We start from the raw sequence: 121,896 nt of genomic DNA, 5'->3' as shown, positions 1-121,896 counted from the left end.
ACTCAAGCACAGGTGATCTTGGATGATCCATAAACAACTGAATGGATCTCACACCAATGCTGAAGTTGTGGCCTAAGAGGTAAAACTGCTACAGGAGACCATTACGAAGGTCTTCAAAGTGATCACAATATGCGTGTGCTTCCATAAGACTTTAAAGGAGATGTTGGTCGTTTTTACACTAGGCATATAACTATTGAATGACACTGGTATGATAAGGTGAAGTTCAAAGGAAGCTCCTAGAACGGTATGTTTAAAACTAGAGCAATGGCTCCCCCGTGTGGTCACTGATAAAAACACAGATCTGGACTGGCGGCTGCTACCTTTTTCTAGATCCGTGATTATAACCATTTGCAACTGAGATACAATTCTGCAATTGTCAGCAGCCTTGCAAACCCGTCGTGATTTCTCAGTGAATTAAAATATGACGTCACTATTTCTCTCCGCCCCGCTACGCTTCCGTCCAATGTGTACACTACTCCAGTTGTGCGACATATGACGCTGTGCAGTATAGCAATAGCCGTGTGGCAATCGTGAAAGTAGCCATTGGTGTTCTGTAAAAATGGCTACCGATGCTTCTGAGTTGGAGACTCCCGCATTGAGCGAGGAAAACAGCGAAACGCTTACAGAAAAGACCGAAAAGGAAAAGAAGCAAGAGCCAAAAGCAGTGAAAGATGAGCTGGGTGATAGCTGCGTAGATGCACCACTGAAATTTGAGGAAGCGGTTGCGGAATGCGTGCAAGACAGAGAAGTAGGGGATGCGAAACCTGCTGCAGAGGAGGAGGCCGTGGCTGTCGGAGCGGTAGCGGCTGCGGAATCCGTAGAGGTGGTGACAGTGGCAACAACAGTCGCAGCAGCAACAAGGGACGCGAATGATGACGTGGTGGTGGGATGCCAACATGCCAAATCAGAGGAAGATAGCCCGGTCCCGGAGCAACAGACTAGCCCGGCGGACGATGTTGATACTAGTGAGAATGTTGTTGACCGTACGGTAAAGGAAATAGAAATAAAACCAGAAGAAGAGGAGAGCCAGTTGCCTGTTATAGTGAGTTGCGTGAAAGGTAAAGCCACCAGTGAGGATGCCCCGGAGCCTGCGGAGGAGAAAACAAACACAGGAGGCGGGGAAAGCGGGGAGCTTGCGGTGGGGGACAAGAGGAGGGCCAGTGTAGAAATGTCATCCTCGGACGGAGAGCCACTCAGCCGGATGGATTCAGAGGACAGGTTGGTTCTTCTAAGATCAGATGTCCAGACAAATATTGGCATCTGTTTTGATTCCACCCTCAACTAGTGCCCTAATCATATTGAGGAATGGGCGGCTACGAATACTACAAGATTAGTATTTCTGGGAAGGCGCTGGCGCATTCATGATCTAGTACATTGTATCCAGTGCCCTCTCTCCTATGTCACATCTTGTGCTAAAGAAATTTACTTATAAATGATTTGTGAAGCAAAAGCGGTTATGTAGGCTTCATTCAGGTGCGGACTTAGTGATTTGGAGGCCCCAGGCAGAGACCTGTTTTATAAGACATGTAAAACTGTCAAAATGTATTACCTTTTAATGTAAGTCTGAGCCCAGAGCTGTTTGGAGCCGGCTCGAAGGATATTGCAAACGCAGACTGAAAAGAGTTGAAATTCCCATCACTAGTAAAGTTCTTTGCATCGCCACATAGAAGACAAGGAGGCAGGAAAATAGATAAGAGGAGAGAGACTCTTTAAATTCATTTGATTTATTTGATATGATTAATAATATGAATACATATTATATTTGTTGTCTGGTCCCCTCTTAGGATCCTCTTAAGTGCTGCTTGGTGTGTGTGTGTGCCACCTTGTGATTGAGGCTGCTGAGGTTTGCTGCCTGAGTGATGATCTTCATCAGGTCTGTGTCCTGTAGGGTTGGGCCATATCCAGATTTCCATACCGTGCCAGTGCCATTCCGGGATACACATTATTACCGGTAGTTCACACAAAGGGCGCTTTTTTTTTTTCTCCAAACGAACCCCCCCCAAAAAAAATAAATAAATAACTGAATATGCAGGTGAGCGCCTCTCCATCTAGCTGGGAGTCCTCCATCCCTCTACTTTGACTGAATCGAGTTATCCATCTATCTACACACACACATAAATAAGAGCCGAAAGGTGAAAACAATGTCAGGAGATGAAATAAGGACTTGAACCTAGTACCTAGGCAACACCCAGAGCAACCAAGCTTGCACTCCTTCCCAGGGTCATCGTCAGGATGCGATACACCTCGCCGCCAGTCTGCTGCTTGACCCAAAAACTGATCTCCTTCAAATCATTAGCCCTGCCCATCAGAGCTTTAGGCTGCACCCCTATACTGCTTCTCCACCAGGTTAAAGTAGTCCTGCTTCAGGCAGAGTCCTGAAGAGTCACACACACACACAAGGGCAGTCCCCGACTAAAGAAAATCTTGGTCGACCAAAGGTAATCTGTTCTTTCGACCAATCGATTGGTGGAAAATGTTAAACGTGTATTTTTCCCGTATATAGACACACCCTATGTGTTTTAATAAAATCAACTATACGCATTGAGCTTGTCTGATGCTTAAAGTATTACGGCTTGAGGAAATAAGACAAATGCCTCACGAGGGCGCCAGAGATCTAGATAACCAGAAGAAAAAAACCTTAATCTGACCCAACTATTCTCCTCCCGCTCCTGCTGTCTTTCACAGATTCTGCCATTACTCTCCTGAAGTTGCCGGTAATAGGCTACACGAGGAGTCTGCAACCTTTCTCATGTTGAATGCCAATTTATCTTACCATTTCTACCGATCTGCGTGCCAGTTATGGTTTTCATATGCGCATTTTCGTGAAACAGTATCATATAATTTATAATAACGTGTTCATATCTCATGTGGTTAATCACAATTCTATCCAAATCTAAATAAAAATGATACAAACCTAAAAGGTAAATATCCTGATAAAAATAAATATCCTATAAATCACATTGGCTACAAATGGCCTGTCTGCAATGAACTTGAAACATTGTATCAATTATTAAGTTGGGTCCAGCCCAGAAGCTTGCATGAGCGAACTTGTATAAAATATTCTGGGCCCTCAGAGTTTCCTGCGCCAGTGAGCTGTCGGCTATTTGCGTAAGGGATAAGAAGCAGTGCTTGACTTGGGCAGGAGCACACCGGAGCTGATTACTGGCAACTCAAATGTTCTACTGCTTGAGCTCCTGTTCTTCTTATAGAATATTAGCTCAAAATTATTCTGGAGCTCCTGCACCTAAATATAAACAGTACCAGCACCCAAAATGAGTACCGGAACCTATTTCAGTCCAGTCCAAAACTCGTAAATGGAATGAAATAAACCGAAACTTGTTTCTCACAAGTGTAGCATAGGTTGTGCACTCTGCAAACAATGTGTCCACTCAGACAATTAGAATGGGAAGACTGGAATAATAATATTGAATGCATTAAAATAATTACCGTAACCAAAGCAACAAACATTGTAGATTAGAAATTATAGGACTTAACGGTAAATACTGGTGATATACTGTACCAGTCAAAAGTTTTAGAACACCTACAGTGGCTTGCGAAAATATTCACACCCCTTGGCATTTTTCCTATTTTGTTGCCTTATAACCTGGAATTAAAATTGCTTTTTTGGGGGTTTGTATCATTTAATTTGCACAACATGCCTACCACTTTGAAGATGCAAAATACTTTTTTATTGTGAAACAAACAAAAAATAAGACAAAAAAAAAGAATTTGAGCGTGCATAACTATTCACCCCCCCCAAAGTCAATACTTTGTATAGCCACCTTTTGCAGCAATTACAGCTGCAAGTCTCTTGGGGTATGTCTCTATAAGCTTGGCACATCTAGCCACTGGGATTTCTGTCCTTCAAGTTGGATGGGTTCTGCTGGTGTACAGCAATCTTTAAGTCATACCACATATTCTCAATTGGATTGAGGTCTGGGCTTTGACTAGGCCATTGCAAGACATTTAAATGTTTCCCCTTAAACCACTCAAGTGTTGCTTTAGCAGTATGCTTAGGGTCATTGTCCTGCTGGAAGGTGAACCTCCGTCCCAGTCTCAAATCTCTGGAAGACTGAAACAGGTTTCCCTCAAGAATGTCCCTGTATTTAGCGCCATCCATAATTCCTTCAATTCTGACCAGTTTCCCAGTCCCTGCCGATGGAAAAACATCCCCACAGCATGATGCTGCCACCACCATGCTTCACTGTGGGGATGGTGTTCTCTGGGTGATGAGAGGTGTTGGGTTTGCGCCAGACATTTTCCTTGATTGCCAAAAAGCTCAATTTTAGTCTCATCTGACCAGAGTACCTTCTTCCATATGTTTGGGGAGTCTCCCACATGCCTTTTGGCGAACACCAAACATTTCTGCTTATTTCTTTCTTGAAGCAATTGCTTTTTTCTGGCCACTCTTCAGTAAAGCCCAGCTCTGTGGAGTGTACGTCTTAAAGTGGTCCTATGGACAGATACTCCAATCTCCGCTGTGGAGCTTTGCAGCTCCTTCAGGGTTATCTTTGGTCTCTTTGTTGCCTCTCTGATTAATGCCCTCCTTGCCTGGTCTGTGAGTTTTAGTGGGTGGCCCTATCTTGGCAGGTTTGTTGTGGTGCCATATAATTTCCATTTTTTAATAATGGATTAAATGGTGCTCTGTGGGATGTTCTAAGTTTCAGATATATTTTTATAACCCAGCCCTGATCTGTACTTCTCCACAACTTTGTCCCTGACCTGTTTGGAGAGCTCCTTGGTCTTCATGGTGCTGCTTGCTTGGTGGTGCCCTTTGTTTAGTGGTGTTGCAGACTCTGGGGCTTCAGAACAGGTCTATATGCTGAGATCATGTGACAGATCATGTGACACTTAGATTGCACACAGGTGGACTTTATTTAACTAATTATGGGACTTCTGAAGGTAATTGGTTTCACCAGATCTTATTTAGGGGCTTCATAGCAAAGGGGGTGAATACAATGCACGCACCACTTTTCCATAATGTATTTTTTAGAATTTTTTGAAACAAGTTATTTTTTCCATTTCACTTCACCAATTTTGACTATTTTGTGTATGTCCATTACATGAAATCCAAATAAAAATCAATTTAAATTACAAAATAGGAAAAACGCCAAGGGGGATGAATACTTTTGTAAGGCACTATGCTCATTCTATTGAGTTGATACTTCAAGTTATTATTTGGTATAACATTGGATGTAACTCCATGTCCTAATTTCTTTGTAGATGCCCTGTGATGTGGACACAGCCTCAGCATAATTTTTCTCCAGGGCGTGTGTTGTAAGTGTGGCTAAAGCCTCCAAAACTTCAGGCATTTGATACCGAAGAGCTTAACACTGTCTACACGACACTTCCATCTGGTTGTTGACAGATTCTTGACTGTGAAGTTGACATGCTCCTGCATTATCTCCCAATGAGGAGCTGAACAGGTGGTACAACCTGAGGGTGCGACTCCCACATGGAACACATAGGGCCTTTTTGTTTATATCAAGCAGTCTTCATTGTACCCCCTTCCCCTGCATGTTGCTGCCGATGTGGTATGACTGGCCACGGCAGTCAGACGTTCAGTTTGAATTTGTTCAGATTTTCTTTTTTTAAATCTCTAGCAGTCCCCTCCCAGTTGTATCGAGGACATCGATGAACCCCACTAAGTGCTCTTCAATAGCAACACCTTTGTTTTGCACACAGTGTACGATACGTAATGCCACTGACAGCTGTTCAGTATGGCTTATATCTGGCGTGCAGTCCATAGTGACGGCAAAGTATTTTGCCTTCTTGAATTTCTCACCATTGCCTCTATTGTTTTTTGTGCAATTAGAGCTATCAGTTCATTTTGGATACTCTTGCTAAGATAATGGTAACTTATTTCCTGATTTTCAAACTTTCTCAAATGTGACTTGTTTCAGGAAACTAGGCGTATGTTGCGTGTCACTACTTCACAGGGGAGCCATTTGAACATAAACTTTTTTTTAAATCAAAATGTGTTTTTTGGCAGAAATGCCTTCTGGAACATGTGAACTTTCATGTGCCTTAATAACAAATGTGTATGCCATCTGTAAATATGAATACACATTTTAAATTATGTGCCTAGTTGGTTTAGCCACAAAAAAGACAGCAACCTTCTCGCTAGCCATGATTGGCTGAGATATTGAGTGGGCTGGACATGCCGAGAGATGAGTTCGGATTGGTCTGCCATGTAGGACGGTTCTGTCTATTTGAGCTGGTCAGAATGTGTAGGTAATCCTGTCTAAATAAAATATATTGCGTAGTAGAACTGCATAAGTGTTGCTCTCCACTTTCTGGAGGACCGAGTTTTGAAATCAGTGGAATTAGAGTAAGGAGATGGAGAAAACACCTTTCTCCGGATTACATCTTCAAACTAAGGGAAACCATGGCATCTGTGACAGAGCAGGAGAAGCGTCCATCCATGTATACGGGAAGAAAGTCTAGCTAGCTACATTTTCAGATATTATAAGTTTCTAATTTTGTCAGAAAGTCGTTTTCATTTCAAGTTAAAGTGTACTGTTAGCTAGCTAGCTAACGTTAGCTGGCTGGCTCTCTAACATTACGTTTATGATCTGTGTAGTGATATTATTTGTATCTCAGAGCCATTTGCTTTGCTAGTTATAGCCTAATTTTAGCTAGCTAACATTGAACCTTGTTGGTTGGCTACCTGCAGATTCATGCAGGGTAGTAACGTCATGAGTTGGAATTATGGTTCATTGTTTAGCTAGCTAGCTACATGTCTTAACAAAAGACCACTATGCATGTAACCATTTCAAAAGAAAGTTAATGATGTCACTGCGACAACTGTTGATAGACGTAGCTGGTAAATCCGCTCTGGCTACCTACTCCGATTTCAGAGCACTCTCGTTTGAGTGTGCCAGAGTGCTGAATAACTGACAAGTTTACAAACGCTCAACACCCGTTGAATATGGCTGGTGTCAGTAAATTGCAAAAAAGCGTCAATTGTTGCCAGCAGCACAGTTGCAGTCAACAATGCTCTGGATAACATAAAAACAGCCTAACCAGCTCTGCTAGGGCGAGTAAAATGGTCAGAGTGAGCTGTTCTCTCATTTGTGTCTGGAAGTAGCTAGCAAGCTAGCCAACGTTGGCCAGTTATCTTGGGTGCTTGACTGCTGTTGTTAGGACAGAACGCTAGGATCAACCCTTAAAGAGATGGGTGGGATTAAAGCTTAAGAGGTTGTGAACGATGCTAAAAATACAATTTTCTAGCTCTGAGTCTCTACTCTTATCCAATGTAAAAAACACCATTTGAAATGTTGCTACATAAGACCAAATCGAGCCGGTCGGTCACAAATGTTCACTCATTACATGGTCTAATTGTGCCATTAACTCCACCTGCCCAAGGAAGTTGTCATTTCTAGGCTCATTAATATTCTGTAAGTGGCCTGGTTTCGTTCAGCCAAATGACAGACATTGGCAAGCAATCTCCTCTAAACCATCTTCCAGTGCCATTAACTCCTGGTTGATTACATAAATGATTGTGCCTTTTTTCAATCTTTCCGCAAGGTAGCACCAACTCTACATGTTTTGTAAATGCTCTGTACAATGCCCATGTACTTTAAAATTGGTCCTGATATTCTTCCAGTAACAAAAACCATCACTGTCTCTTTTCCCATAAATGCGACAACAAAAACAAAAATCTGCATCAGCTCTACTAGAATATACAAGCCATGTAATTTTGTCTCAGTTTTTCACAACTTTTTCATAGTTGTCACTACTAAATCTGCGAAGGGACTGGGGCCCCACTTCTAGGAAATACAATATCTCTGATCTGTTTTGGCTCCTTTTTGACAAGATCACACCTCTGTTTGTCAGACAGCGCCTCCGGCCACAATGCTGCATCATCACTTAAACACACACGCTCTGTAGTAGGTCCACATGCTGATTGATATCTTTGTGACTCTGGAAGAGCAAAAGCTGGGGGTGAATCAGGCTCTGAATCCGAGCTCTTGCTCTTGTTCGACATTAGTGACCGCTTTGCTGCTGCTAGTGCTAGCCGGTAGACAGTACTGATGATGATGAACCACCGACAGCAGCAGAGGCAGTAATGCTATTTGTTGAAGTGCTAGCTAGGCTAATGTTAGTGGTTGTTGAAGTGCTAGCTAGGCCTGGGCCTGTCTCTGTGCTCGTCGTTGTGTCCTCTGCCTCAACGATGATTGCAGTATTATCAGTGGCACCTGTCTTTTTACTAAATACATGCTTTAACTTAGCTAATTTTTCTGTAAAAATTAAATATTTTATTTTCTCTGCCCCACTATTCTGAAAGCGCCTCATCAGAGTTTTTGCTGCAGCTTACTTTCAATGAAAGTCACGTTTGTAATCAGCAGCACGGTCATGGCTAGAAGGGATCCAGCTTTTGTCAAATTAACATCAAAAGTTGAACGTTTTTGCATTTGAACTAACCCTAACCCTTTTCTTAACCTTAACCTAATTATCCTAACCTGCTATGTTAATTATTCTAACCTGCTGCGTAACTTTTAACCTGCAACGAAAAGTCAAATCTGAGGTTAATGTGACGAAAGCTGGATCCCTTCTAGCCATAATCCGGCAGCACGGGAACTCTAGTCAGGGTGGAATAGTCCATTATAAATATGAACCAGTCTGTGGGTGATTGACACATATTTCTACTATTATCAGAAAAATGTCAATTATATTAATATTTATATGAAATGTATGGAAATAAATATTTGATCTATTATGAATTATTATTTGGCTGTATGGATTCATTTACTTTTTTGTGGCCTCATCAGTGGCGATTTTAGCATGTAAATCTTGGTGGGGCAAACTCCCCCAATTTTTGGGGGGATGCATGCCAGCAAAGCCACTACACAACACAACACAACACTAAACAATACATTAATTGCACTATAACGGTGACAAACGGTGCCCAAAAACTGTTAGGGCCGATTTGCAATTCCGAGTTGGATGACCGTTCAAAACGTTTTTTTCCAGTCGGAGCTCGTTTTCTTCCGAGTTCCCAGTTCTCTTGAACTCACTGAAGTCAGATTTCCCAGTTCCGAGTTTCCAGTTGTTTTGATCGCGTCAGAAGTGATGCTGGATTGACAGCATGGCCAATGTTGAATGTTTATCCTTTTAAACTTGGAAAAGAGACCCTTAAATTCAGACTTGGGACCACACACCCCCTCCACTGAATATCAGGCTAGTGATTGCTTTGCAATGCTTGCAGTTAGCCACTGATTCCTTCCAAACCACTCATTGTTGAATTTGCAATTTCCAACTTGTTGTGTAATGTTTATGTCCAATGGCCGATGAGCACCGATACGTTTTATCTTTAATTTCTCTTTAAAATGTATCTTTATATGACAAGGATTGAAAAGGATTTGCCAGTAGATTGTCCACTTGTTTCATGATGATGACTGCTAGCTTGCTAGCTAAGATTTTGAGAGTATGATATTGACATGATCAGTCCAATCAAAGCTACTGTAGATATCGTGATTTGATGATGTCATTTTATCTTTGGCCAATGACCTTGAGCCTTCTTCGATGGGCACTTCTAATGTAACTCTATGGCAGCACCCAAGGGGCTTGAATTTCCGAGCTCTACCCTTAGATTTGGCGGTAGTGTCCCCATGAGTGACAGAACACTGAGCCAATCACGGCGCCACTAGAGAACATTACCAACCCCTACTCTCCGTATTTTCTGCTGGCTACCCCACTACCACAGAAAGCACTGAGCTAGGCTGAAACACTTGCATTTTGGGGCTGCCTTACTCAAGAAAGCAAAAAAGAGACCAAGTTTGTATGCGGCTTTATTAACTCAATTATTATTATTATTTTTACATTGTTTGCGAACTGATATGTGACACGTATTAATGCCAAAATAACATGCAAAACAGTCAAAAAAATAATATATATATATATATACAGTGAGGGGAAAAAAGTATTTGATCCCCTGCTGATTTTGTACGTTTGCCCACTGACAAAGAAATGATCAGTCTATAATTTTAATGGTAGGTTTATTTGAACAGTGAGAGACAGAATAACAACAAAAAAGTCCAGAAAAACGCATGTCAAAAATGTTATGAATTGATTTGCATTTTAATTAGGGAAATAGGTATTTGACCCCCTCTCAATCAGAAAGATTTCTGGCTCCCAGGTGTCTTTTATACAGGTAACGAGCTGAGATTAGGAGCACACTCTTAAAGGGAGTGCTCCTAATCTCAGCTTGTTACCTGTATAAAAGACACCTGTCCACAGAAGCAATCAATCAATCAGATTCCAAACTCTCCACCATGGCCAAGACCAAAGAGTTCTCCAAGGATGTCAGGGACAAGATTGTAGACCTACACAAGGCTGGAATGGTCTACAAGACCATCGCCAAGCAGCTTGGTGAGAAGGTGACAACAGTTGGTGCGATTATTCGCAAATGGAAGAAACACAAAATAACTGTCAATCTCCCTCGGCCTGGGGCTCCATGCAAGATCTCACCTCGTGGAGTTGCAATGATCATGAGAACGGTGAGGAATCAGCCCAGAACTACACGGGAGGATCTTGTCTATGATCTCAAGGCAGCTGGGACCATAGTCACCAAGAAAACAATTGGTAACACACTACGCCGTGAAAGACTGAAATCCTGCAGCGCCCGCAAGGTCCCCCTGCTCAAGAAAGCACATATACATGGCTGTCTGAAGTTTGCCAATGAACATCTGAATGATTCAGAGGAGAACTGGGTGAAAGTGTTGTGGTCAGATGAGACCAAAATCGAGCTCTTTGGCATCAACTCAACTCGCCGTGTTTGGAGAAGGAGGAATGCTGCCTATGACCCCAAGAACACCATCCCCACCGTCAAACATGGAGGTGGAAACATTATGCTTTGGGGGTGTTTTTTTGCTAAGGGGAAAGGACAACTTCACCGCATCAAAGGGACGATGGACGGGGCCATGTACCGTCAAATCTTGGGTGAGAACCTCCTTCCCTCAGCCAGGGCATTGAAAATGGGTCGTCGATGGGTATTCCAGCGTGACAATGACCCAAAACACACAGCCAAGGCAACAAAGCAGTGGCTCAAGAAGAAGCACATTAAGGTCCTGGAGTGGCCTAGCCAGTCTCCAGACCTTAATCCCATAGAAAATCTGTGGAGGGAGCTGAATGTTTGAGTTGCCAAACGTCAGCCTCGAAACCTTAATGACTTGGAGAAGATCTGCAAAGAGGAGTGGAACAAAATCCCTCCTGAGATGTGTGCAAACCTGGTGGCCACCTACAAGAAACGTCTGACCTCTGTGATTGCCAACAAGGGTTTTGCCACCAAATACTAAGTCATGTTTTGCAGAGGGGTCAAATACTTATTTCCCTCATTAAAATGCAAATCAATTTATAACATTTTTGACATGTGTTTTACTGGATTTTTTTGTTGTTATTTCTGTCTCTCACTGTTCAAATAAACCTACCATTAAAATTATAGACTGATCATGTCTTTGTCAGTGGGCAAATACTTTTTTTCCTCACTGTATATATCTTTTTTGCTAAACAGGTTCTGAATATATAGCTTAAAATGTTGATAAACTATTATTTCTTCATATTTTAAGTGCAGCAATGTGCACTTAAAAGTAGGGCTACGCGTGAATGTTCCAAAATGCAATTAGCAGAAAACACTGTTCTAAAATGTGCACTGCACATGTGAGCGGTTTCATGGACAGAGATGGAAATATCCATTAGAAATTTTGAAAGAGGGGAGATCTAAAGATGCAACAACTATAATGGGTTGCTAATATGACTAGGATAATGCCTTTGGCTGCTAGACAATGAAAGAAAGTTGGAGAAAATAAAAACATAGAAGAGGAGAATGCATATGAGGAAGTCTTTATAAAATAATTGCCTCCACGTTTCTATGGTGGGATTTTGGCTATAGGCTACTTTGAAGCAAGGTAAGATTTGACTCATAATATTAAGTTAAACGTCTAGGTTTCAAAGTAGCCTATAGCCAAAAGTAGTATTCAAAAATCTAAAATGATTATTCCCAGACCTCAAAAGTGTCTCCTGATGTGGTTTAAGCATTGTTATGGACTTAACATCCAATTTAGTTGTTTTTCTATTAAAAAAGTGTGAATTTATGACTCAGCCTCATTTATCTGTTTCAATAGTAGGCCCACTATTAGCCTACTGCACCGTACAGCTTCAGTTGGCCTGACTGTGAAAGACCAATATGAGATTTGTCATTTTAAGTCGTTCAGCTTAACTGTTCCTCATAGAATGTTTCACACAGGGCGCCTTTCCTTCTCTGGGTGTACTCTAATTGGCCAAATTAGGGTACACCCACTTCTCCAGGCACCACTACACCACTGCGGATGACCATGCTTTGTAATGTTTCTAAAACAAAAAATATATTAGTAAGAAGTAATGTGGTAGGCTATATTGTTCAATTTCATTTCATTTTTTGTGACCTGAGTCTTTTAACCAAAATACCAGATGAGACAAAATGTTCAGCTTCCCCTTTAAGGGCGGGAGATTACCGTTATAATGGGGCACTCGAGTCGTGTCGTGTGTGTGAGAGATTTAGGATCTAAGTAGTAGTAGATGGCATCTCTTTGCTATCAGTTGAAGCGTCAAACTCAAACGAACATTGAAAAACAGCCGAGCTTGTGAACAAAACAATGTAAGTAGCCAAGAAGTCACTTTGAAGACTTTCAAGTAAATTAGACCAACTTTTATGCCTGTGCATAGCACCTCTAAAAATTAATCTATCATATCAACACTTAACTCAGTGCGCACAGCTCCCCAACCAGGCAGGATTCGTATTTCTTTGTGTGATTAGCAGCAATGAAACAAAACCGGCAGATATAGCAAAACAATTTAAAAGTACTGTATAAGTCACATATCGCACATGTACTCATACTTTACATTTTTTGCGATTGTGATGCTCGCACTGTAGAGCCCTACAAATTGACCACCAGCCTATGTGGTTTGTGAAATGGATGTTCTTACCAGCCAATACCTACATTTACCCGCGGGTGTTCATTTTATGCCCTGGCCATAAATCATGTCTAAAACCCCCAGAAATGGCATGCGTATCAAATCAGCCGCTGCAGCAGGTGCATGTACAGCTTTGAGTACACACACACACACACACACACACACACACACACACACACACACACACACACACACACACACACACAGGCAATCTGTTCCATTAGAAACAATGCTCCACCCTACTGTCAGAACCTTTTACACACCTTTTCTTTACTGTCATGTATAGTCAGAATACAGATGTCTACTTCTTGTTCACTCTTAATTCTTAGTAGTGGATCATTAGATCACAGTCTAAAGAGAGAGATAATACAGAGATAGAGGCTAGCGGAACTGCTGGACTATTTTAGCTCTGGTCAGTTTGCTACAGTGAGTCACTGTAACATCTCTTTAACCTCTCAATAACTCTTTTTTTTTTCTTGTTCTCTCTCAGTATCAGCAGTACCCTAATGGACATGGAGAGCACGGTATCCAGCGGGCGTTCCACCCCAGCCATGATGAACGGGCAGGGCAGTGCCGTCCAGTGCCACTCCAGTACCAAGGGCCAGGCGGTTGGCTATACCTGTTGCTGGGACCAGTGTGGCCTCTGCTTCACCTGCAGCCCTGACCTGGCTGAACACATCAGGGGCGTGCATGTCGACGGACAGAGAGGAGGGGTGGGTAGAACCAGGGTAATACAGGCTGTTCTGTAGGCTACACGTATTTTAAGCTTTGTGTGTCTCTGTGGGATCACGCTCCCTCACTCCATCTCTCTATTCCTCTTTAGACCCACTTGTTAGCCCGCAAACGGTTGTCTGGAGAAGCGACTTGTTCTCAAAAATGTTTTGCTTGTCTGATCTTTCTCTCTCTTCCATATCCAACTCTTTCTCTCTCCCTTTTCTCTGTCTCCCAATTTCTAACTCTCTTCCTCACGCCATCTCACTCTCTCTTTCTCACATGCACACTCTTTCTCCAGGTGTTTGTGTGTCTGTGGAAGGGCTGTAAGGTGTACAACACCCCTTCCACCAGTCAGAGCTGGCTCCAGAGACACATGCTGACACACAGCGGAGACAAACCCTTCAAGGTAATGTAATAATATATTCCACAAGGCAGACACTTTTATCCGAAGTACAGTGAGCGCATATATTTTTAGTATGTGCTTGCGATCCCTGCGGAAATTGAACCAAAGATCTTGGCGTTGTTACCAGATGGTGGTTTACTGAATGGTGACCTGCTTGTCACTGACCCTTGCTGTCTCTCTCTCTCTCTCTTCCTCTCTTTCTATCCCCCTCTTCCCCTCTCCATCCCACTGTAGTGTGTGGTCGGGGGCTGCAATGCCAGCTTTGCGTCCCAGGGGGGGCTAGCGCGCCATGTTCCCACCCACTTCAGCCAGCAGAGCTCCTCTAAGCTGTCCAGTCAGGGCAGACTGAAGGAGGAGTCTCCCTCTAAGGCGGGGCTTAATAAGAGAAAGAAACGATTCCTGATGAACAAACGCAGGCGCTCCCTACGTACGTACCCACTAGTGTGTGTGTGTGTGTGTGTGTGTGTGTGTGAGACTGACCCATGCGCTTACTATTGTTACATTGACATTTTACATTTTCACCGCAGAGTTCAGTCTGGTTTAACCAAGGTAATACACTACCCACCCTGCTTAGAAACTACAGGAAGTAGATAACAAAAACTATGTTCTGGAAAATGTTTTACAACAATATTCCTTCATGTACATTTTCTACTGTAGCTCAGTTGGTAGAGCATGGCGCTTGCAACACCAGGGTTGTGGGTTCGTTTCCCACGGGGGGCCAGTATGCACTCACTAACTGTAAGTCGCTCTGGATAAGAGCGTCTGCTAAATGACAAAACATTAAAAAAATGTATAAACTAGTTATAGCCTACTTTATATTTTATCTATTTTATTGAAGTAGAATACATGGTAAACCTTATTAAGGAATAGTAGTGGACTGTGTATTTATCTTAGTGTGTGTGTGCAAGTGGTTGCTGTGTGTGTGTCACTCTAAAATATATGTTTTAGCCTCATAACCCTTTTAGTCCTCTGGGAAGAGAGGTTAGAATTGGACGACACAAACACACACACTCATATACAGTGCCTTCAGAAAATATTCATACCCCTTGACATGACATTTTGTTGTTACAGCCTGAATTCAAAATGGATTAAATCAAATCAAATCAAATTTTATTTGTCACTTGCGCCGAATACAACAGGTGTAGTAGGCCTTACCGTGATATGCTTACTTACAAGCCCTTAAACAACAATGCAGTTTTTAGAAAAATAAGAGTTAAGAAAATATTTACTAAATAAACTCAAGTAAAAATGTTTTACATTAACTAAACATACATAAACTCTGGACCTAGTTTTGTCCCATGGAATAAATGTTGTAGATCTTAATGTTTTTCCACAAAATCCTGGACTATCGGACCACCATTTTATTACGTTTGCAATCGCAACAAATAATCTGCTCAGACCCCAACCAAGGAGCATCAAAAGTCGTGCTATAAATTCTCAGACAACACAAAAATTCCTTGATGCCCTTCCAGACTCCTTCTGCCTACCCAAGGACGTCAGAGGACAAAAATCAGTTAACCACTTAACTGAGGAACTCAATTTAACCTTGCGCAATACCCTAGATGCAGTTGCACCCCTAAAAACGAAAAACATTTGTCATAAGAAACTAGCTCCCTGGTATACAGAAAATACCCGAGCTTTGAAGCAAGCTTCCAGGAAATTGGAACGGAAATGGCGCCACACCAAACTGGAAGTCTTCCGACTAGCTTGGAAAGACAGTACCGTGCAGTACCGAAGAGCCCTCACTGCTGCTCGATCATCCTACTTTTCCAACTTAATCGAGGAAAATAAGAACAATCCAAAATTTATTTTTGATACTGTTGCAAAGCTAACTAAAAGCAGCATTCCCCAAGAGAGGATGGCTTTCACTTCAGCAGTAATAAATTCATGAACTTCTTTGAGGAAAAGATCATGACCATTAGAAAGCAAATTACGGACTCCTCTTTGAATCTGCGTATTCCTCCAGGGCTTAGCTGTCCTGGATCTGCACAGCTCTGCGAGGGCCTGGGATCGGGAGAGACACTTAAGTGTTTTAGTACTATATCTCTTGACACAATGATGAAAATAATCATGGCCTCTAAACCTTCAAGCTGCATACTGGATCCTATTCCTACTAAACTGCTGAAGGAGCTGCTTCCTGTGCTTGGCCCTCCTATGTTGAACATAATAAACAGCTCTCTATCCACCGGATGTGTACCAAACTCACTAAAAGTGGCAGTGATAAAGCCTCTCTTGAAAAAGCCAAACCTTGACCCGGAAAATATAAAAAACTATCGGCCTATATCGAATCTTCCATTCCTCTCAAAAATTTTAGAAAAAGCTGTTGCGCAGCAACTCACTGCCTTTCTGAAGACAAACAATGTATACGAAATGCTTCAGTCTGGTTTTAGACCCCATCATAGCACTGAGACTGCACTTGTGAAGGTGGGACATTACCTTTTAATGGCGTCAGACCGAGGCTCTGCATCTGTCCTCGTGCTACTAGACCTTAGTGCTGCCTTTGACACCATCGATCACCACATTCTTTTGGAGAGACTGGAAACCCAAATTGGTCTACACGGACAAGTTCTGGCCTGGTTTAGATCTTACCTGTCGGAAAGATATCAGTTTGTCTCTGTGAATGGTCTGTCCTCCGACAAATCAACTGTACATTTCGGGTGTTCCTCAAGGTTCCGTTTTAGGACCACTATTGTTTTCACTATATATTTTACCTCTTGGGGATGTTATTCGAAAACATAATGTTAACTTTCACTGCTATGCGGATGACACACAGCTGTACATTTCAATGAAACATGGTGAAGCCCCAAAATTGCCCTCGCTAGAAGCCTGTGTTTCAGACATAAGGAAGTGGATGGCTGAAAACGTTCTACTTTTAAACTCGGACAAAACAGAGATGCTTGTTCTAGGTCCCAAGAAACAAAGAGATTTTCTGTTAAATCTGACAATTCATCTTGATGGTTGTAAAGTCGTCTCAAATAAAACTGTGAAGGACCTCGGCGTTACTCTTGACCCTGATCTCTCTTTTTGACGAACATATCAAGACTGTTTCAAGGACAGCTTTTTTCCATCTACGTAACATTGCAAAAATCAGAAATTTTCTGTCCAAAAATGATGCAGAAAAATTAATCCATGCATTTGTTACTTCTAGGTTAGACTACTGCAATGCTCTACTTTCCGGCTACCCGGATAAAGCACTAAATAAACTTCAGTTAGTGCTAAATACGGCTGCTAGAATCCTGACTAGAACCAAGAAATTTGATCATATTACTCCAGTGCTAGCTTCCCTACACTGGCTTCCTGTTAAGGCAAGGGCTGATTTCAAGGTTTTACTGTTAACCTATAAAGCGTTACATGGGCTTGCTCCTACCTATCTTTCCGAGTTGGTCCTGCCGTACATACCAATACGTACGCTACGGTCACAAGACGCAGGCCTCCTAATTGTCCCTAGAATTTCTAAGCAAACAGCGGGAGGCAGGGCTTTCTCCTATAGATCTCCATTTTTATGGAACAGTCTGCCTACCCATGTGAGAGACGCAGACTCGGTCTCAACCTTTAAGTCTTTACTGAAGACTTATCTCTTCAGTAGGTCATATGATTGAGTGTAGTCTGGCCCAGGAGTGTGAAGGTGAACGGAAAGGCTCTGGAGCAACGAACAGCCCTTGCTGTCTCTGCCGGGCCGGTTCCCCTCTCTCCACTGGGGTTCTCTGCCTCTAACCCTGTTACAGGGGCTGAGTCACTGGCTTGCTGGTGCTCTTTCATGCCGTCCCTAGGAGGGGTGCGTCACTTGAGTGGGTTGAGTTACTGACGTGATCTTCCTGTCTGGGTTGGCGCCCCCCTTGGTTTGTGCTGTGGTGGAGACCTCTGTGGGCTATACTCGGCCTTGTCTCAGGATTGTAAGTTGGTGGTTGAGGATATCCCTCTAGTGGTGCGGGGGCTGTGCTTTGGCAGAGTGGGTGGGGTTATATCCTTCCTGTTTGGCCCTGTCCGGGGTTTCTTCGGATGGGGCCACAGTGTCTCCGGACCGCTCCTGTCTCAGCCTCCAGTATTTATGCTGCAGTAGTTTATGTGTCGGGGGCTGGGGTTAGTTGGTTATACCTGGAGTACTTCTCCTGTCTTATCCAGTGTCCTGTGTGAATTTAAGTATGCTCTCTCTAATTCTCTCGTTCTCTCTTCTCTCTGAGAACCTGAGCCCTAGGACCATACGTCAGGACTACCGGGCATGCTGACACCTTGCTGTCCCCAGTCCGCCTGGCCTTGCTGCTATTCCAGTTTCAACTGTTCTGCCTGCGGTTACGAAACCCCTACCTGTCCCAGACCTGCTGTTTTCAACTCTTAATGATCGGCTATGAAAAGCCAACTGAGAGACCTGAGCCCTAGGACCATACGTCGGGACTACCGGCCGTGGTGACTCCTTGCTGTCCCCAGTCCGCCTGGCCTTGCTGCTATTCCAGTTTCAACTGTTCTGCCTGCGGTTATGGAACCCCTACCTGTCCCAGACCTGCTGTTTTCAACTCTTAATGATCGGCTATGAAAAGCCAACTGAGATTTATTCCTGATTATTATTTGACCATGCTTGTCACTTATGAACATTTTTGAACATCTTGGTATGGTTCTGTTATAATCTCCACCCGGCACAGCCAGAAGAGGACTGGCCACCCCTCATAGCCTGGTTCCTCTCTAGGTTTCTTCCTAGGTTTTGGCTTTTCTAGGGAGTTTTTCCTAGCCACCGTGCTTCTACACCTGCATTACTAGCTGTTTGGGGTTTTAGGCTGGGTTTCTGTACAGCACTTCGAGATATTAGCTGATGTACGAAGGGCTATATAAAATACAATTGATTGATTGATTGAAAATTGATTGAACTAGAAAATAACAAGAACGAGGCTATATACAGGGGGTACAGGTTAGTCGAGGACATTTATGTTTCTCTCACCCATCTACACACAATACCCCATAATGACAAAGTGAAAACATGTTTTTAGAATTTTTTGCAAATGTATTGAAAATGAAATACAGAAATATCTTATTTACATACAGTACCAGTCAAAAGTTTGGACACCTGCTCATTCCAGTGTTTTTCTTTATTTTTTACTATTTTCTACATTGTAGAATAATAGTGAAGACATCGGAACTATGAAATAGCACATATGGAATCATGTAGTAACCAAAAAAGTGTTAAACAAATCAAAATATATTTTATATTTGAAATTCTTCAAAGTAGCCACCGTTTGCCTTGATGACAGCTTTGCACACTCTTGGCATTCCGTCAATCCGGAAAATGTTTTAACTGCCCAGACTCTGTGTAGGGCTGGCCGTCCAACCAAACTGAGCAACCAGGGCAAGAAGGACCTTGGTCAGGGAGGTGACCAAGAACCCAATGTCCAAATGACCACTCTGACAGAACAACAGAGTTCCTTGGCTAAGATGGGAGAACATGCCAGAATGAAAACAGTCTCTACAGCACTTCACCAATCTGGGCTTTAGGGGAGGGTGGCCAGAGAGAAGCCACTCCTGAGAAAAATGCACATGACAGCACGCCTGGAGTTTGCAAATAGGCACGTGAAAGACTCTGAGATCATAAGGCAAAAGATTATGTGGTCTGATGAGACAAAAATGTAAGTATTTGGCCTGAATGCAAAGCGCTATGTCTGGAGAAAACCAGGCACAGCTCATCACCTGTTTAACACCATCCCTACCGTGAAGCATGGTGGTGGCAGCATCATGCTATGGGGATGATTTTCAGCAGCATGGACTGGGAGACTGGTAAGGATAGAGGGAACAATGAATGGAGCCAAATACAGGAAAATCCTTGATGAGAACCTGCTTCACAGTGCAAACAACCTTAGACTGGGGCAAAGATTTACGTTCCAACAGGACAATGACCCCAAGCATAGAGCTAAAGTCACGCTGGAATGGCTTCAGAACAAGACCAGACTTGAATCCCATTGTAAATATGTGAAAAGACTTGAAGATTGCTGTTCACCATCGCTCCCCATCAAACTTATCACAGCTTGAAAAAATCTGCAAGGAAAAATGGGAGAACATCCCCAAATCCAGATGTACAAAGCTGATAAAGACATATCCAAGACGACTCAAAGCTGTAAGCGCCGCCAAAGGTGCTTTTACAAAATATTGATTCAGGGGTGTGAATACTTATGTAAATGAAATATTTCTATATTTCATTTTAAATAAATGTGCTAATATTTCTAAAAACATGTTTTCATTATGGTGTATTGTGTGTAGATGGGTGAGAAAGAAAAACAAATTTATCCATTTTGAATTCAGGCTGTAACACAACAAAATATATACACACACACACACACATTTCCTAGGTACTGAGGGGTTGGAATGGTTTGTTACTTCAGGTACCTCCTTCAGCTTGAGTGGGCCATCCTCGGGCAAACAGGCTTTTTGAGCTCGGCTAGACTTCTAAGAACGATTGTTAAAGGGCCGAACAAAATATTACTTCTCACTTGGAACAGCACTTGTGAGGAATTGTTGATGGTGTCTGGCTCTTTGTCAGGAGAGAAAGAAATGTGAGAGGACAGACAGCACTTTTCTAAATATCTTTTGACATGAAAATGCCCTTGATTAATTTTCAGCAGCCAGCCAACACATTCTCTCTCTCATCCTTGCACTCTTGAATAATATGTTCAGCTCATAGTAGTAATGCAGTAATAAAGCAGCAAGGAACCATTTAACAAGTTGTCTCATTTCACACTGTTTCATAGTAATCATCTTCATCAGGAGACGGTAATGCTGGTGCTGGTCTGGTCTCACTGCTGTCTCACTTGTCTGCATGGTGTTTCTCATGGCTGTCTCCTCACCTCTCATCCCAGACTCTCTCTGCTCTCATCCCAGTGTCTCCTCTCCCACCAGCGAGGCCCCATGACTTCTTTGATGCCCAGACCATGGACGCCATCAGACACCGGGCCATCTGCCTTAACCTGGCCACACACATGGAGAGCACAGGCAACGGACACAGTGTGGTGTTCCACAGCACGGTTAGTCCGTACAGGACATACAGACACACGCACACACACACACACATGGAGAGCACCGGAAACGGACACAGTGTGGTCTTCCACAGCACGGTTAGTCTATTAACCCTTGGGGTCCTGCTACACCAGTCCTGGCCACAAGGCCTAGTACATAACCCCAAATCAACCCCCTAGTCCTTACCCCCTAGGCACTTGTGTAGATCTGAGAGGATTGGACAGGTGTCTGCAAAATGGCAACAATTCCACTTGGACTATCAAGGGCAAGATGGAGCTACCACCATATTACTTACACATATCCAATCCTCTGAAATCTACACAAGTGTCTGGGCGTTAGGGCTTAAGGGTCGATTTGGGATTCAGAGTTAGTAGAGATTCTCTCATCCTGAAAGTGTTCTCACATCCCTCTGTGCTGTTTTTGGATCAGTCTTTCTCACTTTAGCCCTAAGGGACGTCAGAGACCAACATTTTAGAAATGTGTCTCTAGTCTCACTTCAGATTTTCTCAATACACTTGCAGTGAACCTTGTGAATGCCCCTAGTCTTGATTCAATACTTTTTCAATTCCTAGCCGGGTACACAGGAGAGACAATGGGTCTGTTTTGGTGTTTGATGCTTGTTGGTTAGTAATATATTATGAATGAGTTATAACTGCATTTTACTGCCTCCGGGGGACAAGGGTTACGTCCCAAATGGCACCCTATCCCCTACATAGTGCATTACTTTTGACCAGGGCCCATAGGGCTATGTTAAAAAATAGTGCACTATATAGGGGATAGGGTGCCATTTGGGATGCAGCTAAGGAGTGGACCGACCTCACCTTGGCACTTCTTTTGATTTCTTTATTTAAAATGTTTTTCTCCAGATTAGACTCTTTCTGTTTTGCTGACTAAGGCTTTCTCCTCTTGTGTGGCGAATGGTTGACTTTTTCAGCCATGTATTAATAGCAGCATATTGAATAGTGAGTGTCAATGTGAAGAATGAATGGTGGAGTGAGTTTGGGAATGACTGTCTGTAATATTGTAGAGCATCACTAGAGGGCAGTGTGTCCACTTCAGTAAAATGGTTGTAGGTTGGTTGGTCTCTTCCTTAAAAGCAGAGGAAAGTAAAGGGCATCACAATCAACTGTGCTATTTTATCACAAACTTTTTTTTAAATCCAAATGCGTTTTTTGGCAGAAATGCCTTCTGGATCATGTGAACTTGAATGTGCCTTAATAACAATTTTGTATGTCATCTGTAAATACGAATACAATTGTTAAATTACGAGCTTAGTTGGTTAAGCCACAGAAAAAGACAGCAACTTTCCCACTAGCCATGATTGGCTGAGATAATGAGTGGGCAGGACATGCCGAGAGAGGAGTTCGGATTGGTCTGCCATATAGCACGCGTCTGTCTATTTGAGCCGGTCACTATGTGTTGGTATTCCTGTCTAATGCAACTTTTTTTTAAGTGTATCGTGTAGTGGAGCTGCATAAGTGTTGCTCTCCACTTTCTGGAGGATCGAGTTTTGAAATCAGTGAAATTAGAGTATGATAGCTAAAGAGATGGAGAAAACACCTGTCTCCGGATTACATCTTCAAACTAAGGGCAACCATGGCATCCGTGACAGGGAGACACGTCCATCCATGCATGATGTATACCGGTAAGATAGTCCAGCTAGCTACGTTTTCAGATATTACACGTTTCTAATTCCAGATTAGACTATTTCTGTTTTGCTGACTAAGGCTTTCTCCTCTTGTGTGGCGAATGGTTGACTTTTTCAGCCATGTATAAATAGCAGCATATTGAATAGTGAGTGTCAATGTGGAGAATGAATGGTGGAGTGAGTTTTGTGAATGACTGTCTGTAATATTGTAGAGCATCACTAGAGGGCAGTGTGTCCACTTCAGTAAAATGGTTGTAGGTTGGTTGGTCTCTTCCTTAAAAGCAGAGGAAAGTAAAGGGTATCACAATCAACTGTGCTATTTTATCACTCACCAGTACCTGAGCGATTCCTAGTTTGCAGAGGAATGGCACTTGTCACTGGGCAGTATCACTGGGCACCCATGGGCTCCTTATTTATCAGTGAGTTGGCCTGCACACACTCCCACAGTCATTACAATACTCAAATCAGATCTGATTTGTCACATGCGCAGGTGTAGACTTTACTGTGAAATGCTTACTATGCCTTTTCCCAACAATGCAGAGTTAAAAAGTAAGAAAATGATCAAATAAAAATATAAAATACTAGGAGTACTGGTAGCCAGGAGTCGCGTTTACTCAGAATTCTGTGTTTTTCAAGCAGAGTAAATATGTGACTCATTTCAGGAAACTAGGCGTATGTCCCGGGTCACTACTTCACAGGAGAGCCATTTGAACGTAAACTTTTTTTTTAAAATCCAAATGTGTTTTTTGGCAGAAATGCCTTCTGGATCATGTGAACTTTAATGTGCCTTAATAACAATTTTGTATGCCATCTGTAAATACGAATACAATTGTTAAAGTACGAGCTTAGCTGGTTAAGCCACAGAAAAAGACAGCAACCTTCCCACTAGCCATGATTGGCTGAGATAATGAGTGGGCTGGACATGCTGAGAGAGGAGTTCGGTTTGGTCTGCCATATAGCACGTGTCTGTCTATTTGAGCCGGTCACTATGTGTTGGTATTCCTGTCTAATGCAACTTTTTTTTAAGTGTATCGTGTAGTGGAGCTGCATAAGTGTTGCTCTCCACTTTCTGGAGGATCGAGTTTTGAAATCAGTGAAATTAGAGTATGATAGCTAAAGAGATGGAGAAAATACCTGTCTCCGGATTACATCTTCAAACTAAGGGCAACCATGGAATCCGTGACAGGGAGACACGTCCATCCATGCATGATGTATACGGGTAAGATAGTCCAGCTAGCTACATTTTCAGATATTACAAGTTTCTAATTTTGACAGAAAGTGGTTTCATTTCAAGTTAAGGTTTACTGTTAGGTAGCTAGCTAATGTTAGCTGGCTGGCTCGCTAGCTAACGTTACGTGTATGATCTTATTATTCGTATCTCTGAGCCATTTGCTTGGCTAGTTATAGCCTAATGTTAGCTAGCTAACATTGAACCTGGTTGGTTAGCTACCTACAGATTCATGCAGGGTAGTCACGTCATGAGTTGGGATTATGGTTCATTGTTTAGCTAGCTAGCTAACGTTAGCTGGCTGGCTCGCTAGCTAACGTTATGTGTATGATCTTATTATTCGTATCTCAGAGCCATTTTCTTGGTTAGTTATAGCTTAATGTTAGCTAGCTAACATTGAACCTGGTTGGTTAGCTACCTGCAGATTCATGCAGTGTAGTAACGTCATGAGTTGGCATTATGGTTCATTGTTTACCTAGCTAGCTAGCTACATATCTTAACAAAAGACTCCACTATGCAAGTAAACATTTCATGTGCATTCGTAAATTCAGTCTGAGTATGCCAGAGCGCAGAATAACTGATGAAATTACGAAAGCACAACACCCGTTGAATATGGCCGGTGTCAGTAAACGTCGGCAAAAAAGCGTACTTAAATTGTTGCCAGCAGCACAGTTACAGTCACCAATGCTCTGGATAACATGAAAACAGACTAACCAGCTCGGCAGAGATGATTAGGTTGTTTTCATGTTATCCAGAGGTAAACAATGAACCATAATCCCAATTTTGTCTGTAAGTAGCTAGCAAGCTAGCCAATGTTAGCCAGCTAGCTTGGGTACTTGACTGCCGTTGTGAGGTCAGAACGCTCGGATCAACCCTACTCATCGGCCAGAGCGTCAAGTGTGCGCACTGAACGCTCTGAGAGCGAAGCGAGATGGGTGGGGCTAAAGCTTAAGAGGGTGTGAACGATGCTGAATGTGTGTAGACAAAGAAGAGCTCTTCAGTAGGTACCAAAACATTCAAAGGCCATTTTCTCAAAAGTGACCCTTTTGGGGTCACTTTTATTGTAAATAAGAATAGAATATGTTCGGTATTGTTTGATATGTGTGATATTTGTTGCACCAGTAACTTTCTCACTCATCATTATTCACGATTAATTCAGGATTATCCGTATTCATGGTAGCATCCACATGAATGTAGAAGTGTTTAGAAACATATTCTTATTTACAATAAAAGTGGCTCCAAACTGATACAATACATTATTTACCATTCATTTCTATTAGGCGCAAAATAATCTGAAACACAACCCAAACAAACAGCAAATGCATCCAACAAATTTGTAGAGTCACAAGCTTGATGTACCCATTGCGTGCTATGAATATGGGACCAAATACTTAACTTTGTACTACTTTAATACACATACAAGTGAATTTGTCCAAATACTTTTGGTCCCCTAAAATGGGGGGACTATGTGCTGTAATTTCTAAACGGTTCAACTGAAATGGATGAAAATAACCTCAAATTAATGCTGACAGTCTGTGCTTTAACTTCATAGTCATTGTTTGATTTCAAATCCAAACTTTTTGAGTATAGAGCCAAAAGAATAAAAAAATGCTTCACTGTCCCAATAATTACAGAGGGTACTGAAATTCATATCATAGGCCTAATAGTACTGTAGAGCTCTTTTTACTTGCACACAACGTAGCTGGATCGCCCCGTCCTGCCCCTAGGGGTTCACCGCCCTGCAGCGCCCCAACCCAACACACCCCACTCAGCTTTAGGATCTTAGTGAACCATTAATTATTGGTTTTAGGTATGACAGGCCAAGGCCAGAGGGACAACCAACAGTACGGCAGACCCCCAGGGCCAGGACTGAGCAGCCCAGCAGCTAGGGATTGCCTAAATAGGGATCTCCCCTGACGTGGGCATGTTTTCAATACAGACTCCTTTTGTCGTACAGTATTCCATATAAGGCATCCAGACCTTATAAAAGTTGCACAGTATACCCTTAATCGTGTAATAAATCAAATCTAGTGATGCATTTCTTAGCCGCTATAAATGCTAGATTACACAATTTCTTCAGATAACAGTCTCCAGTATCAACATTTCCAAGCAAACAAAAACAGGGAGACGGGAGAATCTGTAGACATACTGAGATAAAAGAACATACTCTTTGCCAGAATTCAGCCAGCCTTCACAAGAGCATAACATATGCAAATATGTCCCCTTGTGTTTTACACCTCGAGCAGAGGAATTACATTTCTGAGTGCTTGATATTCAGTTTCACTGGCATATAGTATGTTCTATGGATGGTCTTAAACTGCAGTAATTTATGTCTGAGATTATATGAACATGACTGGGCATTCAAACATATCTGTATCTATTAATCATCATCAATAGTGTATCCCAGGTCATTGGGAAAAGCCTCCATCAACCCTTGATACAGTTTGGAAATCAACTTTTAGAGGTTTGTCAGACTGCCTTAAAATAGTTTCAATCTTTGAAGCTTCTGGCTTGTCCAGTGTTTGAATAAGGTGTTGCATCTGCAAAGGTTCACCTTAGCGCCACCACAGACTGGTCTTGCACAGGCTGGTCTTCCACAGACTGGTCTTCCACAGACTGGTCTTCCCTGGTTTCCTGACCCTGTTGAGACCCCAGTGTGCAAAGCTGTGGTCAAGGCAAAGGGTGGCTATTTAAATATATTTTTATTTGTTTAACACTGTTTTGGTTACTACATGATTCCATATGTGTTATTTCATAGTTTTGATGTCTTCACTATTATTCTACAATGTAAAAATAAAGAAAAACCCTTGAATGAGTAGGTGTGTCCAAACTTTTGACTGGTAGTGTATGTGATAAAGTGAATGTCTGAGGCCCTAACCCGCAAATATAGAAAATGCGCTGTACAGTGAGAGATGGCGGAACGATTTTTTGACAGCTCTTTTTAGATAGGCCTATGTTTCTGCTTATAATTTCTGACACTTTTGCTGTCTATAATTAGATACATGCAGCTTCTCTTCTGTCATTAGCCTACTTGTAGCCCTAGATTAGACTAAATAAAACCTTGCTCACCAGAATAATGTCATACATCGATAGAATGAACGCTTCAATCTAGTTGACATCGGTTAATTTAGTTTTCTCTTTCCTCTTTCGTCTCTGACTCTCGCGCAGCAAAGACATTTAGTGACCTGGAAGAAAATGCAATCTGGAAAGATTTTTAGATTTTAGTGCATAATTGCCAAATTACATCAGTTTGATCGGTTTGAAAGGGAATTAAAAGCTGTTAAAACAACCCAACATGTTTCTGATAAGATTTCAGTTCAAGTGATGCTTATTTTATGTGGTTGAAATACTATCATCAGCTTTTATGATCATTTTACTGCAAGTAATGCTTAATACTGCAGGAGTTAATATTATATTAGTCTATGTGAGAGGACATAGACCTACAGTCAGTGTTAAGATTTCAGTTAGGCTACTATTCCATTTAACCCGTCTGAACAGTACAGTTCCCTTGACGTGCCATTTTGAAGTCCCCGTCTTGTGACTGTCGAATTTGTATAGCGCCTCACAATCATCACATTCACTGCTATCATCCTCTTTTACCACTTCACCAAATATTTCCCCAACATTAGACTTCTGTTCTGGCCTTCCCTTCTATTTATTTTCAACTCTCCATTTTGCAGCTTTTCTCTTATTGAATTAAACTTGTTTTGCCAAAGTTCCCAAAAGCATTTGGCAATATTTGGCGCGCTACATTTAGGCCCTAAAGCTTAATTAGGCTTAGGCTATGCACTAACACCAGATAAGAATAATGAATGGAAAACCTAAATATAGCATATAGATATGAATTGCACAAGAATTATACATTTATGGATTTTGAATGCATTCCTGCTCATTTTGTATTCCTTTCATTCAATCTGATGCTTCTTCACATTAAATTAATGCACAATCATAAGGCTTTGGGAGACAATGTCCTGTTGCCTCATATAATGTATCAATGCTTTAGTTGCCTCAGTCCCTCTTCACTGGATCTTAATGGGCCATCCCTTTAGTGTGGCAAATCAGAGCGTTAGCAACTGTTTGCATGCTATCAGACTGTTAGCATCTATGCTATCTGTGCTATCATCCAATGGGCCATCCCTATAGTGTGGTTATTCATAGCATTATACTATCAAGGCGTTAGCATCTATGCTATCAAAGTTTTAGCGTATATGCTATCGGAGGTTTAGCATATATGCTATCAGTCCAATGATTCCTGCTCTGCTATCAGCTCTCTGTCTCTCTCCTCTCTTTCTGTTCTGTTCCTGGCACCTGTACAGCAGTACAGCCAGTGGTGGAAAAGGTACCCAATTGTCATACTTGTAAAAGTAAAGATACCTTAATAGAAAATGACTCAAGTAGAAGTGAAAGTCACCCAGTAAAATACTGCTTCAGGAAAAGTCTAAAAGTATTTGGTTTTAAATATACTTAAGTATCAAAAGTAAATGTAATTGCTAAAATATACTTAAGTATCAAATGTAAAAATATAAATCATTTCAAATTCTTTAAATTAAGCAAACCAGACGGCACAATGTCTTTCTTGGGGGGAGGGGGATAGCCAGGGCCACACTCCAAAACTCAGACATAGTTTACAAATGAAGCATTTGTGTTTAGTGAGTCCGCCAGATCAGAGGCAGTAGGGATGGCCAGTGCGTGAATTGACAATTTTCCTGTCCTGCTAAGCCTTCAAAATGTAACGAGTACATTTGGGTGTCAGGGAATATGTATGGAGTAAAAAGTACATTATTTTCTTTAGGAATGTAGTGGAGTAAAAGTAAAAGTTGTAAAAAATATATATAGCAAAGTACAGATACCCCAAAAAACTACTTAAGTAGTACTTTAAAGTATTTTTACTTGAGTACTTTACACCACTGCAAACACAGCACACCACCATCCAATAATTTTAAAAGGAGGGATAAGAAAAGAATCCATGAAGATAAAGCTTGGGAAGAGGTTAAGAGAGGCAACTGCATATTTGGACAGAGACTGAGGAGAGGAAACAGCACGAGGAGAGGGGAGGAGGGAGAGAGGGAGACTGAGGGAGAGACGAGAGGGTGGGGGAAAGAGGGAGACAGAGGGAAGAAGTGAAAATGGGGGGAGAGGCTATAGAGAGAGAGAGACGAGGAGGGAAAGAGAACGCAAAGAAGGAGGGTGAATAGATCAGGATCATATGGAATTGGAAGGAGGGCTGACAAAACGAACATCCATTAATTATTCTCCTTTCTCCTCCCTGTGGGTCGGGTCCACAGCTGAGGGCAGCCAGGCCCACCAGATTAACTCCCTGAGGCCCACCAGACTAACTCTGGCCTCGGGAGAGGAGCAGAGCTCTAGCCCTGGAGGGGTGGAGGAGTGGAGGTCCTGGGGAAGGCGTGCAGTGGGATTCATGGCCGTGTGTGTGTGTGTGTGTGTGTGAGTGTGCGTGTCTGTGTGTGAGTCATAATGTTTACAATGAGATATTTTTGTTATTCAGCCGAACTGCGTCATCCTCAGCTTCACCCCTGACACCAGACGGGCACCCCCCTCTGCCTCTCACTGACCCTCTCCCTCTCACCCCCTCTTGCCCCCTCACTGGCCTGCTGCATTTTTCACCCAGCTCATTTTAAAGACGCAGTCATATCCAGCTCTCACTCCCTCTCTTCCTTTGTGTCTCTTTATCTTTTTTTCTTTCTCTTCCTCCACGTCTTCCTTTCTGTCTCTCTGCCTCTGTCTGTCACTGTTAAAGTAGCCCTATATCCATCACTCAGGACACTCAGATCTGTTGTTAGATAATACCATCAGGGTTGTGTTCATTAGGGCACACTGTTGCAAAACCATTGCATGCCCTAATGAACACGACCCTGTTACTACATGGGCCTGCGTTGCCCCTTTAAGAGAACAGCCCAATACAGGCTAATGCGTATTGACCTGATGATGCTGTAAGAGAGGTACAGTGGGCAAGATACTTACTCCCAGGCCTGTTTTAAGCTACATTCTGGAATCTGTGACTACACGGCCGGTGACCCCGTTGCCTCTTTAAGAGAGCGGCCCAGTGCTGGGTAATGAGTGTTAACCTGATGATGCTGAGAGAGGATCCATGGGCCAGAAACAAATTCCCAGGCCTACTTAATTAAAAGGGCAATGAAGCAGCTTCCAGTGTGTTGCAGAGAGACTCTCAGCTGTAGGGCTCTGACGTACTATACAGTGCCTTCAGAAAGTATTCATACTAGGGGTGTGCCCATACTCTTATTCGTAATCAATTCTGTAAATTGACAGTTGATAGTCAGATCGGATGATACTCGTGATCGGAAAAAACGGAAGTGTTCTAAAATGCCTAATATGTTGGAAAAATACCTCCCTGCACATTCTCACTGCAAAAAAGCTCCAGATTAGGAACAGCGTGCGGAGGGGTGTGTGTCTGTGTGTGTCCTCAACTTGCAGCGGGCAGCCAAGTTTGCTGTCACTCAGTCGGGATGCGTAGCAGCATTGCGTCTTTTTTCCCTACCCTTGCCCCGCTTGTTAGACATTATGCACATTGATAGCTTGATAGCAAACGTTCTTGCCATGTGATTTATCATAGTAGCAGGCAGCAACAATCTAAATGATCAGACCGAAAACATGCAAGGAAAGTTGATTGGGTGCGATGGAGAAATACAGTTTAACTCTATCCAATCAACGTACAGCTCGCCCTTCTCTTTACAGAAAGCCAGTTGAGTTATTTAGACCTCATAGAACCTCGCACATGACTGACTGACATGAGAAAGATGCGTGCTGGCACCCTAAAATTACATGGATAAATACAAAAAATACTCTGATCATAATCGTATCCAGAAAATTGCCCATATCCGTAACAATACTCGTTTTGTCCTACTAATCAGCACATCCCTCATTCATACCCCTTGACCTATTCCACATGTTGTTGTGTTTCAGCCTGAATAAAAAATTGATTAAATATATATTTTTTCTCACAAATCTACACACAATGTCCCATAATTGTTGCTATTTTATTGAAAATGAAATACAGAAATATCTGTATTCACAACCCTGAGGCAATACTTTGTAGAAGCACTTTTGGCAACAATTACAGCTGTGAGTCATTTTGGGTAAGTCTCTTTCTATAGCTGGATTTTGCAACATTTGCCTATTCATCTTTTTTAAATTATTCAAGATCTGTCAAATTGGTTGTTGATCATTGCTAAACAACCATTTTCAGGTCTTGCCATAGATTTAAGTAGATTGAACTCAAAACTGTAACTCGGCCACATGTTTTGCAGTATTACTTTAGTGCCTTATTGCAAACAGGATGATTGTTTGGGAATATTTTTTATTATGTACAGGCTTCCTTCTTTTCACTATGTCAATTAGGTTAGTATTGTAGAGTAACTACACTGTTGTTGATCCATCCTCAGTTTTCTCCTATCGCAACCATTAACCTCTTAAGGATCGGACCCTTTTTTTCAATTTTCGCCTAAAATGACATACCCATATCTTAACTGCCTGTAGCTCAGGACCTGAAGCAAGAATATGCATATTCTTGATACCATTTGAAAGGAAACCAAAAAAATAAAATGAAACACTTTGAAGTTTGTGGAAATGTGAAATTACTGTAGGAGAATATAACACATTAGATCTGGAAAAAATAATACAAACAAAAAAACATGCGTTTTTTTGTTCCATCATCTTTGAAATGCATGAGAAAGGCCACAATATAATATTGCAGTTTATGTGCAATTTAGATTTTGGCCACTAGATGGCAGCAGTGTGTGTGCAAAGTTTCAGATTGATCCAGTGAAGCATTGCAATACTGGACTATTTTGTATCAAGTGTGCCGAATTGGTCAATTTATACATTTTCAAGTACATAACTATAGATAACATAGAAAAATGATATGGTAATACAAAATGTAAGTTTACACACTCTCAGGAATGTCATACAATATGGATCATTAGCTTAACCTCTACAGGATCGGTGTCCCGTATACGGGACGGTTGAGCTAACGTGCGCTAATGTGATTAGCATGACTGTTGTAAGTAACAGCAAACTTTACAGGACATAGACATGTCTTATATGGGCAGAAAGCTTAAATTCTTGTTAATCTAACTACACTCTCCAATTTACAGTAGCTATTACAGTGAAACAAAACCATGCTATTGTTTGAGGAGAGTGCACAACAAAAAACTGGTGTGATACATTCACCTCTGAAGGTAAATTATGTACTTACATTCAGTAATCTTGCTCTGATTTGTCATCCTAAGGGTCCCAGAGATAAAATGTAGCATAGTTTTGTTTGATAAAATCAATTTGTATATTCAAATGTAGGAACTGGGTTCTACAGTTTGAACCCCTGCTTTCATTGCAAGTTCAAGCGTACTGTTAGCTAGCTTGCTAACGTTAGCTAGCGGGCTTGCTAGCTAATGTTACGTGTATGATCTGTGTAGTAATGTTATGTATAGAGCCATTTGCATTGCTAGTTATATCCTAATGTTAGCCAGCTAACATTGAACCTAACTTGTTGGTTAGCTTTAGCTACCTGTAGATTCATGCAGGGTAGTAATGTTATGAGTTGGGATTATGCTTAATTGTTGAGCTAGCTAGCTAGCTACAGTACCAGTCAAAGGTTTGGACACCTACTCATTGAAGGGTTTTTCTTTATTTGTACTATTTTCGACATGGTAGAATAGTAGTGAAGCCATCAAAACTATGAAATAACACATAAGAAATCATGTAGTAACCAAAAAAGTGTTCAACAAATCAAAATATATTTTATATTTGAGATTCTTCAAATAGCCACCCTTTGCCTTGATGACAGCTTTGCACACTCTTGGCATTCTCTCAACCAGCTTCATGAGGAATGCTTTTCCAACAGTCTTGAAGGAGTTCCAACATATGCTGAGCACTTGTTGGCTGCTTTTCCTTCACTCTGCGGTCCAACTCATCCCAAACCATCTCAATTGGGTTGAGGTTGGGTGATTGTGGAGGCCAGGTAATCTGATGCAGAACTCCATCACTCTCCTTCTTGGTAAAATATCCCTTGCACAGCCTGGAAGTGTGATTTGGGTCATTGTCCTGTTGAAAAACAAATGATAGTCCCATTAAGCGCAAACCAGATGGGATGGCGTATCGCTGCAGAATGCTGTGTTAGCCATGCTGGTTAATTGTGCCTTGAATTCTAAAGAAATCACTGACAGTGTCACCAGCAAAGCACTCCCACACCATCACACCTCCTCCTCCATGCTTCACGGTGGGAACCACACATGTGGAGATAATCCGTTCACCTACTCTGCGTCTCACAAAGATACAGCGATTGGAAACAAAAATCACAAATTTTGACTCATCAGACCAAAGGACAGATTTCCACCTGTCTAATGTCCATTGCTCGTGTTTCTTGGCCCAAGCAAGTCTCTTCTTCTTTTTGGTGTCCTTTAATAGTGGTTTCTTTGCAGCAATTCGACCATAAAGGCCTGATTCACGCAGTCTCCTCTGAACAGTTGATGTTGAGATGTGTCTGTTACTTTTATTTGGGCTGCAATCTGAGGTGCAGTTAACTCTAATGAACTAATCCTCTGCAGAAGAGGTAACTCTGGGTCTTCCATTCCATTTGCTTGATGGTTTTTTCGACTGCACTTGAAGAGATTTTCAAAGTTCTTGAAACTTTCCGGATTGATTGACCTTCATGTCTTAAAGTAATGACTGTCGTTTCTCTTTGCTTATTTGAGCTGTTCTTGCCATAATATGGTATTTTACCAAATAGGGCTATCTTCTGTATACCACCGCTACCTTGTCACAACACAACTGATTGGCTCAAACGCATTAAGAATCAAAGAAATTTCACAAATTAACTTTTAACAAGACACACCTGTTAATTGAAATGCATTCCCGGTGACTACCTCATGAAGTTGGTTGAGAGAATGCCAAGAGTGTGCAAAGCTGTCATCAAGGCAAAAGGTGGCTATTTGAAGAATCTCAAATATATAATATTTGTTTAACACTTTTTTTGGTTACTATGTGATTCCATATGTGTTATTTCTTATTTTTTATGTCTTCACTATTATTATACAGTGTAAAAATAAAGAAAAACCCTGGAATGAATAGGTGTCCAAGCTTTTGACTGGTACTGTACATGTCTAAACAAAAGACTCCACTATGCAAGAAACCATTTCACAGTACCATTTACACCTTCTAACAAGCTACATACAAACCAAAAACATTGTTTAGAAAGTAGCTTTTAGGCCTCCCGAGTGGCGCAGTGGTCTAAGGCACTGTATCGCAGTACTAGCTGTGCCACTAGAGATCCTGGTTCGAGTGCAGGCTCTGTCGCAGCCGGCCGTGACCGTGAGACCCATGGGGCGGCGCACAATTGGCCCAGCGTTGTCCAGGTTAGGGGAGGGATTGGCCGGCAGGGTATTCTTGTCCCATCGCTCACTAGCGACTCCTGTGGCGGGCCGGGCGCAGTGCACGCTGACACGGTCGCCAGGTGTACGGTGTTTCCTCCAACACATTGGTGCGGCTGGCTTCCGGGTTAAGCTGGCATTGTATCAAGAAGCAGTGCGGCTCGGCTGGGTTGTGTTGTGTTTCGGAGGACGCACGGCTCTCGACCTTCACCTCTCCCGAGTCCATGCAGGAGTTGCAGCGATGGGACAATACTGTAACTACCAATTGGATACCACGAAATTGGGAAGGGAAAAAAATATATATATATATATATAGAAAGTTGCTTTTAGTTGCCTGGTTTGCTAGATTGACATACTGTATACTAAATTCATTTTTAAACTGATGGGTTTATTGGTGTTAAAATTCACCAGTTATGCTATTTTGGACCCCCAGGCTGCTGATGTCATGCAGCCTGTTGTTTTTGTGTTTATACTTTTTCATAACGACAAGACAAGTTTGATGTCGGACAACAATAGAATGTTCATGAGTCCCGTGTAGCTCAGTTGGTAGAGCATGGCGCTTGCAACGCCAGGTTTGTGGGTTCGTTTCCCACGGGGGACCAGTATGATAATGTATGCACTCACTAACTGTAAGTCGCTCTGGATAAGAGCGTCTGCTAAATGACTAAAATGTAAAATGTAAATGATGTCATTGCGACAACTGTATACAGACATGTCGATTAAAGTGGTATTAACCAGCCTTTAGTCTTGAAATATTTGGTTGTACACTGCCGTACTCGCTGTTTAGCACATGGCCTTGAATCCTTAAAGTGATGGGTGGGGCTAAGGGTGTGAACGATGCTGAATGGGTGTAGACAAAGAAGAGTCCCAAAACATTCAAGGACCAGTTTCTCAACAGTGAGGTTAAAAGTTTATCAACATTCAAAGCAGAATTACTTTCCTATTTGTTCCTCAACTGCAGTGCATGATATACAATTTTCTCTACTTTTATCCAATGTAAAAAACACAATTTCAAATGTTGCTACATAAGACCGAATCGAGGCAGTCAGTCATATTTATAACAAAGGGGTTGAATTCTTATTGACTCTAGACATTTCAGCTTTTCATTTTTTATTCATTTGTAAAAAAATTGAAAAACATAATTCCACTTTGACATTATGGGGTATTGTGTGTAGGCCAGTGACAATTTTTTTTGAAATTTAACCCATTTTAAATTCACTACAAAATGTGGAAAAAGTTAAGGGGTGTGAATAATTCTGAAGGCACTGTAGATGGGACAAGATGGCACCGATAGACATGGCAAGCCTAAATATGACTGTGCAACATTTGAAATTGTGTTTTTTTTTTTTGTTTCTAGATAAAAATATTTTATAATTATTTGATGACGCTAACCCAGACACACTTGTCTAAATTGATGGGTCATGTGAAATAAATGTTGTAACCACCCCTCAGCCACATCTAGCTAAGTGGATGAGTCACTATTGTCTAGACATTTACACATGTTCATGAAATACAATACATGGTCGTAATCACCCCCATCCAAACCTGGCTAACTTGATGGGTCATGTAATCATCTGGAGAAGTCTTTTGTTTAGACATGTAGCTAGCTAGCTAAACAATAAACTGGCATAATCCCAACTCATACTACTACCACCAATACAAACTGATTGTCATAGCTGTAATATGAATCTGCAGGTAGCTAAAGCTAGCCAACTAGGTTCAATGTTAGCTAGCTAGCTAACATTAGGCTATAACTAGCAATGCAAATGGATTTCTGATTTGAATAATATTACTACAGATTATACATGTAACATTAGCTAGCGAGCCAGCAAGCTAATGTTCGCTAGCTAGCTAACAGTATGCTTTAACTTGCAATGAAAACCACCTAACTTTACGAGCTGGACTGCCTGTCTTTGCAATTATGTTTTTTTTTGTTTGCGCTCGTTAGCATATTTCGCTAGCAGCCTCCATGGAAATTCGTAGTTACTTGTGCTAATTTTGTTAGCATTCTGGTAGTAGACGCCCAATAGGCGTTTTTGCGCCCTTGTGTACTAAACCGGTAATACCGTAAATCCCGGGATGAGAGAAGGACGGTATGATGATATGAAAATCTGGATACTGCACAACCCTAGTTGGTGTCTGTCTCAGTGTGCCACTTCGGTTCCTGCCACCCTGTTACCACTGCAGCAGTCTCCCAGCAATCTTCCATTCAACAAGCAATACTCATTCATTACCATCCCAAACTAACCCCAGAACTTCCAGGCATGGTGCTCTGCTAGGCTGTGGTGTCTAGTGTATCTCTCAGTGTGCCTCTATCCCTCACTGCAGCAGTCCTTCAGCAAACAGGGCATTCCTCAAACTGGTTATCCCTGTCCCAAACTCAAACCCAGACATAGAAGGCTTAGCCTAATGAATGGAGCGTTCCGGTTCGTTCTAGAAGTAGCTTGATAAGTCTGCAGCCTGACAGAAGTAAATGAAGAGGCAATGTCCCTTTCCAGGTCGAAGGACCATGAAAAAGAGAGCCACCTTTGGTTTTGTACAGGCAGACAGTAGGACCTCAGAATGGCTTGTGGCCTCCTGAGGGCTATGGCTTCAATTTATGCAGAACTACACAGAGAGAGAGAGAGCTGCTGAGTCTGATCTGGGCACACAAGACTAGAGAGAGGGATGGAGACAAGTGTACAGGAACATTGTGAAAGAGATGGGAAGTGAGGGACAGATGGGGAGGCGGAGAGAGGGAGAGATGCAGGGAGAGAGAAAAAACAGGAAGAGATGGACATGGTTGTTAAAAGAAAACTTTGAGAAACTAAGATTAAGTACTCTGTGGTGGGCAGAGATGTGAAGACAGGAGTGTCTGGAGAGATGTGGAGAGAGGGAGATTCTAGGTCCCTTTCCCTCGCTCTTCTCTCTCCCATCGCTCTCTCTCTCTCTGGGCCTCTGTCTTCTCTCTCTCTCCCTCTACTCACCCCTCTCTCTCTTTCTCTATCTCCCTCCTCCTCTATCTCCCTCCTCCTGTCCTTAAAACCAGTTTCCATGAACGCCTCAGCCATTCCCTGGAGTGGGTAGAATAATTTCAGATATTGTCGTGCGTAAAACAAGTTCATCACGTGAGCTCATTCTCAACACTATAAAAAGACTTAACCAAAGAAAAAAACACTTTGACGCAAGAGTTTATATCTGCAACTATTTTTGAGAATTCTTGTTGTTTTCTACTCTCCCTCTCCAGCCTACTCCCCACTAACAATGTTTGTGTGAGTGAATTCCAGATTTCAGAACTGTTACTGGAAACTTGAGTCCTTTTGATCTAGTGTTTTTACAAAGAAAAGTGGGCCAAATGTTCAAACAAATCATATGATTGACTGTATTTTTGGGGGGACGATGGATTTCTTAGCCTGCTCTTAGACCTGTTTGTGCCGTCTTGCCAACTTTTATGGTCATTGTCATGCCAAACCACACAGAGATGGCAAGACAATTTAAACAGATCTGGGACCTGGCTAAAGATTTCTGGCATGTATATCAACTCAGTGGGCTGAAACATGATGAATCAGTCAATCTTGTCTTTTGTCCACAACTCCAGGACAGTATGTGTGTGGGATCCCGGTGGGAATTGAACCCACAACCCCATTGAGAGTATCTACTCTACAGGACTGAGATTCTCCACAAACCTCAGAGTTGTTTATGTGGGTAACTGCTCACTGTCTCTAGGTTCCTGCATCTATTTCTAGCACCATGGAATGGGAGCTATGTGATAAGAATTCCTTTAGCGTCAGCCCTGGAATGGATACCTGAGATATTCAGAGATCTCTGGCTTCTGTCTGTCTGGATTGTGGAATGCCATGTGCTTCTTACTGTACTGTACATCACAGAAAGGGGAATGTGGAAGAGATTCCATTCCAATATAGAACTGTTGTGTCTTTACTTCACTCATTCATCCCTATCAAACTATTAAAGACTCTTTTGACTTCCGTCTGTCTTTGCTCATCTTCTCCACTGTGCCCCAGCTCTGCTGAATGTCATGGAGCTCAGTCAACATTCTGCTCTGCCAGTGTTGTATTTTGGTATTACTTTAATCATTTTATGAATCTTACAGCATTCCTGACTCGTCTTCTCCATTCACCAGGTGATAGCCAGGAGGAAAGAGGGCTCTGGGAAGGTCAAGGTGCTGCTCCACTGGACTCCAGAGGACATGTAAGTAGTATGAACTATCTTGGACACCCTAACTGACTGTCTCGGAAAGGAGTATTATGGTCTATTCAATTAATCTTTGTGTAACCAGGATAGTTCACTTAGCAACAGCCCTGGCTGTTTTCCAGGTATCCATAAAAACATAAACATCACATTGTATAAGTCTGAAAAATTCAACATAAAGCAACATAAGAAATGGATTGATGGGCAGGCGATCGTGTTTGTGCGTGTGTGTATCTGTTGCTGATGTTTTTACGCGTCTCTTTTACATCCTCCATAACTACTCAACATGTTGGCCCCTCGTCCTCACTGGGGCTTGCTCTAAATCACTTACACTCTTGGCTGTGCTAATATCTGTCATGGACATCGGGCCCAGACCGGGTCCTGTGTGTTTTAAGTAGACCCTGCAGAACCTGCTGCTGCCCAGTTTCTCTTCGCCTTGCAGGGCTCTAGACTAACTTTTTCCACTGGTGCTACCAACTTTTTCAATTGATGGCACAAGCAAACGATTTGGTCGCACTCATTTTTGATAATGACCTGACCGTTCCATACAGAACCAGGATAATAATGACTAGCCATCTTTTAAATTAGCATGCCCTTGCAGGGTGTAGTTGCCCTTTAATTCAATTGAGCGCCTAGCAAGAGACCATGTGATGGCAGAGTTTGCTAAACAAATATCCCACGATTTGATACAAATATCGTGATATCTTTCTGCCAGGTAGGCCTACTTTTTAGTCAACATTTAATTGGGAAGATTTTTGGGGAAAGCCTTTACAAATGTTCATTCAAACAGCGCATGATTACTGAATTGCGCATCACAAAGATTCAACCAAGACGTCGGACCAAACCCATTGTTGCAGACTGGATGCTGTTTGAATAAATCTTGATAATAATAATTTTAAAAAGCTAAATGTGAACCAAAAACTAACGTGACCAGCTACATTTTCTTCACTGGCACTCTAGCGACCAATAAAAAATTGGTGTCGCACTGCCAAGTCAAAGGGTCACAAATGCAAGTGTTTTGGTCACAGTTTTGAGCCCTGCCTTGGTCTCTCCACTGAAAGAGAAATGGAGCCCACAATCAGTCAATGCCATCACTGAAAATCCAGCTAGTCCCAGAACCCCAGCTGGACACCTTTTTAGAGGCGTAGTTGGAAAAGTCCTAAGCCTCACTCTGGATGTCTGCCTCCTTTCCCCGTTGGTCAGGTTGGCTCTCGCCAGTCCAGTACAACCCAAACAAATGTTGGTTTCTGGCTTTCTCACAATCGTTCTAATAGTGACTTGGTAGTGTGGCAACTCATCCCAGCCCTGGCCAACCAAGTCCAGGCCAATACTGCTGTGTTATTAAACTAGATTGGTGGTGTTCTGTATTGCGCTCTGCTGTGTTGTTAATGGGATAAATCTACTTGAACAGTGACATGGTGAACCACAGCAGGACAGGCCGGTAGCCTGGGGGAGGTGAGCTCTGTCCTCTGAATCCGTCTCTGCCTTTGAGTGACTGGACCTCCATTGAAGGGATTGCCCTGCCTTCACCCTGCCTCTCTGAAGATTATCACAGAGAGAGAGATTGAGAGACAGAGGGAGGGACGAAAGAGAGAGATGTAGTGAGGGAACAAGAGAGCCAGATGGAGAGAGACAGATGAGAGAGGGAGCTAGCAAGAGAAGGACCAGAGAGATTGCGGGGGAGAGGAAGATGAACTGAGGGACTCAGGGACTGAGGGAGAAAGAGGGAGCAGAAAGAGAGATGGAGATGGAAGGAGCAGAGATGGAGTGGGAGGCAGCCAGAGGAGGGCAAGAGGCAGGATGATTTAATATGAAGGATTGTAACTGACAGCTTCCGATACAGTATCTACCCTCCTCCCTCGCTCTCTTTTGTCTGATTACCCCCCCCTCCCCTTCACCCCGTGTAGGAGCTGAACCATGTGCAGGTGGAGATATGGAGGGGGCAGAGATAGAGAGATGGAGCGCAATGACCAGGAAAAACTTCAGCGATTAATCCAGATAGAGGGAGGGAGAGAGCAAGAGAGACGTGGAAATAGATGGAGAGAGATCAAGAGAGAGAGATGGAATAGACGGTGAGAGAGATGGAGAGAGAGAAATTACAGATGGATAGAGGTCAGGGACCTAGGTCCCAATTCACTCTGACTGCAGGAGAGTCAGTGACGCTACATTGAGTCATACATTCTCTGAGCAGTAGAGCAGTAATAGAGCTTTGGCATTATTCATCATCACTGTCTATCTATAGAAGGAGAGTTGAGAGGGAGGAGATATCACCTACTGAGACTTTTACTGATGGGGTAGAAGTGTGGGTGGCCATATTAGATCGGCATACTCTTCGGTCCATTCTGGGAGTGTGAGTGGATCTATTACTGAACTGTAGTAATATACCCTCACTGGATCTGTGGGGGACAGTATTCATTTGTTTGTGTGTTGGTGTCGCTTTCAGGGAAAAGTTTGTCTTTATGTTTGTTTGAATCCTGGCCCATGTGTTGTAATCTGTTGAAGTCCTAAATCAGGCAGTTTTGGTGGTCATTCAAAGTTAATGTTTAACAAAGACTGCTTAGTATTCTCATTATCACTGTGATCTGTTGGTCATTTACCCAAGTGGTGTGTAGTTCCATCCTGTGATCTGAACCCTGATATCCAGGTCCACTACCACAGTCAAACCGGAGGGTCAGTGTGAAACTTCATTACTGTGTCTGAAAATGTAACTAGCTGTCAGAACTTTACTTCCTTGCTACCTCAATTCCTCTCAAAGCTCATTGGAAAAGAGGCTCCAAGGTCTCCATGGACCCACCCCTTTGAGACTGAGGCATGGAAGAAACAAGGATGGAAGAAGCAAGGATTTGATCACTGGCGGAATCGTTTTCAGACAAAGCCCCTGACTTCTTGTAAGTGCTCAGCAGTGTAAATATGTACTCCAGACATTCATTACCTCCATCTGGATTTATGTGTAACTCTCATTAACATGGCTGTTCTGAAGCTGAAGAAACAGCTCTGCTGTGGTTGTACAACTACTTTGTTTTAGAGAGAGAGAGAGAGAGAGAGAGAGACCCAAATACGTCATTTTAGAAACGGCAAAGCTCTCAGTATAGTGATGCAGGTCTTTAGATTTTGTACACATGAAATTCTGTAATTCCGAACTTTATCCTCAACGTTATATTCACTTTTGTGCGACTCAAGCCGTTTCCCCTACAGCAGCAGCAGTTCCATTCTCTGTGTAGCCTGCTGCTACAGGTAACTGCCAAAATAAAGGAAACACCAACATAAAGGGTCTTAATAGGGCATTGGGCCACCACGAGCCGCCAGAACAGTTTCAATGTGCATTGGCATAGATTCTACAAGTGTAGAATCTATGCCAACTTCCTGTGTGGAAGCCACCCCATCCTTTCAATATACAGTGCATTCGGAAAGTATTCATACCCCATGACTCCACATTTTGTTACGTTACAGCCTTATTCTAAAATGGATGAAATTGTTTTTTTTTCCTAATCAATCTACACACAATACCCCATAATGACAAAGCAAAAACAGGTTTTTAGAAAAATTTGCAAAGGTATAAAAAAAAAAAAAACATATCACATTTCCATAAGTATTCTGACCCTTTGCTCAGTACTTTGTTGAAGCACCTTTGGCAGCAATTACAGCCTCAAGTCTTCTTGGGTATGATGCTACATGCTTGGCACACCTGTATTTGGGGATTTTCTCCCATTATTTTCTGCAGATCCTCTCAAGCTCTGTCAGGTTGGATGGAGAGCGTCGCTGCACAGCTGTTTTCAGGTCTCTCCAGATATGTTAGATCGGGTTCAAGTCCGGGCTCTGGCTGGGCCACTCAAGGACATTCAGAGACTTATCCCAAAGCCACTCCTGCGTTGTCTTGGCTGTGTGCTTAGGGTCGTTGTCCTGTTGGAAGGTGAACCTTCGCCCCAGTCTGAGGTCCTGAGCGCTCTGGAGCAGGTTTTCATCAAGGATCTCTGTACTTTGCTCCGTTCATCTTTCCCTCGATCCTGACTAATCTCCCAGTCCCTGCCGCTGAAAAACATCCCCACAGCATGATGCTACCACCACCATGCTTCACCTTAGGGATGGTGCCAGGTTTCCTCCAGACGTGACGCTTGGCATTCAGGCCAAAGACTTCATTCTTGGTTTCATCAGACCAGAGAATCTTGTTTTTCATGGTCTGAGAGTCCTTTAGGTGCCTTTTGCTCTAGGAAGAGTCTTGGTGGTTCCAAGTGTCTTCCATTTAAGAATGATGGAGGCCTCTGTGTTCTTGGGGACCTTCAATGCTGCAGACATTTTTTGGTACCCTTCCCCAGATCTGTGCCTCGACACAATCCTGTCTCAGAGCTCTACGGACAATTCCTTCGACCTCATGACTTGTTTTTTTCTCTGACATGCACTGTCAACTGTGGGACCTGATATAGACAGGTGTGTGCCTTTCCAAATCATGTCCAATCAATTGAATTTACCACAGGTGGACTCCAATCAAGTTGTAGAAACATCTCAAGGATGATCAATGGAAACTCAATTTCGAGTCTCATAGCGAAGGGTCTGAAGACTTATGTACATAAAGTATTTCTGTTTTTTATTTGTAATATTTTGAAAAATGTCTCGCTTTGTCATTATGGGGTATTGTGTGTAGATAGATGAGGGAAAAAAAGCAATTAAGTCCATTTCAGAATAAGTCTGTAACGTAACTTTCTTGTTTTGCACGCTTTGTACAAAATAATAAAAATGCAGTAGCACAGGATCTTTCTAAATGTAGCTCTTTATTAGCTAGTTATGACTGGCATGTTCACGTGTCTTCGGCCATGATCAACTGAAGATGACATTACCACCTGCGTGGTCTTAACCAATCATAACGTAGTATGAGACGACGGTAGAATGCAACCAATTACAATTCAGTATGTTTACACATATGAATATAACAGTAACAAAATGTGGAAAAAGTAAAGGGGTCTGAATACTTCCCGAATGCACTGTACTTAGTGGCTTAGTGGGTAAGAGCGTTGTGCCAGTAACCGAAAGGTCGCTGGTTCTAATCCCCGAGCCGACTAGGTGAAAAATCTGTCGATGTGCCCTTGAGCAAGGCACTTAACCCTAATTGCTCCTGTAAGTCGCTCTGGATAAGAGCGTCTGCTAAATGACTAAAATGTAAATGTAAATGTAATACTTTGTATCCCTCATTTACTCAAGTGTTTCCTTTGTTTTGGCAGTTACCTGTAGAATGGATGGAGAGGTATCGCTTTAGTCGCAACAAAATGGAATATGATGTTGCGGATAAAGTACGGACATCTAAAGACCTGCTTTGCCGTTTCTAAAACGACATATTTGGGTATTTTTTAAGCCTTTGTTCAGGGCCCCCATATTACACAACAAGGATGAGGAACTGATTTGCTTGGGGTAAGTTTCTCAAAAACAAGTGAAATAACAAACAAAGGTGCCTGAACCCTTCTATGACATGCCATTCATATAAAAAATATAGGTTTGGCTGTAAAAAATAACTTCTCCTTTAAACTCCTAGATGGGCATCACACAGCAGAGCTGTTCAGGGGGGGCCAGCATGTCACAGAAATGGGTCCTCTGTCTCCAAGATCTCACGTCGAGCTATGTACGATTCACTTAGTATAAAGCTAGTTGTGTATTAATTGTCTTCAGGAATAGTCCAATGTAGAGGTTGTCACAGAGATGGCTTATCTGTTTGTCTCGAAGCTTTCACACTCACAGGCACGTCTCAACGTCTAAAGGCTTTCACAGAGGCCAGAGTAGAAGTCAGCTTACCCTCCCCAAATTCTTGGTTGTGTTGCAGTAGAGTGCACTGGTTGTGTAGTATTTGGGTTTAAATGCAGTAGCAGTATTTTGAGTAGCAGCAGAAGGCAGTGGTTGGATGTGTTGTATTTTAGTATTTACGTTCAGGAGAGCAGTACATTGCAGTGGTGGTGTTGTATTTTAGTTCAGATACAGTAACACAGGATTCAATGGGCTAGTCCATTGAGGGGAACTGGGTTTCATTGGCAAGTAGACAGGGATTGTGTGTGTGTGTGTGTGTGTGTGATGTGGGGGGGATTGTCTTCCACTCCCCCCTCCCTCTACTTTTTGTGTTATTAACCACACGTCTTGCAACACACACGCAAACACAATCACACACACATTCTAATAACCATACAACGCCAAGTCCTGGTTCACATTTGCAGTAATGTACAAATTGCTATTCATTAACTTTCTAAAAAACTCCCTTTCTTTTCTCTCTCTCTCTCTTTCTCTCTCCACTCCTTTTGTTCTCTATCTGTGCACGCATACAGCAGTCTGAATGTACAGCAGCGTGTGAATCGCTACCTGTGCTCCGCCCCACTGAATTGGCGTATGAGTGAGTGATTTGGCTGGCTGGCTGCCACCTGTTGAGTGCGTGTGTGTGTGTGTGTGTGTGTGTGTGTGCGCACCATGTGTATCTGTACGTGTGCGTGCGCGAGCCTGTGTGTGTGCGGTGCGTGTGCACGCCGTGTGTGTGTGTGGGACGGGGCTGGGTACCTCTGGGGGCTCCTTTGATGACGCATGTGGTGATTGTGGGGAATGCAGGGGATAGGCAGAGGGAGGGAAGGAGGGGTGCAGTTGACTCACAAAGCTCTTTGTTTCAGTTTTCTGCACTCCTCTACCTATCCTCCTCTACCTCTCAAGTTTCAAATTGTATTAGTACGGGATTTATTAGTACAGGATACACATGGAATATATGCTTACTTGCAGGTTCCTTCTCGACATTGCAACAACAATAAGAAATAATAAAATATAAGAATATGAACATAAAGTAAATGGCTCAGTAGAATAGAATTAACATTTTAGTATAGGTATAACAGAGGAAGGCACAATTTAATAGTCCAATATTTACACGGGTTTTGGGGAAGGGGGGATTGGGGGGCAAGTGTTTAATTGTGCAGTATTTAGCAATAATAATAAGAGTCTGGTAGAAGCAGTTGTGTCTGTGTGTGTGTCTGTCTCTGTGTGTGTGTGTGTGTGTCTGTCTGTGTGAGTGCATGTGTGCTAAGGTGTGGAGAGTCAGTGCAGGCGGTCTGTCCAGTTCAAGTGTTCAGCAGTCTGAGGGCTTGTTGATAGAAACTGTTGGTATTAGACCTCATGCCCGACGGTACAGGAGTGAACAGCTCATGGCTGGGGTGTGTGGTGTCCTTGATGATGCTGCGGGCCGTCCTCTGGCACAGTTTTGAGTAGATGTCCTGGATGGGTGGGAGCACGGTTCGAGTGATTTACTGGGCCGTCTTCACCACCCACTGCACGGCCTTGTGGTCGTGGATGGAGCAATTCCCGTACCAAGCCATGATGCAACTGGTCAGGACGCTCTCGATGGTGCAGGCATAGTATTTGGAGAGGACCTGAGGAGGCATGCCACATTTCTTTAGCCTCCTTAGGAAGTAGAGATGCAGTTACGCAACGGGTACTGTAGGGGTGTGTGGTGTACCTAGGGTTGCAAAGCTACCGGTAATTTACCAAAGTTACCGGAATCTGCAGTAATTGTGGTAATTAACTGGCAATCTATGGTAATTTAGGTAATTTATACTTGAATAACAAAAACAAAAAAATGTATTAATATATAGTATACATTTTTCATATATGTGTCCATATTTTCCATGAGTTTCTAGTGGATAGACCATATGTGACAGACAGGCTCAATTCGGTCTTATGTAGCAACATTTGAAATGATGTTTTTTACATTGGATAAAAGTTGAGACTCAGAGCTAGAAAATGGTATATCATACACTACAGTTGATAAACAATGGGAAAGTAATTCTGCTTTATAAATTGATAAACTTGTAACCTCACTTTTGAGAAAATGGCCCTTAAATGTTTTGGAACCTACTGGAGAGCTCTTCTTTGTCTACACCCATTCAGCATCGTTCACACCCTTTTAAGATTTAGCCCCACCCATCTCTGTAAGGATTCACATGTGAGGCCATGTACTAAACAACCAAAGATTTCAAGACTAAAGACATGTTTATACTACGGGTGTGTCCGTAAATGTAATCTGGAGTGCCAGAGTGTGCTCTGGGTGTTAGTAAACTCAGAGCATTGTCAGATTGGCCATTTGTAAATTCTGAGCGTTTCGCTCTCGGAGCGCACACTGGACGCTCTGGACGAAAAGTAAGGTTGATCCGAGCGTTCTGACCTAACAACAGCAGTCAAGCACCAAAGCTAACTGGCTAACGTTGGCTAGCTTGCTAGCTACTTCCAGACAGAAATGAGAGAACAGCTCACTCTGACCATTTTACTCGCCCTAGCAAAGCTGGTTAGTCTGTTTTTATGTTATCCAGAGCGTTGGTGACTGAAACAATTTAATCACGCTTTTTTTGCCAACGTTTACTGGCCATATTCAACGGGTGTTGAGCGTTCGTAAATTCGTCAGTTATTCTGCGCTCTGGCACACCCAGACGAGAGTGCTCTGAAATTGGAGAAGAGAGCCATATGGTTAAAGAGAAAAAAGCCCAATTAATGAAAAAAGCATCTAATCAACAATGGCATTATTTTCAATTGACAATGCAACTCTTCCAACCACCAGTTTGGCCACAAAACATTTACATCAAAATATTTAAAACAAAGACATATTGACATAGTAAATTAAATAGAAGTATGAAAAATGTATGCACTCACTAACTGTAAGTCGCTCTGGATAAGAGCGTCTGCTAAATGACTAAAAAAAGGTTTGTTTTTTAAATGTACAAAAAAGTATTTTAGTTTTTTCAAATACCATGCTATTGTTTGAGGAGAGTGCACAACAACAAAAAATGTATCACGGCAACTGGTTTGATACATTCACCTCTGAAAGTAAATAATGTACTTACATTCAGTAATCTTGCTCTGATTTGTCATCCTAAGGGATAAACCCAGAGATAAAATGTTGAATAGTTTTGTTTGATGAAATCAATTTTTATATTCAAATGTAGGAACTGGGTTCTACAGTGTGAACCTCTGCTGTCTCTGGCTCCACACCCACCCCGCCCGGCCTTCTAGATGTGTGAAAGTTAGTGTATAAGCTAATGATCCATCATGTATGACATTCCTGGGAGTGTGTAATGGATTTCACCTGACTGGGCAGGGGCACAGCCACTTGGGAGCCAGGCCAAGCCAAACTGAATGATTTTTCCTCCACAAAAAGGCTTTAATACAGGCAGAAATGCTCCTCAGTTTCATCAGCTGTCCGGGTGGCTGATCTCAGATGATCCCTCAGGTGAAGATGCCGGATGTGGAAGTCCTGGGCTGGCGTGGTTACACATGATCTGCGGTTGTCAGGCCGGTTGGACGTACTGCCAAATTCTCTAAAACGACATTGGCGGCGGAGTATGGTAGAGAAATAAACATACAATTCTCTGGCCACAATTCTGGTGGACATTCCTGCAGTCAGCATGCCAATTGCACGCTCCTTCAAAATTGAAACATCTGTGACATTGTGTTGTGTGACAAAACTGCACATTTTTAAAGTGGCCTTTTATTTTCCCCAGCACAAGGTACACCTGTGTAATGATCATGCTGTTTAATCAGCTTCTTGATATGCCACAACTTTCAGGTCGATGGATTATCTTGGCAAAGGAGAAATGCTCACTAACAGGGATGTAAACAAATTTGTGCACAACATCTCTCTCTCTCCTCCCTCGTTTCATTTTTATTTTTAGGGAGTAGATCAGCTTTATATTATAGATAGATTGTAGCTTCCATCAGTGTAATTGTCTGCATCATTTCCAATCCCCCATATATTAGTAGGTGTGTCCAAACTTTTGACTGGTACTGTATATATAAATATACAAACATATACACATACAGCGAGGGAAAAAAGTATTTGATCCCCTGCTGATTTTGTACGTTTGCCCACTGACAAAGAAATTATGTCTATAATTTTAATGGTAGGTTTATTTGAACAGTGAGAGACAGAATAACAACAAAAAATTCCAGAAAAACGCATGTCAAAAATGTTATAAATTGATTTGCATTTTAATGAGGGAAATAAGTATTTGACCCCTCTGCAAAACTTGACTTAGTACTTGGTGGCAAAACCCTTGTTGGAAATCACAGAGGTCAGACGTTTAATGTAGTTGGCCACCAGGTTTGCACACATCTCAGGAGGGATTTTGTCCCACTCCTCTTTGCGGATCTTCTCCAAGTCATTAAGGTTTCAAGGCTGACGTTTGGCAACTCGAACCTTCAGCTCCCTCCACAGATTTTATATGGGATTAAGGTCTGGAGACTGGCTAGGCCACTCCAGGACCTTAATGTGCTTCTTCTTGAGCCACTCCTTTGTTGCCTTGGCCGTGTGTTTTGGGTCATTGTCATGCTGGAATACCCATCCACGACCCATTTTCAATGCCCTGGCTGAGGGAAGGAGGTTCTCACCCAAGATTTGACGGTACATGGCCTGTCCATCGTCCCTTTAATGCGGTGAAGTTGTCGTGTCCCCTTAGCAGAAAAACATCCCCAAAGCATAATGTTTCCACCTCCATGTTTGACGGTGGGGATGGTGTTCTTGGGGTCATAGGCAGCATTCCTCATCCTCCAAACACGGCGAGTTGAGTTGATGCCAAACAGCTCCATTTTGGTCTCATCTGACCACAGCACTTTCACCCAGTTCTCCTCTGAATCATTCAGATGTTCATTGACAAACTTCAGACGGGCATGTATATGTGCTTTCTTGAGCAGGGGGACCTTGCGGGCGCTGCAGGATTTCAGTCCTTCACGGCGTAGTGTGTTATCAATTGTTTTCTTGGTGACTATGGTCCCAGCTGCCTTGAGATCATTGACAAGATCCTCCCGTGTAGTTCTGTGCTGATTCCTCACCGTTCTCATGATCATTGCAACTCGACGAGGTGAGATCGTGCATGGAGCCCCAGGCCGAGGGAGATTGACAGTTCTTTTGTGTTTCTTCCATTTGCAAATAATCGCACCAACTGTTGTCACCTTCTCACCAAGCTGCTTGGCGATGGTCTTGTAGCCCATTCCAGCCTTGTGTAGGTCTACAATCTTGTCCCTGACATCCTTGGAGAGCTCTTTGGTCTTGGCCATGGTGGAGAGTTTGGAATCTGATTGATTGATTGCTTCTGTGGACAGGTGTCTTTTATACAGGTAACAAGCTGAGATTAGGAGCACTCCCTTTAAGAGTGTGCTCCTAATCTCAGCTCGTTACCTGTATAAAAGACACCTGGGAGCCAGAAATCTTTCTGATTGAGAGGCGGTCAAATACTTATTTCCCCTCATTAAAATGCAAATCAATTTATAACATTTTGACATGCGTTTTCTGGACTTTTTGTTGTTATTCTGTCTCTCACTGTTCAAATAAACCTACCATTAAAATTATAGACTGATCATTTCTTTGTCAGTGGCCAAACGTACAAAATCAGCAGGGGATCAAATACTTTTTTTCCCTCACTGTAGCTGGCAAACAGCTTAGCATTAGCTCATTATAATCAGTAGAACCTTCAAAAAAGTATTTTACACACATCATAGGTGTCCATTACAATCTATGCAATAATCGGAATGCATTACTTGTCACCAGTACTTGAAAACATTATGCTCCATACATACAAAACATACAAACAGTGGGGGAAAAAAGTATTTAGTCAGCCACCAATTGTGCAAGTTCTCCCACTTAAAAAGATGAGAGAGGCCTGTCAACTATGACAGACAAAATGAGAAAAAAAAAATCCAGAAAATCACATTGTAGGATTTTTAATGAATTTATTTGCAAATTATGGTGGAAAATAAGTATTTGGTCAATAACAAAAGTTTCTCAATACATTGTTATATACCCTTTGTTGGCAATGACACAGGTCAAACGTTTTCTGTAAGTCTTCACAAGGTTTTCACACACTGTTGCTGGTATTTTGGCCCATTCCTCCATGCAGATCTCCTCTAGAGCAGTGATTGTTTTGGGGCTGTCGCTGGGCAACACAGACTTTCAACTCCCTCCAAAGATTTTCTATGGGGTTGAGATCTGGAGACTGGCTAGGCCACTCCAGGACCTTGAAATGCTTCTTACGAAGCCAGTCCTTCGTTGCCCGGGCAGTGTGTTTGGGATCATTGTCATGCTGAAAGACCCAGCCACGTTTCATCTTCAATGCCCTTGCTGATGGAAGGAGGTTTTCACTCAAAATCTCACGATACATGGCCCCATTCATTCTTTCCTTTACACGGATCAGTCGTCCTGGTCCCTTTGCAGAAAAACAGCCCCAAAGCATGATGTTTCCACCCCCATGCTTCACAGTAGGTATGGTGTTCTTTGGATGCAACTCAGCATTCTTTGTCCTCCAAACACGACGAGTTGAGTTTTTACCAAAAAGTTATATTTTGGTTTCATCTGACCATATGACATTCTCCCAATCCTCTTCTGGATCATCCAAATGCACTCTAGCAAACTTCAGACGGGCCTGGACATGTACTGGCTTAAGCAGGGGGACACGTCTGGCACTGCAGGATTTGAGTCCCTGGCGGCGTAGTGTGTTACTGATGGTAGGCTTTGTTACTTTGGTCCCAGCTCTCTGCAGGTCATTCACTAGGTCCCCCCGTGTGGTTCTGGGATTTTTTGCTCACCGTTCTTGTGATCATTTTGACCCCACGGGGTGAGATCTTGCGTGGAGCCCCAGATCGAGGGAGATTATCAGTGGCCTTGTATGTCTTCCATTTCCTAATAATTGCTCCCACAGTTGATTTCTTCAAACCAAGCTGCTTACCTATTGCAGATTCAGTCTTCCCAGCCTGGTGCAGGTCTACAATTTTGTTTCTGGTGTCCTTTGACAGCTCTTTGGTCTTGGCCATAGTGGAGTTTGGAGTGTGACTGTTTGAGGTTGTGGACAGGTGTCTTTTATACTGATAACAAGTTCAAACAGGTGCGATTAATACAGGTAACGAGTGGAGGACAGAGGAGCCTCTTAAAGAAGAAGTTACAGGTCTGTGAGAGCCAGTAATCTTGCTTGTTTGTAGGTGACCAAATACTTATTTTCCACCATAATTTGCAAATAAATTCATTAAAAATCCTACAATGTGATTTTCTGGATTTTTTTTTCTCAATTTGTCTGTCATAGTTGACGTGTACCTATGATGAAAATTACAGGCCTCTCTCATCTTTTTAAGTGGGAGAACTTGCACAATTGGTGGCTGACTAAATACTTTTTTCCCCCACTGTACATACAAACTGTATGCTACAGTAGAAACGACAACACAATATACAGAAAATAAGGCACTTACTTTGATAGGAACGCACACGTCCAAAGTTATTATTTGTAAGGAAAACAACAAGGAAGGCAATGCGTGCGCCAGCTAGACAATGTGCCAATTCGTGCAAGCCTGAGCAATTGTCTGCATACTTGATCTGCGGAAACATTGGTGGAGACGTGCTTGGGCTCTCCTCGAAGAGAGAAGTTTGTCCGGTTCAGTAAAGCCTCAATCATAAATTGTCTTTAACACTGAAATGGGCTACTTCTATGTGAATTAATGAGGAGGTGGAACACACCTCGATTCAAACTGTTAGAAAATAAAACTTGTTCGAAAATAATTTTAAATTGACAAGTTGAAACATAGCCTAGAGATAACTGGCAGGCAGCGCGTGTTAACTGTCCTGTTGCGTAACAATCACATCTTGGGACATTGAGTGCATTTTGACATCATGTGCATAAAACAACGGGGCGACCGTTAGAGATATTTGGAACTCACCTGTGAAAAGGTTAAATAAATAAAATATCCTCATCAATCTACACATAATACCCCATAATGACAATGCGAAAACAGGTTTTTAGACATTTTTGCAAATTTAAACAAAATAAAAACAGATACCTTATTTACATAAGTATTTGCAAAAATGTCTAAAAACCTGTTGGGGTGGGGACAATTTAATCCATTGTAGAATAAGGCTATAACATAACAAAATGTGGAAAAAGTCTAGGGGTCTGAATACTTTCCGAATGCACTGTATATACATTTTACGGACACAGTATATTTTACATTAGTTATCTTGTTGTTATTAGTCCCACCCTTCAGCTCCATTCAACCCCTGCCATCTATCTCTTAACACCATCCATATTGGATTTCTATTTGCCATATAGTTTTCAACTGAGCTGTGATGTTTCACAAAAGTTCTGAACCTTTCTATTGATCGATTGACTATTACTTTTTAAATCACCCAGTAGTGCTATCTGCAGAGTTAACTCCAGGTAAATGTTGCAATTCTTCAGCCATTCCAGGACCTGTGACCAAAAACAAGCTACATATGGACAATACCAAAATCAAATCTGCAGAGCTGGGAAGGTTGTATCCCCTATATACACTGCTCAAAAAAATAAAGGGAACACTTAAACAACACATCCTAGATCTGAATGAATGAAATAATCTTATTAAATAATTTTTTCTTTACATAGTTGAATGTGCTGACAACAAAATCACACAAAAATGATCAATGGAAATCAAATTTATCACCCTCAAAATTAAAGTGGAAAACCACACTACAGGCTGATCCAACTTGTAATGTCCTTAAAACAAGTCAAAATGAGGCTCAGTAGTGTGTGTGGCCTCCACGTGCCTGTATGACCTCCCTACAACGCCTGGGCATGCTCCTGATGAGGTGGCGGATGGTCTCCTGAGGGATCTCCTCCCAGACCTGGACTAAAGCATCCTCCAACTCCTGGACAGTCTGTGGTGCAATGTGGCGTTGGTGGATGGAGCGAGACATGATGTCCCAGATGTGCTCAATTGGATTTAGGTCTGGGGAACAGGCGGTCCATAGCATCAATGCCTTCCTCTTGCAGGAACTGCTGACACACTCCAGCCACATGAGGTCTAGCATTGTCTTGCATTAGGAGGAACCGAGGGCCAACCGCACCAGCATATGGTCTCACAAGGGGTCTGAGGATCTCATCTCGGTACCTAATGGCAGTCAGGCTACCTCTGGCGAGCACATGGAGGGCTGTGCGGCCCCCCAAAGAAATGCCACCCCACACCATGACTGACCCACCACCAAACCGGTCATGCTGGAGGATGTTGCAGGCAGCAGAACGTTCTCCACGGCGTCTCCAGACTCTGTCACGTCTGTCACATGCTCAGTGTGAACCTGCTTTCATCTGTGAAGAGCACAGGGCGCCAGTGGTGAATTTGCCAATCTTGGTGTTCTCTGGCAAATGCCAAACGTCCTGCACGGTGTTGGGCTGTAAGCACAACCCCCACCTGTGGACGTCGGGCCCTCATACCACCCTCATGGAGTCTGTTTCTGACCGTTTAAGCAGACACATGCACATTTGTGGCCTGCTGGAGGTCATTTTGCAGGGCTCTGGCAGTGCTCATCCTGCTCCTCCTTGCACAAAGGCGGAGGTAGGGGTCCTGCTGCTGGGTTATTGCCCTCCTACGGCCTCCTCCACGTCTCCTGATGTACTGGCCTGTCTCCTGGTAGCGCCTCCATGCTCTGGACACTACGCTGACAGACACAGCAAACCTTCTTGCCACAGCTCGCATTGATGTGCCATCCTGGAGGAGCTGCACTACCTGAGCCACTTGTGTGGGTTGTAGACTCCGTCTCATGCTACCACTAGAGTGAATGCACCGCCAGCATTCAAAAGTGACCAAAACATCAGCCAGGAAGCATAGGAACTGAGAAGTGGTCTGTGGTCACCACCTGCAGAACCACTTCTTTATTGGGGGTGTCTTGCTAATTGCCTATAATTTCCACCTGTTGTCTATTCCATTTGCACAACAGCATGAAATGTATTGTCAATCAGTGTTGCTTCCTAAGTGGACAGGTTGATTTCACAGAAGTGTGATTGACTTGGAGTTACATTGTGTTGTTTAAGTGTTCCCTTTATTTTTTTGAGCAGTCTATATAACATTCTATCGGTTGCAAGAATTTTTGTATAATAATTTAAATTGAAAAATTCTAAGTTTGAAATCCGGCGTCATTTTGCGAGTGAGTTCATAAACCATGTGCCATGGAATCGGTACATCGAAAATCTCTTCCCAACTATTTTGCAATCTATATGGCACAGCTGTCCATTTTTTGGTCCTTAAATAAAACTGGTATACTTTTTTATTTATCACAATTTTCTTTAACCAATTTTGGTCTTTAATGCAGACAAGTTCCTTACTTTTTCCCCCTTCCACTTGCCTCTTCCATTTTTGCGGTAATGCTGCAATTACAGCTGCAGAAAAAATTTAGAGACCACTGCAAAATTATCTATTTCTTTGGTTTTGCTATTTATAGGTATGTGTTTGGATAAAAATTACATTTTTGTTTTATTCTATAAACTACTGACAACATTTCTCCTAAATTCCAAATAAAAATATTGTATTTTAGAGCATTTATTTGCAGAAAATGACAACTGGTCAAAAGAACAAAAAAGATGCAGTGTTGTCAAACCTCGATTAAAGCAAAGAAAATAAGTTCACGTTCATATTTAAACAACACAATAGTAATGTTTTAACTTAGGAAGAGTTCAGAAATCAATATTTGGTGGAATAACCCTGATTTTAAATCACAGCTTTCATGCGTCTTGGCATGCTCTCCACCAGTCTTTCACATGCAAAAATTCAAGCAGCTTGGCTTTGTTTGATGGCTTGTGACCATCCATCTTCCTCTTGATCACATTCCAGAAGTTTTCAATGGGGTTCAGGTCTGGAGATTGGGCTGGCCATGACAGGGTCTTGATCTGGTGGTCCTCCATCCACACCTTGATTGACCTGGCTGTGTGGCATGGCGCATTGTCGTGCTGGAAAAACCAATTCTCAGAGTTGGGGAACAATGTCAGAGCAAAAAGGAAGCAAGTTTTCTTCCAGGACAACCTTGTACGTGGCTTGATTCATGCGTCCTTCACAAAGACAAATCTGCCCGATTCCAGCCTTGCTGAAGCACCCCCAGATCATCACCGATCCTCCACCAAATTTCACAGTGGGTGCGAGACACTGTGGCTTGTAGGCCTCTCCAGGTCTCCGTCTAACCATTAGACGACCAGGTGTTGGGCAAAGCTGAAAATTGGACTCATCAAAGAAGATGACCTTACTCCAGTCCTCCAATCCTTATGGTCTTTTGCAAACCTCAGCCTGGCTCTTCTTTGTTTCTCATTGCTTCTCATTCACCCCAGCTGCCGTTTGCCATTCTTTTTGTAGGTCACTTGATGTCATCCTACGGTTGTTGAGTGACATTCGAATGAGTTGGCGGTCATCCCGGTCAGTAGGGAGTCGATTTCGCCCTCTGCCGGTCTGTAGCTTTGTTGTCTCCAATGTCTGCTGCTTGACCTTGTTCTTATGAACCGCCGTCTTTGAAATTTTAACGATGGAAACAATCTGATGCTCACTGTATCCCTCTGCCTGTAAAGCCAGAATTGAACCCTTCTTTTCCTCACTCAAAACTTTCCTTTTCAACTCTTTTGGCATGGTCAATAGTTATTTTTTGATTAATATTACTTTTGAGGTACTATTACCACTATTTTTGCCATCCAGCTGGTCCTATTGCAAGAGGATAGTGATGACCACAGCAGTGGTTTTTATACTTTTCCTCGTTAAATAAGATTTGGTTCATGTGATCACCTAATCAGTACCTAATTCAGTAGAATGAGGTGTGCCTGTGTTGGAATTCAACAGACACTAGAATGGAATGGCTGTCATACATTGATTTAGTTGGTTGTAATTTTGAGTAGAGCAGACATTTCCATATGTTTTTGTTAGCTGCATGTCTGACATTACTCCACCAGTTCTATTTATGATATAATTTACAAAGATTATACCTTTTTCTAAAAATGTTATCTATTTTTTTATTTATTTTTATCAATTAGTATATTTGAGTTTAACAACAATATTTGTTGTATTATTTGTCTTTTCTGGTGGATTAAACTGAAATTGCAACCAACTTTCTATGGCTTGTTTTAAAAATTGTGATATTTTGGAGATTATTTCATGTTCAAATAACCAAAATCTGAATAAAGGAAAAAAGGCAATTCTTGAACATGGGGTGAGACATTCTTACTAATTTGCTAGAGAACCAGTTCGGATTTATGTATAACTTTTGTATGACTGACGCCTTTAGTGAGAGGTCTAATGCTTTAATATTTAATCATTTCTGCCCTCCAAATTCATATTAATTATATAAATAGGCCTTCTTAATTTTGTCTGGCTTGCCATTCCAAATAAAAGTGAATATTTTTTGCTCATATAATTTTTAAGAACAGGGCGCTAGGTGTAGGCAAGACCATAAGCAAATCAGTGAACTGGGATATGTAACGTGGTCCTCTGTAGCTCAGCTGGTAGAGCACGGTGCTTGTAACGCTAGGGTAGTGGGTTCGATCCCCGGGACCACCCATACACAAAAAAAGAAAAAAATTATGCACGCATGACTGTAAGTCGCTTTGGATAAAAACGTCTGCTAAATGGCATATTATTATTATTATATTATTATATGACTAAAGAGTTAATCAGGGTGATTATTCCACAAATACATCTGCATTGCTTGCTGTTTGGGGTTTTAGGCTGGGTTTCTGTATAGCACTGACATCTGCTGATGTAAAAGGGGCTTTATAAATAAAAATTGATTGATTGATTGATATTTTCCTTTCCATGGTAGCAAGATCGTATCTATTTTTGCTAACTTTCTATAAAAATTGAATGGCGTGAAATAATTTCTTTATTTCGGGATATGTATACCAAGTACAGTGGCTTGCGAAAGTATTCACCACCCTTGCCATTTTTCCTATTTTGTTGCCTTACAACCTGGAATTAAAATAGATTTTTTGGGGGTTTGTATCATTTGATTTACACAACATGCCTACCACTTTGAAGATGCAAAATATTTACAAATATCTACAATACCTTGTAGAGCCACCTTTTGCAGCAATGACAGCTGCAAGTCTCTTGGGGTATGTCTCTATAAGCTTGGCACATCCAGCCACTGGGATTTTTGCCCATTCTTTAAAGCAACACTGCTCCAGCTCCTTCAAGTTGGATGGGTTCCGCTGGTGTACAGCAATGTTTAAGTCATACCACAGATTCTCAATTGGATTGAGGTCTGGGCTTTGACTAGGCCATTCCAAGACATTTAAATGTTTCCCCTTAAACCACTCGAGTGTTGCTTTAGCAGTATGCTTAGGGTCATTGTCCTGCCGGAAGGTGAACCGCCGTCCCAGTCTCAAATCTCTGGAAGACTGAAACAGGTTTCCCTCAAGAATTTCCCTGTATTTAGCAGCATCCATCATTCCTTCAATTCTGACCAGTTTCCCAGTCCATGCCGATGAAAAACATCCCCACAGGGCGGCAGGTAGCTTAGTGGTTAAGAGCGTTGTGCCAGTAACCGAAAGGTCGCTGGTTCTAATCCCCGAACCGACTAGGTGAAAAATCTGTCGATGTGCCCTTGAGCAAGGCACTTAACCCTAATTGCTCCTGTAAGTCGCTCTGGATAAGAGCGTCTGCTAAATGACTAATTATTTATTTATTTATATTATTTATGATGCTGCCACCACTATGCTTCACTGTGGGGATGGTGTTCTCGGGGTGATTAGAGGTGTTGGGTTTGAGCCAGACATAGCGTTTTTCCTGATGGCCAAAAAGCTCATCTGACCAGAGTACCTTCTTCCATATGTTTGGGGAGTCTCCCACATGCCTTTTGGCGAACACCAAACGTGTTAGCTTTTTTTTTTCCTTTAAGCAATGGCTTTTTTCTGGCCACTCTGTGGAGTGTACGGCTTAAAGTGGTCCTATGGACAGAACATTCAATATCCGCTGTGGAGCTTTGCAGCTCCTTCAGGGTTATCTTTGGTCTCTTTGTTGCTACTCTGATTTATGCCCTCCTTGCTTGGTCCGTGAGTTTTGGTGGGCAGCCCTCTCTTGGCAGGTTTGTTGTGGTGCCATATAATTTCCATTTTTTAATAATGGATTTATTGGTGCTCTGTGGGATGTTCAAAATTTCGGATATTTTTTTATAACCCAACCCTGATCTGTACTTCTCCACAACTTTGTCCCTGACCTGTTTGGAGAGCTCCTTGGTCTTCATGGTGCCGCTTGCTTGGTGGTGCCCCTTGCTTAGTGGTGTTGCAGACTCTGGGGCCTTTCAGAACAGGTGTATATATACTGAGATTATGTGACAGATCATGTGACACATAGATTGCACCCAGGTGGACTTTATTTAACTAATTATGTGACTTCTGAAGGTAATTGGTTGCACCAGATCTTATTTAGGGGCTTCATAGCAAAGGGGGTGAATACACCACTTTTCCGTTATATATATATTTTTAAACAGGTTATTTTTTTCCTTTCACTTCACCAATTTGGACTATTTTGTGTATGTCCATTACATGAAATCCAAATAAAAATCCATTTAAATTACAGGTTATAATGCAACAAGATAGGAAAAACGCCAAGGGGGATGAATACTTTTGCAAGGCAAAAGTCCACATCAGACCATTTTATTGGTAAACTACTCGGTAATGTAAAAGTTGTATTTTTTTGTGATCCAATACATAATATAGTACACTTATCATAATTTGGTTGTAATCCAGAGAGGTTAGAACAAGTATCTAGATCCTCTGAGGCTGTGGAGGGATCCACATTTTGGATTGAAAAGAAAACATGAATCATCAGCGTACAATGACACCTTTTGTTTTTAAGCCCTGGATTTCTAACCCCTTGATATTATTGTTGGATCTGATTTTAACAGCAAACATTTCGATGCCAATAATGAATAGATATGCCGATAGTGGACAACCTTGTTTTACTCCTCTTGACAGTTTAAAACTTTCTGAGAAGTAGCCATTATTTACTATTTTACACCTAGAGTTACTATACATAACTTTAACCCATTTTAAAAGAGATTCTCCAAAATTGAAATATTCCAGGCATTTATATATAAACTCCAGTTGTACTTTATCGAAAGCCTTTTCAAAGTCAGCTATGAATACCAGGCCTGGTTTCCCAGATTTTTCGTAGTGTTCTATTGTTTCCAGTACTTGTCTTATATTGTCTCCAATGTATCATCCATGTAAAAAACCTGTCTGATTTGGATTAATATTATCCGACAATACTGTTTTATTTTTATGCGCTATGCATTTTGCTCTAATTTTTGGATCACAACACTGAAACATAAGAGGCATCCAATTCTTTCAATGGACTAGATCTTTATATTTACCACTTGGATCCTGTTTCAGGAGTAATGAAATCAGACCTCCTTGTTGAGTGTCTGATAATCAACCATTTATATAGGAGTGGTTAAAACATGCTAATAACGGTCCTCTGAGTATATCAAAAAAGGTTTGGTATACCTCCACTGTCTTCCCGGACTTAAAGGCTTTAATTGCATCAAGAAGTTACTCCTCTGTAATTTGGCCTTCATATGAGTCTTTCTGTACAGCTGTTAATTTTACAATATTAATAGAAAAATAATCCATACAGTTATCTTCAGTTAGTGGAGATCCCCCCTCGTCCCTTGCCATCCCTCCCTCCCTCCCTCCCTCCCTCCCTCCCTCCCTCCCTCCCTCCCTCCCTCCCTCCCTCCTCTTCCCTGCTTACCATCTCTCTCCCCCTCACCCCCTCTCTCCTTCTCCCCCTCTCTCTCTTTTTCTCTGACCACATGTTCTGACAAAGCCCATGCTCTGACCATATGTTCTGTGTCTCTCTCCCTCTGTGTTTGTGTGTTGTCCTGCAGCCTGCCTGATGTGTGGGTGAACGAAACAGAGCGTTCTCAGCTGAAGACCAAAGTGGTTCACTTATCCCAGCTACCACAGGACACCGCTATGCTACTAGACCCCAACATCTACAGGTCAGTACCTGTGTGCGTGTGTTGATCAATAAGTTGTGATCAGAATAAAATCTGGATGCCCCCAAAATAAAGTACACTACATGGCCAAAAGCATGTGGACACCCCTCCAAATTAATGGATTCGGCTATTTCAGCCACACCGTTGCTGACAGGTGTATAAAATCGCATTCTCTGGAGTCATGAACCACGCCATCTGGGGAAGGCCCTTTCCTGTTTCAGCCAGTGGAGGCTGCTGAGGGGAGGACGGTTCATAATAATGGCTGGAATGGAGTCAATGGAGTGGTATCAATCACATGGAAACTACGTCTTTGATGTGTTTGATACCATTCCATTTACTCCATTCCAGTCATTATTATGAGCCGTCCTCCCCTTAGCAGCCTCCACTGGTTTCAGAATGACATGCCCCCGTGCACAAAGCGAGGTCTATACAGAAATGGTTTGTCGAGAACGGTGTGGAAGAACTTGACTGACCTGCACAGAGCCCTGACTTCAACCCCATGGAACACCTTTGGGATGAATTGGAACACCGACTGCGAGCCAGGCCTAGTCGCCCAACATCAGTGCCCGACCTCACTAATGCTCTTGTGGCTGAATGGAAGTCCCCGCAGCAATGTTCCAACATCTAGTGGAAAGCCTTCCCAGAAGAGTGGAGGCTGTTATAGCAGCAATGGGGGGACCAACTCCATATTAATGGCCATGATTTTGGAATGAGATGTTCAACAAGCAGGTTTCCACATACTTTTTGTGTACCTTAAAACCATAAGCTCTGAGTGGCCATAGAAAGGCCCCTGTCCGTGCTCTGTTCTTTCTCTCTGCCTTCTCTCTGCACAGTCCTTCTACCAACCAGGTGGTGCCAACCCTTGACTTCCCTCTAGAAACCCAGGTTGGGAAGAAACACTGAGCCTCTTCACAAACACACTGCTCATCAATAAAAAAATTATGTCAAGCCCAAAAAGAGAAGCGGTTATGAAACTGCCATTTCCCATGTGAGATGTGTGTTCTCTGAATGTGAAGAGGCAGGTATCCTCCTACGCTCATAAAAGCTGTCCCAGCCTTCTCCAACGCTATTGGCTGCAGTTAAAGCTGGAGAGGAATATGAGGTGGGGTATAAGCACCCTGCCATCAGGACTAGGGGCAAGGTTCACCATGAAAATGCATGGTCAAGTGGCCTTGGCTAAGACCTGAAGGCACTATAGCCCAGAGTGACCAGGCTAGCAGCTTGAATCCCCCTCATAGTATCCATTATATTCAAATCTCTGCAGCACTGTGCAGGGCAGGGCTATCCTTAACTGCACTGTACTTCCATAGCCATGGCAAGGTAATGGAAAAAAGGTTAAGTTTATGACCTGCCATAAAAGAGTGAAAATTATTACTGAAACAATGTGCCTAAAATAACAAAACGGTCATAAATGAGGAAATATATGGCACGCAACAGAGGCACGGCTCCAGTCCTGTCCTGGCCATTTTAGGGAGAGAGGGGGCAGGTACTGATGATTTTAACTTTGCATGATGGCTCAACAGAAAAAAAGAATGCCGGACAATGGATATCTGAATAGCCGCCCAATGGATGTGAAGGATTTTATAATCCAGTATTTCCTGGATAACCCCCGGTCTGACTCTGTCTTTATCAGGCACACTCATACTATGTGACATTAGTACGTACGTACGTACACACACACACACACACACACACACACACACGGCTCACTTGGTAGAGCATGGCACTTGCAATACCAGGGTTGTGTGTTCCATTCCCACAGGGGGACCAGTATGAAAATGTATGTACTCACTACTGTAAGTCGCTCTGGATAAGAACGTCTGCTAAATTACTAAAATGGTAATGTCTTCACATACGCTCTATTATGTGTCCTCAGAGCGTTACCACAGAAGCGGCTGAAGCGAAGGTAAGCATTACATATCAAGAGCTGATCCTGTCATTGTCCCTACAGTCTGAAACTACTGGCGAGGTCATATTTACAATCTCACATCTTTTTCCTCATTTTCAGTCTGTAAAGATGATTCTGTGGACAGAGGACTACAGAAGGGAAGAACTCCTGTTCTTAGGGTCTAAATGGGAGCCTCTACATCTGTCGTTCCTTGAAAGGAGGAGAGGAGACTAGCAGAAGGGACCCTGGACAGAGGGCAGATGTTGCATCCCTTTTCTCCTTTTCCTGGGTAGAGAAGAGAATGTTTCCTCCTTCCTCTGTATTTTTAAACCCACCACTGCATCAGTCTGCAGTGAATGTGGTTTAACCTTTTTAAAATGGTTCTGTTCTTTAAAAAGGTAATGAATGTTTTATATTAAGTGCTGAACTTGAAAAGAAAAACATGTATAGAGGATTTTAAATGTACTACTAAAACTATGGTTTGGTTGTTATACACAACTGCGTAAAGAAATAGTTGAATTGTGTAGAAAGTAGCATACAACATTTTTTGTAGACTGTTAATCTTGTAAATATTTTTGCAGATTTGTAAGTTATTTTTATATCATGAAATACTGTAGTTTATTGTGAATGTTTTATTTTTAAGCGAATGTGTAATTAATGTGAAAGCTCTTTTTGTCGGCTATTATTGTTGAAATTATGTCAAATTAAATAATCAGTTCATCAGTCCATATAATGTTCATAATGTCTCTGATGATTATGATAAAATGGGGATAATGGTAATGATGACTTGTATAGGCTACCCATTATTGCATGACAGTGCTTATTCTTGGGCTCTCTTGCTGTTCTCAACAATTTGATAGATACTATCGTCACTAGTTACCACAGCCACAAAGTCATAAACCCCACCCATTTCTACAATTGATCTTCTTAAAATGTGATTTTAAACCTAACCTTAACCCTAACCTTAACCACACTGCTAAACTTATGCCCAACCCTAACCTTAAATTAAGACCAAAAAGCTCATTTTTGTTTTCATTAAGTTTTACAATATAGCCAATTTTGACTTTGTGGCTGTGGAAACCGATCGATACAGACGTGTACATTGGCGCATGACCTCTAACCTTCTAGCACCTGTGACCACTAACTACATTAGTGTTAACTAGAACTCCCTAACCCCAAGGCATGGCTAATTCATGAGTATGGTAATACATTATTTGTGTTATTATTATTATAGATTATTTACCATGTGTATGTATACAGTTCAACATTCATATGAGGACTTGTAAACTAAATTTTTCTCTGTATGTCGTAACTGTTGAAAGTGGAATATATCAGCAATAAAACAGAAAAAAATATAGAAAGAGGGTAAAAGGATCTTGTTGAACGGCACTAACTATTGCAGCTCGCACCTGTGTGTTTGTGTGTCTGGCTGTCCTCTTTATCCAGAGGAGGGATAGGCAGGGCTGTTGCATCATCACTCAGTCTTCCCATTCCCATCAACCAAGCTGACAGTCACAGACTCAAAGTCTATTCGCTCACTCCACTCAACTACTCATTATCTACAGGCCAGAGGAGGCAGGAGAGGTATGGGAAGAGAGGCAAGAGAGAGAGGAGAGGCAGCCCGGTCATATTCCACATGTCTGACTGACCCCACCATAGCACAGCAGCAGTACAACTCTGTACTGTACATACTAGTCATCACCCCCCCCCCCCCACTACTAAACCAGGTTGACAGGCTGTCATATTGCCTTACGCATGTGTGCCTTACACATCTGTCGTGTGTGTGTGCGCATCTGTCATGTATCACTGACTGGGTCAGGTTATTGAACAAACAACTCAGTGATGGGAAATAAGCTTGTGGGTCGTTCAGCTGTGGCAGGGCCAATTGGTACACCTCTGAACATTAATTATGAATGTCAGTGTTAAAGAATACCTGTATTTGGTATGTGGCTAGGTGTGGTCCGGTGTGGTCCGTTCAGAGGGCAGAATGAGACCAGACATCTCTATGTTATGATCACAGCCCTGTACTCTGACCCTCACTCACCGCCAATTAATGTTCTCGGATCTGAGCAGTCACCAGGAAGTCAACAATAACTCAAACAGTAATCCCCTACAGGTATAAACAATAAGATACAAAAGGGGAGTGGAATTATGTTTGCCTTTTTTAATGAGAAAAAATCTGTCCCCCTTTCTTGTATACATTTATACAAGGAAGGGGGACAGGTTTTTTCTCATAAAAAAAAGGCGAACAGAATTCCACTCCCCTTTTGTATGCTATTGTTTTATTAGGATAGATAGAGTGATGAAAATGTCATCATTGTATCAGTCCTAATGAAACAATAAAATACTAAATGAGAGGAAGACAGATGAGGTGTAGGGTTGAAGAAAAGGGGATTGAACCCCATCTCTTCTAGAATTATGTGTGTTACCGCTAGAATAGACTAAACTGACACTACCCCACTTTTCTCGACCATTGTACATCAAAGTGTAATTTAACACACCAGAGGGACCCATAATCACCAATTGGAATGATATAGTCACAGATAATATGGAAAACATAAAAACAACACAATCCATTCGGGACCAAATGTATTTAAAGCTAGAAGAAGCCCGGATTGTATCAGAAATGTCTGGTAGGAAGAGAATGATCACATAGTGAGATATAGTTTAGAATTTATGAGTTAGTCTTTAGGATAAACAATTATTACAATCCTTTCTGTGTCTTCTTGGGAACATCATAGTTTGAGAAGACCTAAACAATGGTATCTTTTAAGTACACCGCTGTCATGGCTGGCTGTTCCGTTCTAGGAAAAGCCTTGTTGGATAGACGCACACACAGTGGACTGGAACACAAGCTAATGGGCGGTTTAGCCATTACCTATCTGTAAACCAGTGGAGGCTGGTGGGGGGAGCTATAGGAGGACGGGCTCATTGTAATGGCTTGAATGGAATAAATGGAACAGTCAAACGTGGTTTCCATATGTATGACGTGTTTCATACCGTTCCAGTCATCTCATTCCAGCCATTACAATGAGCCCATCCTCCTATATCTCCTCCCACCAGCCTCCACTGCTGTAAACCCTACTCATTCTAACAAGTAAAAAGCGTTTGTTACATGCTTGGAAAGCTCTACAGTACACTTGGCAACAGAGCTCTTTTCCAATTGTCTGGGGCCTGACCCCTTCTTATTGGCTTAAGTGCAACAGAGATGAGAATCCAATGTTTGATTGTCTGTCTGATACATACCCACACACACCCACTCTGTCATACACACACACTGTCATACACAGTCACTCAAACACCCTCTCACACGAATACACCCAGTCTACTATACACAGTCCCAAGTTATTTCCATATCTGGTAAGGGGGCCATTTCAGCCAGTGATGAGAGAGAAAGGAGTTTCCTCCATGCCAGAGCTTGCGTGACATGTGTGCAAATTTGTGTGGGCATGTACAGTACCAGTCAAAAGGTTGGACACACCTACTCATTCAAGGGTTTTTCTTTATTTTTACCATTTTCTACATTGTAGAATAATAGTGAAGACATCAAAACTATAAAATAACACATATGGAATCATGTAGTAACCAAAAAAGTGTTAAACAAATCAAAATATATTTTATATTTGAGATTCTTCAAAGTAGTCACCCTTTGCCTTGATGACAGCTTTGCACACTCTTGGCATTCTCTCAACCAGCTTCATGAGGTAGTCACCTGGAATGCATTTCAATTAACAGGTGTGCCTTGTTAAAAGTTAATTTGCTGAATTTGTTTCCTTCTTAATGCATTTGAGCCAATCAGTTGTGTTGTGACAAGGTAGGGGTGGTATACAGATGATAGCCCTATTTGGTAAAATACCAAGTCCATATTATGGCAAGAACAGCTAAAATAAGCAAATAGAAATGACAGTCCATCATTACTTTAAGACATGAAGGTCAGTCAATATGGAACATTTCAAGAACTTTGAAAGTTTCTTCAAGTGCAGTCGCAAAAACCATCAAGCGCTATGATGAAACTGTCTCTCATGAGGACCGCCACAGGAAAGAAAGACCCAGAGTTACCTCTGCTGTAGAGGATAAGTTCATTAGAGTTACCAGCCTCAGAAATTGCAGCCCAAATAAATGCTTCACAGAGTTCAAGTAACAGACACATCTCAACATCAACTGTTCAGAGGAGACTGTGTGAATCAGACCTTCATGGTCGATTTGCTGCAAAGAAACCACTACTAAAGGACACCAATAATAAGAAGAGACTTGCTTGGGCCAAGAAACACAAGCAATGGACATTAGACAGGTAGAAATCTGTCCTTTTGGTCTGATGAGTCCAAATGTGAGATTTTTGGGTCCAACCGCCAGTGGTGTATAGTAGTTAAGTAAAAATACTTTAAAGTACTACTTAAGTAGTTTTTTTGGGTATCTGTACTTTACTATTTATATTTCTGACAACTTTTACTTTTACTTTACTACATTCCTACAGAAAATTATGTACCTTTTACTCCATACATTTTCCCTGACAACCAAAAGTACTCCAAATCAAATTTTATTGGTCACATAACCATTATTAGCAGATGTTATTGCGGATGTAGCGAAATGCTTGTGTTCCTAGCTCCAACAGTGCAGTAGTATCTAACAATTCACAACAATACACAAATCTAAAAGTAAAATAATGGAATTAAGAAATATATTAATATTCGGACGAGTAATGTCGGAGTGGCATTGACTAAAATACAGTAGAATAGAATACAGTATATACATATGAGATGAGTAAAGCAGTGTGTAAACATTATTAAAGTGACTAGTGTTACATTATTAAAGTGGCCAGTGATTCCATGTCTATGTATATAGGGCAGCAGCCTCTAAGTTGCAGGGTTGAGTAACCGGATGGTAGCCGGCTAGTGATGGCTATTTAACAGTCTGATGGTCTTGAGATAGAAGCTGTTTTTCAGTCTCTCGGTCCCAGCTTTGATGCACCTGTACTGACCTCGCCTTCTGGATGATAGCGGGATGAACAGGCCGTGGCTCAGGTGATTGATATCCTTGATGATGTTTTTGGCCTTCCTGTGACATCGGGTGCTGTAGGTGTCCTGGAGGGCAGGCAGTGTGCCCCCGGTGATGCGTTGGGCAGACCGCACCACCCTCTGGAGAGCCCTGTGGTTGCCGTACCAGGCGGTGATACAGCCTGACAGGATGCTCTCAATTGTGCATCTGTAAACGTTTGTGAGGGTCTTAGGGGCCAAGCCGAATTTCTTCAGCCTCCTGAGGTTGAAGAGGCACTGTTGCGCCTTCTTCACCACACTGTCTGTGTGAGTGGACCATTTCAGATTGTCAGTGATGTGTACAGCGAGGAACTTGAAGCTTTCCACCTTCTCCACTGCAGTCCCGTCAATGTGGATAGGGGCGTGCTCCCTCTGCTGTTTCCTGAAGTCCATGATCAGCTCCTTCATTTTGTTGACGTTGAGGAAGAGGTTATTTTCCTGGCACCACTCCGCCAGGGCCCTCACCTCCTCCCTGTCTCGTCATTGTTGGTAATCAGGCCTACTACTATTGTGTCGTCTGCAAACTTGATGATTGAGTTGGAGGCCTGGGTTGCCACGCAGTCATGGGTGAACAGGGAGTACAGGAGGGGGCTGAGCATGCACCCTTGTGGGACCCCTGTGTTGAGGATCAGCGAAGTGGAGGTGTTGTTTCCTACCTTCACCACCTGGGGGCGGCCCATCAGGAAGTCCAGAACCCAGTTGCACAGGGTGGGGTTCAGACCCAGGGCCCCGAGCTTAATGATGAGCTTGGAGGGTACTATGGTGTTGAAAGCTGAGCTATAGTCAATTAACTGCATTCTGACGTAGGTATTCCTCTTGTCCAGATGGGATAGGGCAGTGTGCAGTGCGATAGCATCATCTGTGGATCTATTGGGGCGGTAAGCAAATGGGTCTAGGGTGTTAGGTAAGGGTAGAGGTGATATGATCCTTAACTAGCCTCTCAAAGCACTTCATGATGACAGAAGTGAGTGCTATGGGGCGATAGTCATTTAGTTCAGTTACCTTTACTTTCAGTTACTGTTTTGATACTGAAGTATATTTGAGCAATTACATTTACTTTTGATACTTAAGTATATTTAAAACCAAATACTTTTAGACTTTTACTCAAGAAGTACTTTACTGGGTGACTTTCACTTTTACTTGAGTCATTTTCTATTATGATATCTTTACTTTTACTCAAGTATGACAATTGGGTACTTTTTCCACCACTGCCAACTGCCATGTCTTTGTGAGACGCAGAGTAGATGAACGGATGATCTCCGCATGTGTGGTTCTCACCGTGAAGCATGGAGGAGGAGGTGTGATTGTTTGGGGGGTGCTTTGCTGGTGACAATGTCTGTGAATTATTTAGAATTCAAGGCACACTTAACCAGCATGGCTACCACAGCATTCTGCAGCGATACGCCATCCCATCTGGTTTGCGCTTAGTGGGACTATCATTTGTTTTTCAATAGGACAATGACCCAACACACCTCCAGGCTGTGTAAGGGCTATTTTACCACGAAGGAGAGTGATGGAGTGCTGCATCAGATGACCTGGCCTCCACAATCACCCAACCTCAACCCAATTGAGATGGTTTGGGATGAGTTGGACCGCAGGAAGGAAAAGCAGCCAACAAGTGCTCAGCATATGTGGGAACTCCTTCAAGACTGTTGGAAAAGCATTCCAGGTGAAACTGGTTGAGAGAATGCCAAGAGTGTGCAAAGCTGTCATCAAGGCAAAGGGTGGCTATTTGAAGAATCTCAAATATAAAATATATTTTGATTTGTTTAACACTTTTTTGGTTACTACATGAATCCATATGTGTTATTTCATAGTTTTGATGTCTTCACTATTATTCTACAATGTAGAGAATTGTAAAAATAAAGAAAAACCCTTGAATGAGTAGGTGTGTCCAAACTTTTGACTGGTACTGTATGTACACTACCGTTCAAAAGTTTGGGGTCACTTAGAAATGTCCTTGTTTTTGAAAGAAAAGCCATTTTGTTGTCCATTAAAATAACATCAAATTGATCAGAAATACAGTGTAGACATTGTTAATGTTGTAAATGGCTATTGTAGTTGCAAAACAAAAGCCATATCTCAGACTGGCAGTAAAAATAAAATATTAAGATGGGCAGTCTGTGATATGGCTTTTTCTTTGCAACTCTGCCCAAAAGGTCAGCATCCCGGAGTCGCCTCTTCACTGTTGACGTTGAGACTGGTGTTTTGCGGGTACTATTTAATGAACCTGCCAGTTGAGGACCTGTGAGGCGTCTGTTTCTCAAACTAGACACTCTAATGTATTTGTCCTCTTGCTCAGTTGTGCACCGGGGCCTCCCACTCCTCTTTCTATTCTGGTTAGAGCCAGTTTGCGCTGTTCTGTGAAGGGAGTAGTACAATGCGTTGTACGAGATCTTCAGTTTCTTGGCAATTTCTCGCATGGAATAGCCTTCATTTCTCAGAATAAGAATAGACTGACGAGTTTCAGAAGAAAGTTATTTGTTTCTGGCCATTTTGAGCCTGTAATCGAACCCACAATTGCTGATGCTCCAGATACTCAACTAGTCTCAAGAAGGCCAGTTTTATTGCTTCTTTAATCAGCACAACAGTTTTCAGCTGTGCTAACATAATTGCAAAAGGGTTTTCTAATGATCAATTAGCCTTTTAAAATGATAAACTTGGATTAGCAAACATAACGTGCCATTCGAACACAGGACTGATGGTTGCTGATAATGGGCCTCTGTACGCCTATGTAGATATTCCATAAAAAATCAGCCGTTTCGGGCCTCCAGAGTGGTGCAGTGGTCTAAGGCACTGCATCGCAGCGCTAGCTGTGCCACTAGAGATCCTGGTTCGAGTCCAGGCTCTGTCATAGCCGGCCGAGACCGGGAGACCTATGGGGCGGCGCACAATTAGCCCAGCGCCGTCCAGGGTAGGGGAGTGTTTGGCCGGCAGGGATGTTCTTGTCCCATCGCGCACTAGCGACTCCTGTGGTGGGCTGGGCGCAGTGCACGCTGACTCGGTCGCCAGGTGTACGGTGTTTCCTCCGGCACATTGGTGCGGCTGGCTTCCGGGTTAAGCGGGCACTGTGTCAAGAAGCAGTGCGGCTCGGTTGGGTTGTGTTTCGGAGGACGCACGACTCTCGACCTTCACCTCTCCCGTGTCCATACGGGAGTTGCAGCGATGGGACAAGACTGTAACTATCAACTGGATACCACGAAATTGGGGGTAAAATACCAACAAAACAAAAACGGCCGTTTCCAGCTACAATAGCCATTAACAATGTCTACACTGTATTTCTGATCAATTTGATGTTATTTTAATGGACATAAAAATTGCTTTTCTTTCGAAAACAAGGACATTTCTAAGTGACCCCAATCTTTTGAACGGTAGTGTATGTTTTTCTAGACACAGACCAGGTATTTCATTAGGTAGTGACCTAGGCATACAGCGGAACACCCAACTCAAGTGGGATCTGATGCACAGCAACCCTGGTGTCCACAGAAACATACAGTCTCCAGTAAACACACCAGCGGTCCAGGACATTTACAGTAGTTAACCTAAACAGAGAGGTATCCTCTACACATGGGTACAACGTCCATAAAGGACAGATATAAACACTGCTCTACCAGGAAGATATCAACATGCCCATCTACAATAGATATACAGCACTACTATCTATGTGCATAGTTCTGCCCACAGTAGCACTATGTCAACAGAGAAATCTTCACAACTAAATGTCTACAATACTTGCAGGGCATATTACCATACACTAATGGGGAACGAAAGAGAGACGGGGGTGGAGGGAAGGAGAGAGACCACACAGGATGCGGGAGGAGAATAATTGAAAACAAACGACTAAAGCCTGGAACTAGAAAATGGAACAGACCACAAGGGGAGAGGCAGCGAGCCAATCAGATTCTGACAACAACTGTATTAATCAAAGAAGGGTTCCACTTGGTCTTGGAGATGAGTATAAAGAAACAAACCCTGCTGAACAGCCAGGCCTCAGTTACTGTGTTGACAGTTAGTTGATGGGCAGTCCCTTCTAGTAAATATATGTCTTTGGTGGTAGGGATGATGTGGAAAGCTACTGGAAACCATTAGAGAGCAACTGAAAGCAATTAAGAACTTATCTGGTAGAAAACGTCCTATGTGGCATCGATATTAGTCAGACACATTTATGCTATTGTTAAAATTGACTACAAATTGTAAATAGGATAATTTTGGTCATAAAGTCAGTCTAGTCCAAAACAGTTTTGTGAGTTCATCACAACTTACTTGAGGGTTGGGTATGGATTACTTACATGCCCACTTTTGTCCATGATGCCCAATTGCCCAGAGACAACAAATTGTGGCCTGCCCCAGCTGCCATGTGGACATGCTGTCAAGTCTGCATATGGGTGCAACACACACACACACATTTATCTCTGCAAAAATAAGTGAAAATTGGCTTCCATTAAGTTGGTGCAAACTTCCAATGCATTTCAACAATATTGCCAGATGGCCAGGAATGGATTAAATCAGACACTACCACTTCTGCTGGCTGTCAACTATCAAACCTGTGACTGGTGCTGGTGAGTAGCCTGGAACCCCGTATTATCGCCACATTCAACAGCGCTTTAGAAATAGATGATCTACAACAGTGTTATCTTGTGATCAAACCTGTGTAGTAAAAATGTTATCTTAGGGATGGATCGAAATGTACAGAATGGGTACCTGGAGGAAAATGGGGGAGGGTCATGCTTTTCAATTTCAGTCAAGAGGAGGGTTTAGTATTTTTCTATCTAGTCCAGGGGAGGGTCATGTAATTAGTAATGTATGAAATTTCTCAGTGTTTTAGAATTAGTTGCTTATTAGGCTATTTATCGATGTGTGCCTGATGCCGCCCCTCATCTCTGATTCTCCGCTGGGAGCGCAATATCAAGTGTGCCTATAGGCTTTTTTTAATAATTTTTTTTAGGCCTAGTCCAATTTTTTATTTTTTTTATTTAGCAGACCTCTTATCCAGAGCGACTTACAGTTAGTGAGTGCATATATTTTCATACTGGCCCCCCTTGGGAAACGAACCCACAACCAGCGCCATGCTCTACCAACTGAGCTACAGGGGACTATCTTGTGGGTGAATTAGCCTATAGCTAGTTCTACTCAGTTTGAGAAGGAGAGCGTGAAGATGAGGAGGGCCGGAGGTCAACTTTGATAGCTTGCTACTACTATAATTGATTTTTAATAAAAAACAATGTTTCCTGCTCATGATGTATTTATCAGAGTTATTGACCTCACAATAAGCCAGATTCGAGTAACTTACATTGTGGTGCTGAAATTTGAAGCAGCAGCCACGCCAAGATCAATTGGAAATTGACAGCTCATGGTGCTGAAAGTAGGCAAATTCATGTCGGTATAATTCATTTACAGTTTTTTTTGATTGCTTAAGCACGATTTTCAAAACAGGGCCCGTGTTTTCAAAACACTACACACAATTAGCACAACCACACACCCAATTAGCAAAACACTACAGATCCTTTGCAAAATTAAACACTCTTGTAAAAACTATACACTTCTTTTTAAAAACCACACTTTGTTACCATATGAAACACACACGTTTCACATTACTATACTCTGTTTGCACGAGTTACACTCTGCTGTGATAAACCTAAAACACTTTTAGCACTTCTACTTCCCTATGATTAGAGTAGGCTACTATCAACAAAGTACAAATATAATGTAAATTCACCAAACACTACACAAGACCAATGTTGCAGACTGAAGAAACTCATTTATTTCTCAACACGCCCAAAATGTTGACATGGAGATTCATAATACTGTAACCAAACGTCACTTTACGTATTGTAAGTTCAAAAAAATAAAAATAAATAACTAGACATTGTCTCTTCGCCTAGCTGGATCTGGCCAGAGAATTTCATCAACATCGCTGGCAATGTTGTCATTAGCAAGACACCTTGGAAAGAAACGTCTTGAATGACGAATCCATCCTTGCATTGCTGCTACCTCCATCTGGTCACAGGCCTCCTCCATGGCTTGGATGAGGGGTACCTCAGCCTGGAGACGGAGATCATATACCTTCCACCGCCATGCCGAGAAAAACTCTTCTATAGGGTTGAGGAATGGAGAGTATGGTGGAAGATATAGGACGGTGAAATGTGGATGTTGCTGAAACCAGTTCTGAACCAGAGCAGAGCGGTGGAAAGACACATTGTCCCAGACAACAATGTATTGCATATGATCGATTTGATTTGCTGCTGTTATGTTGTGCAATTGGTCCAAGAATGTAAGTATGAGTGCTGTGTTGTAAGGGCCCATATGGGCATGGCGGTGGAGGACCCCATTCTGTGTAATGGCTGCACAGAGTGTTATATTACCCCCACGTTGCCCTGGGACATTGACTATAGCCCTGTGTGCCAGTGTTGATGTTGAGACCTGATGGATATCGTTGAAAATGGCGTGATTATTGACAATGTTAGCTTGGAGCTGCTTGAGTGTTATAGCATTGTTGGCCAAAACCATGTTTACTATCTCCCTCTCTTGCTGTTCTGTGAACATAGGAGGCCTTCCCCCTTGTCGTCCCTGACCCTCAATCCTATGTAGAAAAAAAAACAGTATACAATAGTACAGTAATTTCACAGGAAAAGGTAACAGAAGTGCTGATAGTGCATAGAATATAGTACTGTAAGCAGTTACTGAAACCGTGCAGATGTTTTTGATATGATGATATTTTTACAATACCTATTTTCCAGTCGAAATGTTCTCATCACACTTGCCACTGTATATCGGCTTAGATTTGGCTGTACTCGCAGTCCAGCCTCCCTCAGCGTCAGGCCGTGGTTGACAATGTGGTCAACCAGTGTTGCGCTGGATCTCATTTGTCAGATTCGGTCCTCTTTGAGCACCTTCTTGTCTTCCTCTTCCTCTTCCTCTTCCTCCCCCTTCCTCCTCCTCCTCGTCCTCCTCCTCCTCCTCCTCCTCGTCCTCCTCCTCCTCCTCCTCGTTCTCCTCGTCCTCCTCCTCGTTCTCCTCGTTCTCCTCCTCGTTCTCCTCGTTCTCCTCCTCGTTCTCCTCGTTCTCCTCCTCGTCCTCCTCGTTCTCCTTGTCCTCCTCGTCCTCCTCGTTCTCCTCGTCCTCCTCGTCCTCCTCGTTCTCCTCGTCCTCCTCCTCCTCCTCCTCCTCGTCTTACTCTTTCTCTGACTCTTTCCATTGTGCTTGAAGACCGATGAACTCACCTGCTGCTTTTTATAGTGCTTATACACCTGATTGGTGTGTCTACAATTAAGCAAACGAGTGTTTGCACACCTGATGACTGTGTTGAACCAATTGGTTGGACGGTGTGGTAATTTGACAGTCAGTGCTTTGGTATTGCAAGGACGTGACTTCATGATAGATTTTTGTGTGTAATGTATGTTAAGTGTGTTTAGTGTTTTGCAAATCACTGTGTGTAGAGTTTTGCAACAAGTGTAAGGTTGACAATGTGCTTATAGTTGTGCAAATATGGGCTGATGTTTTGCTTCTTGAGTGTAAGGTTTTGCTAATAGTGTACTACTTTTAATTTTAGTGTGTAAGCAATCCAAAAAAACTGTAAATAAAGTTAACGTTCAAATGTCTCTCCTGTGAAGTACTGACACGCGACATACACCTAGCTTCTTGAAACGGGTCACATTTGTTCCTACTTAAGAAATAAGAGGTAGGCCTACCTGTTTTACAGACGAAATTAGGCTATAGGCTGCTATAACCATAGATTTGTCGGCCAATTCCTCCACCCACCATGCACTCTTTAAATAAGCTACCTCAGTGTCAGTGAAGGGCTGTTAAGTTAAAACCAGGACTTAAACTGAGGGGGTATGAGAGGGTATGCCATAGGCCTACCTTTTATTAAAGAAAATTACAAAAAGTACAGGCCTACTCCTTGTTAGTTTAAGATTTTGAATAAAATAAAACATGTCCAATTTATATAAGTGATCTATTACAGTGCTTTGGTCCGCGATGCTTTATGCTAGAAGCTGTAAAATACCCAGGAAAGACGTGACTCTGATGCATATGGGGATATCATTGTTTTGTTTCTTTGACTTTCAGAGGCTGAGCTACAAACTTCTATAGCCGAGGAGACAAAAACTAGACTTTGCTTGGGAAGTAATCTAATTCTGTCACTATCAATTGATTAAGCGATTCACTTTCTGTACAATAGAAGATGCTTAAACCCAGACAGCTTTTAGGGAAACACTTGTGACCCTCTCTCGTTGGGTTAAGCCACAGAAGAAGAGTAGCCAGCAGTTAAAGCTTACATTTCTCTGCATCCGTACTCAGTAGGCCTACTTTGTCTGGGGTGGAAAGGTAGGCCTAACTTTTGAAATTACCGTGCTCAGATTCCTAATGATGTCTCCTATTTAATTATTTGCAAACAGGGACAGTTTCATTACAAACAAAACACACTGATTTGGCATTGGAGAAATACAAAAAAAACATTGCTGCAGGGACTTGTTTCCATTCAGCCACAAGAGCATTAGTGATGTTGGGCGATTAGGCATGGCTCGCAGTCAGCGTTCCAATTTGTTCCCAAAGGTGTTTAATGGGGTTGAGGTCAGGGCTCTGTGCAGGCCAGTCAAGTTCTTCCACACCGATCTCGACAAACCATTTCTGTATGGACCTCGCTTTGTGCACAGGGGCATTTTCATGCTGAAACAGGAAAGGGCCTTCCCCAAACTGTTGCCACAAAGTTGGAAGCACAGAATCATCTAGAATGTCAATGTGTGCTGTAGCGTTAAGATTTCCCTTCATTGGAACTAAGGGGCATAGCCCGAACCATGAAAAACAGCCCCAGACCATTATTCCTCCTCCACCAAACTTTACAGTTGGCACTATGCATTCGGGCAGGTAGCGTTCTCCTGGCATCCGCCAAACCCAGATTCATCCGTGGGACTGCCAGATGGTGAAGCGTGATTCAGCACTCCAGAGAACACATTTCCACTTCTCCATAGTCCAATGGTGGCGAGCTTTACACCACTCTAGCCGACGCTTAACATTGCGCATGGTAATCTTAGGCTTGTGTGCGCTGCTTGGCCATGGAAACCCATTTCATGAAGCTCCCGACGAACAGTTATTGTGCTGACGTTGCTTCAAGAGGCAGTTTGGAACTCAGTAGTGAGTGCTGCAACCGAGTACAGACTATTTTTACACGCTACGCACTTCAGCGGTCCCGTTCTGTGTGGCCTACCACTTTGCGGCTGAGCCGTTGTTGCTCCTAGATGTTTCCACGTCACAATAACAGCACTTACAGTTGACCGGGGCAGCTCTAGCAGAACATACATTTGACGAACTGACTTGTTGGAAAGGTGGCATTCTATGACAGTGCCACGTTGAAAGTCACTGAGCTCTTCCGTAAGACCATTCTACTGTCAATGTTTGTCTATGGAGATTGCATTGCTGTGTGCTCGATTTTATACACCTGTCAGCAACAGGTGTGGCTGAAATAGCCGAATCCACGGTGGTCTGCGAACCCACAACCTTCTGGCTCGCAGCCCTGTGCACTATCAAATTTCCTGCGTTGCCATGTAATGCATACAGGACAAAGAACAGTTTCTAAAACAGCCTATCTAAGGCTCTGGTCTGTTCAGGAAGTGAGGGTAAATGGTAGACATATTCTCTGCTATCCACTTTGTTTTAATTATTATTTTGGGTATAGGAGAGGGTCACTTATTTTGTTTCAAGCGTTCAGGGAGGGTTTACTGTACATAACAAAATTATTAAACTTTAGACTTGTAAGTTACCACACCCTGTCTCAGGGATGGCTAACTCTGAAAATTCCTATGGTCTCTACTGAGTTAGGTAAATCAGCTTTTAGTTTTCTTGCACCTTATTTGTGGAACAATCTTCAACATTTCTTAAATGGAATGTTTTGGTGCCTCTAGGGCAATTAAGAAAGCTAATTGAGGACCTTATTACTGATGAATGTCTGTTTTTTTATGTACGTGTTTTTCTTTCTGCTTGCATTTTGTATTTATATTTTGATGTGTATATTTTCTGTAATTTCTGTCATTCAGGGCTCATCTGTAAAAGAGACCCTGGTCTCAGTATAAAAAGTATGTTTTCTCAGAATTATTTTTATGGGAAAAGTTATATAAATACCAGTATTACTAAAATATCCTCCAATATTCTATATGTGAAACTCGTTATGTTATTTGGGTTGCTATAACATTTGGTTTCAAGTGACATCGAGGATTTTAGCATGCTCATTTTACATACATGGATTACCAACTGGGGTCATTTTGACCCCAAGAAGAAACTATTGGAAAAAGCAACAATCATAGCAAAATATCAACTGAATTCTTATCAAAACATTATAAGACATGTAAATAATGTTTTCTAAAATAAAAAATAACCAAAACAGTTATTTTAGCAAAATTACAGTTAGCTTGCATATTCTGTAAAACTTCCTAATATTGAGTTGTACCCCCTTTTGCCTTCAGAACAGCCTCAATTCATCGGGGCATGGACTACAAGCAATGTTCCCTCAAAAAAATTTCGGCACTGGGCAAATTTCAGGTCTGCTGAGCACAAACTTGAACGCTGTGAAAATGATGTGCAACTTCCAGCGTGCGTTTATTGTGAACACTGAGGCTGTACACGCTTTAAGCTACAGTTTTAACAGTGGAGAAAATGCATCCCATAACATGGAAATAGCTGTTCTATCATTCAGCCTACAGTAGCAGCCAATGTGTGGTGTTCAATGTAGGCCTACATTCCGTGAGACTGTTGAAAAAAACAACATTAACCTGTTTATCCACTTGTTCTTCAGACAAGGAGGTGACTGAAAATGTTGTTGTGTTATTTAATGCAAGAAACCACTTTACAAAATAAAATGCATTATTATTCCCATACCATTATTACAGAAAATCAGACAAATTATGCTACCCTCTGCCTATTGGCTACTTAGGTTATTCAATCTTGTCTCAAAATACAACACTGCCCCTTTAAGACAAAAAAAAAGCTATTTACCGATCTCACTTTTCATAGATGTGTAGAAATTTACAAGTTTTGTGCTCTTGTAGGAAGCAATCACTCGCCTATTGCTATAAATGATCTATAACTGTGCTAATAACTCACTAACTAGCAAAGGATTGAACAAAATATGCACACGTGGCTACATGCAGCTCTCGCTTTGATCTCAAAACAAGTGCATCTACTCACGACCGCTAATGCTGTAAACACAGTCCAGTTCAAAGTAAATGGCACAGATCCATATATGGCAATGGTTTATTTGCATATAGGGCTACTGCAGCTCTGATTGTTTATGCCACACAGGTATGTGTAAAGAAGGGCTGAGTAGTGAGTGTCAATGCAATAGAATCCTACTCCGATGTGTTCTCCATACAACAACATTTCTTCATAGTTTGTTTTGTTTCGGTATGTTGCATTGAAAGTGGCTAATATTGTGTTGATTCAATCACAACTGCCACAGTAAAAATAAATGTTGATTGTGTTAACAGGGAAAACTCTAAAACAGTGGTCACCAACCTCAAGTCAAGATCATTTTGAGTCAAACTGCAAGCCGAGCTCTACCACTCCGATTATTTTTTACATGACTTAAGAAACGTAAGCAATGCAACATTAACCAATTAAAAACAGTACTGTAGCAATTAGGTTTGTGCAGTAAGCTATAGGCCCAATACATTATCACTGCATATTGGCTTTGCTTGAATTGCCCTGCCAATGAACGCATTGTTTTCGGGACATTTAAAAACATTATATTTCAGAATTTGAGGTAGGCTATGTGATCATTTTTTTGATGCATGCCAGCAAAGCCACTACACAACACGACACAACACTAAACAATACATTAGTTGGACTATCACGGTGAAAAACGGTGCCCACAAACTGTTAGGGCATACATTAAGCTGTCCCAGGAGCAGAGTCCCAACAGCAGTCCCAACACCTTACCACTGCTACACCTGGCTATCAGTGGAGCCTTGTCTGGCAGCGAAACAGTTCGTTCAGCCTCATTTACTGTCTTTAAAAAAAACATAGCTGATATGGCTGACTTGCTTAAACAAATGTGGTGTCTACTGACAATGAGATGTACAAACTATGGTATAAGGGGACTACGAGCGGATAAGAGGCAATCCATAATTTCGATTAAGACATTAATGAGCGAGCTAGGACGGACGTAGTCAATATAAGTATTTGTTCAGCACTTTTGAAATGTACAGCGATAGAATTCAGAATATGGGCCATTCTTACAGTATTCTCCCTGTACACCAAGTCAGAACCATAGGATAAATAAAAGGGGCATATAAGCAGACAATGAAAGCTCTTACAATATTCAATGATTACATTTCTCTGAAACAGGCTATTTGCACCACCAAGTCAGAACAGTAGGCTAAATTATGAGGGAAAAGGGACCAAATTATTAGGGTGAGGCACATGGGCTACTAACAGCTTACTACACAACATACACTCAGTATTACTTTCTTTTCTACAGTATGCATATCTCCCTGGCATATTACATCATTAATGCAGCAGCATACAATACAGTTTTGGACTCACCTCAGGAAGGTGGCGCCGCGGTCCTTCGTGGGCAGATTTTGTCATCAATCTTTGTCATCAAAGTCTGTCATTCTCTGGATTTATGGTGCTTTCAATACAACTGGGAACTTGGAAAAAAACAAGGTTGAATCATGACATTAGTGATCTTAGTTCCCGACTTGGAATTCCGAGTTAGATGACCATTCGAAACGTATTTTCCCAGTCGGAGCTCGTTTTCTTCCGAGTTCCCAGTTGTCTTGAACTCACTGAGTCTGAGATTTCCCAGTTACGAGTTTTCAGTTATTTTGAAAGTGGGAGATGTCATGCTGGATTGACAGCATGGCCAATGTTGAATGTTTATCCTTTTGAGCTTGGAAAAGAGACCATTAAACCCAGACTTGGACCACACATCCACTCCACTGAATAGCAGGATAGTGATTGCTTTGCAATGCTTGCAGTTAGCCACTGATTCCTTCCAAACCACTCATTGTTGAATTTGCGATTTCCAACTTGTTTATGTCCAATGGCCGATGAGCACCGATACGTTTAATCTATAATTTATCTTTAAAATGTATCTTCATATGACAAGTATTGAAAAGGATTTGCCAGTAGATTGTCGACTTGATTCATGATGATGACTTCTAGCTAAGATTTTGAAAGTATGATGTTGACATGATCAGTCCAATCAAAGCTACTGTAGATATAACATGATTTGACGTCATTTGTGGCATATCTGTGGCCAATGACCTTGAGCCTTCTTGGATGGGCACTTCTAATGTAACTCTATGGCGGCACCCAAGGGGCTTGAATTTTCGAGCTCTCCCCGTAGATTTTGCGGTGACGTAGTGTCCCCATGAGTGTCAAAACACTGAGCCAATCACGGCACAAATAGAGAAAATTACCAATCCCTACGCTCCGTATTTTCCGCTGGCTGCCCCACCACCACCACAGAAAGCACTGAGCTAGGCTGGAACACCTGCATTTTGGAGCTGCCTTACTCAAGAAAGCAAAAAAGAGACCATGTTAGTATGCGGCTTTATTAACCTCTTAAGGAATGGACCCTTTTTTTCAATTTTCGCCTAAAATGACATACCCAAATCTAACTGCCTGTAGCTCAGGACCTGAAGCAAGGATATGCATATTCTTGATACCATTTGAAAGGAAACACTTTGAAGGTTGTGGAAATGTGAAATGAATGTAGGAAAATATAACACATTAGATCTGGTAAAAGATAATACAAATAAAAAAACATGTGTTTTCGATTAATTTTGTTGTTCCATCATCTTTGAAATGCAAGAGAAAGGCCACAATATAATATTGCAGTGTGTGTGCAAAGTTTCAGATTGATCCAGTAAAGCAATGCAATACTTGACTATTTTGAATCAAGTCTGTCCAAATGTGCCGAATTGGTCAATTGATACATTTTCAAGTACATAACTATAGAGAACATACAAAAATGATATGGTAATACAACATTTAAGTTTACACACTCCCAGGAATGTCATGATGGAGCATTAGCTTATACACTAACTTTCATACATCTACAGTTGAAGTCGGATGTTTACATACACTTAGGTTGTAGTCATTAAAACTCGTTTTACAACCACTCCACAAATTTCTTGTTAACAAACTATAATTTTGGCAAGTCGGTTAGGACATATACCTTGTGCATGACACAAGTAATTCTTCCAACAACTGTTTACAGACAAATTATTTCACTTAAAATTCACTGTATCACAATTCCAGTGGGTCAGAAGTGTGCTCCTAATCTCAGCTCGTTACCTGTATAAAAGACACCTGGGAGCCAGAAATCTTTCTGATTGAGAGGGGGTCAAATAATTATTTCCCTCATTAAAATGCTAATCAATTTATAACATTTTTGACATGCGTTTTTCTGGAATTTTTTGTTGTTATTCTGTCTCTCACTGTTCAAATAAACCTGCCATTAAAATGATAGACTGATCATTTATTTGTCAGTGGGCAAAGGTACAAAATCAGCAGGGGATCAAATACTTTTTTCCCTCACTGTACCTTCAAACTCAGTGCCTTTTTGCTTGACATCATGGGAAAATCAAAAGAAATCAGCCAAGACCTCAGATTTTTTTTTTTTAGACCTCCACAGATCTGGTTCATCCTTGGGAGCAATTTCCAAACACCTGAAGGTACCACGTTCATATGTACAAACAATAGTACGCAAGTATAAACACCATGGGACCACGCAGCCGTCATACCGCTCAGGAAGGAGACGCGTTCTGTCTCCTAGAGATGAACGTACTTTGGTGCGAAAAGTACAAATCAATCCCAGAACAACAGTAACCTTGTGAAGATGCTGGAGGAAACAGGTACAAAAGTATCTATATCCACAGTAAAACGAGTCCTATATCGACATATCCTGAAAGGCCATTCAACAAGGAAGAAGCCACTGCTCCAAAACCGCCATAAAAAAGCCAGAATACGGTTTGCAACTGCACATGGGGACAAAGATCGTACTTTTTGGAGAAATGTCCTCTGGTCTGATGAAACAAAAATAGAACTGTTTGGCCATAATGACCATCGTTATGTTTGGAGGAAAAGGGGGGTGGCTTGCAAGCCGAAGAACACCATCCCAACCGTGAAGCACGGGGGTGGCAGCATCATGCTGTTGGGGTGCTTTGCTGCAGGAGGGACTGGTACACTTCACAAAATAGATGGCATCATGAGGAAGGAAAATTATGTGGATATATTGAAGCAACATCTCAAGACATCAGTCAGAAAGTTAAAGCGTGGTCGCAAATGAATCTTCCAAATGGACAATGAGCCCAAGCATACTTCCAAAGTTGTGGCAAAATGGCTTAAGGACAACAAAGTCAAGGTATTGGAGTGGCCATCACAAAGCCCTGACCTCAATCCTATCGAACATTTGTGGGCAGAACTGAAAACGCGTGTGCGAGCAGGGAGGCCTACAAACCTGACTCAATTACACCAGCTCTGTTAGGAGGAATGGGCCAAAATTCACCCAACTTATTGTGGGAAGCTTGTGTAAGGCTACCCGAAACGTTTGACCCAAGTTAAACAATTTAAAGGCAATGCTACCAAATACTAATTGAGTGTATTTAAACTTCTGACCCACTGGGAATGTGATGAAAGAAATAAAAGCTGAAATAAATAATTCTCTCTACTATTATTCTGACATTTCACATTCTTAAAATAAAGTGGTTGTCCTAACTGACCTAAAACAAGGAATTTTTATTAGGATTAAATTTCAGTAATTGTGAAAAAATGAGTTTAAATGTATTTGGCTAAGGTGTATGTAAACTTCCGACTTCAACTGTAGGTATTCCTCTTGTCCAGACGGGATAGGGCAGAGTGCAGTGTGATGGCGATTGCATCGTCTGTGGATCTATTTGGGAGGTAAGTAAATTGAAGTGGGTCTAGGGTGACAGGTAAGGCAGAGGGGATCTGATCCTTGACTAGTCTCTCAAAGCACTTCATGATGACAGAGGTGAGTGCTACGGGGCGATAGTCATTTAGTTCAGTTACCTTTGCTTTCTTGGGTACAGGAACAATGGTGGCCATCTTGAAGCATGTGGGAACAGCAGACTGGGAAAGGGAGAGATTGAATATGTCCTTAAACACACCAGCCAGCTGGTCTGCGCATGCTCTGAGGACGCGGCTAGGGATGCCGTCTGGGCCGGCATCCTTGCGGGGGTTAACATGCTTAAATGTCTTACTCACGTCGGCCACGGAGAAGGAGAGGCCACAGTCCTTGGTAGTGGGCCTCGTCGGTGACACTGTGTTACCCTCAAAGCGGGTGAAGAAGGAGTTTAGTTGTCTGGAAGCGAGACGTCGGTGTCGGCGACGTGGCTGGTTTTCCTTTCGTAGTCCGTGATTGTCAGTAGACCCTGCCACATACGTCTCGTGTCTGAGCCATTGAATTGCGACTCCACTTTGTCTCTATACTGATGTTTTCCCAGTTTAATTGCCTTGCGAAGTGAGTAGCTACACTGTTTGTATTCTGCCATATTCCCAGTCACCTTGCCACGGTTAAATGCGGTGGTTCGCACTTTCAGTTTTGCGCGAATGCTGCCATCTATCCACGGTTTCTGGCTATGGTAGGTTTTAATAGTCACAGTTGGCACAACATCACCTATACACTTCCTGATAAACTCAGTCACCGTTTCAGTGTATTTGTCTAAATTATTTTCGCAAGCTACCCGGAACATATCCCAGTCCGCATGATCAAAACAATCTTGAAGTGTGGATTCCGATTGGTCAGGCCAGCGTTGAATAGTCCTTAGCACGGGTACTTCCTGTTTGAGTTTCTGCCTATAGGAAGGGAGGAGCAAAATGGAGTCGTGGTCAGATTTGCCGAAAGGAGGGCGGGGGAGGGCCTTATAACCATCCCGGAAGTTCGAATAGCAATGGTCGAGGATTTTATGCAGCGCGAGTAGAACAGTCGATATGTTGATAGAACTTCGGCAGCCTAGTCCTCAACTTTGCTTTGTTAAAATCCCCGGCTACAATAAATGCAGCCTCAGGATATGTGGTTTCCAGGTTGCATAAAGTCCAGTGAAGTTCTTTGAGGGCCGTTGTGGTATCAGCTTGAGGGGGGATTTACACGGCTGTGACTATGAGTTAATACGGTCAGCATTTGATTGTGAGCTATTCTAGGTCGGGTGAACAGAAGGACTTGAGCTCCTGTATGTTACTACAATTACACCATGAGTCGTTAATCATGAAACACACACCTCCGCCCTTCTGCTTCTCGGAGAGATATTTATTCCTGTCTGCGCGATGAACTGAGAACCCATCTGGCTGGACCGATTTCGACAGAATATCCTCAGAGAGCCATGTTTCCGTGAAACAAAGTATGTGACAGGCCTTGATGTCTCTCTGGAAAGAAATCCTTGTCTGGAGCTCGTCGAGTTTGTTAACCAGAGACTGAACATTAGCGAGTAGTATACTTGGAAGCGGTGGGTGGTGTGCACGCCTCCTAAGTTGAACCAGCAGGCCGCTCCGAGTGCCTCTCCTCCACCGGCGATGTTTTGGGTCAGCCGCTGGAATCAGTTCAATTGCCCTGGGGAGAGCAAACAAAGGATCTGCTTCGGGAAGGTCGTATTCTTGGTCATAATGCTGGTGAGTTACCGCCGCTCTGATATCCAATAGTTTTTCCTGGCTGTATGTAATGATACAAAACACTTTCTGAGCGAATAATGGAAAAAATAATACATAAAAAATCAAAATACTGCAAAGTTTCCTAAGAGCTAGTCGCGAGGCTGCAATCCTTGTCGGCACCAGGTAAAATAGCCTTGGCTACCGGCAGTGGTGTAGGCCTAGTGGAGGGTAAACGCAGTTTACCCACCTTTTTCAGAAAAAAATGCATTATATAGGGAGCTAAACTTTTTTACCGCGACCGGCAATAAGAGTTTGTCTGCCATTTTTTTTACCACTACATCACTGGCTACTGGTAGGCCTCTTTGAAGTTCATGGTAATACACATAATAAGTGGACAGTGTGTGTTAGGGTGACCATTCCGTTTTTCCTGGGACAAGTTCAGCCCCATTTTAGGTGCCCTTACTTTTCAGGCTACAAAAAAGGTCAATTTATCAGCAAGATGCATCAGTTAATGTAAGCCTAATCAATGGCAGTCGCTGAATGTCATTAGGAACACTTTTTGGTGTTTTGTAACAGATGTCTATTTCCATTCATCAAATGGCACGAGTATACATGCAGTTTGGATGCTGGAATAATAATGTAGTGGAGGAACATGCACAGGTAGCCTACTTTTTAAGTGATGTGTTTGACAATCATGAAAATAACATAAATGGTTGTGTTCATGCCACATTAAAAGGTAATTCATTTTTACCGTTTAAATATCATCTTTATTATTAGGCCCATAAATGTTTTTTGAGTCATGGTGTAATTCGCATTCTGTTGAACAGTCTTTTTTGCGAACAGTGATTGAGTTATGTTATTAGCCTAAATTATGTTATGACTATCCAATCTACTTATCACATTACTAATAGTAGGCAATCTTACATAAGTCTGCAAATGCGATGATGCATGGAATGCTTTAATATAAAGGTGCATTGAATTTGCTTCCTCAAACTTAACTCACGCGCCGCCTATGTCCCTACATTGATTCTATTAATGGAAACCCGTTGTTTATTTCTTGTGACGCACACATTTCATTCTACTATTACACTTGGAGATGAATCCTGTGTGTGTATGTTTGTGAATGTGTGTGGTGGGTCGTTGTCTCCCTGGTGTGTGTGTGATGTGTACAGTTGTGGTCAAAAGTTTTGAGAATGACACAAATATTAATTTTCACAAAGTCTGCTGCCTCAGTTTTTATGATGGCAATTTGCATAAACTCCAGAACGTTATGAAGAGTGATCAGATGAATTGCAATTAATTGCAAAGTCCCTCTTTGCCATGAAAATGAACTTTAATCCCCCAAAAACATTTCCACTGCATTTCAGCCCTGCCACAAAAGGACCAGCTGACATCATGTCAGTGATTCTCTCGTTAACACAGGTGAGAGTGTTGATGAGGACAAGGCTGGAGATCACTCTGTCATGCTGATTGAGTTAGAATAACAGACTGGAAGCTTTAAAAAGAGGGTGGTGCTTGAAATCATTGTTCTTCCTCTGTTAACCATGGTTACCTGCAAGGAAACACGTGCCTTCATCATTGCTTTGCACAAAAAGGGCTTCACAGGCAAGGATATTACCGCTAGTAAGATTGCACCTAAATCAACCATTTATTGGATCATCAAGAACTTCAAGGAGAGAGGTTAAATTGTGGTGAAGAAGGCTTCAGGGCGCCCAAGAAAGTCCAGCAAGCACCAGGACCGTCTCCTAAAGTTGATTCAGCTGCGGGATCGGGGCACCACCAGTGCAGAGCTTGCTCAGGAATGGCAGCAGGCAGGTGTGAGTGCATCTGCACGCACAGTGAGGCGAAGACTTTTGGAGGATGGCCTGGTGTCAAGAAGGGCAGTGAGGAAGCCACTTCTCTCCAGGAAAAACATCAGGGACAGACTGATATTCTGCAAAAGGTACAGGGATTGGACTGCTGAGGACTGGGGTAAAGTCATTTTCTCTGATGAATCACCTTTCCGATTGTTTGGGGCATCCGGAAAAAAGCTTGTCCAGAGAAGACAAGGTGAGCGCTGCCATCAGCGGAAATATGGCGCACTGGCAAACAAGACACACAGGTGAATATCCCGGCGATACAAAATACAAATTAGCTCCACCGAGCTAATGTAACCTAAACAATAAACAATCACACACAAGGACAAGGGGGCAGAGGGAACACCTATACAGGTACTGATGAGGGGATATGAACCAGGTGTGTATAATAAGCAAGACAAAACAAATGGAATGATGAGATGAGGAGCGGCAGTGGCTAGAAGACCGGTGACGACGAACTCCGAAGCCTGCCCAAACAAGGAGAGGAGGCAGCTTCGGAGGAAGTCGTGACAAATGAAGCACAGTGACAGATATCAATTTAAACTGGCTAAAGACCCAGGCAGAAGACAGGTGGATAAGGAGGGAGGGGTTTGGAGACAGAGAGGGGGAGGGGTGGGGGGTGGGGCAGAGAGCAATAGATATACAATTTAAACTGTTTTAAGACCCAAGGAAAGAGAGAGACAACGAGAGAGAGTAGGGAGGGAAGGAGAGGAGGAAAGAAGGAGGGAGAGGGATACAGAGAGCGAGAAGGAGAGAGCGAGAGAGCGAGAGAGAAAATGGAAAATGTCAATAGTTGCTTGTCATCTTGGATCCACTGGAATAGGATATTAGATGACAGTGTTGCATTTGACATCACGGTTGAGAGGAGGGAGGTGGATGGATGCAATTATTGATGGAGGAAGATAGATGTGATATTGAACACACTGTTTTCCTCTGAGTGAGAGAGAAAGAGAGAGACAGAGAGAGGGAGAGAGCGAGAGCTTTCCTTGATGGCTCTGCTGGAAAGGCACAGACATACAGTATTATTCCCATGTCTTCTTGCCCAACAGAAATCTTGCAAAAACTGTGTCTAATCAAAAAGAAGAAGCTATTACAAATAAACTCTGAAAACTATGTAGACAGTCAAGGCTTTATTTTGGAATATTCATAAGGCACCGATCCAAAACGCGCCAGAGAAAACCCTTTCTGACCATTTGTTTTCATATTTAGAATATCTATTTTCACTCTTCCGTGCCTCTGTAGTGAAGTACAACTTTGTTATTTTATCTTATTAATGAAAGCTCCAACCACAGGTTTACTCTAACACAAGGTTGCCAAAGACGGTTGTTTTTGTTAAAGGTACAATCTGGGATTTGGGAATCTGTTCATATGTGGATATGTTTACTGTTAAAGTATCATGTGGATGTCATGGACTGACAGTCCTTGGATCTAGAGTACTGTCTATGGGGGGATACATTTGTCTAGCTCCATCCTTCAGCTTTATATCAAAACAAATGGCAGGGCGGCTGTTCTGTTGTTTTTTAAATCCCAGAATGTAGCTTTACAATTTGGTCTGTGAAATATAATAGCCAACCAACAGTTCTGAACTGAAGAAAAAGAGTGTGAACTATGTGTTGGATGTTGGATGCCGTGCACTTTACATTGGAAATGTTATAGGACAGGAGAGGAGGCTGCTGTAGTACTACGAATCAGACCTGTGTTCAAATACTATTTGAAATCATTTCAAATACTTTAGCTGGGCTTGATTGAACTTGCCTGGCTAAATGTAACCAGTAGAACAGTCACTCAAAGAGCAAACCCCACCCACCTGGCACTCCAGGCAGACTAAAGCAATTGCTAGAGGTATTTGAAAGATTTCAAATAATACTTGAACCCGGGTCTGGGCCAAGGTACTATGACTACATTACATGGGTTGTGGGATTAATCATTTTCAATCTAAGTCTCCTTTTTTATTAACCATTCTCATCTGAGACAACAATTTACATATCAATGTATCCCCTCAAAATGGGATTACCAGAAAATATTGGACTCGTTATAAACTGATAGAAAGACCAGGGGTTTAAATGGTTCCTAAAGAAAGGCATTTCTTTGGTCCTACGACCTGAATGCAAATTTTGCTCCTGACGTTGTCGTGACAAGACCTTACTCATTCATTGATGTGCGACCTTGCCACAAGGTAGCTTTGACTACACTTGAGTGTCTGAGGTCGATACTTGCTACCCCTTGATTTCGCTACATTGGAGTCAGAAGTGGGATATGGCACTACGTGGGCTGTCAAAGTTGTGCCGGAGATGACTGATGACTCACTCATTTTCTTATTACTATAGCTACTTACTGTACTTGGTCCTGTTTGTCCTGGGTGGGACACAAGGCTGAAACAGTCTTCTGCCACTGGAGAGTATTAGCGCTGGGGGTTTCTCATCTGTCTGGATTGGCATGATGTAGGCACTAGACAAAGACTGAGGATCAGCGAGAATCCTTCAGTTTCATGACATGACTGTGGTGCAACAGAAAGAGACAGTGTGTGTTAACAAGATACATTCTCTCTTGGCACAGAAGGCCGGGTAACTGCTAATGCCATCGTCAGATCCTCAGTCAGTACCATTTTAATGTGACCATACAGGAAATGCTCTGTGGCTCTGTCTCTCCATGTTTCCAACTGCACCCTGTTAGAGGTCAAATGCTATTATGCCCAGCTAGGGAAATATGGGCCAGCTATGACATCAAACGTTGAATTATTCAAATGATCGATGCGCCACAGATTATGGGAGTTAATGGAAGGATGGCGATTGGCGAGTGGAATTTAGGCTATAGTCTCCATCCCATATGGCACCCTAGTCCCTATATGGGCTTTAGTCACTACAGAGGAAATAGGATGCCATTTGGGCCGCAGCCATATTATGCATATTATGCAAGTCCCATGACCACAGCAAGACACTTGGATGTTGAAGATTGCATTTGTCGTACAGTAGTCACAAGTCACAACCTAACTTAACTTATATAGATGTCCACCTTTCTAAACGTCAACCTATTTTTAAATAAATCTGTCTCAAAGGACCATGTTAAGATTTCTTGGATCTTAGATTCTGTGGTCTTAGAGAATTAGCTCTCTCTCTCCTCTCTCTCTCTCTCTCTCTCTCTCTCTCTCTCTCTCTCTCTCTCTCTCTCTCTCTCTCTCTCTCTCTCTCTTTCTCTCTCTCTGTTTCCCCTGCTTTTTGTGGGTTAGGTGTTAGTTGGACATGAAGCAGGCGGTCAGTGCAGCGAAGAGCGGAGCGGAGTCAGAGCGTGGAGTTTCAGCTGAGCCCAGCGTTTTCCTCCAGCATCTCCCTGATAGCTCCCAGATGTTTAACAATGAACTAGTAGTGTGTGTGTCTGTGCAGTCTGACTCAAGCGTTTACTTCATTCTACTCTCATGCTCTCTGTTTTTCTTTGTATTGCTTTCTCTCTCACTTCTCTCTCTCAAAAGTGCCGGGTTCACATTGTCTGAAAGTAATCACCCCTCGTCAAATAAACACAGTCGTCCTATCTCCTCTCACTCCCTTTCACTCCCTCTCTCTCTCTCTCTCTCTCTCTCTCTCTACCCCTCCCTCCCTCCCCCTCTCATCATTCATCACTTGGAGCTAATGGATGGAAAAACAATCGCCCAGCTCTCTTATGTAATGTCGTCCCTCTCCCTATCCCTCTCTCCGTTCCTCCTTCTCCCTCGTGGCAGAGAGCCCACGTGCTTAAAGGGCAACTGCACTTCCTGATTTGGCCTTGTTTTTCATCAATGCTCATTAAGAAATGCTAGGGGCCATGACTGAAGGCAAATGAGAGTTGTCGTGGGGGTGTGTCTTTGCCATTCAAACACAACAAAAAAGGCCAGTAGTGAGTACAGCGAGGTAAGCTAAGATAACTTTGCTATGGAGAGAACGAAGTTTTGAAGATAAAGACTTCTCTGCTCCTGACTGACTCGCCATCTCAAGACGGTCAGCTAATTCAGTTCTATGTGTAGGCTAAAGCGAAGGCGGCAGGTAGCCTAGCGATTAAGAGCGTTGGGCCAGTCTCCGAAAGGTTGCTGGTTCGATTTCCAGAGTCGACTAGGTGAACATCTGTCAATGTGCCCTTGAGCAAGGCACTTAACCCTAATTGCTCCTGTAAGTCGCTCTGGATAAGAGTGTCTGCTAAATGACAAAAATGTTAAATGTAAAGGCTGACCTTGTGTTTAGCCAAGCTGACAGCAGCTAGCTAGCATAGCTTCGTGATAGCTGCAGCTGGCTATCCTATCTAGCTGATACTTCTCTGTCAAATCAATTATGGCAAAATAGCAAGAGCCAGTGTCTGGAATGTGTTTCATAAGACACTTGTTCTACAACACATTTCTACGAATGTAGCTTGCAACTTAGTTTCAACGTTTCATCAACTGCGAGTTGAATGCCTGGTCTTGAGTCAGATCAGCTGTCCTACAACATTATATAACTGGCTAGTTTTTTCTCGTCTCGTCTGTCCTTATGTCCACTGTAAGATATTTTCTGGGGACAAATCCCAGAACTACTAATATCCCTACAACAGGTGTAGGCTACATGTGAACATTGCACAAACTTCGCCCAGCTTGAGTGTAGATACATTTATCATCTAAATGAGTGTGTTTGTGTTACAAAGACAAAACATTTGATGCTGTAAATATCATATTGATGTGCTTATAAAGACAGTATGCTTACACTTACCTAGCAAATACAAATAAGTTGTGTTTAAAGTACAACTCCAGCTGTCTAACCAGAACTAGAATGGCATTCTAATTGGCCAAATGTAAGGATTTGGCTGTCTAACCACACACTGCGTGCTCTCTGAGTGAGGTTCTGTCTTCAGTGGGTGATGAAGTCACTTCCATCTATGTAATGTATTACAGGTTATGGACAGGTGCAGTCAGGGTAGAAGCATGACACTCCATCCAGGATATGACAGAGTTTGCCTCAACCCATGGGTCCAGCAGGTAGAGTTAAATAACTACAGGCAGATGTGAGGTGCAGATTGACGGCACTCTTCTCATACAACTCTGTATGCTACTGACCAGCATCAAGCTTTGCATCGGTCAGTAGCTTACAGAGTAATATGAGAAGAGTGCAATTGCTGAACGTATACTACCTGTCAAAAGTTTGGACACACCTACTCATTCAAGGGTTTTTCTTTATTTGTACTATTTTTTACATTGTAGAATAATAGTGAAGACATCAAAACTATGAAATAACACATATGGAATCATGTAGTAATCAAAAAAGTGTTAAACAAATCAAAATATATTTTATATTTGAGATTCTTCAAATAGCCACCATTTGCCTTGATGAAAGCTTTGCACACTTTTGGCATTCTCTCAACCAGCGTCATGAGGTAGTCACATGGAATGCATTTCAATTAACAGGTGTGCCTTGTTAAAAGTTAATTTGTGGAATTTCGTTCCTTCTTAATGCATTTGAGCCAATCAGTTGTGTTCCTCCTGCAGCTGGACATCTATTTTTACATCATCAGCCCGGCTCCCTTGGAGCGGGAGAAGGTGTCCGCCCTCGTCTCCTGCCTCTCGGGGAAAGTCCTGGAGTGGGCCAATGCGGTCTGGAGTGAAGGAGGAGATACGTTGGACAACTACGGGGCGTTCGTTCGCCTCATCACCCCGAAGAGAGGCCGGCGAGCGCCTGGTCCATCTGAGGCAGGGGATGAGGACCGCGCAAGACTTTGCCCTGGAGTTTATAACTCTAGCGGCGGGGTCCGGGTGGAACGAGCGGGCCCTCATCGACCACTTCCGGTGCAGCCTGCCGGGATACCACATTGACGTTCAACCAGCTGGTGGACATGGCCATCCGGTTGGACAACCTGCTGGCTTCCAGAGGACGTCCTGGGAGGGGCCTGCCCGTTTCGCCCCCCTGCAACCCGAATTACATTCCGATGGAGCTGGGTGATGCAGCGATCCGGGAGAATGGAGGACAACAGATCCAGTCTCACTCTTGTGGCAAGAGAGGACATTCTGCTGCACACTGTCGTCAGAGTTCTTCTGGGTCTGGAGGCGGCAGGCAGGGCACTCTCGCATCTCCCCAGGTAGCGCAAACCCACACTCATTCAGAACCCTCTGCTGCGCACTTCACCATACACGTCAACTTCCCTGAGCACACGGTAGTTCCCCAGTGTAAGGCGCTGGTCGAATCAGGCGCAGCTGGGAACTTTATGGATCTTTAGCTAATAGGTTATGTATCCCATTGGTTCCCTACCCATTCCATTGCCCATCAAAGCACTTGAGAGTCGACCATTAGGGTCAGGTTTTGTTAGGGAGGTAACAGCAGCAGTCACAATGATTATGCAGGAGACCCATAGGTAGCAAATCACCTTTTATATTATTGAGTCCCCTGATATCCCTGTTGTGTTCGGTCTTCCCTGGTTCGCACTAAATGACCCCACCTTTTCATGGCCGCAAAGGGTTCTCACGGGGTGGTCGCGAGAGTGTCAGGGTAGGTATCTAGCTGTTTCCGTTGGTGCAACCATGGTGGAAAGTCCAGACACTACCTCCACCGTGCGCATTCCCCCCGAATACCTCAACTTGGCACACGCATTTTCCAAAACGCAGGCGACCAAATTACCACCTCATCGGGTGGGGGATTGCGCGATAAACCTCCGGTTAGACGCTGTTCCTCCCAGGAGTCATGTCTATCTCCTGTCGCAGGCTGAAACGGAGGATATGGAAACATACGTCTCCGAGTCCATGCGCCAGGGGTTCATACATCCCTCCACTTCGCCCGCCTCCTCAAGTTTCTTTTTTGTGAAGAAGAAAGACGGAGGTCTGTGCCCTTGAATTGATTACCATTCGCTATAGTTACCCTCTACCCCTCATCTCCTCTGTTATTGAATCAATGCATGGGGCGCACTTCTTCACAAAATTAGATCTCCGGAGTGTGTACAACCTGGTGCGTGTCCGAGAAGGGTCGAGTGGAAGACAGCATTCAACACAACCACGTGGCATTACGAATACCTGGTGATGCCGTACGGGTTGACGAATGCTCCATCAGTCTTCCAGTCCTTTGTGAATGAGGTGTTTCGGGACATGCTTGGTCGTGGTGTGGTGCTCTACATCGATGACATTCTGGTGTATTCCGCTACGCGTGCCGAGCATGTGTCCCTGGTTCGCGGAGTGCTGGGCCGACTGTTGGAACATGACCTTTATGCCAAGTGTCTGTTCTTCCAACAGTCCGTCTCCATCCTCGAATACCACATCACCACCTCAGGTGTGGAGATGGAGGGAGACCGCATTTCAGCCGTGCGTAATTGGCCGACTCCAACCACGGTAAAGGAGGTGCAGCGCTTTATTGGCTTTGCCAATTACTATCAGTGTCATGAACCCTGCATCCTGAGTCGGTTCCTGCCTGTGTTGCCATTTTTCCGCTCGGAATCTCCAGTTTCCTGAGGGTTCTTGAACGCTCCCTGCCTGGTTGCCGGGCGACGTTGCTTGGCGGGAGATCTCCCGATTAACCGCACCTGCATCTCATCAGCGATCTGCACACCTGGTCCTGATCATCACCTTCATAAGCTCTGACCTGACATCCATTCCCTGCCGGATCGTTAGCCATGAACAGTATGTTTGTCAGTGTATCAGCCTTGGAGCTTCTAGTGTTAGTTTTGTTGTTTTGCACCTTGTTGGCTTGCTGTGTACTTACCACCGTTTTGTTCTATCTGCAGTCACTCACCCGGAACCTTCACCCAACCCCTGCCTGGTGGTCGGCGGCTGCCGAGCCATTATTGGATCTGCCACTGCACTCCCACCAACTCATCTCCGCCGCCCGCTCTGTTCCCTGGATTATTCAGCTTTTGACTCTGTTAAATAAATACTCACCTTCGTTTCAACTCACCTTGTCCTGGTCTGCTTCTGGGTTCTGGCTTAGTAAACCGTGACAGAACGATCCGGCCAGAAATGAACCCAGCGGACCTGGACTCTGTTCGCCATGCCATTACCCATCAGGAGAAGATGTTGGGACAACATAGCATGGCACTACAGGAGATAGCGTTGTCAGTTCGGAACTTCTCTACCAGTCTGACGAGGATCCAGGCTCAGCTCAGTTTGCCGGTGGAGAATCCACTACCGGTTTCACCCATCTCGCCTGCCGCTTCTGGAGCTGTGCCCTTCCGTGAGCCCAAGGTTCCGACGCCTGATAAGTATGAGGGGGAGTTGGGAAGATGCCGTTCTTTTCTTATGCAGTGTGAGTTAGTGTTCGATCTACAGCCCCACTCTTATGCCACAGACAAGGCTAGGATAGCCTTTGTCATTGAATTGCTGCGTGGTAGAGCTCTGGAGTGGGCTTCAGCCGTTTGGGAACGACAGGACACCTGCATGGCTTCATACCAGAAGTTCACGGCCGAGATGAGGAGGCTATTTGACCATCCCGTCCGAGGTATGGACGCAGCTAAGCGCCTGTTTTCGCTTCGCCAAGGAACTCGCAGCGTTGCCGACTTCGTTATTGAATTCAGGACATTGGCTGTGGAGAGTGAGTGGAATGAGGAGTCACTGCAAGCGGCCTTTTACCAGGGGCTGTCGGAGCAACTCAAGGATGAGTTGATCTCCTATCCGGAGCCTAGTGACCTGGACAGCTTGGTAGCCTTGTCTATTCGGGTGGATAACCGAGTTCGAGAGCGAAGGAGGGAGAAGCAATGGGGCCCGTCCAATCGATCAGCTTCTCAGTTCCCAGTCGGGTCGGGAGTGGACCAGAATACGTCGATCATTGTCCACCACACAGGATTAGTGGAGAGGTCCTGCCTCCCGATTCTGAACCCATGCAAGTGGGGCGGCACGGGTTAACCAAGGAGGAGCGCCAACATAGACGTAAGACCAACTGCTGCCTCTACTGTGGTAGTTCGGGACATTACATCTCCACTTGTTCCCGGCGGTCGTCAAACTGCTCGGCTCGCTAAAGTTGGGAGGACTTTTAGCGAGCCAGTTTCAACCTCTCAATACCTCTGTCAGACCCCGTTTCCCGGCTACCCTCATGAACAGGAATCAGAGCTTAGCGATTAACGCTTTGTCGATTCAGGTGCCGATGGAAGCTTTATTGATGCCGAAGTGGTGGAACAGCTGGGGCTTTCCAAGGAGCAATTACCGGAAGCCATTGAAGCTACCACTCTGAACGGCAGTAGTCTGGCACGTATCACGATGAGGACTGAACCGGTTAAGATGCTGTTGTCAGGGAATCATTCTGAGGTGATCTCATTCTTCATTCTGCCTTCTTCCCATGTTCCTCTGGTCCTTGGATACCCCTGGCTGAAGGAACACAATCCCACGTTCGATTGGGTGACGGGCAAGGTAACTAGTTGGAGCCTTGATTGTCATGCTAACTGTCTCAAGACTGCCTGTTCCCATTCGGTTCCCAGTCAGGTGATTGAGGCTAAACCCCCAGATTTGTCCCTGGTTCCCGAGACATATCACGATTTGGGGGAAGTGTTCAGTAAGCAGAGGGCTCTGTCACTCCCTCCCCACCGACCATATGATTGTGCCATCAACCTGTTCCCTGGAGCTGTCTATCCCAAGGGACGGTTATACAGTATCTCCCGACCTGAACGTGAGGCTTTGGAGACCTACATCAAGGAGTCCCTTGCTGCTGGCCTCATTCGTCCCTCGTCATCACCCCTGGGGGCAGGATTCTTCTTTGTGGGTAAGAAGGATGGCTCTCTTCGACCGTGTATTGATTATCGGGGGTTGAATGATATCACGGTCAAGAACAAGTATCCCCTGCCCTTGATGAGCTCTGCCTTCGACTCCTTACAGGGTGCTACTGTGTTCACCAAGCTAGACCTACGCAATGCGTATCACCTGGTCCGGATCAGAGAGGGGGACGAGTGGTTGACGGGTTTCAATACACCGATGGGTCACTTCGAGTATCAGGTGATGCCGTTTGGACTGACCAATGCTCCAGCTGTATTCCAGAGTATGGTGAATGACGTCCTGAGAGATATGATCGGTCTCTTTGTGTTTGTTTACCTGGATGACATTCTGATCTTCTCGAAGGAACCTTCCAACCACGTCCAACATGTCAGGCAGGTTCTGCAGCGATTGTTGGAGAATCGCCTGTTCGTGAAGGCCGAGAAGTGCGAATTTCACGCCCACACTACATCCTTCCTCGGGTACATCATCTCCAGGGGAGAGATTAGGATGGACCAGGAGAAGGTTAGGGCGGTTCTGGAATGGGCCCAGCCCGGTACGAGATTGCAGCTCCAGAGGTTTCTGGGGTTTGCGAATTTCTACCGCAGATTCATCCGGGATTACAGCCGTGTGGCCGCTCCGTTAACTGCCCTGACTTCCAGTACCAGGACCTTCAATTGGAATCCGGAGGCGGATCGAGCGTTCCTGGATTTGAAGAGGCGATTCACCAACGCACCGATTCTCTCTCAACCTGACACGGCCCGTCAGTTCGTCGTTGAAGTGGATGCGTCTGATGTGGGGGTTGGCGCCATCCTGTCCCAGCGATGCTCCACTGACGGTAAACTCCATCCCTGCGCCTACTACTCTCGTCGTCTTTCGTCTGCGGAGAGGAACTACGATGTGGGTAACCGGGAGCTTCTCGCGGTGAAGCTTGCCTTGGAGGAGTGGCGCCACTGGTTGGAGGGGGCGGAGCAACCGTTTATTGTCTGGACTGACCACAAGAATCTTGCTTACGTGCAATCGGCTAGACGTCTCAACTCCCGTCAGGCCAGGTGGGCTTTGTTTTTCGGACGCTTTAATTTTTCCCTGACGTTCCGACCTGGATCTAAGAACGGCAAGGCGGACGCCTTGTCCCGGATGTTCTCCAAGACGGAGGAGAGTGGGGCCAAGACCGAGACGATTCTTCCCCGGAACTGTGTCGTGGGAGCAGTGATGTGGAAGATTGAGGAGGAGGTTATGGCGGCCCTTCGGACGCAGCCCGGTCCCGTAACGGTCCACCCGGTCGGTTGTTTGTGCCTGAGTCGGTTCGTTCTGCTGTCCTCCAATGGTCCCACGCCAGCAAGATGGCTTGTCACCCTGGCGTGGCTCGGACGATGGCGTTACTTCGCAGACGATTTTGGTGGCCTGCCATGGGAGAGGATACTCTGAGGTTTGTTGCTGCCTGTCCAGTGTGTGCGCAGAATAAGAGTGCCAATCGGCCCAGCTCTGGACTACTTCACCCCCTCCCTATTCCCCGGCGACCATGGTCGCATCTGGCCCTGGACTTTGTCACTGGGTTGCCCTCTTCTGAGGGGAACACGGTCGTTCTGACTATCGTGGACAGATTCAGCAAGTTCGCCCACTTTGTGCCCATTTCCAAGCTTCCCTCTGCCTCTGAGACGTCCGAGATCCTGGTTAGGGAGGTTTTCAGGGTCCACGGGTTGCCCAGTGACATCGTTTCCGACCGTGGTCCTCAGTTTACCTCTGCTGTCTGGAAGTCCTTCTGTTTGGCCATTGGAGCTACAGTCAGTCTCACATCTGGTTTTCACCCCCAATCTAATGGTCAGGCGGAGAGAGCCAACCAGAAGATGGAATCCACGCTACGCTGCCTTGTCTCCTCCAACCCCACCTCCTGGGTCTCTCAGTTGCCTTGGGTTGAGTATGCCCACAATACTCTCCCCTACATCTGCCACTGGGATGTCTCCCTTCCAGTGCCTGTATGGCTACCAACCTCCCTTTGTTTCCTTCTCAGGAGAAGGATCTCTCAGTGCCCTCTGTTCAGGCCCACATTCGTCGTTGCCACCGGACCTGGCATCGGGCCAGAAAGGCCCTCCTTCGAGTTTCTGACCGGTATCAGCTCCAGGCGAATCGTCGCCGGATTCCCGCTCCCACCTATACCATCGGAGATAGGGTCTGGTTGGCCACACGGGATCTTCCTCTACGGACTGAGTCTAGGAAACTGTCACCGAAGTTCATTGGTCCGTTTGTGGTGGAGAAGGTGATCAATCCTGTTGCAGTTCGACTCAAGTTACCGAGAACGCTCAGAGTCCATCCCACCTTTCATGTCTCCTGCCTCAAGCCTGTTCTCCTCAGTCCTCTGTTGCCCCCTCCGCCTCCTCCTCCTCCCCCTCGGATGATCGGAGGTGGTCCTGCCTACACGGTGCGACGCATTATGGATTCCAGACGGCGGGGCCGGGGTTTCCAGTATCTCGCGGACTGGGAGGGGTATGGGCCTGAAGAGAGGAGTTGGATTCCTCGGCGACAGATCCTTGATGCTGACCTCCTTCGTGACTTCTACCGCCTCCATCCTGGCGCTCCGGGTGGTCCGCCCGGTGGCGTTCGTCGGAGGGGGGGTACTGTCATGAACCCTGCATCCTGAGTCGGTTCCTGCCTGTGTTGCCATTTTTCCGCTCGGAATCTCCAGTTTCCTGAGGGTTCTTGAACGCTCCCTGCCTGGTTGCCGGGCGACGTTGCTTGGCGGGAGATCTCCCGATTAACCGCACCTGCATCTCATCAGCGATCTGCACACCTGGTCCTGATCATCACCTTCATAAGCTCTGACCTGACATCCATTCCCTGCCGGATCGTTAGCCATGAACAGTATGTTTGTCAGTGTATCAGCCTTGGAGCTTCTAGTGTTAGTTTTGTTGTTTTTTCACCTTGTTGGCTTGCTGTGTACTTACCTCCGTTTTGTTCTATCTGCAGTCACTCACCCGGAACCTTCACCCAACCCCTGCCTGGTGGTCGGCGGCTGCCGAGCCATTATTGGATCTGCCACTGCACTCCCACCAACTCATCTCCGCCGCCCGCTCTGTTCCCTGGATTATTCAGCATCGCTTTTGACTCTGTTAAATAAATACTCACCTTCGTTTCAACTCACCTTGTCCTGGTCTGCTTCTGGGTTCTGGCTTAGTAAACCGTGACAATCAGAGGTTTATCCTGGCCTTTGGCAGGGTCGCAGCTCCCATCACCTCTCTGTTAAAGGGTGGGCTGTCCCGGCTCCGCTGGTCTGCTGAGGCTGACAGGGCTTTCAGTAACCTGAGGGCTCTGTTCACCTCAGCCCCGGTACTGGCCCATCCCGTTCCATCATTACCGTTCGTAGGGGAGGTGGATGCGTCCGAGGTAGGGATAGGCGCTGTCCTATCTCAACACTCATGCATGCCACCCAAGCTCCGCCCCTGTGCCTTCTTCTCTATGAAGGTCAGCCCAGTGGAGCAGAACTACGACGTTGGTGATCGGGAGCTGTTGGCTGTTGTCAGAGCCCTGACCGCGTGGAGGCACTGGCTCGAGGGGGCGAAACACCCTTTCCTCGTCTGGACTGACCACCGTTTACTGGAGTACATCCGGGCAGCGAGGAGGCTAAACCCTCGCCAGGCCAGGTGGGCCTTGTTCTTCACCCAGTTTGATTTCACGTTGTCATACATACCAGATACTAAGAACTTGAAGGCATACGCACTGTCACGGCTGTACGACACAGAGGAGAGGCCCATAGACAACACCCCCATACTCCCTGCCTCCTGCATTGTGGCGCCTGTAGTGTGGGCGGTGGACGCAGACATAAAGCGGGCGTTACGCACAGATCCATCTCCACCTCAGTGCCCAGCTGGGCTGCGGTACGTGCCCTCTCTTGTCCGTGATCGTCTTATCTATTGGGCACACACGTCCCCCTCCTCTGGTCACCCAGGTATCGGCCGTACAGTGCGCTGCCTGACTGGGAAGTTCTGGTGGCCTACCTTGGCTAAGGACGTGAGGGTGTATGTCTCCTCCTGCTCGGTGTGCGCCCAGAGTAAGGCTCCTAGGCACCTCCCAGCGGGTAAGTTACGTCCCTTACCAGTTCCACAACGGCCATGGTCCCACTTGTCAATTGACTTACTCTCTGATCTTCCCCTCTCTCAGGGTAATGCCAACATCCTGGTCGTTGTGGACAGCTTTTCTAAAGCCTGCCGCCTCCTTCCTCTGCCCAGTCTCCCCACAGCCCTGCAAACTGCGGAAGCCCTGTTTACTCACGTCTTCCGGCACTACGGGGTGCCAGAGGACATAGTGTCTGACCGGGGTCCCCAGTTTACATCCAGGGTCTGGAAGGCGTTCATGGAACGTGTGGGGTTCTCGGTCAGCCTGACCTCTGGGTTTCACCCCGAGTCTAATGGTTAGGTGAAATTGGTGAATCAGGATGTGGGTAGGTTCCTGTGGTCCTACTGCCAGGACTGGCCGGGGGAGTCGTCTGTGTTCTTGCCATGGGCCAAATATGCCCAGAAATCTCTCCGCCACTCCTCCACTAACCTATCTCCATTTAAATGTGTTTTAGGTTATCAGCCGGTACTGGCACCGTGGCATCAGAGCCAGACCGGAGCACCTGCGGTGGATGACTGGTTTCAGCACGCGGAGGAGACATGGAAATCTGCCGACTTCCTGCCGACTTCCTCCGAAGCTGCCTCCTCTCCTTGTTCGGGCAGGCTTTGGCGTTCGTCGTCACCGGCCTTCTTTTATTTCTTTATTTTATTTCACCTTTATTTAACCAGGTAAGCCAGTTGAGAACAAGTTCTCATTTACAACTGCGACCTGGCCAAGATAAAGCAAAACAGTGCGATAAAAACAACACAGAGTTACATATGGGGTAAACAAAACATAAAGTCAAAAATACAACAGAAAATATATATACAGTGTGTGCGAATGTAGTAAGTTATGGAGGTAAGGCAATAAATAGTCCATAGTGCAAAATAGTTACAATTTCGTATAATACTGGAATGATAGATGTGCAAAAGATGATGTGCAAATAGAGATACTGGGGTGCAAATTAGCAAAATAAATAACAATATGGGGATGAGGAAGTTGGGTGGGCTAATTTCAGAAAGGCTGTGTACAGGTGCAGTGATCGGTAAGCTGCTCTGACAACTGACGCTTAAAGTTAGTGAGGGAGATAAGAGTGTCCAGCTTCAGAGATTTTTGCAGTTCGTTCCAGTCATTGGCAGCAGAGAACTGGAAGGAATGGTGGCCAAAGGAGGTGTTGGCTTTGGGGATGACCAGTGAGATATACCTGCTGGAGCGCAGACTACGGGTGGGCGTTGCTATGGTGACCAGTGAGCTAAGATAAGACAGGGATTTGCCTAGCAGGGATTTATAGATGACCTGGAGTGAGTGGGTTTGGCGACGAATATGTAGTGAGGGCCAGCCATCAAGAGCGTACAGGTCACAATGGTGGGTAGTATATGGGGCTTTGGTGACAAAACGGATGGCACTGTGACTACATCCAATTTGCTGAGTAGGGTGTTGGAGGCTATTTTGTAAATTACATCGCCGAAGTCAAGGATCGGTAGGATAGTCAGTTTTACGAGGGCATGTTTGGCAGCATGAGTGAAGGAGGCTTTGTTGCGAAATAGGAAGCCGATTCTAGATCTAACTTTTGATTGGAGATGCTTAATGTGAGTCTGGAAGGAGAGTTTACAGTCTAACCAGACACCTAGGTATTTGTAGTTGTCCACATACTCTAGGTCAGACCCGCAGAGAGTAGTGATTCTAGTCGGGTGGGCAGGTGCAAGCAGCGTTGGGTTGAAGAGCATGCATTTAGTTTTACTAGTGTTTAAGAGCAGTTGGAGGCTACGGAAGGAGTGTTGTATGGCATTGAAGCTCGTTTGGAGGTTTGTTAACACAGTGTCCAATGAAGGGCCAGATGTATTCTTCTAGCCACTGCCGCTCCTCATATCATCATTCCATTTGTTTTGTCTTGTTTATTACACACACCTGGTTCATATCCCCTCATCAGTACCTGTATAAGTATTCCCTCTGCCCCCCTTGTCTTTGTGTGTGATTGTTTATTGTGGAGGTTACTATAGCTCGGTGGAGCTATATTGTATTGTGTATCGCCGGGATATTCACCCGTGTTCCTTTTTTTCCCCAGTGCGCCGTTTTACCGCACTGTAGTGTTTTATGCATTGCTGCGCACCGCTGTATTGCCGATAATACAATTTATTCTGTGAATTACCCCCCTGCGCTTGACTCTGTCCAAAATCATCCGCTACAGCCCTCCCATCTGGTTTGGGCTTAGTAGGACTATCATTTGTTTTTCAACAGGACAATGACCCAACACACTTCCAGGCTGTGTAAGGGCTATTTTACCAAGATGGAGAGTGATGGAGTGCTGCATCAGATGACCTGGCCTCCACAATCCCCCGACCTCAACCAAATTGAGATGAGTTGGACCGCAGAGTGAAGGAAAATGAGCCAACAAGTGCTCAGCATATGTGGGAACTCCTTCAAGACTGTTGGAAAAGCATTCCAGGTGAAGCTGGTTGAGAGAATGCCAAGAGTGTGCAAAGCTGTCATCAAGGCAAATGGTGGCTATATGAAGAATCTCAAATATAAAATGTATTTTGATTTGTTTAACACTTTGGTTACTACATACATGATCGCATTTGTGTTATTTCATGGTGTTGATGTCTTCACTATTATGCTACAATGTAGAAAATAGTAAAAATTAAGAAAAACCCTTGAATGAGTAGGTATTCTAAAACTTTTGACCGGTAGTGTAACTCTTCGACCCTTTTCTCCTCAGCCCTCCTGAGAATATACTGACTGCACTCCTGTGAATGAAAACAACTGTCTTAATGACAGACTCCCAGGCCCACAGACCCATTCACAACACACGCGCATACACATGCACACACACAGAAGCACGCACATGTCTGCACACACACACAGCTAATCCTACTTATTTAAGTAGCATATGGGAGGAAAATGGGTGTACTTGTTCCACTGTCATATACGGATGTAGCTCTACCAGAAGTGTGTGTGTGTGTGTGTGTCAGCTCCTACAAGAAAACAAAAGGTGACAAGTGGGGAAAGACGTGAGCGAAGAGCTCCAGAAGGATCTAAGAATCCCTAAAGATAATTTACTGTTAATGTTGTGTTAAGTGGAGTGTGTTTGTGTGTGTGTGTACTCTATGTGTCATGTAAGGATGTGTGCGTCGTCTATCATTTGGAAGGACATCAGCTCCTACAAGAGTTGCAAGTATCTTTTCTGATTCAATAAGTAGCTGTTGGTATTGTCTTGCTAGGCCAATTTAATTTAAGTGCTGTCTTTTAACAGTGATGGGTTCTGACTTCCAAACTAGAAATATGGAATATCCTTAATCCTGTTACTGAGAGAGAGAGGGGAATGCAGAGGGTTTATATTCTGTCAGAACATGTTATTGTAGACATCAGGTATCCTATGGAGAGGAGAAGGGTCACAGCGGGGTTTCAGTTGTTGGGTTATAATTGGAAATACTTGCTACACCAGAAGTTAATGGTTATATGTAGTAGGAATGTACAGTTGAAGTCGGAAGTTTACATACACTTTGGGTTGGAGTTAATAAAACTTGTTTTTCAACCACTCCACAAATTTCTTTTTAAAAAACTATAGTTTTGGCAAGTCGGTTAGGAAATCTACTTTGTGCATGACACAAGAAATGTTTCCAACAATTGTTTACAGACAGATTATTTCACTTATAATTCACTGTATCACAATTCCAGTGGGTCAGAAGTTTACATACACTAAGTTGACTGTGCCTTTAAACAGCTTGGAAAATTCCAGAAAATGATGTCATGGCTTTAGAAGCTTCTGTTAGACTAGTTGACATCATTTGAGTCAATTGGAGGTGGACCTGTGGATGTATTTCAAGGCCTACCTTCAAACTCCATGCCTCTTTGCTTGACATCATGGGAAAATCAAAAGAAATCAGCCAAGACCTCAGAAAAAATTGTAGACCTCCACAAGTCTGGTTCATCCTTGGGAGCAATTTCCAAACGCCTGAAGGTACCACGTTCATCTGTACAAACAATAGTATGCAAGTATAAACACCATGGGACCACGCAGCCGTCATACCGCTCAGGAAGGAGACGCATTCAGTCTCCTAGAGATTAATGTACTTTGGTGCGAAAAGTGCAAATCAATCCCAGAACAACAGCAAATGACCTTGTGAAGATAATGGAGGAAACAGGTACAAAGGTATCTATATCCACAGTAAAACGAGTCCTATATCGACATAAACTGAAAGGCTGTTCAGCAAGGAAGAAGCCACTGCTCCAAAACCGCGTTAAAAAAGCCAGACTACGGTTTGCAACTGCACATGGGGACAACGATCATACTTTTTGGAGAAATGTCCTCTGGTCTGATGAAACAACAATAGAACTGTTTGGCCATAATGACCATCGTTATGTTTGGAGGAAAAAGGGGGCTGCTTGCAAGCCGAAGAACACCATCCCAACCGTGAAGCATGGGGGTGGCAGCATCATGCTGTGGGGGTGCTTTGCTGCATGAGGGACTGGTGCACTTCACAAAATAGATGGCATCATGAGGAAGGAAAATTATGTGGATATATTGAAGCAACATCTCAAAACATCAGTCAGGAAGTTAAAGCTTGGTCGCAAATGGGTCTTCCAAATGGACAATGACCCCAAGCATACTTCCAAAGTTGTGGCAAAATGGCTTAAGGACAACAAAGTCAAGGTATTGGAGTGGCCATCACAAAGCCCTGACCACAAGCCTATAGAAAATTTGTGGGCAGAACTGAAAAGCGTGTGCGAGCAAGGAGGCCTACAAACCTGACTCAGTTACACCAGCTCTGTCAGGAGGAATGGGCCGAAATTCACCCAACGTATTGTGGGAAGCTTGTGGAAGGCTACCTGAAATGATTGACCCAAGTTAAACAATTTAAAGGTAATGCTACCAAATACTAATTGAGTGTATGTAAACTTCTGACCCACTGGGAATGTGATGAAATAAATAAAAGCTGAAATAAATCATTCTCTCTACTATTATTCTGACATTTCACATTCTTAAAATAAAGTGGTGATCCTAACTGACCTAAGACAGGGAGGGAATCTTTACTAGGAATAAATGTCAGGAATTTGTGAAAAGAGTTGAGTTTAAATGTATTTGGCTGAGGTGTATGTAAACTTCCGACTTCAACTGTATATGGTGGGGTCAGATAAGGGTGGATAGGTGCGGATTAGTGAGGAATGGGAGCCAAGGTCAGGTCAGGCACATGAAGGGGAAGGAACAGTTTATTACCAATATCATTTAACATCCTGCCTAACAATAAAGATGTAATGTTTAGAGAAGAGGAGGAGACTCCACCTAAAGTGGGGTATGTACAGTGCCTTGCAAAAGTATTCATCCCCCTTGGCGTTTTTCCTATTTTGGTGCATTACAATCTGTAATTTAAATAGAGTTTTATTTTTATTTCATGTACTGGACATACACAAAATAGTCCAAATTGGTGAAGTGAAATGAAAAAAATAACGTGTAAAAATTTTTTTTATAGAAAAATAACGGAAAAGTGGTGCATGCATATGTGTTCACCCCCTTTGCTATGAAGCCCCTAAATAAGATCTGGTGCAACCAATTACCTTCAGAAGTCACATAATTAGTTAAATAAAGTCCACCTGTGTGCAATCTAAGTGTCACATGATCTGTCACATGATGTCAGTATTTATACACCTGTTCTGAAAGGCCCCAGAGTCTGCAACACAACCAAGCAAGGGGCACCATGAAGAACAAGGAGCTCTCCAAACAGGTCAGGGACAAAGTTATGGAGAAGTACAGATCAGGGTTGGGTTATAAAAACATATCAGAAACTTTGAACATCCTACAGAGCACCATTAAATCCATTATAAATAAATGGAAAGAATATGGCACCACAACAAACCTGCCAAGAGAGGGCCGCCCACCAAAACTCACGGACCAGGCAAGGAGGGCATAAATCAAAGAGGCAATAAAGAGACCAAAGATAACCCTGAAGGAGCAGCAAAGCTCCACAGCAGAGATTGGAGTATCTGTCCATAGGACCAATTTAAGAAGAGTGGCCAGAAAAAAGCTATTGCTTAAAGAAAAAAATAAGCAAACATGTTTTGTGTTCGCCAAAAGGCATGTGGGAATCTCCCCAAACATATGGAAGAAGGTACTCTGGTCAGATTAGACTAAAATGTGGCTTTTTGGCCATCAAGAAAAACGCTATGTCTGGCGCAAACCCACACCTCTCATCACCCCGAGAACACCATCCCCACAGTGAAGCATGGTGGTGGCAGCATCATGCTGTGGGGATGTTTTTCATCGGCAGGGACTGGGAAACTGGTCAGAATTGAAGGAATGATGGCGCTAAATACTGGGAAATTCTTGAGGGAAACCTGTTTCAGTCTTCCAGAGATTTGAGACTGGGACGGAGGTTCACCTTCCAGCAGGACAATTACCCTAAGCATACTGCTAAAGCAACACTTGAGTGGTTTAAGGGGAAACATTTAAATGTCTTGGAATGGCCTAGTCAAAGCCCAGACCTCAATCCAATTGAGAATATGTGGTATGACTTAAAGATTGCTGTACACCAGCGGAACCCATCCAACTTGAAGGAGCTGGAGCAGTTTTGCCTTGAAGAATGGGCACCAGTGGCGAGATGTGCCAAGTTTATAGAGACATACCCCAAGAGACTTGCAGCTGTAATTGCTGCAAAAGGTGGCTCTACAAAGTATTGACTTTGGGGGGGTGAATAGTTATGCACGCTCACAATAAAAAATATTTCACAACTTCAAAGTGGTAGGCATGTTGTGTAAATCAAATGATACAAACCCCCCCAAAATCAATTTTACTTCCAGGTTGTAAGGCAACAAAATAGGAAAAATGCAAAGGGGTATGAATACTTTCGCAAGCCACTGTATACTTTTGCTGGTGGGAATATGTTTTTGTCTTTTCAGCTGATTAACCCATTGGGTGAATAAACTTGGTTTGAGCTATTCCTAGTTGTCCGTTAGGTTCTGACAAAACAGAGTAAAAACTAACACCAGTAGCCTACTTAATCATTGTTGTTTTACATATCTGATTGCTCAGTACTTCTGACTGTCATTGTGAACTTAGACTGAACAAAAATATACTTTCAACATGTAAAGTGTTGGTCTCAGGTTTCATGAGCTGAAATAAAAGATCTCCGATATTTTCCATTTGCACAAAAAGCGTATTTCTCTCAAATTGTGTGCACAAATTAGTTTACATCCCTGTTATTGAGCATTTCTCCTTTGCCAAGATAATCCATCAACCTGATGGGTGTGGCATATCAAGAAGCTGATTAAACAGCATGATCATTACACAGGTGCACCTTGTCCTGGGGACAATAAAAGGCCACTCTAAAATGTGCAGTTTTGTCACACAACACAATGCCATAGATGTCTCAAGTTTTGAGGGAGAGTGCAATTGGCATGCTGACTGCAGGAATGTCCATCAGAGCTGTTGCCAGATTATTGAATGTTAATTTCTCTACTATAAAACGCCTCCAATGTCGTTTTAGAGAATTTGGCAGTACTTCCAACCGGCATCACAACCGCAGACCACGTGTATGGCGTCGTGTGGGCGAGCGGTTTGCTGATGTCAGCGTTGTGAACAGAGCGCCCCGTGGTGGCGGTGGGGTTATGGTATGGGCAGGCATAAGCTTTATGGGCAGGCATAAGCTACGGATAATGAACACATTTTGCATTTTATCGTTGGCAATTGGAATTCACAGAGATACCGTGACGAGATCCTGAGGCCCATTGTTGTGCCATTCATTCACCGCCATCACCTCATGTTTCAGCATGATCATGCACGGCCCAATGTGTCAAGGATCTGTATACAATTCCTGGAAGTTGAAAATGTCCCAGTTATTCCATGGCCTGCATACTCACCAGACATGTCACCCATTGAGCATGTTTGGGATGCTCTGGATCGACGTGTATGTTAGCCTGTTCCAGTTCCTGCCAATATCCAGCAACTTTGCACAGCCATTGAAGAGGAGAGGGACAACATTCCACAGGTCACAACCAACAGCTTGATCAGCTCTATGATCAAGGAGATGTGTCGCGCTTCATGAGGCAAATGTTGGTCACACCAGATACTGACTGGTTTTCTGATCCACGCCCCTACCTTTTTTTAAAGGTATCTGGAACCAACAGATGTATATCTGGATTCCCAGTCGTGAAATCCATAGATTAGGGCCTAATGAATTTATTTAAGTTGACAAATTTCCTTATATGAACTGTAACTCAGTAAAATCTGTGAAATTGTTGCATGTTGCATTTTATATTTTTGTTCAGTATAGATTAGTTTCAGACCTATTTGTGTAACAATCTTGCTAATTTGTGGGTGTGTTGTACTGTAGGGGCTGTTTTTATCACCTCTGCCAGGCAATCAGCAATCCGTGCTGGGTGGTGTGTCTTTCACCTTTGCTAGGCAATTAGTGCTAGAACTTCAGGCTCCCGGCCAGCTCGACCTTCCCCTCCCGCTCCATGGCTGAGTGACTCACTGCGTGTTCACAGAACAGGGCTGCGGGCAGCTGAGTGGAAATGGAGGAAAACTAAACTTCCGGAGGACCTATTATCCTTCCACTCCCTCCTCTCTACCTTCTCTTCCTCTGTATCCACTGCTAAAGCCACTTTCTATCACTCTAAATTTCAAACTTCTGCCTCCAACCCTGGGAAACGTCTTCACTTTCGCCTCCCTCCTTAATCCTCCACCTCCTCCCTTCCTTCCTTCCTCCCTCTCTGCGGACGACTTTGTCAACCACTTTGACTATGTGATAGCTACGCCAGACAGTCACTTCTCTTCTAGTAGCCTAATGAAGGATAAGTGGATATCCTACTTCTCTCTCCTTCTAAATAAAGAGCTAATATGAGCACTCAGCCGCTTACAGCCATTCAGACAGTCAGTAGTGGTGTGTTTGGATGACGCTCAATGCTGCTGAAATATTCATTGATATGGTTGGTCTAAAGTGAAGGGGGGGCGGTGCTTCCTTTTCATTAGTGAGCACATTGCTCTGTTTCTCTGTCGAGCAAAGGGCCCTGATTGGACTGCTTGGTCTATCTTTCTCTCTCTCTCTCTCATATTCTTTATTGTCCTCATGTCTGTCTCTATCTCAGCTCAGCTGTCTATCCTGCATGCTCTCTCTCTCTCCCTCCTCCCCCTCTCTCTTTCCTCCCCTCTCCCTCCTCCCCCTCTCTTTGTTTCCTCCCCTCTCCCTCCTCCCCCTCTCTTTGTTTCCTCCCCTCTCCCTCCTCCCCCTCTCTTTGTTTCCTCCCCCTCTCTCTCATCCCCCTCTCTCTCCCACTTTTTTCTCTCCAAGTGATTACCACTTAGGATGAAGAAAGGAGGGCACACTATTTTCCATCCAGAGATATCATCCCTCCCTCCCTTTCTCTTTCCTTATTAAAAACTCTCCAATCCAGCCCCACACTTCTGAACAGCCCTCTCTCTCTCTCTCTCTCTCTCTTCTTTCTCTCTCTCTCTCTCTCTCTCTCTCTCTCTCTCTCTCTCTCTCTCTCTCTCTCTCTCTCTCTCTCTCTCTCTCTCTCTCTCTCTCTCTCTCTCTCTCTCTCTCTCTATCTCTCTATCTCTCTCTCTCTCTCTCAATTCAATTTCAATGTAAGGGCTTTATTGGCATGGGAAACGTATGTTAACATTGCCAAAGCAAGTGTAGTAGATAGTAAACAAAAGTGAAATAAATATTAACAGTAAACATTACACTCAGAAGTTTCAAAAGAATAAAGACATTTCAAATGTCATATTATGTATACATACAGTGTTGTAACAATGTGCAAATAGTTAAAGTACAAATGGGAAAATAAATAAACATAAATATTGGTCGTATTTACAATGGTGTTTGTTCTTCACTGGTTGCCCTTTTCTTGTGGCAACAGGTCACAAATCTTGCAGCTGTGATGGCACACTGTGGTTTTTCACCCAGTAGGTAAGGGAGTTTATCAAAATTGGGTTTGTTTTCGAATTCTTTGTGGATCGCTGTAATCTGAGGGAAATATGTGTCTCTAATATGGTCATACATTTGGCAGGAGGTTAGGAAGTGCAGCTCAGTTTCCACCTCATTTTGTGGGCAGTGTGCACATAGCCTGTCTTCTCTTGAGAGCCAGGTCTGCCTACGGCGGCCTTTCTCAATAGCAAGGCTATGCTCACTGAGTCTGTACATAGTCAAAGCTTTCCTTAAGTTTGGGTCAGTCACAGTGGTCAGGTATTCTGCCACTGTGTACTCTCTGTTTAGGGCCAAATAGCATTCTAGTTTGCTCTGTTTTTTTTGTTTGTTCTTATCAATGTGTCAAGTAATTCTCTTTTTGTTTTCTCATGATTTGGTTGGGTCTAGTTGTGTTGTTGTTGTTGTTGTCCTGGGGCTGTGTGGGGTCTGTTTGTGTTTGTGAACAGAGCCCCAGGACAAGCTTACTTAGGGGACTCTTCTCCAAGTTCATCTCTCTGTAGGTGATGGCTTTGTTATGGAAGGTTTGGGAATCGCTTCCTTTTAAGTGGTTATAGAATTTAACGGCTCTTTTCTGGATTTTGATAATTAGCGGGTATTGGCCTAATTCTGCTCTGCATGCATTATTTGGTGTTTTACATTGTACACAGAGGATGTTTTTGCAGAATTCTGCATGCAGAGTCTCAATTTGGTGTTTGTCCCATTTTGTGAATTCTTGGTTGGTGAGAAGACCCCAGACCTCAGAACCATAAAGGGTTCTCTCTCTCTCTCTCTCTCTCTCTCTCTCTCTCTCTCTCTCTCTCTCTCTCTCTCTCTCCCCTCCAGGTCACCATCGCCCACACTAAATAGTCCCAGGCATCCCCCTCCCTGTCTCTCCCATGCCCCTCCCTGTCTCTCCCCCCCTCCCTGCCTGCCTCTGCTATGTGTGAGTGACGCCTAGTGCTGCTGTGAGGCAGAGATAGCAGGCTTGGGTCTGACTGTGACGTCAGAAGGTTATCTCTACGCTGTCCCCCTGTCCTGCTTCGCTCTGCTTAGTGCTCGGCTTTGCTCGGCTCAGCCAGGCTACCGCCACAATTGATGCCAGCCTTGCAGCCACACATGTATGTACCGTATGCACAAACACACACACCGTACGCAGGCAGTCAGGCACGCATGCATGCACGCACGTACACATGCACATGCTTACACATGCACTTACACACACACACAGACCACAAAATGTGTATTGATGCACATTCCTATAGAGATAACATACACATACTAAAAATGTACTTAAAACTTCCTATTATAACCTAGTTCCAAATATAACTGCTACAGTGTACAACATCTCCATGGAGGGATAAATGCTAACTGATTGTGTTATGGGAGATTGCAACATGCTTGGCTTCACATTGCCTCTCGAGTGTGGCCTCAATTCCCAGATGAATGACAAACCGATTGTAGCTGTTGGGGCTGAAACTCCCCAAAATAGAGACACATTCAATCTTCTGAAGTGGAAAATCAGGCAGTTCGGAAGTTAAGTTCAGTGGGTTCGGGGCAGATACACAAACACACTTTCTTTCTGATTCAATAATGTAATATTCAGAGTGAGAGTGTGAGCTGCCAACTCTGTGTCACTCACAACATTTGGCATCATCACCAATAAAGGCAGAGTAAACTGTATCCACTCTGTCAATAAAGGGTACAATAGAATATATACTTTATTCTCCTTTTTTCAACGGAACTTGGGAAATAATTTAGCCGTCAACTTAAATAATTTGCTATCATGTACTAAACTCCGCCCCAAACAACACACATAAGGTTGGGAGCGGCACAGTGTTAGCCTCTAAGCAGTGCCAACAGAGCAATTTAGGGTAGTGTCAGGACAGGGCAGGCAGATGTGCAGGGTGGGACTAGGGTTGAGGATCATGGGACCAGCGAGGGACCAGGACCAGCGTGGATCCACAAAGGAGACATTAGGTGATAATGTAATACTGTCCTGTCTGGTCTACTTAAGAAAGCCATTGGTCAACTGCAAAACATACAGAATGCTGCAGCACGGGGTACTGACCAAGACCAGACGGAAAGCACACATTACACCGGTTTTAAAGTCTCTGCATTGGCTGCCTGTGAGTTTTAGAATTAATTGTAAGATTATTCTATTGGTTTTCAAATCAATCCAGGATTGTGCACCCAAATAAATCTCAGACATGTTTTTGAGTTATGCACCCAGTAGGTCCCTCAGGTCCTCTGGCACTGGCCTTTTAACTATCCCAAAGCCTAGGACCAAGAGGCATGGAGAGGCAGCCTTTAGTTACCATGCCCCCTGCCTCTGGAATAGCCTGCCAGAGAACCTGAGGGGGGCCCTTAACTGTGGACATATTTAAAAGAGATCTTAAAACACACCTTTTTAGCTTTGCTTTTCCTTAGGGTGCTTTTGCAGTCTTTCGGTTATTAAATGTTATTCTTTCGTTTTTTTATCCTCTAATGTTTGTTGTGTAGTACAGTTTTTCTGTTTTTATTTTCAATGTTTTTTATTTATGTTTTTTTCCTGTGAAGCGCATTGTGTTGCATTCATGTCTGAAATATGCTTCATAAATAAAGCTTGATTTGATTGGACAATAGGCAACCCAGGCCAGTAGACTACTCTCCCTAGAGTAACCAAGCGCTGATCCAAGCTCTGTTATAGGAGATGAAATATGAAGTGTTGAACAGTGTGATGGACGATGGGTCTTCTTTACATCATCTTTACATCAACTCCTGAGTGGCGCAGTGGTCTAAGGCACTGCATCGCAGTGCTAAGTGTGCCACTAGAGATCCTGTTTCGAATCCAGTCTCTGTCGCAGCCGGCCGCGACCGGCAGACTCATGGGGCGGCGCACAATTGGGCCAGCGTCGTCCAGGGTAGGGGAGGGAATGGCCGGCAGGGATGTAGCTCAGTTGCTAGAGCATGGCGTTTGCAACGCCAGGGTGGTGGGTTTGATTCCCACGGGGGGCCAGTATAAAAAAATATGTATTCACTAACTGTAAGTCGCTCTGGATAAGAGCGTCTGCTAAATGTACGTAGCAGGCTAGCTAGCAGCCACGATGCAACATGGCAGTAGGACAAGAACACACTGTCTGAGTCCCAAATGGCTCCCTATGTACAGCTGTACTTTTGACCAGAGACCAATAGGGCTCTGGTCGCAAGTAGTGCACTATATAGGGAATAGGGTGCCATTTGGGACACACAAATTCACTCTGGGGCGTAGGAATCAGAATGCTACATGAGAACTGTTCTAACATGGGATTAGAGGGTGAGGCTGTATGTGATGTGACATATGGATCTTGTCAGAGATGGTTAAAATCATATTTAAGTCAATTCAAAACAGCGCTCACACCCAGTAAATAAGAAGGGTGTATAATAGCATCCACACTAACTGGTGATTTTGATGCGATTTCGACTCCCCCCCCCCTTGAACGATGACAGCTGACAATATTGATTGCTGTGGATTGTGAAATGATGAAACACACCAGCATAGCATGGTGTTAAAAATGCAGAACTTGTCAGGTGTTGAATGTATGAATGATGAAATTACAGCTTGTGGTGTTGCTGTGTGTGCGACGTCATAGTGGCTTTATGTCAATGTGTCTTAGGTAGCTCGTGCAGCAGGTACTCTGAGGGTATTATGGGAGGTGACATTGTGGCCGTTCCTGTCTCAGCTGTGTTTGCATAATAAGAATGTGTGACTTTTATAGTTGGCTAGCGTCAGGGACTCATGGTGTTTTGGGTGGTGACATTTTTTGGTGTGTGTGTGCGTGTGTGTGACACATCGTGGCTGTTCTTCTGTCCCAGGTGTGGCCTTGCATTATTAACACCTACCCTGAGGTGGTCACCTCGCTCACTTGGACACAGACAGACTCACCTGCTAATACAAAGCCCCATGTGCCCAATGCCCCCTTCCTGCCTACCACCTCACTGCACTACCCTAATCTGTGTGTGGACGCCAATGCCCCCATGTCGCCAAATCCCCTGCCTGCCTCTTCACTGCACATTACATTTACATTTACATTTTAGTCATTTAGCAGACGCTCTTATCCAGAGCGACTTACAGGAGCAATTAGGGTTAAGTGCCTTGCTCAAGGGCACATTTACTTCATTTAGCAGACGCTCTTATCCAGAGCGACTCACCAATTGGTGCGTTCACCCTATAGCCAGTGGGATAACCACTTTACAACTTTGGGGGGTGCCAGAGCAGCGAACAGCCTTGACTGGGCTGAGCGGGAACTATGCTTCCGCAGAGGAAGGGGAGCCAGCAGGCCAGAGGTGGATGAACGCAATGCCCTCGTTTGGGTGTAGGACTGATCAGAGCCCGAAGGTACAGAGTGCCGTTCTCCCCCTGCTCCATAGGCAAGCACCATGGTCTTGTAAGCGGATCGAGGCTTTAACTGGAAGCCAGTGGAGTATGCGGAGGAGGGTGGCGAGTAGAGAACTTGGGAAGGTTGAACACCAGACGGGACTCCGCATTCGGATGAGTTGTAGGGGGTTTAATGGCACAGGCAGGGAGGCCAGCCAACAGCGAATTGCAGTAGTCCAGACGGGAGATGACAAGTGCCTGGATTAGGACCTGTGCCCGCTTCCTGTAAGGCAGGGTTCGTACTCTCAGAATGTTGCAGAGCATGAACCTGCAGGAGCGGGTCACCACCTTGATGTTGGCCGAAAACGACAGGGTGTTGTCCAGGGTCACGCCCAAGCTCTTCGCACTCTGGGAGGAGGACACAGCGGAGTTGTCAACCGTGATGGCGAGATCATGGAACGGGCAGAGTCCTTCCCGGGAGGAAGAGCAGCTCCGTCTTGCCAGGGTTCAGCTTGAGGTGGTGATCCGTCATCCATACTGATATGTCTGCCAGACATGCAGAGATGCGATCGCCACCTGGTTATCAGAAGGGGGAAAGGAGAAGATTAGTTGTGTATCGTCAGCGTAGCAATGATAGGAGAGGCCATGTGAGGATATGACAGAGCCAAGTGACTTGGTGTATAGGAGAAAAGGAGAGGGCCTAGAACTGAGCCCTGGGGGACACCAGTGGTGAGAGCACGTAGTGCGGAGACAGCTTCTCGCCACGCCACTTGGTAGGAGCGACCGGTCAGGTAGGACGCAATCCAGGAGTGAGCCGCGCCGGAGATGCCCAGCTCGGAGAGGGTGGAGGGGAGGATCTGATGGTTCACAGTATCAAAGGCAGCAGACAGGTCTAGAAGGACAAGAGCAGAGGAGAGAGAGTTAGCTTTAGCAGTGCGGAGAGCCTCCGTGACACAGAGAAGAGCAGTCTCAGTTGAATGACCAGTCCTGAAACCTGACTGGTTTGGATCAAGAAAGGTCATTCTGAGAGAGATAGCAAGAGAGTTGGCTAAAGACGGCACGCTCAATAGTTTTGGAAAGAAAAGAAAGAAAAGAAAGAAGGGATACTGGTCTGTAGTTGTTGACATCAGTGGGATCGAGTGTTGGTTTCTTGAGAAGGGGAGCAACTCTCGCTCTCTTGAAGACGGAAGGGACATGGCCAGCGGTCAAGGATGAGTTGATCAGCGAGGTGAGGTAGGGGAGAAGGTCACCGGAGATGGTCTGGAGAAGAGAGGAGGGGATGGGGTCAAGTGGGCAGGTTGTTGGGCGGCCTGCAGTCACAAGTCGCAGGATTTTATCTGGAGAGAGAGGGGAGAAAGAAGTCAAAGCATAGGGTAGGGCAGTGTGAGTAGGACCAGCAGTGTCATTAGACTTAACAAACGAGGATCGAATGTCGTCAACCTTCTTTTCAAAGTGGTTGACGAAGTCATCCACAGAGAGAGGAGGGGGCGGGGGGGAGGATTCAGGAGGGAGGAAAATGTGGCAAAGAGCTTCCTAGGGTTAGAGGCAGATGCTTGGAATTTAGAGTGGTAGAAAGTGGCCTTAGCAGCAGAAACAGATGAACAAAATGTAGAGAGGAGGGAGTGAAAAGATGCCAGGTCGGCAGGGAGTTTAGTTTTCTTCCATTTCCGCTCCGCTGCCCGGAGCTCTGTTCTGTGAGCTCGCAATGAGTCATCAAGCCACGGAGCTGGAGGGGAGGACCGAGCCGGCCGGGAGGATAGGGGACACAGAGAGTCAAAGGATGCAGAAAGGGAGGAGAGGAGGCAGAATCAGGAGATTGGAGGGAGAAGGATTGAGCAGAGGGAAGTGATGATAGGATGGAAGAGAGAGAGTAGTGGGAGAGAGAGAGCGAAGGTTGCGGCGGCGCATTACCATCTGTGTAGGGGCAGAGTGAGTAGTGTGGGAGGAGAGCGAGAGAGAAAAGGAAACAAAGTAGTGGTCGGAGACATGGAGGGGAGTTGCAGTGAGATTAGTAGAAGAGCAGCATCTAGTAAAGATGAGGTCAAGCGTATTGCCTGCCTTGTGAGTAGGGGGGACGGTGAGAGGGTGAGGTCAAAAGAGGAGAGAAGTGGAAAGAAGGAGGCAGAGAGAAATGAGTCAAATGTGGACATAGGGAGGTTGAAATCCCCCAAAACTGTGAGGGGTGAGCCATCCTCAGGAAAGGAACTTATCAAGGCGTCAAGCTCATTGATGAACTCTCCAAGGGAACCTGGAGGGCGATAGATGACAAGGATATTAAGCTTAAATGGGCTAGTGACTGTGACAGCATGGAATTCAAATGAGGAGATAGACAGATGGGTTAGGGGAAAAATTGAGAATGTCCACTTGGGAGAGATGAGGATTCCTGTGCCACCACCCCTCTGACCAGATGCTCTCGGGGTATGCGAGAACACATGGTCAGACGAGGAGAGAGCAGTAGGAGTAGCAGTGTTTTCAGTGGTAATCCATGTTTCCGTCAGCGCCAGGAAGTCGAGGGACTGGAGATTAGCATAGGCTGGGATGAAGTCAGCTTTGTTGGCAGCAGAACGGCAGTTCCAGAGGCTGCCTGAGACCTGGAACTCCAGGTGTGGGGTGCGTGCAGGGACCACCAGGTTAGAGAGGCAGCAGCCACGCGGTGTGGGGGCGTTTGTGTAGCCTGTGCAGAGAGGAGAGAACAGGGATAGGCAGAGGCATAGTTGACAGGCTGCAGCAAATGGCTACAATAATGCAGAGGAGATCGGAATGAAATGAACTAAACATCTGGGACAGTAGAGAGCAGGGCCTCCCTCACCAAAAACTTCTACTTCTAACAACTATAATTGTTTCACTGAACCACCCGAACAAAAACTCTACCAACTTCCACCTTTAGAAATCAGAATTGTTGTGAACCACAGCGGTTCAATGTTTAAAGGAATAGACTCAACCCACTTTATTCAGCTAGCTAACTATGACACCATAGCTAACTAGCATGCTAGCATCCAAAAACACACAGTTTAGCACCAACACTTGCATCCAAAAACACACAGTTTAGCGCCAACACCACCAATAGTGTGTTAACACACTAAGCAGATAATTCGTGTCCGTGTCTGTTGGCTAGCTAGCAATGGCCACTGTGTTGACCTTGTTTGAAGAACGGCTAGCTAGCTAGCTTCGTGCTACCCCCGGCACCGCCGAACAACAATGCCAACCCACAGTAACTAACCACAACAGCCCACGATGCCTAGCTATGACGCCATAGCTAACTAGCATGCTAGCATCCAATAACACACAGTTTAGCACCAATACTTGGTTACAACAAACCACCAAGAGTGTGTTAACACACTAAACAGATAATTCATGTCCGTGTCTAGTTTCTTTCGTAACGCAGCAAAAAATTAAGCGTTGGTTAGCTAGCACATTAACATTGGAAACAACTCTCCACCGTTGCACTAAACAGATAATTACCAATAAACGTTACCAGTAGCTACCCGCTAGCTAGCTAGCATACCAAGAGTGTGTTAACACACAAAACAGATAATTCATGTCCGTGTCAAGTTCCTTTCATAACGCAGCAAAAAAATTAAACGTTGGCTAGCTAGCTAGCACATTAGCTAGCACATTAACATTGGAAACCACTCTCCACCATTGCACTAAACAGATAATAACCAATAAACGTTACCAGTAGCTACCCGCTAGCTAGCTAGCCTCGTGCTTCGCCGGGCTCCGCCGTAACAATACTTAAACAATACGTAAACAATACTTACCTACAATAATTGCCTACGGAAACCTACAATAACTACCTAAATAAACTACCTACCTACGATCTAAATACATGGTTTAAGCTTTACTCAACACCATATCTACCCTCTGACATGTCTGGAGTTATCGACGTTGCTTTGCTTCTGCACAACCTGTGTGTGGGCACTGGGTTAAAAGACAGCATTTAACACAAAAGCCAGAAAATCAGTCAATGACTTGCTTTTACAGTATTAGCCAGCCTCCCATTCTATATGAATTGGCCATAATTTGAACTGGCCATAATGTTTGGTTGCTCTAGGATACTTTATATAGGTCGTGTTTACAATGCTGTATATGGGAATTTTGTCCCATCCCACTGTGCACACCACATTATTTCAATGTGGATAATTGGGTAATATTTGGTTGAGAAATTGATCAATGAGATTACACACCTATATCCACCCACTCAAAAAGACAGCCAAAAGTTAGTTGAATTTCCAATGTGTTATCACTATGTTTGTTTTCAACAATCTAAAAGCACAACCAAATTCCAATGGAAAAACAATGTCTGATTTTTGGTTTAGTTGTCACCCAAATGACTAAAATTGCACTTTCAACCATTTAAAAGTGCAGCAAAGTTCAAATGGGAAGACAATGTCAGATATTTTGCTGATTTATACAACAGATTAATGTATTATTACTGTGCTTCATCTAATAGCAGAACCAAATGACCTGGATTGCAGTTGAGATTACATTAAAAGTACATGGTGCAAGTGATCAATGTCCCTTCTGCGCCAATTCTGCGCAGATTATCACAGAAATTGTGGCGATCTCTGCAGATCTGCGACGACGTATGAATGCTATCTTGAACATGCGCGCTTTATACGGATACATAAGAAGACATTTATAGTTACAGTAACCTCAATGTGGCCATCAATATATAACTACGTTTAAGGTTGAATGTTACATTAGTTTGTAAGATAGTCTTAACTTTAGGCTATTTACTGTATTACAAATGTAATATTGAATTGTTGTGTTTGGTTGACAACGTGACCAAATATCAACATTTAAAGGAGATGTATCTACTGCTTGGATAGTTCCATCTGAGCCACTGGCTTAATCCCATTCTTTAACTTTTATTTTTGGTTGAGTTGGAGACATGAATCCAACATATCATTCGGTATTGAATTGTGTTTGGTTGTCAACGCAACCAAATATCAACATTTGAAGGGGATTTATTTTCTGCTTGGATAGTTCCATCTGTACCATTGACTTAGTTTGGCTGTAATCCCAGTTTTCTACTTAAGTGACGTAGACCTCCGGAACTGGTGAACGGAATAAGCAGCAGTACCGGGGGGATCCTTGACAGACCAGCCGGCTTGGGTAGCAACCAAAGATTTGTGTTGGGACTATATCTCATGGAAGGATGAAATAGTATGAATAAATTCGTCAAAATAAAGTTTTTACTGAAAACATGTCAATCATTATTTGAATATGTTGGTAACCCGTTGTGTAAAAGTGATAATGCCCTCGAAGCCGGTGTTCTGAGGATATATTGGCACAGGTGTTGTTACGCCCGAGGCAAAGTCGAGGTCCAGCTTCCAGCTACAATAGCCATTTACAACATTAACCATGTCTACACTGTATTTCTGATCAATTTGATGTTTTTGGACAAAGAAATTGCTTTTCTTTAGAAAACAAGGACATTTCTAAGTTACCCCAAACTTTTGAACGGTAGTGTATACACAGTACGTGTTTGTGTTGGGTGGAGTAAATAAAACCCCTACTACGCATTCCTGCGCCTGTCTTCTAATCATGATACAACGTGACAGAATAATCAACCGATAAAAATGGAGACAGTGGGAAAGGCCGAGCTGGAGTTCAGGACCATTGCGGCCTCCACCGGATGGAACGAGTCGGTTCTGGTCACCGTGTTCCGCAGCGGACCGCAGGAGGAGGTACAAATGGAATTAGCCTGCTGTGATGAAAACCTGTCACTCGACCAGCTCATCAGCATGGCGATCCCGTTGGACAACCTCCTGCGGTCCCAATGAAGACCAGCGCGGAATCCAGAGCCCATGGCGACACCTGCTCCGTGGCCAGAGCCGATGGAGGTGGGCTCTGCACGTTTGCCCAAGTAGGAGAAGGAATCTGGGCCTCTGCTCCTATGGTGGAGAAAGGGGTAATTTCTCCCCGACCTGCCCTCTATCCACTTATAGGCGAGGAGGTGACAAGCCAGGGAATTCCCCTGCTCCAACCCAGGCAGAAGAGAGGCAGGAAGAGGAGACCCCCATCATCCCTCCGTTCCATATAATTGCGCCAGTGGTGTGGGACGTGGCAGGCCCTGCGTATGGAACCCGCACCTGCACAGTGTCCGGAGAACTGCGCCTACATGACCACGGGTGTGCGGGACCACATCCTTTGTCGGGTCATCCTGGGATAGGCCGTACCATTGCCTGCCTGACTGAGAAGTACTGGTGGCCCACCTTGGCTAGGGACGTCCGGGTTTACGTCTCTTCCTGCTCCATCTGTGCCCAGTCTAAGACACCCAGACACCTCCCTTATGGAAAGCTTCTTCCCGGCCGGTTCCACAACAACCCTGGTCTCACCTCTCGGTGTACTTTGTCACTGACCTTCCCCCCTCCCAGGGGAACACCACCATTCTCGTCGTTGTGGACCTGTTTTCCAAAGGTTGTCGCCTCCTTCCTCTGCCTGGGCTCCCGTCGGCCATGCAAACCGCGGAGGCTCTTTTTACGCACTTCTTCCGGCACTACGGGATCCCGGAGGACATTGTTTCAGACCGTGGTCCTCAGTTCACCTCACGCGTATGGAAAGCGTTCATGGATCGCCTGGGGGTCACGGTCAGTCTCACCTCCGGGTACCGTCCTCAAGCTAATGGGCAGGTGGAGAGGGTCAATCAGGAAATGGGCAGGTTCCTAAGGTGTTACTGTCAGAACTGGCCAGAGAGTGGGCAGGTTTTCTACCTTGGGCTGAGTATGCGCAGAATTCCCTCCGCTACTCCTCCACTAACCTCACTCCTTTCCAGTGCATGTTGGGGTATCAGCTTTGGCTAACACAGTCACGTCAAACATTGCAGCCAGAATAACAGCAAAGTAGCTGCATTTGCATTTGTTTAAGCTGTTTTGTAGTCGTTTTGGGGGATACATCCATAACAATGAGCTAATTATGCGCATTTTCTTCTGGCATAGAGCATTTGCTCTCTCTTGCTGTGTCACTGTTCAGAAGAGATAGATAACTACACAGCTAACACAGTCACTTCAAACTGAAGCTGGAATGACAGTAAACTAGCTGCATTTCGTATTTTTCTATTGACATTTATTCGTATATATCCATAAAAATTATGCTGATTTATGATTTAGACTGGCTGAGAAAAGCTGGCAGCTTATCTGTCTCGTCCGGACTCCCGACACGTTCATTACCATGGGACAGCTGGAGATCGAATTTTAATATTGAAACAATGTTGCAAATGTCGGAGAGACAGACAGCAAGGTT

General features: G+C 43.7%; 1 protein-coding gene across 4 annotated transcripts; it reads left to right on the top strand.

Moving 5' to 3' along the window:
- Positions 1–501: 501 nt before the first annotated feature.
- On the top strand, positions 502–63,119 carry LOC121577096 (zinc finger protein AEBP2). Of its 4 annotated transcripts, none has more exons than XM_041890869.2 (9): positions 502–1,218; positions 13,445–13,682; positions 13,967–14,074; positions 14,306–14,498; positions 20,948–21,072; positions 38,464–38,531; positions 60,178–60,291; positions 62,165–62,194; positions 62,297–63,119. In XM_041890869.2, the coding sequence occupies exons 1-9, from the start codon at positions 560–562 to the stop codon at positions 62,301–62,303; spliced, it is 1,542 nt and encodes a 513-aa protein (XP_041746803.1). In that variant the 5' UTR covers positions 502–559; the 3' UTR covers positions 62,304–63,119. The 4 variants fall into 4 exon arrangements, with proteins under 4 accessions (XP_041746803.1, XP_041746801.1, XP_041746804.1 ...); XM_041890867.2 differs by having other exon boundaries at positions 20,930–21,072; XM_041890870.2 differs by having other exon boundaries at positions 504–1,218; positions 13,445–13,667.
- Positions 63,120–121,896: the final 58,777 nt, after the last annotated feature.

The sequence above is a fragment of the Coregonus clupeaformis genome, chromosome 11, assembly GCF_020615455.1.
Source record: "Coregonus clupeaformis isolate EN_2021a chromosome 11, ASM2061545v1, whole genome shotgun sequence".
NCBI classification, from domain to species: domain Eukaryota; kingdom Metazoa; phylum Chordata; class Actinopteri; order Salmoniformes; family Salmonidae; genus Coregonus; species Coregonus clupeaformis.
This window is presented reverse-complemented; position numbering and strand designations above follow the sequence as displayed.

Bases quoted from the DNA above. Each gene is read 5' to 3' on its own strand.
- LOC121577096 (XM_041890867.2), top strand. From the start codon at position 560: ATGGCTACCGATGCTTCTGAGTTGGAGACTCCCGCATTGAGCGAGGAA. The intron at 21,073-38,463 runs GTTAGTCCGTAC...TCCATTCACCAG, and splicing joins GTGTGGTGTTCCACAGCACG to GTGATAGCCAGGAGGAAAGA. The intron at 60,292-62,164 runs GTCAGTACCTGT...ATGTGTCCTCAG, and splicing joins CTAGACCCCAACATCTACAG to AGCGTTACCACAGAAGCGGC.